Source organism: Chamaea fasciata, unplaced genomic scaffold, assembly GCF_029207755.1.
Source record: "Chamaea fasciata isolate MVZ Bird 193981 ecotype frontalis unplaced genomic scaffold, bChaFas1.0.hap1 SCAF_31, whole genome shotgun sequence".
Classification (NCBI taxonomy): Eukaryota; Metazoa; Chordata; class Aves; order Passeriformes; family Sylviidae; genus Chamaea; species Chamaea fasciata.
In genome coordinates this window covers 380,199-502,594 of record NW_027094116.1, presented here as the reverse complement: position 1 = coordinate 502,594, position 122,396 = coordinate 380,199, and the positions used below count along the sequence as shown (strand labels likewise).

General features: G+C 60.2%; 8 protein-coding genes, 4 long non-coding RNA genes and 2 pseudogenes across 15 annotated transcripts; 9 read left to right on the top strand and 5 right to left on the bottom strand.

The window, feature by feature from the left end:
• The first annotated feature begins 3,174 nt into the window (after window positions 1-3,174).
• On the top strand, window positions 3,175-8,384 carry LOC136302906 (Fc receptor-like protein 4). Its single transcript, XM_066206490.1, has 9 exons — window positions 3,175-3,646; window positions 3,910-4,173; window positions 4,297-4,575; window positions 5,366-5,668; window positions 5,750-5,836; window positions 6,187-6,208; window positions 6,295-6,374; window positions 6,457-6,514; window positions 8,303-8,384. Exons 1-9 carry the CDS (start codon window positions 3,175-3,177, stop codon window positions 8,382-8,384), a joined length of 1,647 nt encoding a protein of 548 aa, XP_066062587.1.
• Window positions 8,385-9,959: 1,575 nt separating this feature from the next.
• On the bottom strand, window positions 9,960-14,975 carry LOC136302905 (Fc receptor-like protein 4; annotated as a pseudogene).
• A 9,342-nt stretch (window positions 14,976-24,317) lies between these two features.
• Window positions 24,318-59,019, bottom strand: LOC136303047 (Fc receptor-like protein 4). The gene is given in 9 exon segments (XM_066206636.1): window positions 24,318-24,441; window positions 24,529-24,608; window positions 24,698-24,719; window positions 25,109-25,195; window positions 44,233-44,535; window positions 57,782-58,060; window positions 58,161-58,415; window positions 58,714-58,981; window positions 58,984-59,019. Coding segments are annotated over 9 exon segments (1,440 nt in total). The 3' UTR covers window positions 24,318-24,331.
• On the top strand, window positions 27,355-34,026 carry LOC136303212 (Fc receptor-like protein 2). Its single transcript, XM_066206910.1, has 13 exons — window positions 27,355-27,450; window positions 27,643-27,732; window positions 30,042-30,123; window positions 30,612-30,632; window positions 30,723-30,953; window positions 31,253-31,507; window positions 31,604-31,882; window positions 32,377-32,646; window positions 32,779-33,081; window positions 33,165-33,248; window positions 33,637-33,658; window positions 33,749-33,828; window positions 33,917-34,026. The coding sequence occupies exons 1-13, from the start codon at window positions 27,355-27,357 to the stop codon at window positions 34,024-34,026; spliced, it is 1,923 nt and encodes a 640-aa protein (XP_066063007.1).
• Window positions 38,385-41,684, top strand: LOC136303048 (low affinity immunoglobulin gamma Fc region receptor II-like). 3 transcript variants are annotated; one of them, XM_066206638.1, is made up of 7 exons: window positions 38,399-38,436; window positions 39,087-39,317; window positions 39,570-39,666; window positions 39,742-39,838; window positions 40,028-40,824; window positions 40,936-41,079; window positions 41,425-41,684. In XM_066206638.1, the coding sequence occupies exons 1-3, from the start codon at window positions 38,400-38,402 to the stop codon at window positions 39,608-39,610; spliced, it is 309 nt and encodes a 102-aa protein (XP_066062735.1). In that variant the 5' UTR covers window position 38,399; the 3' UTR covers window positions 39,611-39,666; window positions 39,742-39,838; window positions 40,028-40,824; window positions 40,936-41,079; window positions 41,425-41,684. The 3 variants fall into 3 exon arrangements, 2 of the variants coding, with proteins under 2 accessions (XP_066062735.1, XP_066062734.1); XM_066206637.1 differs by having other exon boundaries at window positions 39,570-39,838; XR_010724152.1 differs by lacking the exon at window positions 39,087-39,317 and having other exon boundaries at window positions 38,385-38,436; window positions 39,570-39,838.
• LOC136303243 (uncharacterized) lies at window positions 55,162-55,639 on the bottom strand. The gene is made up of 3 exons (XR_010724192.1): window positions 55,572-55,639; window positions 55,434-55,495; window positions 55,162-55,352 (listed from the first exon to the last, which is right to left on the bottom strand). It is a non-coding gene; the product is annotated as an uncharacterized lncRNA (long non-coding RNA).
• A 3,950-nt stretch (window positions 59,020-62,969) lies between the features above and the next one.
• Window positions 62,970-66,061, top strand: LOC136302904 (Fc receptor-like protein 3). Its single transcript, XM_066206489.1, has 8 exons — window positions 62,970-62,979; window positions 63,530-63,550; window positions 63,639-63,869; window positions 64,133-64,396; window positions 64,520-64,798; window positions 65,224-65,493; window positions 65,640-65,885; window positions 65,967-66,061. Exons 1-8 carry the CDS (start codon window positions 62,970-62,972, stop codon window positions 66,059-66,061), a joined length of 1,416 nt encoding a protein of 471 aa, XP_066062586.1.
• Window positions 66,062-66,162: 101 nt separating this feature from the next.
• On the top strand, window positions 66,163-67,006 carry LOC136303233 (uncharacterized). The gene is made up of 3 exons (XR_010724186.1): window positions 66,163-66,425; window positions 66,512-66,591; window positions 66,673-67,006. It is a non-coding gene; the product is annotated as an uncharacterized lncRNA (long non-coding RNA).
• Window positions 67,007-70,267: 3,261 nt separating this feature from the next.
• LOC136302902 (Fc receptor-like protein 4) lies at window positions 70,268-75,247 on the bottom strand (annotated as a pseudogene).
• A 553-nt stretch (window positions 75,248-75,800) lies between these two features.
• On the top strand, window positions 75,801-81,593 carry LOC136302901 (Fc receptor-like protein 2). The gene is made up of 10 exons (XM_066206488.1): window positions 75,801-75,818; window positions 76,435-76,524; window positions 78,498-78,837; window positions 79,078-79,341; window positions 79,841-80,110; window positions 80,243-80,545; window positions 80,733-80,819; window positions 81,209-81,230; window positions 81,318-81,397; window positions 81,484-81,593. Exons 1-10 carry the CDS (start codon window positions 75,801-75,803, stop codon window positions 81,591-81,593), a joined length of 1,584 nt encoding a protein of 527 aa, XP_066062585.1.
• A 15,957-nt stretch (window positions 81,594-97,550) lies between these two features.
• On the top strand, window positions 97,551-102,370 carry LOC136303081 (Fc receptor-like protein 4). Its single transcript, XM_066206695.1, is given in 10 exon segments — window positions 97,551-97,599; window positions 98,069-98,115; window positions 98,117-98,408; window positions 98,708-98,962; window positions 99,059-99,337; window positions 100,245-100,547; window positions 100,631-100,714; window positions 101,102-101,123; window positions 101,214-101,293; window positions 101,382-102,370. Coding segments are annotated over 10 exon segments (1,521 nt in total). The 3' UTR covers window positions 101,492-102,370.
• Window positions 102,371-106,710: 4,340 nt separating this feature from the next.
• Window positions 106,711-108,497, top strand: LOC136303202 (uncharacterized). 2 transcript variants are annotated; one of them, XR_010724169.1, is made up of 5 exons: window positions 106,711-106,779; window positions 107,032-107,128; window positions 107,204-107,300; window positions 107,490-108,286; window positions 108,398-108,497. It is a non-coding gene; the product is annotated as an uncharacterized lncRNA (long non-coding RNA). The 2 variants fall into 2 exon arrangements; XR_010724168.1 differs by having other exon boundaries at window positions 107,032-107,300.
• Window positions 108,498-110,824: 2,327 nt separating this feature from the next.
• LOC136303264 (uncharacterized) lies at window positions 110,825-111,557 on the bottom strand. Its single transcript, XR_010724201.1, has 3 exons — window positions 111,477-111,557; window positions 111,049-111,070; window positions 110,825-110,961 (listed from the first exon to the last, which is right to left on the bottom strand). It is a non-coding gene; the product is annotated as an uncharacterized lncRNA (long non-coding RNA).
• A 5,367-nt stretch (window positions 111,558-116,924) lies between these two features.
• On the top strand, window positions 116,925-121,180 carry LOC136302900 (Fc receptor-like protein 2). Its single transcript, XM_066206487.1, has 10 exons — window positions 116,925-116,973; window positions 117,597-117,617; window positions 117,706-117,903; window positions 118,182-118,448; window positions 118,975-119,244; window positions 119,391-119,636; window positions 119,717-119,803; window positions 120,366-120,387; window positions 120,462-120,523; window positions 121,143-121,180. Exons 1-10 carry the CDS (start codon window positions 116,925-116,927, stop codon window positions 121,178-121,180), a joined length of 1,260 nt encoding a protein of 419 aa, XP_066062584.1.
• Window positions 121,181-122,396: the final 1,216 nt, after the last annotated feature.

Here is a 122,396-nt window from a genome sequence, read left to right as displayed (position 1 = left end):
GCCTCAGGGGATGTGGGGAACCAGGGGTGGGTGTCCAGGAGAATGGGGGTCCAGGGGAATTGGGGTCTCCATGTCTCGGGTGATTCAGGGATGGGGGTTCTGCAGGAAAAGTTTTCCCCAGGGGTTTTGGGTCATGGAATATGGGTCCCAGGGTTGGGGGTCCAGGGGAGAAAAGGGGACCCTTGGGAAGAGTGGTTATGGGGGAACAAGCAGCCCATGGGATGGGATCAAGGCAATGGTGGTCCTGGGCAATGGGAGTCCTGGGATGGGGGCCCCAGGGAGCAGAGACCATGGGAATGGGGGTCCCATGGTTGGGTTCCCAGGGGAATGGGGGTCCCAGGGATGGGCAGTGGCGGGGTGGGCACGGCAGAAGGAAGAGGCAGTTTATGCTGAGCTGAGGCCGTGGGTTCTGTCCTGGGGGACACATCCAGAGGGATCCTGCCCTGAGGAAAAAGGGCTCCTCTGCTGTGGTGACACCTGGGTCGTGTCCCAGGGTCTTGTCCCAGGGGATTCCTCGTTCTGGGGGTGCCACGTCCTTGGGGTTTCCTGTCCCAGAGGTGGCACATCCTGGGGGGGCACTGAGCATTCCCGCTGTCCCCAGTGGGTCCCAGTGATCTCTGCGCTGCCCAAACTTAAGGGGCCACCAGATAGAATCTTGCCCTGATGATGGTAAATGCCCGGCTAAATTTGGTCGAATTCCCTCATGCCCAATTGGCTGAGACAAAATTATACAACCATGAAATAAAGGCAACAATCTTTTCCCAAAACACTGTTTTTCCCAAAAAAAATAAACTCAGCAAAAATCAAACTAACAATATAGAAAATGGTCTGGTTGATAGAATCCTTTTAATCATTGCCCTCCCAACTAGTCACTGACAATAAAAACACAAACAAATCCCATAGAAATGAGACTTTCTAGTTCCCTTCAGGAGCCCATTGGTGCATCCCACAGCAGCGTTTGCTTGTGGATAACACAGAGTGTGGAATCTCCCTGAGTGTCCAGCAGGTCCATGGGATTGTTCCCGGCCTGCTGGGCAGCAGCCCAGCCCACAGGGAAGGCTTTGGTTGGGCCACATTTAGGAACTCTGCCCATTTTCCTCCTTCCCACCCTGAAACTTGATTTACTTCCCATGGCTTCTGCTCCCAACAGGGGAGAAACTCTGTCCATCCTTGGAACAGAGCACAGGAATCCGTGGAAATGCCCGTGTGTCCCTCAGGGTCTGCTTCCCTGGGAAATGCACTCCACCCTGCCCTGAATTCCCCTGCCTGGGCACTCCCTGCTCCTGCTGGGACACCCCTGTTCCCCAGATCCACGGCTGGAGCCCCTGCTCAGTATTTCCACACTTTTCCCTCTCTTCTGGTGTCCGCATCCAGAACACAAACATTCTTTCTGGGAGGTTCCAAAGGGCTGCAGGTTTTGTTCAGGAAGGAGGGTCCCGGTCAGGTTGTTGAGCAGATGGGTGTGGGATCTGCAGAATTTCTGGGGCTCTCTCAGCCCCTTGCTGAGAGGGACAAAATGATCAATTGCTGCATTTCCGGACTGCTTCCCTCACAGCTGCCCCTGCAGGGGGGTTTGCAGCCAGCCCTGCTCTGAAAACCATCCAAGGCCCTCGCAGAGCCACTGCTTGGGCTCCCATTGGCTTTTGTGCTTCTTGCAGGGCCCAGCAAACCACAGCCAGGCCTTTTCCTGCCACAGAATTGTCACCTTTGCAGCTGCTCGAAAGCTGCCAGAATCAAAGCCAAGGGGGCGGGGGGAGCCTCAGGTCATGGCTGCCACCTGGGGCTGGCCAGAGCAGGGCTGGCCAACGCCCATCCCTGTGCACTGGGGCTGGGCCATGGCTGGGCCCCACACCTGGATGGCCACTGGCTTCAAGAGGAGGAGTTGGGGAGCTCCTTCCTGCCTGGGGCTCCATTCCCGAGCTGCTCTTACTGGCTCACATCCTGCAGGGGACAAGTGAAAATGGAGATGTCTGGAACCCTCCTGGAGCTGCCATCCCCCAGGACAGGACCCCCTTGGCCAGCATGTGTCCCCAATGGGACAGGATCCCCCCAGGACAGGACCCCCCTTGCTGTTCCCCCCAGGGCAGAACCTGTCCCCCCGTGTGTCAGCCACTGCCCATCCCTGGGACCCCCATTCCCCTGGGAACCCAACCATGGGACCCCCATTCCCTTGGCCTCTGCTCCCTGGGACCCCCATCCCAGGATTCCCATTGCACAGGACCACCTTTGCCTTGATCCCATCCCATGGGCTGCTTCTTCTTCCATAACCACTCTTCCCAAGGGTCCCCTATTTTTTTCCCCTTCACCCCCAACTCTGGGACCTACATCCCATTACCCGAAATCCATGGGGACCATGATCACCCCGGAGCCCCATCCCTGAATATCCCCAGGCATGAAGACCCCAATTCCCCTGGATCCCCATTCTCTTGGACACCCACCCCTGGTTCCGCACAACCGCTGAGGCCCCCACTCCTGGGAACACCATCCCCCACTGAGCCCCCAGACTATCCCATAATGTCCCCACCCTGTCCCCTGCTGTGTCTCCACCCATTCCCCACCAAGGGCCACCTACTCGTGGGGACGAGGTGTGACCTTTCTTCCTTCCTCTTCATCCGAAGAGCCGCCACCCAGGGGACCGGTGGCCACAGCAGCGAGTGACAGCCAGTGCACATGGCCGGGGACACGGGGATGGCCGGGAAGGTGGCGCTGCTCCTGTGGGGTGAGTGCCCAGGCACGGGCCTGACACCCCAGGGATGGGCCCTGGTGAGGCAGAGACCGGTGGGGAGGGGGCACAGGGGGGCTGGGGTGTCCCCTGAGGTCCCCAAGGCCAGCAGAGCCAGTGTATGGGCATGGACCCCAGTGTGAGCAGAGGAGTGGGGTGGCTGTGGGGACAGGAAAAGGGGAACTGGGATGTGGGGGCAGGAGCAGGGAGATAGAGATGTGGGGGCAAGGATGTGGACAAAGGAACCTTGGGGTGGTGCAGCAGTGGGAACAGGGACAGAGGAACAGGGCTGCCGGTACAGAGAGAAGGGCCATGTACCATGCAGATGGGCTGTGAGGACAGGAGCTGTGAGGATGGTGGTGGTGACCTTTGAAAACATGGGGTGGCTGTGGTGTCCCCATTCCCGGAGTGTCCACAGTGTCCCCGTGTCTTGCCTCAGCCGAGTTGCCAGGATGTCTCTGTCCTCGAAATTTCCATGCCAAACCTCTTCCCCATTGGGACATTCAGTCTCCACATCCCATCCCCCAGGAGCTTCTCTTGCTGGCCTGCCACCCCAACCCAGCCCTGTCCCTTCTCCCTTCCAGCCCAGACCCTCGGCCTCGCTGGTGAGTCCTCGGGCGACGCCACGTCCCCACCTCGCTGTCCTCAGCCCTGCGCTGACCCTGGCAGGCTGGTGTCCTCTGTCACCTGCAGGTGCCCAGACCACCCAGCTCCTGGTGGAGCCCCCCTGGAGGCCGGCGGTGCTGTGGGACCGGGTGACACTGACCTGCTGGGGCTTGGGGCCCACCGGTGCCACCACCTGGTACAAGGACGGGCGGCGTTGGGGGCAGAAGGGATCTGACCGCATCCTTGTCACCAGGAGTGGCAACTACACATGTGACAGACCCGGCAGTGGGCTCAGCCCCCCCGTGTCAGTATTAAATGGTTAGTGGGGCTGTGGGGTTGGTGCCCCATGAGGGCTCAGCGTGGGCTCCTGTCCACGTGTGGCTTCATGTCCCAGTCCCCAGCACATGTGGACATGCCAGTGCATCACACTGTACCCCTGTGCACACCAATTTGTTCCAGTGCACACCAGTTCATCCCAGGGTGATGGGTTTCCCCCTGGTATTCCTAGGGGCCTCTGGTGTAATGGGGACCCCCCGGACCCCTCTTGAGTCCCTCAGTGTGAGAACCCCCCTGCCCCACAGATCGGCTGGTGCTGCAGGTGCCAACACAGACACTGCTGGAGGGGGACACGGTGACACTGCGCTGCCGGGTCACACAGGACATGTCGGTCACTGGGGTGCGATTTTACCGCAAGGAGACGGATCTGGGGCGGCCTGTCAGTGGCACCGAGCTGTCCCTGTCTCCCCTGCAGCTGCACCACAGCGGTCGCTACCTCTGCGGGGGCTTGGTGGGCTCGGGAATGTCACAGTGGCACAACTCAGCACCAGTGACAGTGACAGTGCATGGTGAGCATCCGCACAGCTGCCACCTTGATATCCCAACACCCCAACACCTTATGCCTTGACAATCCCAATGCCCCTTCCCAGTAGACTCAGAGTCACAGTCCTAAACACCTGTCTCCTTCCCAGAGCTCTTCACTGTGCCGGTGCTGAAGGGTGCCCCCAAGCCCATCGAGGGGTCCCGCCTCCATCTCAGCTGCCTCAGCACCCCCAGACCCCTGCGGCCCCGAACCCGCCTCCTGCACCTCTTCTACCGGGATGGGCAGTTGGTGGGGGGCCCGCAGGTGTCCCCACAGCTCCTGGTGCCCGCCGTGGGGGTCTCCGACTCGGGGAATTACACCTGCCAGGTGCGCTCTGAGGAGAGGAAGGTGTGGAAGAGCAGCGCCCGGCTCTGCGTCACAGTGCACAGTAAGTGTGGGGATGGGCACGGGGAGCCCCCAGAGCCTCCCTGTGTCCCCCAGCCCTGCCTGGAGATCTCTATTACTGTCCAGACACCCCACACCGGTGGTGGGTCCCCCATGCTTTCCTGGATCCTTTGCCGGGTCCCCCAGCCCTACGTGGGTACCCCCATCTATCCTGTAAACTTTTTCCATGTTCCCCAATCACTGCTCTGGTCCCCCTCCATGTCCCCCCTATCCCCTCCCTGCATCCCCACACCCTCCCTGGAGTCTACCATCATCCTTCTCCAGGTGTCCCCTCCCTGAACCCCCCATCATTTCTTGGCATTCATTTCTAAAGCCCCTAGCTCTGCATCCCCTTTTCCTCACTGGGAATCCTCTGCTCCTCCCAGAACATCCCCAAGTCCCTCACTGTCCCCTGGTGTCCCCCTCTCCCCTCAGGGGTCCCACTCTCAGGGGTGTCCGCGTGGGCACAGCCCCCCGGGGGACAGGTGGCACTGGGGGACCGCCTGGTGCTGAACTGCACAGTGGCCGAGGGGACAGGTCCCCGGACCTTCTCCTGGCACCGGGGGGGCTCAGGGACACCACTGGGCAGTGGCCCCCACCTGGAGCTGCGCCGCGTTGGGGACAATGACAGTGACCACTACCAGTGCCGGGTCAGCGATGGGGACAGCACGGCCGAGAGTGTCCCCCTGAATGTCACTGTCCTGGGTGAGTGGGACCCTCGGACTGGGGGTGATCCCACCCATGGCACCCCCAGCCCACCTTGCCAAGTGCCAGCCCTGTCTGTGTCTCTGCAGTGCCCGTGGCCAATGCCACCATCACCCCCGGTCCCCTGTCACACCAGGTGCACGCAGGTGACCCCGTGACCCTGCGCTGCTCGGTGCAGGTGGGCTCAGCCCCTGTCAACTTCACCTGGCTGCACAATGGCCAGGAGGTGGCCAGGGGTCCCATCCTGGAGCTTGGGGACGTCGATGTGGGACATTCGGGCACCTACCAGTGTGTGGCCACAAACCAGCTGGGACAGGACGGGCACCGCGTGTTCTGGGCACTCAGCCCTGAGCTGGTCCTGGAGGTGACCCCTGGCTCACCCTGGGTCACAGGTGGGCTGACACAGGGTCACACGGGGGATGCAGGACTTCTGGATTTCTCGGTGACCCCACTGTGTCCCCCTCTGTCCCCAGCAGTGGCTGCAGGGGTCGGCGGGTCCCTCCTGTTCCTGCTCCTGCTCCTGGCTGTCATCGTGGGCTGGCACCGGCGGCACCGCCTGTGTGGGTGACAATGAGGGGGAATGGGGGTCCCAGGGATTAGGATGAAGCTCCTCCAGAACACACGGGCCATATGGTGTCACCAACAGCTCCTGACTTGGGTGAAGCTGAGCCCCCAGAGACCTTGACTGGGGGCCCTGGGGGATTTGGGGAGCTCCTGGAGGGTCATGCAGGGATGTTGTGGGTTCTGTCAGGGTTTTAGGGCAGTTTGGGGGCTCATGGGGTTCAAGGGTAGTTCGAGGTTTTTTAGGAGCTTCAGAGATGCTCGAGGCTCCCAGGCGCAGTCAGGGGACCCGATGTTATTCAGAGTCCGTGAGGACCCCACCAGTCACCCTTCCCTCTTCCCTTTGCAGCCCTCAGGAAGCAGCAGGAAAGGTGAGTGGGGTCTCAAGATCTGACGCCTCATTTTACCCTCACCTGAGACTCCCCCCAGCCCCACAGACACTCCCTTATCCCCACAGGGCCCCCCAGGATCCTCCGGCCCCCCCAGAGGTGGAGCACCTGCTGTATACCCACATCGTGGGCACCGAGCAGGCAGGGAGTGAGTACAGGAGGGGCCAGGGACACGTCACCCACGGGTGTCACCCCCCCACCCAGGTCCTCATATCTGGTGTCTCTCGCAGGGCCGCCCCGGGCCACATCCCCCCAGGTGACTTACATGGAGATGCCGGGACCCCACAGGTGACAGCGGGACCCCAGTGACATCTATGGGAATTTGCTGTGACACTGGGGGACACTGGGAGCACTGGAGGTCCCTGTCCAAGGACACCCCCTCTGTGTGTCCCTCCCAGCTCTTGTGGGTGCCCACCGTACCCAGGGGGTGGCCACGAGTGGCGAGTCCCATGTTGGCCCCACAGCTCCCCGTTCCAGTGCTCCCAGTGCTCCCAGTACCCAGAGGGGTTCCCCATTCTCTCCCTCAGTGCCAGGGGGCACAGGACCCTTGTCCTTCTCATTGGTTCCAAAATGCAGCTTTTTGATTAAACTGGGAGAAATGGTTTTTGTTTGTTCAGCACTGCCAGGTCAGCTCGAACGGAGGGAGGTCCCAGTCAGGCTGTTGAAGAGATTGGTGTGGGGTTTACAGAGATATGGGGACAGGAATAACAATTCTTCACTAGAATATCTATAACAAGACAAACAAACAACAACACCGCCACCAACAACAAACAAAAGCACAAACCCAGTCCCAGCCCTCTCGGGGCTGCAGGCACTTCCCCTGCGGTGCAGTTCCGGGCACAGCCGGCAGGGGCGCTGGTGGCTCCCGGCCGGGCAGGGCGGGTGCGATGATTCCCCCGCGGCTGCAGGGGGCGCTGTGGCAACAGCTCGGCTGTCTCTCTCTCCATGGTTAATGGAGACTCAGCGGGCGGGAGAGAGAGAGAAGCGTCCTTCCCTCACTGACGGGGCTGGGGGGCAGCTGGGGACGGTGCCGCTCCGGATGGCAAAATGGACTGCGGCAGGAACCCTCGGAGTGGCGGCTGGAACGGTGGGAGGAGGCACACCCAGGGTGGCAAAGGAGGTGTAGCAAAAACTCTGAAGCTGTAGCAGGAGCCGTGGGGCTTGGGTGGGGCACGGGGTGTTGGGTTCAAGTGTAGGAAAAGCCAAAGTAGTCACAGAAAACAGCGGAGCTGGGCAGCCACAGCCGTGCTGCCGCAAACAGCTGCCGCACGCAGCCAGGAGACGCGCCCTCTGGGAAGGGTGAGGGGCTCTGGGTGCTGGGTTCTCCCCTGAGACACCTGAGAATATGGTGAGGGTCCTTTCCCTGAGGGAGTTTAAAAGATGCCAGTTCAAGGGCTGCCCTTCTCAGCAAAGCCTCACTCATGGTAGGAGAAGCAGTGAAGGGTGGAACTCTGCGGTGGCGGCCAATTGTCCCCAGAGCAACAGCAGCACTGTCCCACCTCCGGTGCCAGGAGCAAGAGAGAGGAGCCAAGATCAGCCCCTCACCCTCCAGCCAAAATCTCGTGGTATGTCTGCCCTTGCCAACAGATGTTGTTCCTGCACCCTGAGGAGCCCCACAGCAGAAGGGTCCTGGGAGAACCCCAGGCAGAGATTGAGCTGTGGAATTCCTTCTGTCTCCACAACAGCTCTGCCAATGCCCAACGATGTCTTTTGGGCTCCCTGAAATCCCCTCTCCTGGGAGAATCAGTGCCAAGGATTCCTGGGGCAGAGTCTGACATCATAGAAGGGAAATGTGTGACATCACAGAGTGGGCTGTGACATCACAGGGCAGCTGTGTATGACATCACAGAGCACGTGATGACATCCTATGATAGTTGTTTGACATTCACAGAGATGACTGTGACATCTCAGAGTGGTGGTGTCACATCATAGAGGAGGTTGTTACATCACAGAGCAGGCTCACAGCAGGTCTTTGAGGTCACTGGATTGGTCACTGCTGCACTCCCCTCTCAAAGCTGCCCTGCAGAGAAGCCCCCCTGTGCTCCTCATGCAGAGTCTGGTTCCCTGTCCTCCTAGGTTCCCTCCTGCCCCCCAGCAGCACAGCCTGCCCCGGAGGACGTTCCACAAGATCAGTCCCCAGAGCCTGACACGGGGATGATGGCTGGAGCCACGGATGGGGTGGGACCGGAGAACAAGGACCCCCAGCAGCATTCCCGTCTCACCCCATTGGGGGGCCTGGGCCAGGGCTCCTTCCCCAGAGCTACAAAGGCCCCAGACAGGACCAGGATGAGGAGGACAGACCCTGCCAGCCCCCAGTGGTGTTCGAGGTCATGGACAGCAACCACCAAAAGGGCCTTCAGGGGAGGGGCTTTCACAGCACTCTCCTCCCCAAGCTGTCCTGTAACCCTGTCCACTGACTCTCAGGCATCCATATCCCACATCTCTCACATCTCCATGTCCCACAGCCCCCACACACCCATATCCCTTGGATCCCATGCATTGACACCTCACACCTCCCAATGCATCCACCTCTCTCAGCTCCCACATATTCCTGGTGATTCCTGTGGCCAGCACCAGCCCAGCCCAGTGTGTGGAGTCACACTGAGGGTCCTGAGCCCTCTTTCCCCCCACCCAGAAGCAGGAGAAAATCACCCACGGGAATGTCTCTGCTGAGAAGGGTCTGCTGGCAGTGCTGACATCGGCCACTGGCTGCCTGAGCTTGCAGAAGGAACAACCCCTTCCTTCCTGCCTGCCTTCCTGCCTGCCTGCCTTCCTGCCTTCCTTCCCGCCTTCCTTCCTGCTTTCTCCCTTCCTTTCCCTTCCCTTCCTTTCCTCTCACCCTGGATTCGAGGGTGCACTGGGAAGTGGGGAGTGGGGATGGCAGAGATGGAATGGCGGCAGCAGAGAGGGTATCTGGGTCGAGACAAGGACCAGGAGAGATCACTCATCAAATCCTGTAATAGGTAAAACAGCATCAGAATTGGAGAGAAAAAGTCCTTTCAAGGATCTAAAGACAGGTTTATTAAGAAAACTACAAGAGAGAAAAAAAAAAATAAGAATCTGAAAAAAACCTTCAAAACACTTCCCCTCTTCCCCAAAAACTCCTTTCTTTCTCTCTGACAACATGCAGAGAAAACAAAACTTAGACTTCATGTCAGTCACTACCTGTAAAATAGTCTTTCATCAGTTCTCTCAGAGACAAAAGTCTCTTCTGGTTGGCCATGGAAACTTCCCCACAAGAAAGAACAGTTCTCTTGTGGCTTTTTCATTCTCACAAAACCAGCCACCTCTGAACCTGCATTTGTGAAGTCCCTCCCATATCACGCAGCCTTCCCACAGCTGCGTAATGGGCCATGTAAACTCATGGGGTACCATTTTAAAGATGAACGGTTCAAAAGCAAAGGTTTTCTTCACCTCTAGGAACAGAGATCTTGTCTCTTTTTGGGGGCAGATCTTCATCTTCATCACTCTCTCTGTTCAAGCGTCTCATAAGATCACAACTACTTCAGTATTTACTTCGTTGACCACAAATGCCTTTGCTCAGATCTAAAATCTGAATATTCTGATCTCGCCATCCATGCCTTCCAGGACTTAGAGGGATATTCTAGGATATCACAGTCCATTCCCATGGCTTACAAAAGAATTTCAGCCGAAAACCAAGGCATCTTCTCCTTCTCTTGCCATCTCTAAGATTCAGCTCCTCCTTCACTGACTATATCGTCATATTGTCTTTCTATTTGTCTTCACTCTGTCTTTTTGTCTCACTTAAGAGAGGATTAGTGCTTTGTAAGTTCCATCCGTGCAGAGGAAGAGTTTCCATTCTCCCAGGTCTGCAGAGGCCGTGATGGTTCTCCCGGGCAGTGGCCGAAGGTGGTAAATTCAGGCCGTGCCGGGGCTGGGCCAGGATCTCCGGGGTTCTGGCTGCATTCAATTTCCAGCTGCGGGGCCGCTCCGCACGGCTGCAGAGCTGCCCCTGCTCTTGGCCGCAAGATCTCTCCAGCTGCTGGGGCCTCTCCCTCCGCAAGGGGTCTTGGTGCCGGTGTCTGGAGCTGTTCATAGTAAAGAATTCTTCCAAAGCCGCGCTGGGGGCTTCCCCCGTTCCTCTGCCCGACTGCGCTGGGGGCCCGGCCTGGCCCTGCGAGGCCTCCCGGGGCCGCCATGGGGGCGGCTTTAGCGGCAGGATGTCAGCAGCCGCTGGAGGCCCGATCCGGCCGGGACGGGGCGTTCTCTCCTCCCCTGCCCTGCCCGGGAGCCGCCGGGCCCGGCCCTGCCAAGGCTCCAGCAGCGGCCGGGCCCGGCCAGGCCGCACCAGGCCCGGGGCCACGCGGCGGAGCGGGGCCGACCCCGCCGGCACCTGGGGACCTCTGCCCAGACGGGAAGGGAAGAGAACTTTCCCGGGATTCTTCTGATTTCAACCTGTGTGGCCACAGAGGCATACCTAGCTCATTAATTTGTTCAATAGGTTGTCGATTTTCAAAGATAATCGCTGATTTTTTTGGCCAAAGCTATTCTTCAATCAATGCAAAACCAGCACAGGCATGTACTATAAGAGAATGAGTCATGGGTGAAACCAAGCAAAAGAACGCCCAGAACATGTAAACTCGAAAGTATTTTTGAAATATGCATAATCTTCTTGAATATGTATTCAATCAATACAATGAAAAGGTAAACAAGAAGAATTGTTATAGAGAACTGTGCACCTTGGGCTGTTGCCCAGCACCCAGCACGCTGTTTGCTGTCCCTTTTCTACCTTATTAATATTTAAAGATATTAAGGAGTGAGCCTTGTTTCTCACACAGTTTAATCAAAATGCTGAAGTTCAGGTACAGTAGAGGGAAAAGGGTCATGGGCCGGCCCAGCACTGGGTGAGGGAAGGACGAGCCCAGTGGGGTGCAGTGAAGAGGAAGAAGGGACCGCTGAGGGGAATCGATGTCCCCCAGCGCTGCCAGTGTCCCCAGTGTCACAGCCCACTCTCAAAGGTGTCATGGGGATCCTACTGTCCCTCATGGGGTCCTGGCAGATCTGCGTTGGTCACTTGTGGATCCCGAGGTGTGGCAGGACCAGGGGACACCAGTGGGGGCCCGGAGAGTGACACCAGTTGTGGGGACCTGAGTGGGGGGTTACACCTGGGGATGATGTTTCCGTGTCCCCCCTGTACTCACCCCCTGTCTGCTCAGTGCCCATGACGTGGGGGTCCAGCACTGCCCCCTCCTCTGGGGGGGTCCTGTGGGGATAAAAGGGATCTGAGGGGTGTCTGGGGAGGGGCAAAGGAGAGTCCTAGCCAGAGCCCCCCACTCACCTGTCCTGGGGCTTCCTGGCAGCTGCAAGATTAAGGAGAGAGGGTGACCTTGGAGACCCCAGGACCACTGAACCTTCCTGGGAACTTGGCAGCGTCAAACACCCACAGGACCCCTAATTTCCACTGAAGCCCTGATTCCCAACAGACACCTGATTCCCCCCCAGTCACTCCAAGCACTCCTGGGACCCCCCAGAACTTCTGCAGTGCCCCCACCACCCCTCAGTGTCTCTGACCCACTGTGCCCCAGAACCCCAAGCCAGGCAGAGAGAGGCACCCCCCAAACTCCCCCAGGCCACCAGAAAGATCCCCCAACATCCCTGCATGGCCCTTGAAGACGTCCCCAAACCATCCAGGAGTTCACAGTGGCACCCCAATGCTCCTCAAAGCCCACTCAGGGATGGCCCTGGAACACAACTAATTCTCCAAATTCTCCAAATTCCCCCCAAATCCCGCAGGACCCCCAGCCGAGCTCACTGTGGGCTCAGTTTTCCCCAGCTCAGGGGCCCTGGGTGCTGGCCCAGCTCTGCTCCCACTCTGGGGGCTTCCCCTCACTCCAGGACCCCCATCCTCCTCATTGTCACCCATCCCAGTGGTGCCAGCAGTGACAGCCCCCGATGACAGCCAGGAGCAGGAGCAGGAACAGGAGGGTCCTGCCGACATTCACAGCCACTGCTGGGGACAGAGGGGGAAACATTTGGGTCAGTGTGAACCCTGGGGGTCCTGAACACCCCGGTGACCCCTTGTGAGCCCACCTGTGACCCAGGGTGAGTCAGGGGTCACCTCCAGGGCCAGCTCAGCGCTGAGTGCCCGGAACACGCGGTGCCCGTCCTGTCCCAACTGGTTGGTGGCCATGCACTGGTAGGTGCCTGAATGTTCCACACTGATTTTCCCAAGCTCCGGAACGGGACCCCGGGCCACCTCCTGGCCATTGTGCAGCCAGGTGAAGGTGACAGGGGCTGAGCCCACCTGCACTGAGCAGCGCAGGGTCACGGGGTCACCTGCGTGCACCTGGTGTGACAGGGGACCGGGGGTGATGGTGACATTGGCCACGGGCACTGTGGGGACACAGACAGGGCTGGCATCTGGTGAGGTGGGATGGGGGCGCTGCGGTTGGGATCACCCCCAGCCCGAGGGTCCTGCTCACCCAGGATGGTGACATTCAGGGGAACACTCTCCTCTACGCTGTCCCCATCGCTGACCCGGCAGTGATACTGGCCACTGTCATTGTCCCCAACGCGGCGCAGCTCCAGGTTGGGGCCGGTGCCCAGCAGTGTCCCTTAGCCCCCACGGTGCCAGGTGAAGGACAGGGGACCTGTCCCCGCGGCCACCGCACAGCTCAGCACCAGGCAGTCCCCCAGTGCCACCTGTCCCCCGGGGGGCTGTGCTGACACGGACACCCCCGAGAGCAGGACCTCTGTTGGAGAGGGGACAGCAAGGGTCAGTGAGGGACACCAGGGGACAGTGAGGAACACGGGGCAGGAGGGGGGGGTGGAGAGGGGCAGGGGAATCCCAGTGAATAAGAGGGGGGGCAGAGCCTGGAAAGGAACCCTAAAGAACATGGGGGGGTTCAGGGAGGGGATACCTGGAGAAGGGGGGGGGGAACCCAGGGAGGGTGTGGGGACCCAGGGAGGGGATGGTGTGACCTGGGGACCGTGGGGGCAGAGCAGGGAGGGGTGGGGTTGACTCAGAGATGGGCGAAGCGACCCAGTGAGGGATGTGCAGATGAGGAGGGAGACTCAAGCAGTGATGGGGGGACAAAGGAAAAGTTTACAGGAAAGATGGGGGTGCCCATGTAGGGCTGGGGGATCCTGTGAGAGAGGCGGGAATGGATTCAAGACACGTAGCAGAGATAGGGGATCTGGGCAGTAATGGGGGACTGCAGGCAGTGCTGGGGGTCCCCAACCAGGGGACCCAGGGAGGCTGTGGGGGTGAGGCTCACCGTGCACTGTCACTGTCACCGGCGCTGACTCCTGCCACCCCCGTGATACCCCGGAGTTCACCCAGACCCGACAGCGGTAGCGGCCGCTGTGGTGCAGGTGCAGAGGGGACAGGGACAGCTCGGTCCTGGGGAGGGTCTTAATCAGCTCCTTGTTCCCACAGTAGAATCGCACCTCAGTGACCAACAGGTCCCACCGGCATCGGCAGCGCAGTTTCACCGTGTCCCCCTCCAGCAGTGGCCGTACCGGCACCTGCAGCACCAAGGGGCCTATGGGACACAGGGGTCCCATCACACTGGGGTGGTCTTGTTTTTGTGGGGACCCCATTGGGTCACAGCCAGAGCACCAGGGGTCCCCAATTCCACAAACAGGGTCCCCCCGCACTGGGATGCTCTGGGATGTCCCCGTGTGCAGGGGACAGGCTCAGGCCACACCAAGAAGTGACCCATGGAGCGGAGCCCACCCAGAGCCCTCGGGGTGCCACAGGTGGTGGGTTGAGGACACCCAAATCCCCCTCACCGTCTGAGACTGTCACGGGGGGGCTGAGCCCACTGCCAGGTCTGTCACACTCGTAGCTGCCACTCTCGGTGACAGTGAAGTGGTCGGGCCCCTCCAGCCACCAGCGCTGCCCATCCTTGTACCAGGTGGTGGCACCGGCAGTCCCCGAGCCCTGGCAGGTCAGTGTCACCCGGTCCCACGGCACCGCCGGCCTCCAGGGGGGCTCCACCAGGAGCTGGGTGGTCTGGGCACCTGCGGGTGACAGAGGACACCAGCCTGCCAGGGCCACCAAGGGGCTGGGGACAGCAGGGTGGGGACATGGCGTCCCCTGAGGACTCACCAGCGAGGCCGAGGGTCTGGGCTGGAAGGGAGAAGGGACAGGGCTGGGTGGGGACAGCAGCACATGGGGGACATGGTGTGGTGTCTGTCCCCAGACTGTCTGCAGTGGGAACACTGGTGTAGCACAGAGGTCTTGAGGACAGGGACACCTCAGTCACCCTGGGCTGAGGCAGAACATGGGGACACTGTGGACACCCCATTCTCCTACAGGTCACCACCACCATCCTCACAGCCCTGGTCCCATCAGCAACATCCCCATGGCCCGTCATCCCATTCTAATGGAACTCATCCCCACAGCCCATCTGCATGGTACATGGCTCTTGTCCCTGGCCCTGCATCCCTGTGCCCCTGTACCTGTCCCCACAACTGCTACAGCCCCAAGGTTCCTTTGCCACATCCTTGTCCCCACATCTCTATCCCCCTGTTCCTGTCCCCACATCCCATTTCCCCTCTTCTTGTCCCCCTTTTCCTGTCCCCACAACCACCCCACTCCTCTGCTCACACTGGGGTCCATGCCCATGCACTGGCTCTGCTGGCCTTGGGGACCTCAGGGGACCCCGCAGCCCCCCTGTGCCCCCTCCCCACCGTTCTCTGCCCCACCAGGGTCCATCCCCGGGGTGTCAAGCCCGTGCCCGGGGCACTCACCCCACAGGAGCAGCGCCGCCTTCCCGGCCATCCCTGTGTCCCTGGCCATGTGCACTGGCTGTCACTCACTGCCAGGGGCAGCTGTCGGCTCAGTGGAAGTTCTTTGGCAAAATGGGAAGGAAGTGAGGTCAGGTCTCATCCTCATGCGTAGGTGGCACTTGCTGGGGTCAGGTTGGCCACAAGATGGTGACAGGCTGTGGGCAGGGTGGGGACAGGGTGGGGACAAGGCTGGGTGGCACAAGATGGGACAGGGAGTTCCAGGAGTGGGAGGCTTAATGGTTTTGGGGAGCCAAGGATGGGTGTCCAGGGGAATGGAGCTACTGAGGAGTGGGAGTCACCAGGGATGGGGGTGTCATGGGACTTGGGGTCCCCAGGGCTGGGGGACTCAGGGATGGGAGTCCCAGGGGAACATGGGCTCCAGGGACTTCGAGTCATGGGATGGGTGTACTAGGAATGGAGTGCAGGGGGAATGGGTCAGGCTCGTGGGAATGGGGATCTTCTGAGAGAATTCATGTCCTGGGGGAAGGGGGGTTGTAGGGCATGTCATTTGTGGAGAGGGTTCCTCTGAATGGGGGTCCTGGGCCATGGAGATCTTAGGGAATGTAAGTACTCGGGTGGGGGTTCCAGGGAGAGGGGACATAAGAAATGGAGGTCCTCTGTTTGAGTTCCCATGGGAATGGGGGTCCAGGGATGGACAGTGGCCCGATGAGCCCATGGGTCACAGCTCCTTCAAGGGGTGTACCTCACCTTTTGGGTAGACCCAGGGACCTGCACTGACCCCCTCATATGTGTCTGGTTTGGGGGAGGCACCACAAGGCAATTCTGAGGGGCTAATCCCCAGTGATATTTTCCTCTCCACATTATCCATTTTCTTCCTCATTCCCCTCAATTTCACAACGCCCCATTTCATGCCTTGATAACCCTGGGGGGCACCTGAGCAGGGAACGGGTTGGGAGAATCCCAGCGTGGGGGAAGCAGAGGTGAGGGGTCTGCAGGGAGGGTGGGAGGCTGTGGGAGATGGGGGTGTCGGGCTGTGTCCCTCAACACTTTCACTTTCTCTCTCCTGCAGCAGAAGGAAGAGGCCGTTTGTGCTGAGTGTGAAACGGGGGGCGGGTTCTGCCTCACAGGGGACACATGCTGTCCAAGGGGTCCTGTCCTGGGGGATGGCAGCTCCAGGCGGGGTCCAGACTTCTCCATTCTCACTCATCCCCTGCAGGATGTCAGCCGGCAAGAGCAGCTTGGGAATGGAGCCCCAGGCAGGAAGGAGCTCCCCAACTCCTCCTCCTTGAAGCCAGTGGCCATCCAAGTGTGGGGCCCAGCCATGGCCCAGCCCCAGTGCACAGGGATGGGCATTGGCCAGCCCTGCTCTGGCCAGCCCCAGGTGGCAGCCACGACCTGAGGCTCCCCCCGCCCCCTCGGCTTTGATTCTGGCAGCTTGAGAGCTGCTGCAAAGGTGACAATTCTGTGGCAGGAAAAGGCCTGGCTGTGGTTTGCTGGGCCCTGCAAGAAGCACAAAAGCCAATGGGAGCCCAAGCAGTGGCTCTGCGAGGGCCTTGGATGGTTTTCAGAGCAGGGCTGGCTGCAAACCCCCCTGCAGGGGCAGCTGTGAGGGAAGCAGTCCAGAAATGCAGCAATTGATCATTTTGTCCCTCTCAGAAAGGGGCTGAGAGAGCCCCAGAAATTCTGCAGATCCCACACCCATCTGCTCAACAACCTGACCGGGACCCTCCTACCTGAACAAAACCTGCAGCCCTTTGGAACCTCCCAGAAAGAATGTTTGGGTTCTGGATGTGGACACCAGAAGAGGGAAAAGTGTGAAAATACTGAGCAGGGGCTCCAGCCGTGGATCTGGGGAACAGGGGTGTCCCAGCAGGAGCAGGGAGTGCCCAGGCAGGGGAATTCAGGGCAGGGTGGAGTGCATTTCCCAGGGAAGCAGACCCTGTGGGGCACACGGGCATTTCCACGGATTCCTGTGCGCTGTTCCAAGGATGGACAGAGCTTCTCCCCTGTTGGGAGCAGAAGCCATGGAAAGTAAATCAAGTTTCAGGGTGGGATGGAGGAAAATGGGCAGAGTTCCTAAATGTGGCCCAACCAAAGCCTTCCCTGTGGGCTGGGTTGCTGCCAGCAGGCCGGGAACAATCCCATGGACCTGCTGGACACTCAGGGAGATTCCACACTCTGTGTTATCCACAAGCAAACGCTGCTGTGGGATGCACCAAAGGGCTCCTAAAGGGAACCAGAAAGTCTCGTTTCTCTGTGATTTGTTTATGTTTTTATTGTGACTTGTTGGGAGGGCAACAATTAAAAGTATTCTATCAGCCAGATCGTTTTCTACATTTTCAGCGTGATTTTGCTGATTTTTTTTTTCACTGGGATAAAAATGCTGTGGGGAAACATTTTTGCCTTTATTTCCTGCATGTCTAATTTTGTCTCAACCAACTGGGCGTCTGGTAATTAGAGCAAATTCACCTCCATCTCTGAACTCCCCCTAGACATGGAGACCCCCATTCCCTCGGACCCCCATTCTCAAGAACACCCATTTTTGGCTCTCCACAACCCCTGAGACCCCCACTCCTGGGAACACCATCCCCCACTTAGCCGCCAGACCATCCCATAATGTCCCCAGCCTGTCCCCTGCTGTGTCTCCACCTTTCCCCCACCCTGCCCCCACCAACACGTGGGGATGAGGTGCGACCTTTCTATTCGTCCAAAGAGCCGCCACCCAGGGGACCGGTGGCCACAGCAGCGAGTGACAGCCAGCCTGGATGGCCGGGGACACGGGGATGGCCGGGAAGGTGGCGCTGCTCCTGTGGGGTGAGTGCCCCGGGCACGGGCCTGACACCCCGGGGATGGGCCCTCGTGGGGCAGAGACCGGTGGGGAGGGGGCACAGGGAGGCTTCGGGGTCCTCTGAGGTCCCCAAGGCAGGGACAGGGGAACAGGGATGCAGGGACAGGGACAAGGGCCACATACCATGGGGATGGGGCATGAAGACAGGCGCCATTAGAATGGGATCATGGGCACAGGGCAATGACGATGTGGCTGTCGGGACAGGAGCTGTGAGGATGGTGGTGGTGTCCTGGATGAGCATGGGGTGTCCACAGTGTCCCCATGACCTGCCTCAGCCCAGGGTGACTGAGGTGTGTCTTACCTCAACACCTCTGTGCTACACCAGTGTTCCTTTGGGGACAGTCTGCAGTGAGACACAGCACCGGATTCCCCAGGTGCTGCTGTCCCTGCAGGGGCCCCCCCATCCAGCCCTTGTCCCTTCTCCCTTCCAGCCCAGACCCTCGGCCTCGCTGGTGAGTCCTCGGCAGATGCCATGTCTCCACCCCGCTGTCCCCAGCCCCGTGGTGGCCCTGGCAGGCTGGTGTCCCCTGTCACCCGCAGGTGCCCAGACCACTGAGATCCTGGTGGAGCCTCCCTGGACACCAGCAGCGCTGTGGGACAAGGTGACACTGACCTGCCAGGGCTCGGGGACCGCCGGTGCCACCACCTGGTACAAGGATGGGCAGCGCTGGGGACAGCAGAGATCCGGACACTTCACTGTCACCGAGAGTGGCAGCTACGAGTGTGACAGACCCGGCAGTGGGCGCAGCCTCCCCGTTAGAGTCTTAAATGGTGAGGGGGGTTTCAGGGTCTCCAGCCTGGCACCTGCAGGGTCCCCAAGGGCTCTGGGTGGTCTCTGCTCTATGGGTCACCTCCTGGTGTGACCAGAGTCCGTCCCCTGCACATGGGGACATCGCAGAGCGTCCCAGTCTGAGGGGACTCTTCCCTTGCAATGGGTGGCCCCTGATGCCCCCCAGTGCCATCAGGACTCTTCAGATGCCCCCGGTGTGATAGGACCCCTCTGTCCCCCAGACTGGCTGGTGCTGCAGGTGCCGGTGCGGCCGCTGCTGGAGGGGGACACGGTGACACTGCGCTGCCGGAGCTACCAGGACAAATCGCTTACCAACGTGCACTTCTTCCATGAAAGGAAGGATTTGGGAGGGCCCCATGACAGGACTGATCTGTCCCTGTCCCCCCTGCACCTGCACCATAGCGGCCGCTACCGCTGCAGGGGCAGGGTGGGAGCTGTAGTGCCAGAGTGGATGCAGTCACAGCTGGTGACAGTGACAGTGCGCAGTGAGTGCAGGGATGGGGACAGGCAACCCTGACATCCTCCGAGGGCTTCCCCCCTCTACCTGCATCCTTCATCCCTCCCTTCACTCCTCCCTGCGTCACTCAAAATTTCCCAAGTGCCTCCTTGTTCCCCCATGACTGCCTGGTTCCCTCTCCGCATTCCTCATCCCTCTCTCTGTCCCCCCACCCCTCCCTGGCATCTCACACCCCTTCCAAGGTCCCTGCTCAACCCTCTGGTTGCACTTCCGTCCCGGGGTCCACCCACCCCTCTCCAAACCCCACATCATTCCCTGAGTCTCCTCAGTCTCTTGTGTAGTCCCCCATCCTTGCCTGACTCTCTCCACCTTTCCATGGGGTCACTCCATGGTCACCAGATCCCAACGCACCTCCCAGGGTCCACTTCTCCCTGGGGTCCTCTGTGCTCCCCTCCAATCCCCCCTCCTTCCCGTCTTGTGTCCTCCACCCATCATGGCAAGATCATCTTACCTGTGTCTCCCCGCAGGGGTCCCCGTCTCGGGGGTGTTCGTGTCAGTGCGGCCCCCCGGGGGACAGGTGGCACTGGGGGACCGCCTGGTGCTGAGCTGCTCGGTGGCCACGGGGACAGGTCCCCGGTCCTTCACCTGGCATCGTGGGGGCTCTGGGACATCGCTGGGCATTGGCCCCCGCCTGGAGCTGCGCCATGTTGGGGACAATGACAGCGGCCAATACCAGTGCCGGGTCAGTGATGGGGGCAGCACGGCCGAGAGTGTCCCCCTGAATGTCACCGTCCTTGGTGAGTGCGACCCACAGGCTGGGGGTGGCCTCATCCACAGCATGCTCCAAGAAACTCTCATCCCCGTGTCCCTGTCCCTCTTGTTGGCTGCCAGCCCTTCCCCCACCCTCACCCTGTCTGTGTCCCCACAGTGCCCGTGGCCAATGCCACCATCACCCCCGGTCCCCTGTCACACCAGGTGCACGCAGGTGACCCCGTGACCCTGCGCTGCTCGGTGCAGGTGGGCTCAGCCCCTGTCACCTTCACCTGGCTGCACAATGGCCAGGAGGTGGCCCAGGGTCCCGTCCTGGAGCTTGGGAACGTCAGTGTGGGACATTCGGGCACCTACCAGTGCATGGCCACCAACCAGCTGGGACAGGACGGGCACCGCGTGTTCCGGGCACTCAGCCCTGAGCTGGCCCTGGAGGTGACCCCTGGCTCACCCTGGGTCACAGGTGAGGTCACACGGGGTCACCGGGTTGTTCAGGACCCCCAGGGTTCACCCTGACCCCAATGTGTCCCCCTCTGTCCCCAGCAGTGGCTGTGAATGTCGGCAGGACCCTCCTGTTCCTGCTCCTGCTCCTGGCTGTCATCGGGGGCTGTCACTGCTGGCACCGCCGGGGTGGGTGACAATGGGGAGGATGGGGGTCCTGGAGTGAGGGGAAGCCCCCAGAGTGGGGGCAGAGATGGAGGAAACTGAGCCCACAGTGACCTCGCCTGGGGGTCCTTGGGGGTCTGGGGGGAATTTGTAGGGTCTTGGTTGGGCTCCAGGGCCATTTTTGGGTGGGCTTTGAGGAGCATTGGGGTGGCTCTCTGAGCTCCTGGAGGGTTTGGGGAGCTCTTGGGGAGCTGTGCAGGGATGTTGGGGGATCATTCTGGGGTCCTGGGGAAGTGTGGGGGGTACCTCTCTCTGCCGGGCTTTGGGTTCTGGGGCACAGAGGGTCGGGGACACTCGGGGGCTTGGGGACACTGCAGTGGTGTAGATGTTCTGGGGGGTTCAGGGGTTCTTGGAGTGTCCCATGGCAGAATCAGGGGTCTGGTGTGAATTGGGGCTCCAGTGGGGATTTGGGGTCCCGTGTGTGGCTGGAGCTGCCGAGGTGCCAGGAAGGTTCAGGCGTCCCGGGGTCTCCATGGTCACCCCCTCTCCTTTTCGTTGCAGCCACCATGAAGCCCCAGGACAGGTGTGGGGGGCTCTGGCTGGGACTCCCCTTTCCCCCTCCCCAGACACCTGTCAGACCTCCCCTTATCCCCACAGGATTCCCCCAGAGGAGGGGGCAATGCTGCACCCCCACATCGTGGGCACTGAGCAGGCAGGGGGTGAGTACAGGGGGGACAGGGACATGTCACCCACGGGTTTAACCCCCCACCCAGGTCCCCACAACCGGTGTCACTCTGAGGGCCCCTCCAGGTGTCCCCTGACCCTGCCCCACCTCGGGATCCACAAGTGACCAACATGGCGCTGCTGAGACCCTACGATGCACAGTAGGATAACCATGACACCTTTGTGAGTCTGCTGTGCCACTGGGGACACTGGCAGCACTCAGGGACATCGATTCCCCTCAGTGGTCCCTTCTTCCTCTTCACTGCACCCCACAGGGCTCGTCCTTCCCTCACCATCCTTCCCCAGTGCTGAGTGGGTACATCACCCTATTCCTTCTTACTGTACTCAAAATTTGGCTGTCTGATTAAACTGTGTGAGAAACAAGGCTCAATCCTTCATATTTTTAAATAGTCCTAAGGGATAAATAGGGAATAAAAGGGACAGCAAACAGTGTGCTGGGTCCTTGGACACTGCCAGAGGCACACGGTTATCTATAACAATTCTTCTCTTCCCTTTTCACCTGGGCAGAGGTCCCCAGGTGCCGGCGGGGTCGGCCCCGCTCCGCCGCGTGGCCCCGGGCCTGGTGCGGCCTGGCCGGGCCCGGCCGCTGCTGGAGCCTTGCCAGGGCCGGGCCCGGCGGCTCCCGGGCAGGGCAGGGGAGGAGAGAACGCCCCGTCCCGGCCGGATCGGGCCTCCAGGGGCTGCTGACATCCTGCCGCTAAAGCCGCCCCCATGGCGGCCCCGGGAGGCCTCGCAGGGCCGGGCTGGGCCCCCAGCGCAGCCGGGCAGAGGAACGGGGGAAGCCCCCAGCGCGGCTTTGGAAGAATTCTTTACTATGAACAGCTCCAGACACCGGCACCAAGACCCCTTGCGGAGGGAGAGGCCCCAGCAGCTGGAGAGATCTTGCGGCCAAGAGCAGGGGCAGCTCTGCAGCCGTGCGGAGCGGCCCCGCAGCTGGAAATTGAATGCAGCCAGAATCCCGGAGATCCTGGCCCAGCCCTGGCATGGCCTGAATTTACCACCTTCGGCCACTGCCCAGGAGAACCATCACGGCCTCTGCAGACTGGGAGAATGGAAACTCCTCCTTTGCTCTGATGGAACTTGCAAAGCACTAATCCTCTCTTAAGTGAGACAAAAAGACAGAGTGAAGCCACGTAGAGAGACAATATGAAGACATCAAAGTCGGTGATGGAGGAGTTGAATCTTAGATGGCAAGAGAAGGAGAAGATGCCTTGGTTTTAGGCTGAAACTCTTTTGTAGGCCATGGGAATGGACTGTGATATACTAGAATATCCCTCTAAGATGTTCTAGGAGATGAGAGTATACAAATTGTAGATCTGAGCAAAGGTTTTTGTGGTGAGCTAAGTAAATATTGAAGTAGTTGTGATCTTATGAGAAGCCTGAACAGAGAGAGAGATGAGATGAAGATCTGCCCTCAGAAAGAGGAAAGATCTCTGTTCCTAGAGATGTAGAAAACCTTTGCTTTTGAACCGTTCATCTTTAAAATTGTACCCCATGAGTTTACATGGCCCATTACGCAGCTGTGGGAAGGCTGTGTGATATGGGAGGGACTTCACAAATGCAGATTCAGAGGTGGCTGGTTTTGTGAGAATGAAAAAGCCACAAGAGAACTGTTCTTTCTTGTGGGGAAGTTTCCATGGCTGACCAGAAGAGACTTGTCTCTCTGACAGAACTGAAGAAAGACTGTTTTAGAGGTTGTAACTGAGCTAAAGTCTAGGTTTTGTTTTCTCTGCATGCTTTCAGAGAGAAAGAAAGGAGTTTGTGGGGAACAGAGGAAGTGTTTTGAAGGTTTTATTCTGATTCTTATTATTTTTGTTTTCTCTCCTGTAGTTTTGTTAATAAACCTGTCTTTATACCCTTTTAAGCTTTGGGCCTGCTCTGCTTTTCTCACAATCTTATCGGACAGCAGTAGAAAAAGTAAATCATTCTTGTGGGCACTCAAACCACTACACTAATTGGTGCCGTGACTCGGATACAGGAATTGGCAAAGCTGAAACCACTACAATGCCATACTGCAGATGAAATCGATATATTTTATTTCCTCACAAGGCACCTGTTCTGTGGTTTGACAAATCTTGGTGACCTACGAGTCAGTGGTAGATTCCTCTTTGCGTTCTTTCTTTCAATGTTCGTTTACTTGGTTTTTTTCAATGTTATCTTACCATAGAGATAAGATACTCCAGCAGTAGATGAAATCAATGTTAGCTACTTCACAAAATAATCTGCGTTATTCTCACCATTGTCAGTTAGTTACACAAATCAAGGCATTAGCTACTTCTGCAACAGTTAATGTTATACTGCACTGCAAATAGGTTCCATTTTGATGGTTTGCGAGAGCCTAAACAAAAACATATTTATCACATGAAAATTTAGAATCTCCACAGGGATTAGGGTCAAAAGGCTGACAAATTTTACTACATCAAAAGCTGTTTAAATACGATTACAAACTGTATTACATAGAACTAATTAACAAAAGCCAATACAATAGTAAAAGCCAATGACAACAAAGTTATTTATAACAGGGGAAGGTGTATGGAAGGGTTTTGTGACTTCTCCTTTTTCTGCCCTGATTTTGTCTCCAATAAATTCAATTCATATCTCTAATTCTGACGCTGTTTTGCCCCTGAGAGGATTTCATGAGTGATCTCTCCTGGTCTTAGGAGGGAGGGAGGGAGGGAGGGAGGGAGGGAGGAAGGAAGGAAGGAAGGAAGGAAGGAAGGAAGGAAGGAAGGAAGGAAGGAAGGAAGGAAGGAAGGAAGGAAGGCAGGCAGGAAGGCAGGCAGGAAGGCAGGAATGCAGGCAGGGAGGAAGGCAGGCAGGAAGGCAGGAAGGCAGGAAGGCAGGAAGGCAGGAAGGCAGGAAGGAAGGAAGGAAGGAAGGAAGGAAGGAAGGAAGACAGGAAGGAAGGAGGGGGTTGTTCCTTCTGCAGACTCAGGCAGGCAGTGGCTGATCTCAGCACTGCCAGCAGCACCTTCTCAGCAGAGACATTCCCATGGGTGATTTTCTCCTTCTTCTGGGTAGGGGGGGAAGAGGGCTGAGGACCCTCAGTGTGGCTCCACACACTGGGCTGGGCTGGTGCCAGCACACTGGAGTAGTGTGGCTGCCCATGGGTGGGGTCCCTCGCTGCCCCCCAGTTCCCCCAGAGCCCCCCAGTGCCCACTGGAGCCCCGAGTGTCACAGCACATTCCCGTAGGTGTCACTGAGTTCCCGCTGTCGCCCATGGGGTCCCCGCAGCTCCGCGTAGGTCACCTGGGGATCCTGGAGCGCGGTGGCACGGGGGGACGCTGCGAGAGACACTGGCTGTGGGATCTGGGTGGGGGTGACACTCATGGGTGACGTGTCCCTGTGTGTGTGTCCCACTCTGTACTCACCCCCCATCTGCCTGGTGCTCACGACGTGGGTGTACAGCACCTCCCCCTCCTCTGGGGGGGCCGGGGGATCCGGGGGGGCCCTGTGGGGATAAAGGGGATGTGTGGGGGGGAATGGGAGGTCTTGGGGTTGGGGTAAAAGGGGACAGTGTGGTTTGAGCCCCCCACTCACCTTTCCTGCTGCTTCCTGGAGGCTAGAAAGGAAAGAGGGGAAAGGTAACTCTGGGGTCCCCAAGGCCCCCTCAGAAATCCTGGCACCCTACTGGGCCCTCAGATTCTCCCAGAACCCCTGAGCATCCCTGATGGCCCCAGAACCCCTGAACCACCCAAGTGCTCTGGACTTTGTGAGTGCCCAGAAGCCCAATTCTGGCAAGGAGGGGGACCCTCCAAATTTTTCCAAGGTCACTGAAAGAAGCCCCAACATCCCTACAATACCCTCCAACACCACCGCCAATCCTTGAGGACCCTGAGCAAAGGTCCTGAGCACTGCCCAAGTAAGGGCCTGTGGGTGTCACCCATCACCCCCACATTCCAGATGGCCTCCCACCTCCCCAGGGCCCCCATTGCCCCCATTGTCACCCACCCATGTTTTTCCATTGGTGCCAGCCCACAGCTACACCCACGAGCAGGACCAGGAACAGGAGGGACACGCCAACCCCTGTGGCCACTGCTGGGGACAGAAGGGACACGTCAGGGTCACCTGTCACTCCAGGGGTCCTACAATCCCTCGCGATGCTGTGTGACCCCACCTCTCTTCCAGTGTCCCTGTCGTATCACTGCCAGGGCCAGCTCGGTGCTAAACGCCTGGAACACGCGGTGCCCGTCCTGTCCCAGCTGGTTGGTGGCCACGCACTGGTAGGTGCCGAAATGTCCCACATCGATGTCCCCAAGCTCCAGAACGGGACCCCGGGCCACTTCCTGCCCGTTGTGCAGCCAGGTGAAGTTGACAGGAGCTGAGCCCACCTGCACCGAGCAGCGCAGGGTCACGGGGTCACCTGTGCACACCTGGTGTGCTGGGGGACCGGGGGTGATGGTGACATTGGCCACGGGCACTGTGGGGACACAGACAGGCTGAGGCCAGGAGGAGGGGCTGCACCCAGCATGGGGGAATGAGGGAGTCTGTGGGGTGGCACCTGGAGACAGAGAGTCTCCTTCAGCCAGGACAGTGAGCCCCGGTGGTGGGGATCATCATGTGGGGACATGGCATCTCCCAAGGACTCACCAGCGAGGCCGAGGGTCTGGGCTGGAAGGGAGAAGGGAAAGGGCTGGGTGGAGGTGGCCCTGCAGGGACAGCAGAACTTGGGGAATGGGGTGTGATGTCGGTCCCCAGACTGTCCCCAGTTGAACAATGGTGTAAGAAGGAAGTCTTGAGGACAGGGACAAAATGGTCACCCTGGACTGAGGCAGGATATGAGGACATTGTGGACAGCCCATGCTTTCACAGGTCACCTCCACCGTCCTCACAGCACCTGTCCCCACAGCCACATCCCCACGGCCCCGTGCTTGTGGTCTCATTCCGACAGCACTGTTCCCCATAGCCCAGCTGCATGGTATGTGGCCCTTGTCCCTGTCCCTGCATCCCTGTCACCCTGTCCCTGTCCCCACTGTTGCACCAGCCCCAAGATTCCATTTGCCACATCCCTGTACCCATATCTCTATCCCCCTGTTCCTGACCCCAGATCCCAGTTCCCCTGTTCCTGTCCCCACACCCACCCCATGACACTGGTCACACTGGGGTCCATGCCCATGCACTGGCTCTGCTGGCCTTGGGGACCTCAGGGGACCCCACAGCCCCCCTGTGCCCCCTCCCCACCGGTCTCTGCCTCACCAGGGCCCATCCCCGGGGTGTCAGGCCCGTGCCCGGGGCACTCACCCCACAGGAGCAGCGCCACCTTCCCGGCCATCCCCGTGTCCCCGGTCATGTGGACTGGCTGTCACTCGCTGCTGTGGCCACCGGTCCCCTGGGTGGCGGCTCTTCAGTCAGGGTGGAAGGAAGCAAGGTCAGGTCTCATCATCACTTGTAGGTGGCCCTTTGTGGGGGCAGGGTGGCCACAAGCTGGGGATGGGCTTGGGGCAGGGTGGAGACAGGCTGGGGACCAGGCTGGGTGGCACAAAATGGACAGGGACTTCTCAGAAGTGGGAGTCTCAGGGGATTTGGGGAGACAGGGATGGGTATGCGGGGGAACGGGAGGTCCCAGGGATGGGCAGACTCAGGTATGTGTCTACAAAGAACGTTGGCTCCAGGGATTTGGGGTCATGAGAAAGGGCGTCCTAGGGATGAGGGTGTCAGTGGAATGGGGGTACATTGGAATGAGGGGTCCTGGGAGAATCAAGTTCCTAGGTGAATGTGGATTGTAGGGGATGGAATTTGGGAGAAGGAGAGGCTTCCCTAGGAATGGGGGTCCTGGGCCATGGAGATCCTGGGAAGTGATAGTCCTTGATTGGGGGTCCCAGGGTGGGTGAACATAAAGAAGGGGGGGTCCCATGGTTGGGTTCCCATGGGAATGGGGGCCCCAGGGTGGGCCCATTGGTCATAGCTCCCTCCCTGGGTGCCTCAGATTTTAGCGTGACTCAGAGCCAAGCACAGCCCACCCAAGGTTCTCATGGTTTGTGGGGGATCCCCCAGGCAGATTTTGAGGGGCTCTGGATCTGTGTCCCCCGAGCCCCCAGTGACATTTTGCTCTCTTCGTTTCCATATCCTTCCTTTTTCCCTCAGTTTCGCATGTCTCAGTTCCGGGCTTGATGATCCTGGGGAGCTCCTGCACAGGGAACAGGGTGTGGGGACACCGTAAAAGGGGAAAAGGGGGTTCCGAGGCTGCAGGAGGAGGTATGGGGGCTGTGGCGGATGGGGGTGTCCAGCTTTTCCCCCACAACATTTTCTCTTTCCTGCAGCAGAAGGAAGGAGCCATTGGCGTGGGGACCAGGGTGTGGATCTGTTCTGTCCTCGGGTCATCCAGGAAGGTGGTGTCCTGTTCTGGGGGTCCCTGCTCTGGGACTGCAACATCCTGGGGGTGTCCAGTTGGGGGGGGGGACACATGCTGGCCAAGGGGTCCTGTCCTGGGGGATGGCAGCTCCAGGAGGGTTCCAGACTCCTCCATTCTCACTCATCCCCTGCAGGATGTGAGCCAGGAAGAGCAGCTCGGGAATGGAGCCCCAGGCAGGAAGGAGCTCCCCAACTCCTCCTCCTTGAAGCCAGTGGCCATCCAAGTGCGGGGCCCAGCCATGGCCCAGCCCCAGTGCACAGGGATGGGCATTGGCCAGCCCTGCTCTGGCCAGCCCCAGGTGGCAGCCACGACCTGAGGCTCCCCCCGCCCCCTTGGCTTTGATTCTGGCAGCTTTAGAGCTGCTGCAAAGGTGACAATTCTGTGGCAGGAAAAGGCCTGGCTGTGGTTTGCTGGGCCCTGCAAGAAGCACAAAAGCCAATGGGAGCCCAAGCAGTGGCTCTGCGAGGGCCTTGGATGGTTTTCAGAGCAGGGCTGGCTGCAAACCCCCCCTGCAGGGGCAGCTGTGAGGGAAGCAGTCCGGAAATGCAGCAATTGATCATTTTGTCCCTCTCAGCAAGGGGCTGAGAGAGCCCCAGAAATTCTGCAGATCCCACACCCATCTGCTCAACAACACGACCGGGACCCTCCTTCCTGAACAAAACCTGAAGCCCTTTGGAACCTCCCAGAAAGAATGTTTGTGTTCTGGATGTGGACACCAGAAGAGGGAAAAGTGTGGAAATACTGAGCAGGGGCTCCAGCCGTGGATCTGGGGAACAGGGGTGTCCCAGCAGGAGCAGGGAGTGCCCAGGCAGGGGAATTCAGGGCAGGGTGGAGTGCATTTCCCAGGGAAGCAGACCCTGTGGGGCACACGGGCATTTCCACGGATTCCTGTGCTCTGTTCCAAGGATGGACAGAGTTTCTCCCCTGTTGGGAGCAGAAGCCATGGGAAGTAAATCAAGTTTCAGGGTGGGAAGGAGGAAAATGGGCAGAGTTCCTAAATGTGGCCCAACCAAAGCCTTCCCTGTGGGCTGGGTTGCTGCCCAGCAGGCCGGGAACAATCCCATGGACCTGCTGGACACTCAGGGAGATTCCACACTCCATGTTATCCACAAGCAAACGCTGCTGTGGGATGCACCAATGGGCTCCTGAAGGGAACCAGAAAGTCTCATTTCTGTGGGATTTGTTTGTGTTTTTACTGTGAGCGACTTGTTGGGTGCCCAATGATTAAAAGGATTCTATCGACCAGACCATTTTTTACATTGTTAGTTTGATTTTTGGTGAAGTTATTTTTTTATTGGGAAAAAAAAATGTTTTCGGAAAAGATTGTTGCCTTTATTTCATGGCTGTATAATTTTGTCTCAGCCAATTGGGCATCAGGGAATTCAACCAAATTTAGCCGGGCATTTACCATCATCAGGGCAAGGTTCTATCTGGTGGCCCCTTAGGTTTGGGCAGCCCAGGTGTCACAGGGACCCACTGGGGACAGCGGGAATGCTCAGGACCCTCCAGGATGTGCCACCTCTGGGACAGGAATCCCCAAGGATGTGGCACCCCCAGAACGAGGAACTCCCTGGGACAAGACCCTGGGACATGACCCAGGTGTCACCACAGCAGAGGAGCCCTTTTCCCCCAGGGCAGGATCCCTCTGGATGTGCCCCCCAGGACAGAACCCACGGCCTCAGCTCAGCATAAACGGCCTCTTCCTTCTGCTGCAGGAAAGAGAAAGTGAAAATCTTTCATCCCCCACAGCCCCCAAACACTGCCTGCACCCCCCAGCCCCCTTGGCCCCTTCCTGGGATCCCCCCACCGTTCCCTGCTCAGGTGTTCCCTGGGATGGCTGAGCCAGGAAATGGGGGGATGGGAAAAGCCCAGGGGTGTGTGGGGCACAGACCCAGAGCCTCCACCCTGGGGTGCCCCCCTGGCCATGAGCACACTGTGGGGGCTGTGCTGGGCTCTGAGTCACCCCAAAATCTGAGGCACCCAGGGCAGGAGCTGTGACCCCCGTGCCCACCCAGCCACTGCCCATCCCTGGGACCCCCATTCCCCTGGGAACCCAACCATGGGACCCCCATTCCCTTGGTCTCTGCTCCCTGGGACCCCCATCCCAGGACTCCCATTGCCCAGGACCACCATTGCCTTGATCCCATCCCAAGGGCTGCTTGTTCCCATAGAACCCAAATTTCCAAGGGTCCCCTTTTCTCCCCTGGACCCCCAACCCTGGGACCCATATTCCATGACCCAAAACCCCTGGGGAAACATTTTCCTGCAGGACCCCCATCCGTGAATCCCCTGAGACATGGAGACCCCAATTCCCCTGGACCCCCATTCTCCTGGACACCCGGCCTTGGTTCCCCACATCCCCTGAGCCCCCACTCCTGGGAACACCATCCCCCACTGAGCCCCCAGACTATCCCATAATGTCCCCAGCCTGTCCCCTGCTGTGTCTCCACCCATCCCCCACCCTGTCCCCACCAAGGGCCACATACACGTGGGGATGAGGCGTGACCTTTCTTCCTTCCTCTTCATCCGAAGAGCCGCCACCCAGGGGACCGGTGGCCACAGCAGCGAGTGACAGCCAGTGCACATGGCCGGGGACACGGGGATGGCCGGGAAGGTGGCGCTGCTCCTGTGGGGTGAGTGCCCCGGGCACGGGCCTGACACCCCGGGGATGGGCCCTGGTGGGGCAGAGACCGGTGGGGAGGGGGCACGGGGGGGCTGCGGGGTCCCCTGTGGTCCCCAAGGCAGGGACCAAGGAACAGGGATGCAGGGACAGGGACAAGGGTCATGCCCGTACCATGCAGATGGGCCAGCGGGACTGGTGCCGGGGGAAAGGGGTCACAGACGTGGGGCCATGGGGGTGTGGCTGTAGGGACAGGTGCTGTGAGGATGACGGTGGTGACCTGTGCAAGCATGGGGGGTCCACAGTGTCCCCATGTCCTGCCTCAGCCCAGGGTGACTGAGGTGTCCCTGTCAGCAAAACCTCTGTGCTACACCAGTGTTACCCTTGGGGAGAGTTTGGGGACACATCACACCATGTCCCCCCAAATGGTGCTGTCCCTGCAGAGCCACCACCGCCCTGATCCCTTCCCTTCTCCCTTCCAGCCCAGACCCTCGGCCTCGCTGGTGAGTCCTCGGCAGATGCCATGTCCCCGCCCCACTGTCCCCAGCCCCATGCAATGGCCCTGGCAGGCTGGTGTCCCCTGTCACCCGCAGGTGCCCAGACCACCCAGCTCCTGGTGGAGCCCCCCTGGAGGCCGGCGGTGCTGTGGGACCAGGTGACACTGACCTGCCGGGGCCTGGGGACCACCAGTGCCACCACCTGGTACAAGGACGGGCAGCGCTGGGCGCAGAACAGATGGAACCGCTTCACTGTCAGCAAGAGCGGCACTTACAAGTGTCAGAGACACGGCAGTGGGCTCAGCCCCCCCGTCACAGTCCTAAATGGTGAGAGGGGATCTTAAATGCTCACAGTGGCCTCTGGATAGGTCTGGGTGGGCTCCACTCCGTGGGTGTCCTCACACCCCTCGGGTGCAAGAGCCCGTGGGCACTGCATTGAGGGTCATCCCAGTGCATCCCAGTGTGATGGGACCCCCTTGGTGACACCTGTGCCACGGAGCGTCTCCTGGTGTTCCTGGGATCCTCCCGTGCAATGGAGACTCCGCCCAGATGTCTGCGGTGCCATGGGCACCCTCCTCTGACCTGTCTCCAGCCTCTCAGTGTGATGGGACTCTCCTGTCCCACAGACCAGCTGGTGCTGCAGGTGCCAACACAGACACTGCTGGAGGGCGACGAGGTCAAACTGCGCTGCCGGGTCAGGCCAGACACATCGGTCAGCAGGGTGCGATTTTACCAGGACGGGAAGGATCTGGGGGAGTACTTCAGGGGGACTGAGCTGTCCCTGTCCCCTCTGCAGCCAAACCACAGTGGCCGCTACCACTGTGCGGGCTCAGTGCGCTTCTGGCCATTATCGTCATCTCCAGTGACAGTGACAGTGCACGGTGAGCACTCCCACGGCTGGAACCCCAATATCCTGACACCCCCACAGCCACATCCCAGGGGACTCAGAGTCAGTCCTCCCCTCATCTCCTTCCCAGAGCTCTTCACGGTGCCGGTGCTGGAGGGTCCCCCCGAGCTCATCGAGGGGTCCCCCCTCAATCTCAGCTGCCTCAGCACTCCCAACACCCTGCGGCCCCCAGCCCCCCTCCTGCACCTCTTCTACCGGGACAGGCAGTTGGTCGGGGGCCCGCAGGTGTCCCCGCAGCTCCAGGTGCCCGCCGTGGGGGTCTCCTACTCGGGGAATTACAGCTGCCAGGTGCGCTCCGAGGGGGAGGCCGTGCAGAAGAGCAGCGCCCGGCTCCGCGTCACGGTGCGCAGTGAGTGCGGGGATGGGCACGGGGAGCCCCCACAGCCTCTTTGCGTCCCCTGCCTTGCCTCGGGACCCCCATTCCTGCTTGGACCCCCATGCCTGTCAGAGGGCATGCATCCTTTCCCAACTCCCTCGCCAAGTGCCCCAGCCCTTCCTGGGTACCCCCATCTTTCCTCTGAAGTTTTTCCATGTCCTCGCGTCACTGCTCAGGTCCCCCTCCATGTCCCTCCATCCCTCACTGGGTCTCTTCACCCATTCCTGGTTCAACCCCACCCATCTCTGATCTCCCCTCCTGGTCCCCAGGTCCCACCATACCCTCCCTGTGGTGCCCCCTCAGCCCGCTCCAGCTGTCCTCTCCCTGAACCCCCCATCATTCCTTGGGGTTTTATTTCATGCCCCCCATCAGCTCTGGGCCCCCTCTTCCTCACTGGGGTCCTCCTGCCCCTCGAAAATGCCCCTCCCATGTCCCTCACTGTCCCCTGGTTTCACTCCCTCCTGCAGGGGTCCCTGTCTCAGGGGTGTCCCTGTGGGCGCAGCCCCCCGGGGGACAGGTGGCACTGGGGGACCGCCTGGTGCTGAGCTGTGCAGTGGCTGCAGGGACAGGTCCCCTGTCCTTCACCTGGCACCGGGGGGACTTGGGGACACCGCTGGGCACTGGCCCCCGCCTGGAGCTGCAGCATGTTGGGGACAATGACAGTGGCCACTACCAATGCCGGGTCAGCAACGGGGACAGCGTGGCTGAGAGTGTTCCCCTGAATGTCACCGTCGTGGGTGAGTGGGACCCTCAGGCTGGGGTGACCCCACCCACAGCATGCTGCAGGAAACTCTCATCCCCGTATCCCTGTCTTTCTTGCTGGCTGCCAGCCCCTCCCCACAGCCTCAGCCCTGTCTGTGTCCCTGCAGTGCCCGTGGCCAATGCCACCATCACCCCCGGTCCCCTGTCACACCAGGTGCAAACAGGTGACCCCGTGACCCTGCGCTGCTCGGTGCAGGTGGGCTCAGCCCCTGTCACCTTCACCTGGCTGCACAACGGGCAGGAGGTGGCCCAGGGTCCCGTCCTGGAGCTTGGGGACGTCAGTGTGGGACATTCAGGCACCTACCAGTGCGTGGCCACCAACCAGCTGGGACAGGACGGGCACCACGTGTTCCGGGCACTCAGCCCCGAGCTGGCCCTGGAGGTGACACCGCAGGGACACAGGGGCACAGGTGAGGTCACATGGGGTCACCAGGGAGTGCAGGACCCCTGCTGTGATGGGGGATCCTGATGTGTCCGTCTCTGTTTCTTGCAGTGGCCGCAGGGGTCGGTGGGTCCCTTTTCTTCCTGGTCCTGCTCGTGGCTGTCATTGTGGCCTGGCACTGGTGGCACCGCCGGGGTGGGTGACAATGAGTGGATGGGGGTCCCAGGGAACTGTAGGAAGCCCCACAGATTTGGGGAATGATAAGGCGGCTCCCTTAGCCCCAGAATTTTAACCTTGGCTTTGGATTCTCTAAGGTTTTGGGAGGTGCTGGAGGGTCCCGCAGGGATGTTGGGGATTCTTTCAGGGGTCCTGGGGTCATTCTGGGGAGTGTCTCTCCCTGCCGGGCTTTGGGTTCTTGAGGATGACTTGGCTGGGGGCACTGAGGATGTTCATGAATTCTGGAGGGCTTCAGGGATGCTTGGGGGTCCTGTAGAGAACTGAGGGTCCTGTGGGGGTTCAGGAACATTGAGAGGGGTCAGGGCCCTGGGGACCCACAGTCACCTCTCCCCTCTTTCCTCTGCAGCCATCAGGAAGCACCAGGAAAGGTGAGTGGGGGGGTCTAGGGCTGTGGCCCCTCTTTTACCCCCACCCCACTACTCTCCATCCCCTCCAACACATCCCCTTTATCCCCACAGGGCCTCCCCGGAGCCCCCGGCCCCCCCAGAGGAGGGGGAGGTTCTGTACACTCACATCGTGAGCACCAAACAGGCACAGCGTGAGTACAGCGGTGTGGGAGGGACAGTGACACGTCACCCACCGGTGTCACCCCCCACATTGGTCCCCCCAACTGGTGTCTCTTGCAGGGCCCCCCCGTGTCACTGTCCCCCAGGAATGCCAGGTGACCTACGCAGAGCTGCCAAGACCCCACCGACAACCACGGGAGCCCAGTGACATTTGTGAGATTGTGCCGTGACACTGGGGGGGTGGGAGGCACTGGGGGTCCCCACCCAAGGGCACCCACACGTGTGTGCTGCCACTAAAGACTGCCCCTCCCCCTGCCAGTGGAGGCACAAAAGGCAAATGTCCCAACGGACTGAGACAAGAACAATTTCCTGCAAACAGCAATGGGAGAACAAAACCAACAGCAACAGGGTTCAGAATTCAAAGGGTCACAAAAGGAACGATTTCCAGAGAAAAACCCCAAAAAGGAACAAACTCTGGACACTTCCCCCAGCACGTTTCCTCCACCAGAGGAACCTGGCAGGGCTCAGGACCTTCATTGCCCTGACGGCCAAAGCGGCCTTCAGGAGGCTCTGGTTTCTCTTCTCCCCTGTCTCAAACCTTTGCGGTGTTCCCCACACGATGATTTCACAAAGGCCCTGTGGGTGTTTCTGAGTCTCCCCCTTTTCCAGGACACTTGGGAATAGGCCCTGGCACAGGGTGGGGTGTCAGAGACAGGAAAAGTGTGATGTGGAACACCAGTGTGTGGCAAGGGTGAGTCAGGCCTTGCTTATGGTGAGACAGGGCCCTGTCTGTCAATCTGTCTGTCGGCCATGGCACACTGGGGACAGTGTGACGCTCTGCCAAACTCAGCTCCTGAGTGGCCGGGTGACCAGAAGTCCCACCTGGGGGAGGGCCCTTGGTGCCCAAAGGCTTCAAAGGCAGAGCATGAGGTGGCTCGGTGTCTGACTGTGTCTTCTCTTAGAGTGTCTATCCCATCCATGCTGGAACCCAGGAGTTGGCAACTGTCTTGGAATAAAAGACAAATGTCTCCCAAGGAAAGCGAAACCTTCCTGCAATGGAAGGAAGACCCATGCCTAAAATCTTTTTATAATTTCAAAAATTAGTGGGTTTCCAGAAAAAAAAAGCAGTATAACATATATAAAAAAATGTTTAACAGCTCTTAACCAGAATATTTCTAGAAGACACCAGAACAAACAATACCAAACCAGAACTTTCCCACCTGTTCAGTGCTGGATTTCCATTTTCGGTGCAGTTATGACGACGTCCACCAGGGGGCGCTGCAGAGACCACTCCCGGCCACCAGGGGGCGCTGCAAGGAGCAGTCCCGCCCACCAGGGGGCGCCCCGGGGCCAGCTCGAACCCCCCAGGGGCGATGGCGGCCTCGGCCAGGGGGGAGGAGGGGAAATCGCTCCTTTTGCAAACTCACGGCCACCAATCGGTCCCGGCACCACCACCGGCAGCGGCAGAAGCGGCCAAGGCAGCAGGTTGGATCGTAGTGCCGAGTGGCAGCGTTGCAGCGTCCTGGGGCCAGGCACACGCCCTGAACATCACACCCGACCGCTCTCTCCAATTTCGAACAGAGGGACGGCAGCACTGACTGCCCAGCCAGGTCTCGGGGTCACAGCAGCACCTCTCGTGGCTTTACGGCACAATTCCTGAAACCCCTCAGCCTTTCGCTCCCATTTCCTCCTTCAGCCCTGGCACAGCAGCTCTGGGAATGTTGAACTCCCCTGGAATGGGGAGGGAAGCAGATGCTCGGTACTGCCACTGCCGGGGCTCCTCATGGGGCTCCAGCCCACGTTTGGAGTTCCTGCTCTTCCTGGGCCCCTGCTGGTCCCCACACAGCAGCCGCAGGGAGAGGAGGAGGAGGAGGGGGAGAGCAGAGCCACAGCCCCGAGGGCTCTGCGGCTGCAGCTGGAGCACAGGGACATCCCGTGTAGGGAGCAGTCGCTTGGGAGGGCAAAACTGGAGCTGGTTGGGCCAATGCCCCTCTTCTGCTCTGGGTGCTGCAGGCCCTTAACGAGATGTTGGAATTAGGGCTGGGGTTCCTAAAGTTCTGCCGTGCTCCTAAACCAACCTGTACATAAACACACGGCTCCTCTGCCTCTCGCAGGGATTTTGAGCATTGGACACATTTTGGGGGCAGGTGCTCCCAGCTCTGCCCACAAGGATCTTTCTTGGCCGTCGGGAAGGTTTTCTGGTGGTTTTTGCTGGTGTTGGAGATGATTCAGTGCCTGTGCCACGAGGCCGGTGCTTCACGCTGGCCGGCCAGGAAGGCAGAGCTGGGGCAGTGGTTGAGGCGGGAGCGGCTGGAGCAGGTGGCCACAGGAACAGCCCCTGGCCATGCAGGTGGAGCAGGAGCGCCGGGAATTTCACAGGGTGCTCAGGTGAGGCCCACGGGGCCGGGTCACAGTGGGGCACTGCTTACCATTCCTGCTGCCCCGAGGTTTTGGGACAGAGCAGTGACACCCATCAGCCTCCAAAACCCTCTCGGCGCTCGGGCACAGCCTCCCAGGAGGTCCCGGACCAGGCTCTGGGGATAATTTGGGCGCTCCTGGGCGCGTTCCCAACAAAGGGCAGTGCTCCGGGAGAGCGTTCGGCACATCCCGGGGGATCAGCCCGGGGCTGCTGGAGCCCGAGTGCTGCGGGCAAGGACGGCAGGAAGAAGCCGGGCCCCGCTCAGGCGGCGCTGCCCGAGGAACGTCTCCTCCTGCAGGAGCTCGGGAGCCTCTGCCGGTGCCGGCCCTGCGGCCGTCGGGGGGCAGCGGCTGGGAGGGGCCGGGATAGAGGGACCGGGACCCCAGTGGGGAGCCCCGAGGGTGGAGGGCCCGAAACAGCCGAGGGGAGACCCCGGCAGGGCGGGGGAGCAGAGACCCTGGGCTGGGCTCTGCGGAAAGGAGGGACCGGCACGGTGGTCCCAGAGCACGGGGAAGGGGCCCAGCTGCCATGGCGCTGCGAGTGCCGGGACTGTCACGGCGTGTCTGAACCGACTGTGAGAGCGTGTCCCAAGCCACTGTCGCCATGTGTCGGGACAGCCCGTGGCCAGGGTGACGCCCCCACAGCTTTGGGCACTCGGAATGGGCGGGGCAGGGGCGGGGCAGAGCCCTGTCCATTCCCCGTGCCCTGTGCAGGTGAGGAGGGCAGGGATGGAGCAGCTTTGGGGACACCTGGAATCGATACAAGGTCATTCCCCAGAGCCACACCATGACTGTGGGCAGAGCCCCGGCTCAACATTTCCACACTTTTCCCTCCGGTCTGGTGGCTGCAGCCAGAACCCAAATATTCTTTCCATGAGGTTCCAAAGGGCTGCAGGTTTTGTTCAGGAAGGAGGGTCCCGGTCAGGTTGTTGAGCAGATGGGTGTGGGATTTGCAGAACTTCTGGGGCTCTCTCAGCCCCTTGCTGAGAGGGACAAAATGATCAATTGCTGCATTTCCGGACTGCTTCCCTCACAGCTGCCCCTGCAGGGGGGTTTGCAGCCAGCCCTGCTCTGAAAACCATCCAAGGCCCTCGCAGAGCCACTGCTTGGGCTCCCATTGGCTTTTGTGCTTCTTGCAGGGCCCAGCAAACCACAGCCAGGCCTTTTCCTGCCACAGAATTGTCACCTTTGCAGCAGCTCTCAAGCTGCCAGAATCAAAGCCAAGGGGGCGGGGGGAGCCTCAGGTCGTGGCTGCCACCTGGGGCTGGCCAGAGCAGGGCTGGCCAATGCCCATCCCTGTGCACTGGGGCTGGGCCATGGCTGGGCCCCGCACTTGGATGGCCACTGGCTTCAAGGAGGAGGAGTTGGGGAGCTCCTTCCTGCCTGGGGCTCCATTCCCGAGCTGCTCTTGCCGGCTCACATCCTGCAGGGGATGAGCGAGAATGGAGAAGTCTGAAACCCTCCTGGAGCTGCCATTCCCTAGGACAGGACCCCCTGGCTGTGCCCCCCAGGAGAGAACCCGCCCCCCCATTTCACAGTCACTGCCCATCGCTGGGTCCCCCTTTCCCCTGGGAACTAAACCATGGCGTCCTCATTCCTTATGTTCCCCCTCCCGTGCAGCCCCATCTCAGGATTGCCATTTCACCAGGATCTCCGTGGCCCCAGAGCCCCATTCCCAAGGAACCCTCTCCACAAATTCCATCCCCTACAACGCCCCTTCCCCCAGGACCTGGATTCTCTCAGGACCCCTCATTCCCACAGGACCCTCCATTCCCCCTGCACTCCATCCCTGGCACACCCATCCCATCACCCCAAATCCCTGGAGCCCACGCTCTCCTGGGACTCCCTGCACTGAGTCCCCCGAGCCCTGGGGTCCCCCATTCCCATGGCACCCCTCTCCTGAGTGACTCCCCCTCCTCAGGACTCCCATTGCCCTGGATGCCCATCCCTGGTTCCCCAAACCCCCTGAGCCCCCCACTCCTGAGAACCCCCTGTCCCACCTTGTGCCACCCAGCTTTGTCCCCAGCCTGCCCACAGCCTGTGGTCACTCTGCCACCAGCAAAGGCCACAGCCATGTTGGGGAGGCGGCCTGATGTCACTTCCTTCCCCATTCTTTGGAAGAGCCACCACCCAGGGGACCGGTGGCCACAGCAGCGAGTGACAGCCAGCCTGGATGGCCAGGGACATGGAGATGGCCGGGAAGGTGACGCTGCTCCTGTGGGGTGAGTGCCCCGGGCACGGGCCTGACACCCCGGGGATGGGCCCTGGTGAGGCAGAGACCAGTGTGGAAGGGGCACAGGGGGCTGTGGGGTCCCCTGAGGTCCCCAAGGCCAGCAGAGCCAGTGCATGGGGTGACCAGGGTCATGGGCTGGCAATGGGGACAGGAGAAGGGGGACAGGACTGGAGGGGCCAGAATGTGGGGAGAGGAATTATGGGGCTGGTGCGGCTGTGAGGACAGGGACAGGGAAACAGGGATGCAGTGACAGGGACAAGGGGACAAGCACCATGCAGATGGACCATGGGGACAGAGGCTGTGGGACTGGGGGGGTGACCCGTGCCAGAACGGGCTCCCCATGTCTGGGGTGTCCTTAGTGTCCCCATGTCCTGCCTGAGATGGGGTGGCTGCAGTTCCCCGATCTCCGAGACATCTGTGCCACACCACTGTCCCCATGGGGACAGTTCAGGGACAGCCCCCACACCCTGTGCCCCCATACCTGTCTCCATGGGGCCACCCCACCCAGCCCTGTCCCTTCTCCCTTCCAGCCCAGACCCTCGGCCTCGCTGGTGAGTCCTCAGGGGATGCCATGTCCCCACCCTGCTGTCCCCAGCCCCGTGGTGGCTCTGGCAGGCTGGTGTCCCCTGTCACCCGCAGGTGCCCAGACCACCCAGCTCCTGGTGGAGCCCCCCTGGAGGCCGGCGGTGCTGTGGGACCGGGTGACACTGACCTGTCAGGGCTCGGGGACTGCCAGTGACACCACCTGGTACAAGGATGGGCGGAGCTGGTGGCCGAACGGACCTGAAAATGTCAGTGTCACCTATTCTGGCACCTACCGCTGTTACAGACCTGGCAGTGGGCTCAGCCCCCCTGTGATAGTCTCAAATGGTGAGGGGGCTTTGGGTGTCCTCAGCGTGGCACCTGTGGGACCCCGAGGGCTCTGGGTGGGCCCTGCTCCATGGGTCACCTCCTGGAGTGACCAGAGCTCGTCCCCTGCACACAGGGACATCCCAGAGCATTCCAGTGCAGGGGGACCCTGTTTGTGGAATTGGGGACCCCTGGTGCTCTGGCTGTGACCCAATGGTGGGTCCCCATGAAAATGGGACCCCTGTGGTGTGACAGGACCCCTCTGTCCCCCAGACTGGCTGGTGCTACCGGTGCCGGTGCAGATGCAGCAGTAGCGGGGGACACGGTGACACTGCGCTGCTGATGGCGGCAGGGCCTGTCAGTCACCGAGGTGCGATTCTACCGTGGGAATGAGGAGGTGAGGATGTCCCTCAATGGCACCGAGCTGTCCCTGTCCCCTCTGCAGCTGAGCCACAGTGGCCACTACCTCTGCCGGGGCTGGGTGTCCTCTGACGTATCATCAGAGTTGCAGGAGTCGGCGCCCGTGACAGTGACAGTGCACGGTGAGCCTCACCCCCACAGCCTCCCCGGGTCCCCTGGTTGGGGACACTCAGCCCCGTCTGGGGACCCCCAGCCCTGCCTGCAGTCCCCCATTACTGCCCAGACCCCCCATCCCTGCCGCGGGTCCCTCATCCATCCCCGGGTCTCTCACAGGGCTGTCAGATCAGTGGTGGCCACACTTGTATCAGCAGGTTCCGAGCACTCAGAACCAGCGCTGGCGGAGGCAGCCATGCGCCGCGCACCGCGCTTTTCCAGGGCCAGGTGCCTCTGGCAGCAGGGGCGGCCCGGCGGTGCAGAGGAGCCGTGGGGGCCGCCGTGGGTAGCGGTGAGCGGGGAGCGGGTTGCGGCGAACGGGGACCCGGCACAGGAACTCCCGGCAGTCACCAACCCAGCGGAACTGACCCAGTGGGATGGGATTCACCAGACCACAGGAGAGTTGTTTATTTGCTTTTGTTTTCCAGGGAGAAAGTATGGTCTGTTTTTCTCTTTTTTTCCTCTCCTTTCCTTTCTTTCCTTTTTTCCCCTTTCCTTCTCCTTCTGACTGATTGGGAAGGTGGGCCTTGTCAGGTGAGCCTGTAGTTGGCTGGTTGGGAAGGCGGGCCTTGTTCAGAGGGCCTGTGATTGGCTGGTTGGGAAGGCAGGTTTTGTTGGGAAGTGCTGTGGTTGGCTAGTTGGGAAGGTGAGTCTTCTGGAGATGATTGTGATTGGCTAGTTGGGAAGGTCTGTGGTTGGCTGGTTGGGAAGGTGGGTCTTGTGGAGAAGATTGTGATTGGCTGATTGGGAAGGCCTGTGGTTGGCTGGTTGGGAAGGTGTGTTTTTTCAGGAGACCTGTGACTGGCTGTCAGAAGAGGACTGGGAGCAAATAGAGAATCCCCAAGGAGAAAAGAAGGAATTGAAGAGATATCAACACACATACCCCCCAAACAGTCCCCTGGGCAGTAGGCAAACCCAGTGGAGATGTAACCTGAACACCAGGAGTGAAAATAAGGTGTTGGGGCTTGGTTTCTTTTTCTTTCATTTTCTTTCCTTGTTACCTGTGAGACTTTTTCTCCCACTGAGTTGCTAAGAAGCACTGATGGCTGTGTGCTTGAGATGGCAGGAATGGGAAAACTCTCGGCAGGGATGGGAAACTCTCATTCACTCGATCTGTGCCTTTGGATGGTGACGGTGGAGCGGCTGCTTGGGGAAAGGAATTCACTGCTGCTGCAGATGCCCGGCTCAGTCCTGTTTCTTCTGGTGTGGGGTGAGCCTCTGCTCCTGGGCCCAGCCATGGAACTGGGATCTTGTTATTGCCTGCCTCACTAAAAGTAGGGCCTGTCGCTGTGCTGGGAGCAGGGTCACTGTTGTCCCTCCTCCTGCTGTTTCTTCAGCACTGCTCTGAGTCTTTTCACTACTCTGTAGCCCACAACCCCTGCCTGCTGAGACATCCTGCATCTTCAGCCACAGCTTGGGAGTTCCTGATCCATCCCTTCCATTCCTTCAGCCTCAGCTCTGGAGTTTTTGATCTATCCCTTCTATCCCTTCCCGTCTTCAGCCTCAGCTCCAGAGTTTCTGATCTATCCCTTCCATCCCTTCCCATCTGGGACAGAGCCACCATGACTGTGCACTCCCTGAGCCCGCCCCACAGCGCCCCCTGCAGCCGCGGAGGGATCACCGCACCTGCCCCGCCCACCGGAAGCCACCAGCGCCCCTGCTGGCTGTGCCTGGAACTGCACCAAAAGGGAAAGTGCCGCGCTCAGGGAAGCTGTTACGGGCTTCCTGGTTCTGTTTATTATTAATGCTGTGGTTGTTGCTGGTTGTTTGCCTTGTTATACATACTAGTAAAGATCTGTTATCCCTATCCCCATATCTTTGCCTGAGAGCTCCTTAATTTTTCATAATTATAATAACTAGGAGGGAGGAGGTTTGCATTCCCCATTCCAAGGGACGCCCTGCTCTCCCCAGAAGACAGGTGTCTTTCAAACTAAGACATACTGGCAGCCAAAAATTGACGAATTCTGTTCCTAAAGCCTGACAGAGCTGAGCAAAGAAAAACATTTGTGTCCGTTTAACCAAAAAAGCTGCATTTTTGTTCCAGGAGCAGGAAACCAGGTCCTGTGCTGTGGCCCTGGTTGGTGCCTGAGATGTTTTGGTTTCCTGAAATTCCTTTCCCAGGGAATTTTCTGTAAACAGGAGACATCTTTTGGTATGGGCAAATTGTTTGCGTTTCTTTCCCTAGGAGGGACTTCTTCTTGGCGTCCCTCTACTCTGACCAATGTGATTGAGGAGGTTTGTCTTTGTTTCATGAATCCAATTGGTCTGCATAGAATAGCATAAGAAGGGAGACACATCCCAAGAATAAAGGAGTAATTTTCGGCCTTCTCAAGTCAGAGTCTTTGTGTTCTGGTGCACAACAGCGTCACTGTGCTCCTTTGGAAATGGGATGGGCAATGGTAAGCCACGTAGTGTACTGGGAACATTGGGAAGCGGATTGCAGGGCCACGGGGAGCATGGGGGTTGAGAGGACTCAATCTGATTTTCATTTCTGTCTCAACACACGCTATACATGAGCAAATAAAAGCAGTTAACCGTGACACAAAAGCAGCGATTTTGCTTTGGGTCTCTTGGGGGGATCAGGGGCTTGCTTGGAGGTTCAGCTTGGTCCTCCTCTCTGCCTCGACTTTTCCTCCCGGTGGTCCTTCTCTGTCTGCAGCTGTTCTTCCCTGCTTTGCTGCTTCTACGAGGCAGCTCATTCCTGCGACGACCTGGTGCTCTACCGCTTCCCCAACCTGGTGCTCCTCTGCTTCCCCAACACGGTGCTCCACAGCTTCCCCAGCGGAGCAGAGGCTGCCTGCACACACCTGCCATCTCTGCCATTTTGCCCGTGTTCCCCGCAGCAACGAGCCTGCTGCACCCCAGAACCTGCCCGTAGCAGCCAGCCCAAAGCCACCCGTGCCACGGCACTAGCCCACAGCCAGCACACAGCCATGACTCAGCGTTGCCAGAGACATGCAGGTTCCGCCACTTGGAAATCCCACCCAGCCACTGACAAAAGCCACGAGGGCTCACCACACACACACTCCATCTGCCGAGCTGATGCCAAAAGTGCGCCCGGGGTTCTTGTGGTAATGCTGTCCCTGTCTTCTGTTTCTCTCTCTGTCTCTTTCCCTCTCTATTCTCTCTTCTATCCCCCTCCCATAAGAACACTTAGCCTCATTTATCAATAAACAGTTCTCAGATGTAATATTGCCGCATTTGTGCTTCATTTTAATCTGAGAAATTGATCAGAAAGAATCCGCCCCGACTGCCCCTTTTACAGTGAGATGGGACAGGGAGAGTGGGAGGGGGAATGTGGAACCCCTGGGTGTGCTGCCAGCACTGTGGGGAGAGAATGGGGAAGCCACTGAGGGTACTTGGAGCATTCGGATGGGGGTTGGGGAGGGGATGGGGGAGCCCCTGGGGGCACTGGGAGAGGAAATGAGGAGCACAGGGTGCCCTGTGTAGCCTCCCCCTGACCCATGACCACCTCCCTTGGAAGGATGGGCAACCACAGGAGCCATGGAGGGAGCACCTCCAGTGTCACCCAGTGCCTCCCGCTTCCCAGAGTGTCACAATGGTTGTTGTAGAGTGTCATAGATGTCACTGGGCTCCCATGATTGCCCGTGTGGCCCCTGCAGCTGCATGTAGGTCGCCTGAGGATCCTCCCTGGGGGATGCCAGGGGCTCCGGGGGGGCCCTGTGGGAAGAAGGGAGTGTGTGGAAGGGGATGAAAGGTTCTGGTGGTTTGGGTAAAAGATGCATCATGGCTGGAGCCTGCACTCACCTTTCCTGGTGCTTACTGGCATCTGCAAAGGAAAACTGAAGTGGTAACTTTGGAGTCCCAATCGGCCCCCATCCACCCACAGGAATCCTGAACGACCCCCAGGCCTTCAATTCTCCCCCAGCTCCCCCCAGTATCCCTGATGGCCCCCAGAACCCCTGAATCACCACAGTGCTCTGGACCACCTGAGATCCCAGAACCCAGAGCCTGGCAGGGAGGGGAACTTTCCAAATTCCTGCAGGATCACTGAGAGAACCCCCAACATGCCTGCAAGACCCTCCAACACCACCCCAAATCCTTGAGGACGCTGAGCAAAAGGCCTGAGCACTCAGCGCTGCCAAAGTCATTGACTGTTGGTGCCACCAATCACCCTCACATTCCAGGTGACCTCCCACCTCCCCAGGGCCCCTGTTGCCCCCATTGTCACCCACCCACGTTGTCCCACCGATGCCAGCCCACAGCTGCAACAATGAGCACGACCAAGGACAGGACGGAACAAGCAACCACTGTGGCCAATGCTGGGGACAGAGGGGGACGCATTGGGGACACTCTGAACCCCGGGGGTCCTGAACACCCCGGTGACCCCGTGTGACGCCACCTCTGCTCCAGTGTCCACGTGGTGTCACCTCCAGGGCCAGCTCGGGGCTGAGTGCCCGGAACACGCGGTGCCCGTCCTGTCCCAGCTGGTTGGTGGCCATGCACTGGTAGGTGCCCGAATGTCCCACACTGACGTCCCCAAGATCCAGGACAGGACCCCGGGCCAGCTCCTGGCCATTGTGCAGCCAGGTGAAGTTGACAGGGGCTGAGCCCACCTGCACCGAGCAGCGCAGGGTCACGGGGTCACCTGTGTGCACCTGGTGTGACAGGGGACCGGGGGTGATGGTGGCATTGGCCACGGGCACTGTGGGGACACAGACAGGGTGAGGGTGGGGGGAGGGGCTGGCAGCCAGCAAGAGGGACAGGGACACGGGGATGAGAGTTTCCTGGAGCATGCTGTGGGTGAGGCCACCCCCAGCCTGAGGGTCCCGCTTACCCAGGACGGTGACATTCAGGGGGACACTCTCAGCCACACTGTCCCCATCGCTGGCCCGGCACTGGTATTGGCCACTGTCATTGTCCCCAACATGGCGCAGCTCCAGGTGGGGGCCAGTGCCCAGCGGTGTCTCAGAGCCCCCCCGGTGCCAGGTGAAGGACCGGGGACCTGTCCCCATGGCCACCGCACAGCTCAGCACCAGGCGGTCCCCCAGTGCCACCTGTCCCCCGGGGGGCCGCACTGACACGAACACCCCCGAGACGGGGACCCCTGCAGGGAGACACAGGTAAGATGATCTTGCCATGATGGGTGGAGGACACAAGATGGGAAGGAGGGGGGATTGGAGGGGAGCACAGAGGACCCCAGGGAGAAGTGGACCCTGGGAGGTGCATTGGGATCTGGTGACCATGGAGTGACCCCATGGAAAGGTGGAGAGAGCCAGGCAGGGATGGGGGACTACACAAGAGACTGAGGAGACTCAGGGAATGATGTGGGGTTTGGAGAGGGGTGGGTGGACCCAGGGACGGAAGTGTACCAGAGGGTTGAGCGGGGACCTTGGAAGGGGTGTGGGATGCCAGGGAGGGGTGGGGGGACAGAGAGAGGGATGAGGGATGTGAAGAGGGAACCGGGCAGTCATGGGGGAACAAGGAGGTACTTGGGAAATTTTGGGTGATGCAGGGAGGAATAAAGGCAGGGATGAAGGATGCAGGCAGTGATGGGGAAACCCTCGGAGGATGTCAGGGTTGCCTGTCCCCATTCCTGTACTCACTGCGCACTGTCACTGTCACCAGCTGCGACTCCCTCCACTCTGGCACTACAGCCCCCACCCTGCCCCTGCAGCGGTAGCGGCCGCTATGGTGCAGCTGCAGGGGGAACAGGGACAGCTCGGTCCTGTCATGGGGCCCTCCCAGATCCTTCCCTTCACGGAAGAAGTGCACGTTGGTAAGCGATTTGTCCTGGTAGCACCGGCAGCGCAGTGTAACCGTGTCCCCCTCCAGCAGCGGCCGCGCCGGCACCTGCAGCACCAGCCAGTCTGGGGGACAGAGGGGTCCTGTCACACCGGGGGCATCTGAAGAGTCCTGATGACACTTGGGGGCATCAGGGGCCACCCACTGCAAGGGAAGAGTCCCCTCAGACTGGGATGCTCTGGGATGTCCCCATGTGCAGGGGACGGGCTCTGGTCACACCAGGAGGTGACCCATAGAGCAGAGCCCACCCAGAGCCCTCGGGGACTGTGCAGGTGCCAGGCTGGAGACCCTGAAACCCCCCTCACCATTTAAGACTGTCACGGGGGGGCTGCGCCCACTGCCACGTCTGTAACAGCGGTAGGTGCCACTCTTTGTGACACTGAAGTGGCCGCGTCCCTCCTGCCGCCAGCTCCACTCATCCATGTACCAAGTGGTGGCACCGGTGGTCCCCGACCCCTGACAGGTCAGTGTCACCTGGTCCCACAGCACTGCCGGAATCCAGGGAGGCTCCACCAGGAGCTGGGTGGTCTGGGCACCTGCGGGTGACAGGGGACACCAGCCTGCCAGGGCCACCATGGGGCTGGGGACAGCAGGGTGGGGACATGGCATCCCCTGAGGACTCACCAGCGAGGCTGAGGGTCTGGGCTGGAAGGGAGAAGGGACAGGGCTGGGTGGGGTGGCACCATGGGGAGACAGGTGACGGGTCACAGGGTGTGAAGTTGTCCCTGAACTGTCCCCATGGGGACACTGGTGTGGCACAGATGTCTCGGAGATCGGGGAACTGCAGCCACCCCATCTCAGGCAGGACATGGGGACACTAAGGACACCCCAGACATGGGGAGCCCGTTCTGGCACAGGTCACTCCCCCAGTCCCACAGCCTCTGTCCCCATGGTCCATCTGCATGGTGCTTGTCCCCTTGTCCCTGTCCCTGCATCCCTGTTTCCCCGTCCCTGTCCTCACAGCCGCACCAGCCCCATAATTCCTCTCCCCACATTCTGGCCCCTCCAGTCCTGTCCCCCTTCTCCTGCCCCACCGGCATCCCACAACGCTGATTACCAAATTGCACTGGCTTTGCTGGCACTGGGGACCTCAGGGGACCCCACAGCCCCCCTGTGCCCCCTCCCCACCGGTCTCTGCCTCACCAGGGCCCATCCCCGGGGTGTCAGGCTCGTGTCCGGGGCACTCACCCCACAGGAGCAGCGCCACCTTCCCGGCCATCTCCGTGTCCCTGGCCATCCAGACTGGCGGTCGCACACTGGCAGTGGCGGCTGTCCCCTGGGTGGTGGCTCTTCGGCCAGGATGGAAGGAAGGGAGGTCAGGTCTCATCCTCATGCGTAGGTGGCACCTGGTGGGGGCAGGGTGGCCACAAACTGGGGACAGGATGTGGGCAGGCTGGGGACAAGGCTGGGTGGCACATGGTGGGACATGGGGTTCTCAGGAGTGGGGGGCTCAGGGGTTTGGGGAGCCAGGGATGGGTGTCCAGGGGAATGGGGGGTCCCAGGGATGGGGGGACTCAGGGCTGGGAGTCCCAGAAGAATGTTGGCTCCAGGGATTTGGGGTGATAGGATGGGGGTCCCAGGGATGAGGGTGCCGGGAGAATGGGGGATTATGTGGGAATGTGAGGGTCCTGGGAGAAACAAATCCATGGGTGAAGAGGGATTGTAGGGGATGGAATTTGGGGGAGACTGTTCCTTGGGAATGGGGGTCCTGGGCCATGGAGATATTGGAGAATGGCAGTCCTGGGATGGGGGTCCCAGGGAGGTTGAGGCGACTCTGGGGAAGAGGAAAAGTGGGTTCTGGGCCAGCAGGAGGAGATATGGGGGCTGTGGCGGATGGGGGTATCCAGCTTTGCCCCCCCCGCCAACACTTTCTCTCTCCTGCAACCGAAGGAAGATGCCGTTTGTGCAGAGGGAAGAGTTCTATTCTGGGGTCATCCAGGAGGGTTGTGTCCTGTTCAGGGGTTCCTTGTTCTGGGAGTGAAACATCCTGCGGGGATCCTGTCCTGCGGGGGACACATGCTGGCCAAGGGGTCCTGTCCTGGGGGATGGCAGCTCCAGGCGGGGTCCAGACTTCTCCATTCTCACTCATCCCCTGCAGGATGTGAGCCAGCAAGAGCAGCTTGGGAATGGAGCCCCAGGCAGGAAGGAGCTCCCCAACTCCTCCTCCTTGAGGCCAGTGGCCATCCAAGTGTGGGGCCCAGCCATGGCCCAGCCCCAGTGCACAGGGATGGGCGTTGGCCAGCCCTGCTCTGGCCAGCCCCAGGTGGCAGCCACGACCTGAGTCTCCCCCCGCCCCCTTGGCTTTGATTCTGGCAGCTTGAGAGCTGCTGCAAAGGTGACAATTCTGTGGCAGGGAAAGGCCTGGCTGTGGTTTGCTGGGCCCTGCAAGAAGCACAAAAGCCAATGGGAGCCCAAGCAGTGGCTCTGCGAGGGCCTTGGATGGTTTTCAGAGCAGGGCTGGCTGCAAACCCCCCTGCAGGGGCAGCTGTGAGGGAAGCAGTCCGGAAATGCAGCAATTGATCATTTTGTCCCTCTCAGCAAGGGGCTGAGAGAGCCCCAGAAGTTCTGCAGATCCCACACCCATCTGCTCAACAACCTGACCGGGACCCTCCTCCCTGAACAAAACCTGCAGCTCTTTGGAACCTCCCAGAAAGAATGTTTGTGTTCTGGATGTGGACACCAGAAGAGGGAAAAGTGTGAAAATACTGAGCAGGGGCTCCAGCCATGGATCTGGGGAACAGGGGTGTCCCAGCAGGAGCAGGGAGTGCCCAGGCAGGGGAATTCAGGGCAGGGTGGAGTGCATTTCCCAGGGAAGCAGACCCTGAGGGACACACAGGCATTTCCACGGATTCCTGTGCTCTGTTCCAAGGATGGACAGAGTTTCTCCCCTGTTGGGAGCAGAAGCCATGGGAAGTAAATCAAGTTTCAGGGTGGGAAGGAGGAAAATGGGCAGAGTTCCTAAATGTGGCCCAACCAAAGCCTTCCCTGTGGGCTGGGCTGCTGCCCAGCAGGCCGGGAACAATCCCATGGACCTGCTGGACACTCAGGGAGATTCCACACTCTGTGTTATCCACAAGCAAACGCTGCTGTGGGATGCACCAATGGGCTCCTGAAGGGAACCAGAAAGTCTCGTTTCTCTGTGATGTGCTTGCGTTTTTATTGTCAGTGACTAGTTGGGAGGGCAATGATTAAAAGGATTCTATCGATCAGACCATTTTCTACATTGTTAGTTTGATTTTTGCTGAGTTTATTTTTTCTTGGGAAAAAATGTGATTTGGGAAAATATTTTTGCCTTTATTTCATGGTTGTATAATTTTGTCTCAGCCAATTGGGCATCAGGGAATTCAACCAAATTTAGCCGGGCATTTACCATCATCAGGGCAAGATTCTATCTGGTGGCCCCTTAAGTTTGGGCAGCGCAGAGATCACAGGGCCCCACTGGGGCCGGAGGGAATGCTCATGGCCCCCCCAGAGCAGAGGTCCCCAGGATGTGCCACCTCTGGGACAGGAATCCCCAAGGACATGGCACCTCCAGAACGAGGAACCCTCTGGGACAAGACCCTGGGAGACGACCCAGGTGTCACCACAGCAGAGGAGCCCTTTTCCCTCAGGGCAGGACCCCTCTGGATGTGCCCCCCAGGACAGAACCCACGGCCTCAGCTCAGCATAAACGGCCTCTTCCTTCTGCTGCAGGAAAGAGAAAGTGAAAATCTTTCATCCCCCACAGCCCCTGAACACTGCCTGCACCCTCCAGCCCCCTTGGCCCCTTCCTGGGATCCCCCCACCGTTACCTGCTCAGGTGTTCCCTGGGATGGCTGAGCCAGGAAATGGGGGGATGGGAAAAGCCCAGGGGTGTGTGGGGCACAGACCCAGAGCCTCCACCCTGGGGTGCCCCCCTGGCCATGAGCACACTGTGGGGGCTGTGCTGGGCTCTGAGTCACCCCAAAATCTGAGGCACCCAGGGCAGGAGCTGAGACCCCCGTGCCCACCCAGCCACTGCCCATCCCTGGGACCCCCATTCCCCTGGGAATCCAACCATGGGACCCCCATTCCCTTGGTCTCTGCTCCCTGGGACCCCCATCGCAGGACTCCCATTGCACAGGACTACCATTGCCTTGATCCCATCCCATGGAATGCTTCTCCTTCCTCTCAGAACCCCAATTCCCAGGGACCCCCTTTTCTCCCCTGGACCCCCAACCCTGGGACCCATATTCCATGACCCAAAACCCCTGGGGAAACCGTTTCCTGCAGGACCCCCATCCGTGAATCCCCCGAGACATGGAGACCCCAATTCCCCTGGACCCCCATTCTCCTGGACACCCGGCCTTGGTTCCCCACATCCCCTGAGGCCCCCACTACTGGGAACACCATCCCCCACTGAGCCCCCAGACTATCCCATAATGTCCCCAGCCTGTCCCCTGCTGTGTCTCCACCCATCCCCCACCCTGCCCCCACCAAGGGCCACCTACACGTGGGGACGAGGTGTGGCCTTTCTTCCTTCCTCTTCATCCGAAGAGCCGCCACCCAGGGGACCGGTGGCCACAGCAGCGAGTGACAGCCAGTGCACATGGCCGGGGACACGGGGATGGCCGGGAAGGTGGCGCTGCTTCTGTGGGGTGAGTGCCCAGGCACGGGCCTGACACCCCGGGGATGGGCCCTGGTGAGGCAGAGACCGGTGGGGAGGGGGCACAGGGGGGCAGTGGGGTCCCCTGAGCTCCTCAAGGCCGGGACAAAGGAACCAGGATGCAGGGACAGGGACAAGGGTCACGCCCGTACCATGCAGATGGGCCAGAGGGACTGGTGCCATGGGAAAGGGATCACAGACGTGGGGCCATGGGGGTGTGGCTGTAGGGACAGGTGCTGTGAGGATTGCGGTGGTGAGCTGTGCAAGCATGGGGGGTCCACAGTGTCCCCATGTCCTGCCTCAGCCCAGGATGACTGAGGTGTCTCTGTCAGCAAAACCTCTGTGCGGCACCAGTGTTACCCTTGGGGAGAGTTTGGGGACAGACATCACACCATGTCCCCCCAAATGGTGCTGTCCCTCCAGTGCCACCACCACCCTAATCCCTTCCCTTCTCCCTTCCAGCCCCCACCCTCGGCCTCGCTGGTGAGTCCTTGGCAGATGCCATGTCCCCACCCCACTGTCCCCAGCCCCGTGGTGACCCTGGCAGGCTGGTGTCCCCGGCAGGCTGGGGTCCCCTGTCACCTGCAGGTGCCTAGACCACCCAGCTCCGGGTGGAGCCCCCCTGGAGGCCGGCGGTGCTGTGGGACCGGGTGACACTGACCTGCGAGGGCTCGGGGACTGCTGGTGCCACCACCTGGTACAAGGACAGGCAGCGCTGGTGGCAGGAGGTCCGGGAGAAGTTCGTTGTCACTGAGAGTGGCACCTACACATGTGACAGACCCGGCAGTGGGCTCAGCCCCCCCATGATGGTCTTAAATGGTGAGGGGGGATCTTAAATGATATGGGTTCTTCCCTGAGAGGTCTGGGGGGCTCACTTACAAGGATTGCCTCACACCTGTCGTGTGGCAAGAGCCTGTCCCCTGCACTCAGGGACATCCCATTGTATCCCAGGGTGATGGGACCCCCATGGTTACACGTGTGCCGTGGGGTTGCTCCTGGTGCCCCTGAGATCCTCCCATGCCATGGAGACTCCTCCCAGATGTCCCCGGTGCCATGGGTGCCCACCTTGGACCTGTCTGGTGCATCTCAGTTCAATGGGACTCTCCTGTCCCACAGACCAGCTGGTGCTGCAGGTGCCAACACAGACACTGCTGGAGGGGGACACGGTGACACTGCGCTGCCGGGTCAGGCCAGACATATCGGTCAGCAGGGTGCAGTTTTACAAGGACAAGAAGGATCTGGGGATGTTCCTGAGGGGGACCGAGCTGTCCCTGTCCCCTCTCCAGCAGAACCACAGTGGCCGCTACCACTGTGAGGGTTTAGAGAGCGTGTGGCCATTATCGTCATCTCCAGTGACAGTGGCAGTACACGGTGAGCGCACCCACGGCTGGAATTCCAGTATCCTGAAACCTCCAAAGCCACTGGGTGACCGCCTGGTGCTGAGCTGTGCGGTGGCTGCAGGGACAGGTCCCCGGTCCTTCACCTGGCACCGGGGGGACTTGGGGACACCGCTGGGCACCGGCCCCTGCCTGGAGCTGCAGCATGTTGAGGACAATGTCAGCGGCCAATACCAGTGCCGGGTCAGTGATGGAGACAGTGTGGCCGAGAGTGTCCCCCTGAATGTCACCGTCCTTGGTGAGTGTGACCCTCAGGCTGGGGGTGGCCTCACCCACAGCACTCTCCAGAAAACTCTCATCCCTGTGTCCCTGTCCCTCTTGCTGGCTGCCAGCCATTCCCCCATCCTCAGACCCATCTCTGTGTCCCCGCAGTGCCCGTGGCCAATGCCACCATCACCCCGGTCCCCTGACACACCAGGTGCACGCAGGTGACCCCGTGACCCTGTGCTGCTTAGTGCAGGTGGGCTCAGCTCCTGTCAACTTCACCTGGCTGCACGACGGGCAGGATGTGGCCCGGGGTCCCATCCTGGAGCTTGGGAACGTCAGTGTGGGACATTCGGGCACCTACCAGTGTGTGGCCACCAACCAGCTGGGACAGGACGGGCACCGCGTGTTCCGGGCACTCAGCGCTGAGCTGGCCCTGGAGGTGACACCACGTGGACATTGGAGCAGAGGTGGGGTCACATAGGGTCATTGGGATTGCAGGACCCCCAAAATGACAGGTGACCCCACTGTGTCCCTTCTGTCCCCAGTAGTGGCCACAGGGGTTGGCGTGTCCCTCCTGTTCCTGGTCCTGCTCGTGGGTGCAGCTGCGGGCTGGCACCGGTGGAGCAACATGGGTGGGTGACAATGGGGGCAACGGGGGCCCTGGGGAGGTGGGAGGCCACCTGGAATGTGGGGGTGATGGGTGACACCCACAGCTCCTGGTTTGGGCAGTGCTGAGTGCTCAGGGTCCTCAAGGATTTTGGGTGTTGTTGGAGGGTCTTGCAGGGATGTTGGGGGTTCTCTCAGGGATCCTGGGGGAATTTGGAGGGTCTCCCTCCCTGCCAGGATTGGCTTCTTGGCACTCACGAGGTCCAGAGCACTTGGGTGGTTCAGGGGTTCTGAGGGGCATCAGGGATGCTCAGGGGTTCTGGGAGAATCTGAGGGCCCAGTAGGGTGCCAGGATTTCTGAGGGGGCCTTGGGGATCCCGCAGTTACCTTTCCCCTCTTTCCTTTCTAGAGTCCAGGAAGCAGCAGGAAAGGTGAGTGTGGGCTCAAACCACACTGTCCCCTTTTACCCCAACCCCAAGACCTCCCATTCCCCCCCACACATCCCCTTTATCCCCGCAGGGTCCCCCCGGATCCCCCGGCCCCCTCAGAGGAGGGGGAGGTGCTGTACACCCACGTCGTGAGCACCAGGCAGACGGGGGGTGAGTACAGGGTGGGACACACACACTGGGACACGTCACCCAAGAGTGTCACCCCCACCCAGATCCCACAGCCAGTGTCTCTCGCAGCGTCCCCCCGTGCCACCGCGCTCCAGGATCCCCAGGTGACCTACGCGGAGCTGCGGGGACCCCATGGGCGACAGCGGGAACTCAGTGACACCTACGGGAATGTGCTGTGACACTCGGGGCTCCAGTGGGCACTGGGGGGCTCTGGGGGAACTGGGGGGCAGTGGGGGACCCCACCCATGGGCAGTCACACATGTGTCCCTGCTCCTGCTCCCATGGGTGCTCAACATTCACGGGTAGATGAGCACAAGGGGGGGGTCACGTGTGAGGCTGCACAGGGCACCCAGAACTCCCCATGCCCCCAGAATCTCCAAGGGCTTCCCCACCCTCCTTCCACTACCACAACTGCCTTCCCATTCCACATCCAAGTGCTCCCAGCGCCCTCAGTGTCTTCCCCATTCTCTCCTCACTGTGCTCCCAGTACCCTCAGGGGCTCCCTATTTCCCCTCCCAGTGCCTCTCCATTGCTCCCAGTAGATCCGGGTGTTCTCCATTCTGTCTCCCAGTACCCCTGTGCTCCCACTGGCTCTGCAATCCCCCTCTCAGCACTCTGAGAACACCCATGGACTCGTTTCCCTGTTATTTGGCCCAAAATGCAGCTTTTGGTTCAACTGGCAGAAATGGTGTTTCTTTGTTGAGCTCTGTCGGGCTTTAGGAATGGGATTCTCCAGTTCTGGGCTGACACTGGAACCAGGGGCTGCTGCCCCTCCCCCTGCCAGTGGAGGCACAAAAGGCAAATGTCCCAAAGGGCTGACAGAAAACAATTTCCTGCAAACAGCAATGAGAGAACAAAACCAACAGCAACAAGGTTTAGAATCCCTGAGGGTCAAAAAAGGAACAATTTCCAGGGAAAGCCCCTGAAAGGGGAAAACTCGGGATCCTTCCCTCAGACAGTTTCTTCCACCAGAGGAACCTGGCAGGGCCCTGGACCTTCATTGCTCTGATGGCCAAAGCGGCTTTCAGGAGGCTCTGGATTGTCTTCTCCCCTGTCCCAAACACGTCCTCTGCTGTGTTCCGCACACGATGATGTCTCAAAGGCCCTGTGGGTGTTCCCGAGCCTCCCCCTTTTCCAAGCCAGTCAGAATGAGTGAGTCCATGGCACAGGGTGGGTCTGAGTTTCCAGTCGGTTCCAGAGCTCTGGACATCCCTCCAGGTCAAGGCAAACTGTGACCTGCCCTCTGCTGCCAAAAAGATGTATCCTGCTGTAAAGGTGTCTGCCAAGGCAGGCTGGAACCTGCCTTGGAATGGAAAATTTGACCACCTTCCCTCCAAAGTATTATCATTTTGAAGTTAAGGGGCTTCCAGAAACAGACATGGGAAGAGGAATAACAGTTCTTCACTAGAATATCTATAACAAGACAAACAAACAACAACACCGCCACCAACAACAAACAAAAGCACAAACCCAGTCCCAGCCCTCTCGGGGCTGCAGGCACTTCCCCTGCGGTGCAGTTCCGGGCACAGCCGGCAGGGGCGCTGGTGGCTCCCGGCCGGGCAGGGCGGGTGCGATGATTCCCCCGCGGCTGCAGGGGGCGCTGTGACGCCAGCTCGGCTGTCTCTCTCTCCATGGTTAATGGAGACTCAGCGGGCGGGAGAGAGAGAGAAGCGTCCTTCCCTCACTGACGGGGCTGGGGGGCAGCTGGGAACGGTGCCACTCTGGACGGCAATATGGGCTGCGGCAGGAACCCTCGGAGTGGCGGCTGGAACGGTGGGAGGAGGCACACCCAGGGTGGCAAAGGAAGTTTATCAAAACCTCCCAAGCTGTAGCATGAGCTACGAGGCTCGGGTGGGACACGGGTTGTTGGGTTCAAGTGTAGGAAAAGCCAAAGCAGCCACAGAAAACAGCGGAGCTGGGCAGCCACAGCCGTGCTCCCACAAACAGCTGCCGCCTGCAGCCAGGAGCCTTGTTTCTCGCAGTTTAATCAGAAAGCTGAATTTTGGGTACAATAAGAGGGAAAAGGGTCACGTGCCAGCCCAGCACTGGGCGAGGGAACGAGGAGTCCTGTGGGGTGCAGTGAAGAGGAAGAAGGGACTGCTGAGGGGAACCGATGCCTCCCAGTGCTGCCGGTGTCCCCAGTGTCACAGCACACCCTCAAAGGTGTCATCAGGGTCCTGCTGTCGCTTGTAGGGTCTCGGCAGCTCCATGTTGGTCACTTGTGGATCCCGAGGAGGGGCAGGGCCTGGGGTCACTTGGGGAGGCCCTGAGAGTGACACTGGTTGTGAGGGCCTGGGTGAGCGGTGACACTGGTGGGTGACGTGTGCCTGTCCCCCCCTGTACTCACTCCCTGCCCACTCGGTGCCATCAATGTGGGGTCCCAGCACTTCCCCCTCTTCTGGGGGGGTCCTGTGGGGATAAGGGGGGTCTGAGGAGTGTCCGTGGAAGGGGGAAAGGGGAGTCCTTGCTGGAGACCCCCACTCACCTTTCCTGGGGCTTCGTGGTTGCTGCAAGGAAAAGGAGAGGGGGTGACCATGGAGACCCCGAGACCCCTGAACCTTCCTGGGACCCCAGCAGGTCCAAACAGCCACAGTACCCCCAAACTCCCACAGGACCCCAGAAAGATTTCCCTAAATCCCTGCACAGCCCTCCAAGAGCTGCCCAAACCCTCCAGGAGCTCCCAATGCCACCCCAATGTTCCTCAAAGCCTACCCAGGGATGGCCCTGGAGCCCAACCAAGACCATCGAAATTCCCCCCAGACCCCCCAGGACCTCCAGCCGACATCACTGTGGGCTCCGTTTCCCCCAGCTCAGGGGCCCTGGGTGCTGCCCTGTCTCTGCCCCCACGCTGGGGGCGTCCCCTCACTCCAGGACCCCCATCCCCCCCATTGTCACCCACCCCAGTGGTGCCACCAGTGACAGCCCCCGATGACAGCCAGGAGCAGGAGCAGGAACAGGAGGGTCCTGCCGACATTCACAGCCACTGCTGGGGACAGAGGGGGACACATTGGGGTCACATTAAACCTCGGTGATCCTGAACACCCCGGTGACCCCATGTGACCTCACCTGTGACCCAGGGTGAGCCAGGGATCACCTCCAGGGCCAGCTCAGGGCTGAGTGCCCGGAACACACGGTGCCCGTCCTGTCCCAGCTGGTTGGTGGCCACGCACTGGTAGGTGCCCGAATGGCCCACACTGACGTTCCCAAGATCCAGGATGGGACCCTGGGCCACCACCTGCCCATCACGCAGCCAGGTGAAGGTGACAGGGGCTGAGCCCACCTGCACCGAGCAGCACAGGGTCACGGGGTCACCTGCATGCACCTGGTGTGACAGGGGACCGGGGGTGATGGTGGCATTGGCCACGGGCACTGTGGGGACACAGACAGGGCTGAGGCCAGGAGGAGGGGCTGCACCCGGCCTGGGGGAATGAGGGAGTCTGTGTGGTGGCAGCTGGAGACAGAGTGTCTCCTTCAGCCAGGACAGTGACCCCATGGGGTGGAGCCATCATGTGCTGTGGGATGAGGGCATGTGATGGATGAGGGGGGAGGGATGAGGATGGGATGAGGCTGAGGTGAGGACGGGATGAGGGCAGCTGTGTCCAAGTGTGGTAATGGCTGTCACCTCGTGGGGGGCACGGAATGGCGTGGGTGGGATGTGATGGGTCTGATGAGGCAAATCAACGGGGGCATCACCCCAATGCCAAGCGACTCACTCCCCTGGAGAGTCACGCTCAGTAGGGTGAATGTGACCTGATGGGGAGTGGGACATGTGACAGGCGGCATTAGGGATCCATGGCCTGGATGTCCTGGGTGGGGACACCTGGAGCCAGATGGTCCCAGTTCCCCTGGGCTGTGACAGCCAGGGGTGGGGGCTGTGACCTGGGGTGGATTGGGGATGGTGTGGGGGGTTGGGGTGGAATGGGAATGTGTGGAATTGGGGATGCTGTGGGTGGGATCACCCTCAGCCCAAGGACAGTGAGGTTCCATGTGGGGCTCTTGGCCACACTGTCCCCATCACTGGCCCAGCACTGGTGTGGCTGTTTTCCTAGTCCCCAAAGTGCCACAGCTCCAGGTGGGGGCTGGCACCCAGCAGTGCCCCTGAGCCCCTTCGGTGCCAGGTGAAGGACAGAGGACCTGTCCCTGTGGCCACTGCACAGCTCAGCACCAGGCAGTCACCCAGTGCCACCTGTCCCCCAGGGGGCTGCACTCCCCCCGAGATTTGGACACCTGCGGGTGGACACACGAGGGATTGGGGACATGGGATGAGGAGTGGGGGACACCAGGGAGCAGTGAAGGACTTAGGGAGGGGGAGGATCAGAGAGGGATGGGGGGATCCCTGTGAGGAAGAAGGGGGCCCAGAGATGGGAGAGAGGCTTGAAAAAGGCTGGAAGGGACCCCAGGGCAGGGTGAGAGATTCAGCCAGGAGACACATAGAGAGGGTTGAAGGGAACCACAGGGAAGGTTTTGGGGACCCAGACAGGGATAGTGGGACCTGTGGACAATGGAAGGGCCTTGGAGAGGGAGAGGTGCAGCTGGGGCGGGTCAGGGGACCTGGTGAGGGATGCAGGCAGCAGGGAAGGTGATGGGAGGACGCAGGGAGAGCCCAGGGAAGGCAGGGCAACACACAGAGAGTTGAGCAAGGATGGGAGACCTGGGATGGCTGTGGGGGCTCCCCGTGCCCATCCCCACACTCACTGTGCACCGTGACGTGGAGCCGGGCGCTGCTCTTCCGCACAGTCCCCTCCTCGGAGTGCACCTGGCAGCTGTAATTCCCCGAGTTGGAGACCCCCACGGCGGGCACCAGGAGCTGCGGGGACACCTGTGGGCCCCCCACCAACTGCCCGTCCCGGTAGAAGAGGTGCAGGAGGGGGGCTGGGGGCCGCAGGGGGTTGGGGGTGCTGAGGCAGCTGAGATTGAGGGGGGACCCCTCGATGGGCTCCGGGGGACCCTCCAGCACCGGCACCGTGAAGAGCTCTGGGAAGGAGAGGAGAGGTGAGGGCTGTGACTCTGAGTCCCCTGGGAAGTGACTTTGGGGGTGTCAGGATATTGGAGTTCCAGCAGTGGGGGTGCTCACCGTGCACTGTCACTGTCACTGGTGTTGACAGTGACAGCCCGAAGCTCACGAAGGCCACACAGTGGTAGCGGCCACTGTGGTTCAGCTGCAGGGGGGACAGGGACAGCTCGGTCCCAGTGAGGAACCCTCCAGGATCCTTCCCGTCCTGGTAAAACCGCACCCTGCTGAACGACATGTCCTGCCTGACCCGGCAGCGCAGTTTCACCGTGTCTCCCTCCAGCAGTGTCTGTGCTGGCACCTGCAGCACCAGCCGGTCTGTGGGACAGGAGAGTCCCTTCAAACTGAGTGGCACGGGACCTCTCCAAGTTGGGTGCCCATGGCACCGCGGACATCTGGGTGGAGTCTCCATTGCGCAGGAGGATCCCAGGAACACCAGGAGACGCTCCGTGGCACAGGTGTCACCACGGGGGCCCCATCACACTGGGATGCATTGGGATGACCCTGAGTGCAGGGGACAGGCTCTAGCCACATGAGCGGTGTAAGGCGACACTTGGAGTGGAGCCCACGCAGACCCAACAAGAGGCCACCCTGATCATTTAAGATCCCCCCTCACCATTCATGACTCTCAAGGCAGGGCTGGACCCACTGCCAGGTCTGTCACATGTGTAGGTGCCACTCTCGGTGACAGTGAAGCGGTCGCTTCTGTTCTGGCCCCAACGCTGCCCGTCCTTGTACCAGGTGGTGTCACCGGTGGTCCCCGAGCCCTGGCAGGTCAGTGTTACCTGGTCCCACAGCACCGCCGGCCTCCAGGGAGGCTCCACCAGGAGCTGGGTGGTCTGGGCACCTGCAGGTGACAGGGGACACCAGCCTGCCAGGGCCATTGCATGGGGCTGGGGACAGTGGGGTGGGGACATGGCATCCCCTGGGGACTCACCAGCGAGGCCGAGGGTGTGGGCTAGAAGGGAGAAGGGACAGGGTTGGGTGGGGACAGCAGCACCTGGGGGACATGGTGTGGTGTCTGTCCCCAGACTGCCTGCAGTGGGAACACTGGTGTAGCACAGAGGTCTTGAGGACAGGGACACCTCGGTCACCCTGGGCTGAGGCAGGACATGGGGACACTGTGGACACCCCATTCTCCTACAGGTCACCACCACCATCCTCACAGCCCTGGTCCCATCAGCAACATCCCCATGGCCCGTCATCCCATTCTAATGGAACTCATCCCCACAGCCCATCTGCATGGTACATGGCTCTTGTCCCTGTCCCTGCATCCCTGTGCCCCTGTCCCTGTCCCGACAACTGCTACAGCCCCAAGGTTCCTTTGCCACATCCTTGTCCCCACATTTCTATCCCCCTGTTTCTGTCCTCACATCCCAGTTCCCCTGTTCTTCTCCCCCTTTTCCTGTCCGCACAGCCACCCAACTCCTCTGCTCACACTGGGGTCCGTGCCCATGCACTGGCTCTGCTGGCCTTGAGGACCTCAGGGGACATCCCAGCCCCCCTGTGCCCCCTCCCCACCGGTCTCTGCCTCACCAGGGCCCATCCCCGGGGTGTCAGGCCCGTGCCCGGGGCACTCACCCCACAGGAGCAGCGCCACCTTCCCGGCCATCCCCGTGTCCCTGGCCATGTGCACTGGCTGTCACTCGCTGCTGTGGCCACCGGTCCCCTGGGTGGCGGCTCTTCGGATGAAGAGGAAGGAAGAAAGGTCACACCTCGTCCCCATGTGTAGGTGGCCCTTGCTGGGGGCAGGGTGGAGACACAGCAGGGGACAGGCTGGGGACATTATGGGATAGCCTGGGGGCTCAGTGGGGGATGGTGTTCCCAGGAGTGGGGGCCTCAGGGGATGTGAGGAACCAAGGAGGGGTGTCCAGGAGAATGGGGGTCCAGGGGAATTGGGGTCTCCATGTCTCGGGGGATTCAGAGATGGGGGTCCTGCAGGAAAATGTTTCCCCAGGGGTTTTGGGTCATGGAATATGGGTCTCAGGGTTGGGGGTCCAGGGGAGAAAAGGGGACCCTTGGAAATTTGGGTTCTATGGGAACAAGCAGCCCATGGGATGGGATCAAGGCAGTGGTGGTCCTGGGCAATGGGAGTCCTGGAAGGGGGGTCCCAGGGAGCAGAGACCAAGGGAATGGGGGTGCCATGGTTGGGTTCCCAGGGGAATGGGGGTCCCAGGGATGGGCAGTGGCTGGGTGGGCACGGGGGTCTCAGCTCCTGCCCTGGGTGCCTCAGATTTCGGGGTGACTCAGAGCCCAGCACAGCCCCCACAGTGTGCTCATGGCCAGGGGGGCACCCCAGGGTGGAGGCTCTGGGTCTGTGCCCCACACACCCCTGGGCTTTTCCCATCCCCCCATTTCCTGGCTCAGCCATCCCAGGGAACACCTGAGCAGGTAACGGTGGGGGGATCCCAGGAAGGGGCCAAGGGGGCTGGGGGGTGCAGGCAGTGTTTGGGGGCTGTGGGGGATGAAAGATTTTCACTTTCTCTTTCCTGCAGTAGAAGGAAGAGGCCGTTTATGCTGAGCTGAGGCCGTGGGTTCTGTCCTGGGGGGCACATCCAGAGGGGTCCTGCCCTGAGGGAAAAGGGCTCCTCTGCTGTGGTGACACCTGGGGCGTCTCCCAGGGTCTTGTCCCAGAGGGTTCCTCGTTCTGGGGGTGCCACGTCCTTGGGGATTCCTGTCCCAGAGGTGGCACATCCTGGGGGGGCACTGAGCATTCCCGCTGTCCCCAGTGGGTCCCAGTGATCTATGCGCTGCCCAAACTTAAGGGGCCACCAGATAGAATCTTGCCCTGATGATGGTAAATGCCTGGCTAAATTTGGTCGAATTCCCTGATGCCCAATTGGCTGAGACAAAATTATACAACCATGAAATAAAGGCAAAAATATTTTCCCAAAACACATTTTTTCCCAATAAAAAATAAACTCAGCAAAAATCAAACTAACAATATAGAAAATGGTCTGGTTGATAGAATCCTTTTAATCATTGCCCTCCCAACTAGTCACTGACAATTAAAACTCAAACAAATCCCACAGAAATGAGACTTTCTGGTTCCCTTTAGGAGCCCTTTGGTGCATCCCACAGCAGCGTTTGCTTGTGGATAACATGGAGTGTGGAATCTCCCTGAGTGTCCAGCAGGTCCATGGGATTGTTCCCGGCCTGCTGGGCAGCAGCCCAGCCCACAGGGAAGGCTTTGGTTGGGCCACATTTAGGAACTCTGCCCATTTTCCTCCTTCCCACCCTGAAACTTGATTTACTTCCCATGGCTTCTGCTCCCAACAGGGGAGAAACTCTGTCCATCCTTGGAACAGAGCACAGGAATCCGTGGAAATGCCCGTGTGTCCCTCAGGGTCTGCTTCCCTGGGAAATGCACTCCACCCTGCCCTGAATTCCCCTGCCTGGGCACTCCCTGCTCCTGCTGGGACACCCCTGTTCCCCAGATCCACGGCTGGAGCCCCTGCTCAACATTTCCACACTTTTCCCTCTGTTGTGGTGTCCACATCCAGAACACAAACATTCTTTCTGGGAGGTTCCAAAGGGCTGCAGGTTTTGTTCAGGAAGGAGGGTCCCGGTCAGGTTGTTGAGCAGATGGGTGTGGGATCTGCAGAACTTCTGGGGCTCTCTCAGCCCCTTGCTGAGAGGGACAAAATGATCAATTGCTGCATTTCCGGACTGCTTCCCTCACAGCTGCCCCTGCAGGGGGGTTTGCAGCCAGCCCTGCTCTGAAAACCATCCAAGGCCCTCGCAGAGCCACTGCTTGGGCTCCCATTGGCTTTTGTGCTTCTTGCAGGGCCCAGGAAACCACAGCCAGGCCTTTTCCTGCCACAGAATTGTCACCTTTGCAGCAGCTCTAAAGCTGCCAGAATCAAAGCCAAGGGGGCGGGGGGAGCCTCAGGTCGTGGCTGCCACCTGGGGCTGGCCAGAGCAGGGCTGGCCAATGCCCATCCCTGTGCACTGGGGCTGGGCCATGGCTGGGCCCCACACTTGGATGGCCACTGGCTTCAAGGAGGAGGAGTTGGGGAGCTCCTTCCTGCCTGGGGCTCCATTCCTGAGCTGCTCTTACTGGCTCACATCCTGCAGGGGATCAGCAGGAATGGAAAAGTCTGGAACCCTCCTGGAGCTGCCATCCCCCAGGACAGGACCCCCTTGGACATCATGTGTCCCCCGTGGGACAGGATCCCCCCAGGACAGGACCCCCCTTGCTGTTCCCCCCAGGACAGAATTCGCCCCCCCGTGTGTCAGCCACTGCCCATCCCTGCCATCCCCCATTCCCCTGGGAACCCAACCATGGGACCCCCATTCCCTTGGTCTCTGCTCCCTGGGACCCCCATCCCAGGATTCCCATTGCACAGGACCACCATTGCCTTGATCCCATCCCATGGGCTGCTTCTTCTTCCATAACCACTCTTCCCAAGGGTCCCCTTCACCCCCAACTCTGGGACCTACATCCCATTACCCGAAATCCATGGGGACCATGATCACCCGGGACCCCCATCCCTGAATGTCCCCAGGCATGAAGACCCCAATTCCCCTGGACCCCCATTCTCCTGTACAACCATCCTTGGTTCCCCACATCCCCTGAGGCCCCCACTCCTGGGAACACCATCCCCCACTGAGCCCCCAGATTATCCCATAATGTCCCCAGCCTGTCCCCTGCTGTGTCTCCACCCATCCCCCACCAAGGGCCACCTACACGTGGGGACGAGGTGTGACCTTTCTTCCTTCCTCTTCATCCGAAGAGCCGCCACCCAGGGGACCGGTGGCCACAGCAGCGAGTGACAGCCAGTGCGCATGGCCGGGGACACGGGGATGGCCGGGAAGGTGGTGTTGCTCCTGTGGGGTGAGTGCCCCAGGCACGGGCCTGACACCCCGGGGATGGGCCCTGGTGAGGCAGAGACCGGTGGGGAGGGGGCACAGAGGGGCTGCGAGGTCCCCTGTGGTCCCCAAGGCCAGTAGAGCCAGTGCATGGGCATGGACCCCAGTGTGAGCAGAGGAGTGGGGTGGCTGTGGGGACAGGAAAAGGGGAACTGGGATGTGGGGGCAGGAGCAGGGAGATAGAGATGTGGGGACAAGGATGTGGCCAAAGGAACCTTGGGGCGGTGCAGCAGTGGGAACAGGGACAGAGGAACAGGGCTGCCGGTACAGAGAGAAGGGCCATGTACCATGCAGATGGGCTGTGAGGACAGGAGCTGTGAGGATGGTGGTGGTGACCTTTGAAAACATGGGGTGGCTGTGGTGTCCCCATTCCCGGAGTGTCCACAGTGTCCCTGTGTCTTGCCTCAGCCGAGTTGCCAGGATGTCTCTGTCCTTGAAATTTCCATGCCAAACCACTTCCCCATTGGGACAATTCTGTGATAGTCTCCACATCCCATCCCCCAGGAGCTTCTCTTGCTGGCCTGCCACCCCAACCCAGCCCTGTCCCTTCTCCCTTCCAGCCCAGACCCTCGGCCTCGCTGGTGAGTCCTCGGGCGACGCCACGTCCCCACCTCGCTGTCCTCAGCCCTGTGCTGACCCTGGCAGGCTGGTGTCCTCTGTCACCTGCAGGTGCCCAGACCACCCAGCTCCTGGTGGATCCCCCCTGGACACCGGCGGTGCTGTGGGACCGGGTGACACTGACCTGCTGGGGCTTGGGGCCCACCGGTGCCACCACCTGGTACAAGGACGGGCGGCGTTGGAGGCAGAAGGGATCTGACCGCATCCTTGTCACCGAGAGTGGCAACTACACATGTGACAGACCCGGCAGTGGGCTCAGCCCCCCCGTGTCAGTATTAAATGGTTAGTGGGGCTGTGAGGTTGGTGCCCCATGAGGGCTCAGCGTGGGCTCCTGTCCACGTGTGGCTTCATGTCCCAGTCCCCAGCACATGTGGACATGCCAGTGCATCCCACTGTACCCCTGTGCACACCAATTTGTTCCAGTGCACACCAGTTCATCCCAGGGTGATGGGTTTCCCCCTGGTATTCCTAGGGGCCTCTGGTGTAATGGGGACCCCCCGGACCCCTCTTGAGTCCCTCAGTGTGAGAACCCCCCTGCCCCACAGATCGGCTGGTGCTGCAGGTGCCAACACAGACACTGCTGGAGGGGGACACGGTGACACTGCGCTGCCGGGTCACGCAGGACATGTCGGTCACTGGGGTGCGATTTTACCACAAGGAGACGGATCTGGGGCGGCCCGTCAGTGGCACCGAGCTGTCCCTGTCCCCCCTGCAGCTGCACCACAGCGGTCGCTACCTCTGCGGGGGCTTGGTGGGCTCGGGAATGTCACAATGGCACAACTCAGCACCAGTGACAGTGACAGTGCATGGTGAGCATCCCCACAGCTGCCACCTTGATATCCCAACACTCCAACATCTTATGCCTTGACAATCCCAAAGCCACTTCCCAGTGGACTCAGAGTCACAGTCCTAACCTCCTGTCTCCTTCCCAGAGCTCTTCACGGTGCCGGTGCTGAAGGGTGCCCCCGAGCCCATCGAGGGGTCCCGCCTCCATCTCAGCTGCCTCAGCACCCCCAGACCCCTGCGGCCCCGAACCCGCCTCCTGCACCTCTTCTACCGGGATGGGCAGTTGGTGGGGGGCCCGCAGGTGTCCCCACAGCTCCTGGTGCCCGCCGTGGGGGTCTCCGACTCGGGGAATTACACCTGCCAGGTGCACTCTGAGGAGAGGAAGGTGTGGAAGAGCAGCGCCCGGCTCTGCGTCACAGTGCACAGTAAGTGCGGGGATGGGCACGGGGAGCCCCCAGAGCCTCCCTGGGTCCCCCAGCCCTGCCTGGAGACCTCTATTACTTTCTGGACACCCCATACCGGCGGTGGGTCCCCCATGCTTTCCTGGATCCTTTGCCGGGTCCCCCAGCGTGGTACCCCCATCTATCCTGTAAACTTTTTCCATGTTCCCCAATCACTGCTCTGGTCCCCCTCCATGTCCCCCCTATCCCCTCCCTGCATCCCCACACCCTCCCTGGAGTCTACCATCATCCTTCTCCAGGTGTCCCCTCCCTGAACCCCCCATCATTTCATGGCATTCATTTCTAAAGCCCCTAGCTCTGCATCCCCTTTTCCTCACTGGGAATCCTCTGCTCCTCCCAGAACATCCCCAAGTCCCTCACTGTCCCCTGGTGTCCCCCTCTCCCCTCAGGGGTCCCACTCTCAGGGGTGTCCGCGTGGGCACAGCCCCCCGGGGGACAGGTGGCACTGGGGGACCGCCTGGTGCTGAACTGCACAGTGGCCGAGGGGACAGGTCCCCGGACCTTCTCCTGGCACCGTGGGGGCTCAGGGACACCACTGGGCACCGGCCCCCACCTGGAGCTGCAGCATGTTGGGGACAATGACAGTGACCACTACCAGTGCCGGGTCAGCGATGGGGACAGCACGGCCGAGAGTGTCCCCCTGAATGTCACCGTCCTGGGTGAGTGGGACCCTCGGACTGGGGGTGATCCCACCCATGGCACCCCCAGCCCACCTTGCCAAGTTCCAGCCCTGTCTGTGTCTCTGCAGTGCCCGTGGCCAATGCCACCATCACCCCCGGTCCCCTGTCACACCAGGTGCACGCAGGTGACCCCATGACCCTGCGCTGCTCGGTGCAGGTGGGCTCAGCCCCTGTCAACTTCACCTGGCTGCACAATGGCCAGGAGGTGGCCCAGGGTCCCATCCTGGAGCTTGGGGACGTCGATGTGGGACATTCGGGCACCTACCAGTGCGTGGCCACAAACCAGCTGGGACAGGACGGGCACCGCGTGTTCCGGGCACTCAGCCCTGAGCTGGCCCTGGAGGTGACCGCTGGCTCACCCTGGGTCACAGGTGGGCTGACACAGGGTCACACGGGGGATGCAGGACTTCTGGGTTTCTCGGTGACCCCACTGTGTCCCCCTCTGTCCCCAGCAGTGGCTGCAGGGGTCGTCCGGTCCCTCCTGTTCCTGCTCCTGCTCCTGGCTGTCATCGTGGGCTGGCACCGGCGGCACCGCCTGTGTGGGTGACAATGAGGGGGAATGGGGGTCCCAGGGATTAGGATGAAGCTCCTCCAGAACACACGGACCATATGGTGTCACCAACAGCTCCTGACTTGCGTGAAGCTGAGCCCCCAGAGACCTTGACTGGGGGCCCTGGGAGATTTGGGGAGCTCCTGGAGGGTCATGCAGGGATGTTGCGGGTTCTGTCAGGGTTTTAGGGCAGTTTGGGGGCTCATGGGGTTCAAGGGTAGTTCGAGGTTTTTTAGGAGCTTCAGAGATGCTCGAGGCTCCCAGGGGCAGTCAGGGGACCCGATGTTATTCAGAGCCCGTGAGGACCCCACCAGTCACCCTCCCCTCTTCCCTTTGCAGCCCTCAGGAAGCAGCAGGAAAGGTGAGTGGGGTCTCAAGATCTGACGCCTCATTTTACCCTCACCTAAGACTCCCCCCAGCCCCACAGACACTCCCTTATCCCCACAGGGCCCCCCAGGATCCTCCGGCCCCCCCAGAGGTGGAGGATCTGCTGTATACCCACATCGTGGGCACCGAGCAGGCAGGGGGTGAGTACAGGAGGGGCCAGGGACACATCACCCACGGGTGTCACCCCCCACCCAGGTCCTCATATCTGGTGTCTCTCGCAGGGCCGCCCCGGGCCACATCCCCCCAGGTGACCTACATGGAGATGCCGGGACCCCACAGGTGACAGCGGGACCCCAGTGACATCTATGGGAATTTGCTGTGACACTGGGGGACACTGGGAGCACTGGAGGTCCCTGTCCAAGGACACCCCCTCTGTGTGTCCCTCCCAGCTCTTGTGGGTGCCCACCGTACCCAGGGGGTGGCCACGAGTGGCGGGTCCCATGTTGGCCCCACAGCTCCCCGTTCCAGTGCTCCCAGTGCTCCCAGTACCCAGAGGGGTTCCCCATTCTCTCCCTCAGTGCCAGGGGGCACAGGACCCTTGTCCTTCTCATTGGTTCCAAAATGCAGCTTTTTGATTAAACTGGGAGAAATGGTTTTTGTTTGTTCAGCACTGCCAGGTCAGCTCGGACGGAGGGAGGTCCCAGTCAGGCTGTTGAAGAGATTGGTGTGGGGTTTACAGAGATAAGAGAACAGGAATAACAGTTCTTTACTAGAATATCTATAACAAGACAAACAAACAACAACACCGCCACCAACAACAAACAAAAGCACAAACCCAGTCCCAGCCCTCTCGGGGCTGCAGGCACTTCCCCTGCGGTGCAGTTCCGGGCACAGCCGGCAGGGGCGCTGGTGGCTCCCGGCCGGGCAGGGCGGGTGCAATGATTCCCCCGCGGCTGCAGGGGGCGCTGTGGCAACATCTCAGCTGTCTCTCTCTCCATGGTTAATGGAGACTCAGCGGGCGGGAGAGAGAGAGAAGCGTCCTTCCCTCACTGACGGGGCTGGGGGGCAGCTGGGAACGGTGCCGCTCTGGACGGCAATATGGGCTGCAGCAGGAACCCTCGGAGTGGCGGCTGGAACGGTGGGAGGAGGCACACCCAGGGTGGCAAAGGAGGTGTAGCAAAAACTCTGAAGCTGTAGCAGGAGCCGTGGGGCTTGGGTGGGGTGTTGGGTTCAAGGGTAGCAAAAAGCCCAAAGCAGTCACAGAAAACAGCGGAGCTGGGCAGCCACAGCCGTGCTCCCGCAAACAGCTGCCACACGCAGCCATGAGACGCGCCCTCTGGGAAGGATGAGGGGCTCTGGGTGCTGGGTTCTCCCCTGAGGCACCTGAGAATATGGTGAGGGTCCTTTCCCTGAGGGAGTTTAAAAGATGCCAGTTCAAGGGCTGCCCTTCTCAGCAAAGCCTCACTCATGGTAGGAGAAGCAGTGAAGGGTGGAACTCTGTAGTGGCGGCCAATTGTCCCCAGAGCAACAGCAGCACTGTCCCACCTCCGGTGCCAGGAGCAAGAGAGAGAGGAGCCAAGCTCAGCCCCTCACCCTCCAGCCAAAATCTCGTGGTATGTCTGCCCTTGCCAACAGAAGTTGTTCTTGCACCCTGAGGAGCCCCACAGCAGAAGGGTCCTGGGAGAACCCCAGGCAGCGATTGAGCTGTGGAATTCCCTCTGTCTCCACAACAGCTCTGCCAATGCCCAACGATGTCTTTTGGGCTCCCTGAAATCCCCTCTCCTGGGAGAATCAGTGCCAAGGATTCCTGGGGCAGAGTCTGACATCATAGAAGGGAAATGTGTGACATCACAGAGTGGGCTGTGACATCACAGGGCAGCTGTGTATGACATCACAGAGCACATGATGACATCCTATGATAGTTGTTTGACATTAACAGAGATGACTGTGACATCTCAGAGTGGTGGTGTCACATCATAGAGGAGGTTGTTACATCACAGAGCAGGCTCACAGCAGGTCTTTGAGGTCACTGGATTGGTCACTGCTGCACTCCCCTCTCAAAGCTGCCCTGCAGAGAAGCCCCCCTGTGCTCCTCATGCAGAGTCTGGTTCCCTGTCCTCCTAGGTTCCCTCCTGCCCCCCAGCAGCACAGCCTGCCCCGGAGGACGTTCCACAAGATCAGTCCCCAGAGCCTGACACGGGGATGACGGCTGGAGCCACGGATGGGGTGGGACCGGAGAACAGGGACCCCCCAGCAGCATCCCCGTCTCACCCCGTTGGGGAGCCTGTGCCAGGGCTCCTTCCCCAGAGCTACAAAGGCCCCAGACAGGACCAGGATGAGGAGGACAGACCCCGCCAGCCCCCAGTGGTGTTCGAGGTCATGGACAGCAACCACCAAAAGGGCCTTCAGGGGAGGGGCTTTCACAGCACTCTCCTCCCCAACCTGTCCTGTAACCCTGTCCACTGACTCTCAGGCATCCATATCCCACCTCTCCCACATCTCCATGCCCCACAGCCCCCACACACCCATATCCCTTGGATCCCATGCATTGACACCTCACACCTCCCAATGCATCCACCTCTCTCAGCTCCCACATATTCCTGGTGATTCCTGTGGCCAGCACCAGCACAGCCCACTGTGTGGAGCCACACTTGGGGTCCTCATCCTTCTTTCCCCCCACCCAGAAGCAGTAGAAAATCACCCACGGGAATGTCTCTGCTGAGAAGGGGCTGCTGGCATTGCTGAGATCGGCCACTGCCTGCCTGAGCTTGCAGAAGGAACAACCCCCTCCTTCCTTCCTTCCTTCCTTCCTTCCTTCCTTCCTTCCTTCCTTCCTTCCTTCCTGCCTGCCTGCCTGCCTGCCTTCCTGCCTTCCTGCCTTCCTGCCTTCCTTCCTGCCTGCCTTCCTTCCTGCCTTCCTTCCTGCCTTCTCCCTTCCTTTCCCTTCTCTTCCTCCCTCTCACCCTGGACCCGGGGGTGCACTGGGAAGTGGGGATGGCAGAGATGGAATGGTGGCAGCGGAGAGGGTTCCTGGGTTGAGACAAGGACCAGGAGAGATCACTCATCAAATCCTGTAATAGGTAAAACAGCATCAGAATTAGAGAGAAAACGTCCTTTCAAAGATCTAAAGACAGGTTTATTAAGAAAACTACGAGAAAAAAAATAACAAGAATCAGAAAAATACCTTCAAAACTCTTCCCCTCTTCCCCAAAAACTCCTTTCTTTCTCTCTGACAACATCCAGAGAAAACAAAACTTAGACTTCATGTCAGTCACTACCTCTAAAATAGTCTTTCATCAGTTCTCTCAGAGACAAAAGTCTCTTCTGGTTGGCCATGGAAACTTCCCCACAAGAAAGAACAGTTCTCTTGTGGCTTTTTCATTCTCACAAAACCAGCCGCCTCTGAATCTGCATTTGTGAAGTCCCTCCCATATCACACAGCCTTCCCACAGCTGCGTAATGGGCCATGTAAACTCATGGGGTACCATTTTAAAGATGAACGGTTCAAAAGCAAAGGTTTTCTACATCTTTAGGAACAGAGATCTTTTCTCTTTTTGGGGGCAGATCTTCATCTTCATCTCTCTCTCTGTTCAAGCTTCTCATAAGATCACAACTACTTCAGTATTTACTTCGTTGACCACAAATGCCTTTGCTCAGATCTAAAATCTGAATACTCTGATCTCGCCATCCATGCCTTCCATGACTTAGAGGAATATTCTAGGATATCACAGTCCATTCCCAATTACAAAAGAGTTTCAGCCTAAAACCAAGGCATCTTCTCCTTCTCTTGCCATCTAAGTTTCAACACCTCCATCACCGACTTTGATGTCTTCATATTGTCTCTCTATTTGGCTTCACTCTGTCGTTTCGTCTCACTTAAGAGAGGATTAGTGCTTTGCAAGTTCCATCCGTGCAAAGGAGGAGTTTCCATTCTCCCAGTCTGCAGAGGCCGTGATGGTTCTCCCGGGCAGTGGCCGAAGGTGGTAAATTCAGGCCGTGCCGGGGCTGGGCCAGGATCTCCGGGGTTCTGGCTGCATTCAATTTCCAGCTGCGGGGCCGCTCCGCACGGCTGCAGAGCTGCCCCTGCCCTTGGCCGCAAGATCTCTCCAGCTGCTGGGGCCTCTCCCTCCGCAAGGGGTCTTGGTGCCGGTGTCTGGAGTTGTTCATAGTAAAGAATTCTTCCAAAGCCGCGCTGGGGGCTTCCCCCGTTCCTCTGCCCGGCAGCGCTGGGGGCCCGGCCCGGCCCTGCGAGGCCTCCCGGGGCCGCCATGGGGGCGGCTTTAGCAGCAGGATGTCAGCAGCCGCTGGAGGCCCGATCCGGCCGGGACGGGGCGTTCTCTCCTCCCCTGCCCTGCCCGGGAGCCGCCGGGCCCGGCCCTGCCAAGGCTCCAGCAGCCGCCGGGCCCGGCCAGGCCGCACCAGGCCCGGGGCCACGCGGCGGAGCGGGGCCGACCCCGCCGGCACCTGGGGACCTCTGCCCAGGTGGGAAGGGAAGAGAACTTTTCTGGGATTCTTCTGATTTCAACCTGTGTGGCCACAGAGGCTTACCTAGCTCATTAATTGGTTCAATAGGTTGTCGATATTCAAAGCTAATCGCTGATTTATTTTGCCAAAGCTATTCTTCAATCAATGCAAAACCAGCACAGGCATGTACTATAAGAGAATGAGTCATGGGTGAAACCAAGCAAAAGAACGCCCAGAACATGTAAACTCAAAAGTATTTTTGAAATATGCCTAATCTTCTTGAATATGTATTCAATCAATACAATGAAAAAGGTACACAAGAAGAATTGTTATAGAGAACTGTGCACCTTGGGCAGTTGCCCAGCACCCAGCACGCTGCTTGCTGTCCCTTTTCTACCTTATTAATATTTAAAGATAGTAAGGAGTGTGCCTTGTTTCTCACACAGTTTAATCAAAATGCTGAAGTTAAGGTACAGTAGAGGGAAAAGGGTCATGTGCCGGCCCGGCACTGGGTGAGGGAAGGACGAGCCCAGTGGGGTGCAGTGAAGAGGAAGAAGGGACCGCTGAGGGGAATCGATGTCCCCCAGCGCTGCCAGTGTCCCCAGTGTCACAGCCTACTCTCAAAGGTGTCATGGGGATCCTACTGTCCCTCATGGGGTCCTGGCAGATCTGCGTTGGTCACTTGTGGATCCCGAGGTGTGGCAGGACCAGGGGACACCAGTGGGGGCCCGGAGAGTGACACCAGTTGTGGGGACCTGAGTGGGGGGTGACACCTGGGGATGATGTTTCCGTGTCCCCCCTGTACTCACCCCCTGTCTGCTCAGTGCCCATGACGTGGGGGTCCAGCACTGCCCCCTCCTCTGGGGGGGTCCTGTGGGGATAAGAGGGGTCTGAGGGGTGTCTGGGGAGGGGCAAAGGAGAGTCCCAGCCAGAGCCCCCCACTCACCTGTCCTGGGGCTTCCTGGCAGCTGCAAGATTAAGGAGAGAGGGTGACCTTGGGGACCCCAGGACCACTGAACCTTCCTGGGAACTTGGCAGCGTCAAACACCCACAGGACCCCTAATTTCCACTGAAGCCCTGATTCCCAACAGACACCTGATTCCCCCCAGTCACTCCAAGCACCCCTGGAACCCCCCAAAACTTCTGCAGTGCCCCCACCACCCCTCAGTGTCTGTGACCCACTGTGCCCCAGAACCCCAAGCCAGGCAGAGAGAGGCACCCCCCAAACTCCCCCAGGCCACCAGAAAGATCCCCCAACATCCCTGCATGGCCCTTGAAGACGTACCCAAACCATCCAGGAGTTCACAGTGGCACCCCAATGCTCCTCAAAGCCCACCCAGGGATGGCCCTGGAACACAACTAATTCTCCAAATTCTCCAAATTCCCCCCAAATCCCCCAGGACCCCCAGCCGAGGTCACTGTGGGCTCAGTTTTCCCCAGCTCAGGGGCCCTGGGTGCTGGCCCAGCTCTGCTCCCACTCTGGGGGCTTCCCCTCACTCCAGGACCCCCATCCTCCCCATTGTCACCCACCCCAGCGGTGCCAGCAGTGACAGCCCCCGATGACAGCCAGGAGCAGGAGCAGGAACAGGAGGGTCCTGCCGACATTCACAGCCACTGCTGGGGACAGAGGGGGACACATTGGGGTCAGTGTGAACCCTAGGGGTCCTGAACACCCCGGTGACCCCTTGTGAGCCCACCTGTGACCCAGGGTGAGTCAGGGGTCACCTCCAGGGCCAGCTCAGCGCTGAGTGCCCGGAACACGCGGTGCCCATCCTGTCCCAGCTGGTTGGTGGCCACGCACTGGTAGGTGCCTGAATGTTCCACACTGATTTTCCCAAGCTCCATAACGGGACCCCGGGCCACCTCCTGGCCATTGTGCAGCCAGGTGAAGGTGACAGGGGCTGAGCCCACCTGCACCGAGCAGCGCAGGGTCACGGGGTCACCTGCGTGCACCTGGTGTGACAGGGGACCGGGGGTGATGGTGACATTGGCCACGGGCACTGTGGGGACACAGACAGGGCTGGCATCTGGTGAGGTGGGATGGGGGTGCTGCGGTTGGGATCACCCCCAGCCTGAGGGTCCTGCTCACCCAGGACGGTGACATTCAGGGGGACACTCTCCTCTACGCTGTCCCCATCGCTGACCCGGCAGTGATACTGGCCACTGTCATTGTCCCCAACGCGGCGCAGCTCCAGGTTGGGGCCGGTGCCCAGCAGTGTCCTTGAGCCCCCACGGTGCCAGGTGAAGGACAGGGGACCTGTCCCCGCGGCCACCGCACAGCTCAGCACCAGGCAGTCCCCCAGTGCCACCTGTCCCCCAGGGGGCTGTGCTGACACAGACACCCCCGAGAGAAGGACCTCTGTTGGAGAGGGGACAGCAAGGGTCAGTGAGGGACACCAGGGGACAGTGAGGAACACGGGGCAGGAGGGGGGGGTGGAGAGGGGCAGGGGAATCCCAGTGAATAAGAGGGGGGGCAGAGCCTGGAAAGGAACCCTAAAGAACATGGGGGGGTTCAGAGAGGGGACACCTGGAGAAGGGGGGGGGAACCCAGGGAGGGTGTGGGGACCCAGGGAGGGGATGGTGTGACCTGGGGACCGTGAGGGCAGAGCAGGGAGGGGTGGGGTTGACTCAGAGATGGGCGAAGCGACCCAGTGAGGGATGTGTAGATGAGGAGGGAGACTCAAGCAGTGATGGGGGGACATAGGAAAAGTTTACAGGAAAGATGGGGGTGCCCACGTAGGGCTGGGGGATCCTGTGAGAGAGCCGGGAATGGATTCAAGACACGTAGCAGAGATAGGGGATCTGGGCAGTAATGGGGGTCTGCAGGCAGTGCTGGGGGTCCCCAACCAGGGGACCCAGGGAGGCTGTGGGGGTGAGGCTCACCGTGCACTGTCACTGTCACCGGCGCTGACTCCTGCCACCCCCGTGATACCCCGGAGTTCACCCAGACCCGGCAGCGGTAGCGGCCGCTGTGGTGCAGGTGCAGAGGGGACAGGGACAGCTCGGTCCTGGGGAGGGTCTTAATCAGCTCCTTGTTCCCACGGTAGAATCGCACCTCAGTGACCAACAGGTCCCACTGGCATCGGCAGCGCAGTTTCACCGTGTCCCCCTCCAGCAGTGGCCGTGCCGGCACCTGCAGCACCAAGGGGCCTATGGGACAGAGGGGTCCCATCACACTGGGGTGGTCTCGTTTTTGTGGGGACCCCATTGGGTCACAGCCAGAGCACCAGAGGTCCCCAATTCCACAAACAGGGTCCCCCCAAACTGGGATGCTCTGGGATGTCCCCGTGTGCAGGGGACAGGCTCAGGCCACACCGAGAAGTGACCCATGGAGCGGAGCCCACCCAGAGCCGTCAGGGTGCCACAGGTGGTGGGTTGAGGACACCCAAATCCCCCTCACCGTCTGAGACAGTCACGGGGGGCTGAGCCCACTGCCAGGTCTGTCACACTCGTAGCTGCCACTCTCGGTGACAGTGAAGTGGTCGGGCCCCTCCAGCCACCAGCGCTGCCCGTCCCTGTACCAGGTGGGGCATCGGCAGGCCCCAAGCCCTGGCAGGTCAGTGTCACCCGGTCCCACGGCACCGCCGGCCTCCAGGGGGGCTCCACCAGGAGCTGGGTGGTCTGGGCACCTGTGGGTGACAGAGGACACCAGCCTGCCAGGGCCACCATGGAGCTGGGGACAGCAGGGTGGGGACATGGCATCCCCTGAGGACTCACCAGCGAGGCTGAGGGTCTGGGCTGGAAGGGAGAAGGGACAGGGCTGGGTGGGGACAGCAGCACCTGGGGGACATGGTGTGGTGTCTGTCCCCAGACTGTCTGCAGTGGGAACACTGGTGTAGCACAGAGGTCTTGAGGACAGGGACACCTCGGTCACCCTGGGCTGAGGCAGGACATGGGGACACTGTGGACACCCCATTCTCCTCCAGGTCACCACCACCATCCTCACAGCCCTGGTCCCATCAGCAACATCCCCATGGCCCGTCATCCCATTCTAATGGAACCCATCCCCACAGCCCATCTGCATGGTACATGGCTCTTGTCCCTGTCCCTGCATCCCTGTGCCCCTGTCCCTGTCCTCACAACTGCTACAGCCCCAAGGTTCCTTTGCCACATCCTTGTCCCCATATCTCTATCCCCCTTTTCCTGTCCCCACATCCCATTTCCCCTCTTCTTGTCCCCCTTTTCCTGTCCCCACAACCACCCCACTCCTCTGCTCACACTGGGGTCCATGCCCATGCACTAGCTCTGCTGGCCTTGGGGACCTCAGGGGACCCCACAGCCCCCCTGTGCCCCCTCCCCACCGGTCTTTTCCCCACCGGGGTCCATCCCCGGGGTGTCAGGCCCGTGCCCGGGGCACTCACCCCACAGGAGCAGCGCCGCCTTCCCGGCCATCCCCGTGTCCCCGGCCATGTGCACTGGCTGTCACTCACTGCCAGGGGCAGCTGTCGGCTCAGTGGCAGTTCTTTGGCAAAATGGGAAGGAAGTGAGGTCAGGTCTCATCCTCATGCGTAGGTGGCACTTGCTGGGATCAGGTTGGCCACAAGATGGTGACAGGCTGTGGGCAGGGTGGGGACAGGGTGGGGACAGGGCTGGGTGGCACAAGATGGGACAGGGGGTTCCAGGAGTGGGAGGCTTAATGGTTTTGGGGAGCCAAGGATGGGTGTCCAGGGGAATGGAGCTACTGAGGAGTGGGAGTCACCAGGGATGGGGGTGTCATGGGACTTGGGGTCCCCAGGGCTGGGGGACTCAGGGATGGGAGTCCCAGGGGAACATGGGCTCCAGGGACTTCGAGTCATGGGATGGGTGTACTAGGAATGGAGTGCAGGGGGAATGGGTCAGGCTCGTGGGAATGGGGATCTTCTGAGAGAATTCATGTCCTGGGGGAAGGGGGGTTGTAGGGCATGTCATTTGTGGAGAGGGTTCCTCTGAATGGGGGTCCTGGGCCATGGAGATCTTAGGGAATGTAAGTACTCAGGTGGGGGTTCCAGGGAGAGGGGACATAGGAAATGGAGGTCCTAAGTTTGAGTTCCCATGGGAATGGGGGTCCAGGGATGGACAGTGGCCCGATGAGCCCATGGGTCACAGCTCCTTCAAGGGGTGTACCTCACCTTTTGGGTAGACCCAGGGCTCCGCTCTGACCCCCTCATATGTGTCTGGTTTGGGGGAGGCACCACAAGGCAATTCTGAGGGGCTAACCCCTAGTGATATTTTCCTCTCCACATTATCCATTTTCTTCCTCATTCCCCTCAATTTCACAACCCCCCTGTTCATGCTTTGATAACCCTGGGGAGCACCTGAGCAGGGAACGGGTTGGGAGAACCCCAGCGTGGGGGAAGCAGGGGTGAGGGGTCTGCAGGGAGGGGTGGGAGGCTGTGGGGGATGGGGGTGTCGGGCTGTGTCCCTCAACACTTTCACTTTCTCTCTCCTGCAGCAGAAGGAAGAGGCCGTTTGTGCTGAGTGTCACACGGGGGGTGGGTTCTGCCTCACAGGGGACACATGCTGGCCAAGGGGGTCCTGTCCTGGGGGATGGCAGATCCGGGAGGGTTCCAGACTCCTCCATTCTCACTCATCCCCTGCAGGATGTGAGCCAGGAAGAGCAGCTCGGGAATGGAGCCCCAGGCAGGAAGGAGCTCCCCAACTCCTCCTCCTTGAAGCCAGTGGCCATCCAAGTGCGGGGCCCAGCCATGGCCCAGCCCCAGTGCACAGGGATGGGCATTGGCCAGCCCTGCTCTGGCCAGCCCCAGGTGGCAGCCACGACCTGAGGCTCCCCCCGCCCCCTTGGCTTTGATTCTGGCAGCTTGAGAGCTGCTGCAAAGGTGACAATTCTGTGGCAGGAAAAGGCCTGGCTGTGGTTTGCTGGGCCCTGCAAGAAGCACAAAAGCCAATGGGAGCCCAAGCAGTGGCTCTGCGAGGGCCTTGGATGGTTTTCAGAGCAGGGCTGGCTGCAAACCCCCCTGCAGGGGCAGCTGTGAGGGAAGCAGTCCAGAAATGCAGCAATTGATCATTTTGTCCCTCTCAGCAAGGGGCTGAGAGAGCCCCAGAAGTTCTGCAGATCCCACACCCATCTGCTCAACAACCTGACCGGGACCCTCCTTCCTGAACAAAACCTGCAGCCCTTTGGAACCTCCCAGAAAGAATGTTTGTGTTCTGGATGTGGACACCAGAAGAGAGGGAAAAGTGTGGAAATACTGAGCAGGGGCTCCAGCCGTGGATCTGGGGAACAGGGGTGTCCCAGCAGGAGCAGGGAGTGCCCAGGCAGGGGAATTCAGGGCAGGGTGGAGTGCATTTCCCAGGGAAGCATACCCTGAGGGACACACGGGCATTTCCACGGATTCCTGTGCTCTGTTCCAAGGATGGACCGAGTTTCTCCCCTGTTGGGAGCAGAAGCCATGGGAGGTAAATCAAGTTTCAGGGTGGGAAGGAGGAAAATGGGCAGAGTTCCTAAATGTGGCCCAACCAAAGCCTTCCCTGTGGGCTGGGTTGCTACCAGCAGGCCGGGAACAATCCCATGGACCTGCTGGAGACTCAGGGAGATTCCACACTCCATGTTATCCACAAGCAAACGCTGCTGTGGGATGCACCAATGGGCTCCTAAAGGGAACCAGAAAGTCTCGTTTCTCTGTGATTTGTTTATGTTTTTATTGTGACTTGTAGGGAGGGCAACAATTAAAAGTATTCTGTCAGCCAGATCATTTTCTACATTTTCAGCGTGATTTTGCTGTTTTTTTTCACTGGGATAAAAATGTTGTGGGGAAACATTTTTGCCTTTATTTCCTGCATGTCTAATTTCGTCTCAACCAACTGGGCGTCCAGCAATTAGAGCAAATTCACCTCCATCTCTGAACTCCCCCTAGACATGGAGACCCCCATTCCCTCGGACCCCCATTCTCAAGAACACCCATTTTTGGCTCTCCACAACCCCTGAGACCCCCACTCCTGGGAACACCATCCCCCACTTAGCCGCCAGACTATCCCATAATGTCCCCAGCCTGTCCCCTGCTGTGTCTCCACCTTTCCCCCACCCTGCCCCCACCAACACGTGGGGATGAGGTGCGACCTTTCTATTCGTCCAAAGAGCCGCCACCCAGGGGACCGGTGGCCACAGCAGCGAGTGACAGCCAGTGCACATGGCTGGGGACACGGGGATGGCCGGGAAGGTGGCGCTGCTCCTGTGGGGTGAGTGCCCCGGGCATGGGCCTGACACCCCGGGGATGGGCCCTGGTGAGGCAGAGACCGGTGGGGAGGGGGCACAGGGGGGCTGCGGGGTCCTCTGAGGTCCCCAAGGCGGGGACAGGAGATCAGGGATGCAGGGACAGGGACAAGGGCCACATGCCATGCGGATGGGGCATGAAGACAGGTGCCATTAGAATGGGATCATGGGCACAGGGCAATGACGATGTGGCTGTCGGGACAGGAGCTGTGAGGATGGTGGTGGTGTCCTGGATGAGCATGGGGTGTCCACAGTGTCCCCATGACCTGCCTCAGCCCAGGGTGACTGAGGTGTGTCTTACCTCAACACCTCTGTGCTACACCAGTGTTCCTTTGGGGACAGTCTGCAGTGAGACACAGCACCGGATTCCCCAGGTGCTGCTGTCCCTGCAGGGCCCCCCCCCATCCAGCCCTTGTCCCTTCTCCCTTCCAGCCCAGACCCTCGGCCTCGCTGGTGAGTCCTCGGCAGATGCCATGTCCCCACCCCACTGTCCCCACCCCCGTGGTGGCCGTGGCAGGCTGGTGTCCCCTGTCACCTGCAGGTGCCCAGACCACCCAGCTCCACGTTCAGCCCCCCTGGACACCAGCGGTGCTGTGGGACCAGGTGACACTGACCTGCCAGGGCTCGGGGACCGCCGGTGCCACCACCTGGTACAAGGATGGGCAGCGCTGGTGGCAGAGGGGACCTGACCACTTTACTGTCACCGAGAGTGGCAGCTACGAGTGTGACAGACCCGGCAGTGGGCGCAGCCCCCCCGTTAGAGTCTTAAATGGTGAGGGGGTTTTCAGGGTCTCCAGCCTGGCACCTGTAGGATCCCCGAGAGCTCTGGGTTGTCTCCGCTCCATGGGTCACCTCCTAGTGTGACCAGAGTCCGTCCCCTGCACACGGGGACATCGCAGAGCGTCCCAGTCTGAGGGGACTCTTCCCTTGCAATGGGTGGCCACTGATGCCCCCCAGTGTCATCAGGACTCTTCAGATGCCCCTGGTGTGACAGGACCCCTCTGTCCCCCAGACTGGCTGGTGCTGCAGGTGCCGGCGCGGCCGCTGCTGGAGGGGGACACGGTTACACTGCGCTGCCGGTGCTACCAGGACAAATCGCTCACCAACGTGCACTTCTTCCACGAAAGGAAGGATTTGGGAGGGCCCCATGACAGGACCGAGCTGTCCCTGTCCCCCCTGCACCTGCACCACAGCGGCCGCTACTACTGCAGGGGCAGGGTGGGGGCTATAATGTCACAGTGGAGGGAGTCGCAGCTGGTGACCGTGACAGTGCGCAGTGAGTGCAGGGATGGGGACAGGCAACCCTGACATCCTCCGAGGGCTTCCCCCCTCTACCTGCATCCTTCATCCTTCCCTTCACTCCTCCCTGCGTCACCCAAAATTTCCCAAGTTCCTCCTTGTTACCCCATGACTGCCTGGTTCCCTCTCCGCATCCCTCATCCCTCTCTCTGTCCCCCCACCCCTCCCTGGCATCTCACACCCCTTCCAAGGTCCCCGCTCAACCCTCTGGTTGCACTTCCGTCCCTGGGTCCACCCACCCCTCTCCAAACCCCACATCATTCCCTGAGTCTCCTCAGTCTCTTGTGTAGTCCCCCATCCCTGCCTGACTCTCTCCACCTTTCCATGGGGTCACTCCATGGTCACCAGATCCCAACGCACCTCCCAGGGTCCACTTCTCCCTGGGGTCCTCTGTGCTCCCCTCCAATCCCCCCTCCTTCCCGTCTTGTGTCCTCCACCCATCATGGCAAGATCATCTTACCTGTGTCTCCCCGCAGGGGTCCCCGTCTCGGGGGTGTCCGTGTCAGTGCGGCCCCCCGGGGGACAGGTGGCACTGGGGGACCGCCTGGTGCTGAGCTGCTCGGTGGCCATGGGGACAGGTCCCCGGTCCTTCACCTGGCACCGGGGGGGCTCTGGGACACCGCTGGGCACTGGCCCCCACCTGGAGCTGCGCCATGTTGCGGACAATGACAGCGGCCAATACCAGTGCCGGGTCAGTGATGGGGACAGCATGGCTGAGAGTGTCCCCCTGAATGTCACCGTCCTTGGTGAGTGTGACCCTCAGGCTGGGGGTGGCCTCACCCAGAGCATGATCCAGGAAACTCTCATCCCCGTGTCCCTGTCCCTCTTGTTGGCTGCCAGCCCCTCCCCCCACCCTCACCCTGTCTGTGTCTCCACAGTGCCCGTGGCCAATGCCACCATCACCCCCGGTCCCCCGGCACACCAGGTGCACACAGGTGACCCCGTGACCCTGCACTGCTCAGTGCAGGTGGGCTCAGCCCCTGTCAACTTCACCTGGCTGCACAATGGCCAGGAGGTTGCCAGGGGTCCCGTCCTGGAGCTTGGGAACATCAGTGTGGGACATTTGGGCACCTACCAGTGCGAGGCCACCAACCAGCTGGGACAGGACGGGCACCGCGTGTTCCGGGCACTCAGCCCTGAGCTGGCCCTGGAGGTGACCCCTGGCACACCCTGGGTCACAGGTGGGCTCACACGGCGTCACTCTGGTGGTCTGACACCCCCGGGTTGTCGGTGACCTCAGTTTTCCCCCACTCTCTCTCTGGTAGTGACAGAAAGGGAACAGGGAACAGGATGGGTCACCTGAGGTCACAATGGTTGCAGGACCCCTGGGGTGATGGGTGACCCCTCTGTGTTCCCCTTTGTCCCCAGCAGTGGCTGCAGGGGTCAGTGGTTCCCTGTTGTTCCTGGTCCTGCTCCTGGGTGTCATCATGGCCTGGCACTGGTGGCACCGCATTGGTGGGTGACCATGGGGGGGACGGGGTTCCCCGAGAGGGGTGGGAAGCCCCCAGACTGAAGGGGTGATAGGGTGGTACCCACAGCTCCTGACTTGGGTTGTGCTGAGCCCCCAGTGTCCTTGGCTGAGTGTCCTGGGCGATTTGGGCAGGTGTGGGAGGGTCACACAGCAATGTTGGGTTTTCTTTCAAAGTCCTGGGGAATTTTTGAGGGTCTCCCTCCCTGCTGCGCTTGGGGTTCTGGGTACTCAGGGCACCGGTTCAGGGGGTCTGACGGGCTCTAGAGATGCTCAGAGGTCCTGGGGGAATTGAGGGTCTGGTGGTGGTTCAGGATTCCCGTGGGTGGTCAGGGCCCTGGGGATCCCACAGTCACCCCTTCCCTCTCCTTTGCAGCCACCGGGAAGAAGCAGGAAAGGTGAGTGGGGGGCTCCATTCAAAACCCCTCTTCTACTCTCACACCCTGAACCCTCCATGTGCTCCCAAAACCCCTCCATCCCCACAGGGCACATCCACAGCCCCTGGCCCCCCCAGAGGAGGAGGAGGTTCTGTACACCCATGTTGTGAAAACCGAGCGGGCAGGGGGTGAGTACGGGGACAGGGAAATACAGGGACACGTCACCCACTGGGGTCACCCCCAGCCGGGTCCCCCCAGCCAGTGTCTCTCACAGGGCTCCCCAGTGCTGCCCCGCCCAAGGACACCACGGTGACCTATGCAGAGCTGCCAGGATCCCATGGACGACCACAGGATACCAGCAACATCTACGAGAGTGTGCCGTGACACTGAGGAAACTGGGGGGCACTGGGGGACACCGGGGATCCCCTCACCCTGGGCTTCTGTGGTTGCCATCCAGCCTGAGGTGGTGGTCAGGAGAAGGGGCTGGTGCACAGAGCATCCAGTGCTCCCCATTCCATCTCCCAGTACCACCACGGCTTCCCCATTCCCCCTCCCATTGTTCCCAGTACACCCAGGAGCTCCCCCTTTCCCTTCCCAGTACTCCCATAGTCCCAGTGGCGGCACATTCCCCCTCCCAGTGCAAGGAGGGCACACGGTCGGTTTCGATACACTTCAGCCCAAAATGCAGCTTTTTGGTTAAACTGGCACAAGTGGTGTTTGTTCAGCCCTGTTGGGCTTTAGGAATGGAATTCTCCAGTTCTGGCTTCCACTAAACAACCAGGGGCCTGGAGAGCCCCGAGGGTGGAGGGCCCGAAACGGCCGAGGGGAGACCCCGGCAGGGCGGGGGAGCGGAGACCCTGGGCTGGGCTCTGCGGAAAGGAGGGACCGGCACGGTGGTCCCAGAGCACGGGGAAGGGGCCCAGCTGCCATGGCGCTGCGAGTGCCGGGACTGTCACGGCGCGCATGAACCGACTGTGAGAGCGTGTCCCAAGCCACTGTCGCCATGTGTCGGGACAGCCCGTGGCCAGGGTGACGCCCCCACAGCTTTGGGCACTCGGAATGGGCGGGGCAGGGGCGGGGCAGAGCCCTGTCCATTCCCCGTGCCCTGTGCAGGTGAGGAGGGCAGGGATGGAGCAGCTTTGGGGACACCTGGAATCGATACAAGGTCATTCCCCAGAGCCACACCATGACTGTGGGCAGAGCCCCGGCTCAACATTTCCACACTTTTCCCTCTGGTCTGGTGGCTGCAGCCAGAACCCAAATATTCTTTCCATGAGGTTCCAAAGGGCTGCAGGTTTTGTTCAGGAAGGAGGGTCCCGGTCAGGTTGTTGAGCAGATGGGTGTGGGATTTGCAGAACTTCTGGGGCTCTCTCAGCCCCTTGCTGAGAGGGACAAAATGATCAATTGCTGCATTTCCGGACTGCTTCCCTCACAGCTGCCCCTGCAGGGGGGTTTGCAGCCAGCCCTGCTCTGAAAACCATCCAAGGCCCTCGCAGAGCCACTGCTTGGGCTCCCATTGGCTTTTGTGCTTCTTGCAGGGCCCAGCAAACCACAGCCAGGCCTTTTCCTGCCACAGAATTGTCACCTTTGCAGCAGCTCGAAAGCTGCCAGAATCAAAGCCAAGGGGGCGGGGGGAGCCTCAGGTCGTGGCTGCCACCTGGGGCTGGCCAGAGCAGGGCTGGCCAATGCCCATCCCTGTGCACTGGGGCTGGGCCATGGCTGGGCCCCACACTTGGATGGCCACTGGCTTCAAGGAGGAGGAGTTGGGGAGCTCCTTCCTGCCTTGGGCTCCATTCCCAAGCTGCTCTTGCTGGCTCACATCCTGCAGAGGATGAGGGAGAACGGAGAAGTCTGGAACCCTCCCAGTTCTGCCATCCCCCACGATAGGACCTCCATGACTGGGATGTGTCCCCCCTGGGACTGGACCCCCAGGATGTGTCACTCCCAGAACAGGGAACCCCCTGAGCAGGACATGACCTGCCTTGATGATCCCAGAACTGAGCTCATCCACCCCACGCAAATGCCATCTTCAGTCTGCTGCAGGAGAAAGTGTTGGGGGGGCAAAGCTCGATACCCTCATCCTCCACAACCCCCATACCTCCTTCTGCGGCCCCGGAGCTCCTTTTTCCCCTTCCCCAGTGTCCCCCCAACCTGTTCCCTGCTCAGGCACTCCCCAGGATCATCAAGACAGGAAGTGAGAGGTGTAAAACTGAGGAAAAAAAGGAAGGAAATAGAAAGGGAGGAAAAAGGCCCTGAAGAGCAGGGGGGGACAGCGACCCAGAGCCCCTCAGAATCTGCCTGGCGTGATCAGCAGGCCATGAGCACCTTGGGGAGCAGCACTGTCTCTGGGTCACCCCAAAATCTGAGGCACCCAGGGAGGGAGCTGTGACCCATGGACCCACCCAGCCACTGCCCATCCCTGGGACCTCAACCATAGGGGCCCCATTCCTTACATTCCCCCTCCCTGGGACACCCATCCCTGCACTGTCACTTCCCAGGATCCCATTTGTAAGAAACCCTCTCCCACTCATTCCATCCCCTACAATCCCCCTTCCCCCAGGACCTTCATCTCCCAGGATCCCCATTCCAACAGGACACCACATTCCAACAGGACCCCCCATTCCCCTGGCACCCCATCCCTGGCACACCCATCCCATCATCCCAAATCCCTAGAGCCCACATTCCCCTGGGAATTCCATCCCTGAGACCCCCACACATGGACACCACATTCCCATTTTACCCCAATGCCCGGTGACTCCCTCTCCTCAGGACCCCCCTTCCCCAGAAACCACATCCCTGGAACCCCTCATTCCCCTGCACACCCATCTCTGGCTCCAAAAACCCCCTGAGCCCCCCACTCCTGAGAAACCCATGTCCCACTGTGTGCACCCAGCCTTGTCCCCACCCTGTCCCCACCCTGCCCACAGCCTATCCCCAGCCTGTCCTTACCTTGCCCGCAGACTGTCCCCAGCCTGTCCTTACTTTGTCCACAGACTGTCCACGGCATGTGGCCACCCAGCCCCCACCAAGGGCCACCTACACGTGGGGATGAGACGTGACCTCGTTTCCTTCCCCTTTGAAGAGCCACCACTCAGGGGACAGCCGCCACTGGCAGTGAGTGACAGCCAGTGCACATGGCCAGGGACACGGGGATGGCCGGGAAGGTGGCGCTGCTCCTGTGGGGTGAGTGCCCCGGGCACGGGCCTGACACCCCGGGGATGGGCCCTGGTGAGGCAGAGACCGGTGGGGAGGGGGCACAGGGAGGCTGGGGTGTCCCCTGAGGTCCCCAAGGCCAGCAGAGCCAGTGTATGGGAATGGACCCCAGTGTGAGCAGAGGAGTGGGGTGGCTGTGGGGACAGGAAAAGGGGACTGGGATGTGGGGACATGGATGTCACAAAAGGAACCTTGGGGCTGGGGCAGCCATGGGGACAGGGACAGGGGAACAGGGATGCAGGGACAGGGACAAGGGCCACGTACTATACAAATGGGCTGTGGGGAGAGGTGCCATTGGAATGGGATCACAGACATGGGGCCATCGGGATATGGCAGTGGGGACAGGTGCTGTGCAGATGGTAGACGTGACCTGTGCAAACATGGGATGTCCACAGTTTCCCCATGTCCTGCTTCAGCCCAGGGTGACAGAGGTGTCCCTGTGCTCAAGACCTCTGTGCTACACCAGTGTTTCATTAGGGACCGTCTGGGGACAGACAACGCACTTAGTGGTGTGCCTGCTGTTCCTACAGTGCCACCCTCACCCAGCCCTGTCCCTTCTCCCTTCCAGCCCAGACCCTCGGCCTTGCTGGTGAGTCCTCGGCAGATGCCATGTCCCCCCCCCACTGTCCCCAGCCCCACGCTGACCCTGGCAGGCTGGTGTCCCCTGTCACCTGCAGGTGCCCAGACCACCCAGCTCCTGGTGGAGCCCCCCTTGATACCGGCGGTGCTGTGGGACCAGGTGACACTGACCTGCCAGGGCTTGGGGACCGCCGATGCCACCACCTGGTACAAGGATGGGCAGCGCTGGGGGCAGAAGGGAATCGACCACTTCACTGTCTTTGAGCGTGGCACCTACACGTGTGACAGACCTGGCAGTGGGATCAGCCCCCCGGTGATGGTCTTAATTGGTGAGGGGTTTTTGTTGTACCCAGCGTGGCACCTGTGGGACCCCGAGGGCTCTGGGTGGGCTCTGCTCCATGGGTCACCTCCTGGTGTGACCAGAGCCTGTCCTCTGCACACGGGGACATCCCAGAGCATCCCAGTGACCCTGTTTGTTGAATTGAGGACCCCTGGTCACTGGGTGTGACCCAGAGGGGGAGTTCTCTTGAAAAAGGGACTCCCCGGTGTGACAGGACCCCTGTGTCCCGCAGCCCTGCTGGTTCTGCAGGTGCCAGTGCAGCCGCTGCTGGAGGGGGACATGGTGACACTGCGCTGCCGGGGCTGGCGGGACAATTCGGTCACTTCGGTGCGATTCTACCATGGGTATGAGGAGGTGAACAGGTCCCTCAGTGGGACCGAGCTGTCCCTGTCCCCTCTGCAGCTGAACCACAGCGGCCACTACCACTGCCGGGGCTGGGTGAGCTCCGGGGTATCACAGGAGTGGCAGCAGTCAGCCCCTGTGACAGTGACAGTGCACGGTGAGCACCTCACAGCCACCACCCTGACACCCCCACAGCCCCTCCCCAGGGACGTGGGGTCACAAATCCCCCTCCCCTCTCCTTCCCAGAGCTCTTCACGGTGCCGGTGCTGGAGGGTCCCCCCGAGCTCATCGAGGGGTCCCCCCTCAATCTCAGCTGCCTCAGCACCACCAGCCCCCTGAGACCCCTAACCCGCCTCCTGCACCTCTTCTACCGGGACGGGCAGTTGGTGGGGGGCCCGCAGGTGTCCCAGCAGCTCCTGGTGCCCGCCGTGGGGGTCTCCCACTCGGGGAATTACAGCTGCCAGGTGCGCTCCGGGGGGGGGCGTGCAGAAGAGCAGCGGCCAGCTCTGCGTCACGGTGCACAGTGAGTGTGGGGATGGGCACGGGGAGCCCCCACAGCCCTCCCGGGTCACCCTATACTGCCTGGGAACCACCATTACTGCCCGGATCCCCCAATCCCTGTCCTGTGTCCTCCCATCCATTCCCGGGTCCCTTGCTGGCTCCCTTCGCCCTTTGTGGGTACCCCCATCTTTCCTGTAAAATTTTTCCATCCCCCCCAATGACTGCTTGGGTCCCCCTCTGTGTCTCTCAGCCCTCCCTGGGTCCCTTCACCATCCGTGGGTCCCCCCACCCCTCTCTGATCTCCCCGCAAGGTCCCCAGGTCCCCCTATACCCTCCCTGGGGTCCCCCCACCATCCCTCTCCAGGTGTTCCCGCCCTGAACACCCCATCCTTCCTTGGAGTTCCTTTCCAGGCCATTCCCCCCAGCTCTTCGTCCCCACCCCCTTTCTCACGGGGGACCCCCGGCCCCTCTCCGCCCCTCCTCGGATGCTCACTGTCCCCTGCTCTCCCCCGCCACCCGCCGGGGTGTCCTCCATCCGTCCTGGGCCCCCCATCCCACCTGTGTTCCCCTGGAGGGATCCCGCTCTCGGGGATGACTGTTGGCACAGCCCCCTGTGAGACAGGTAACACAGGGGCACCGCCTGGTGCTGAGCTGTGCGGTGGCCATGGGGACAGGTCCCCTGTCCTTCTCCTGGCACCAGGGGGGCTCGGGGACACTACTGGGCAGTGGCCCCCGCCTGGAGCTGCGCCACGTTGGGGACAATGACAGTGGCCAATACCAGTGCCGGGTCAGCAATGGAGACAGCGTGGCTGAGAGTGTCCCCCTGATTGTCACTGTCCTGGGTGAGAAGGACCCTCAGGCTGGAGGTGACCCCAACTCACAGCACCCCCATCCCACCTCGCCAGCTGCCAGCCCTGTCTGTGTCCCCACAGTGCCTGTGGCCAATGCCACCATCACCCCCGGTCCCCTGTCACACCAGGTGCACGCAGGTGACCCCGTGACCCTGTGCTGCTCGGTGCAGGTGGGCTCAGCCCCTGTCACCTTCACCTGGCTGCACAATGGCCAGGAGGTGGCCCAGGGTCCCATCCTGGAGCTTGGGGACGTCAGTGTGGAACATTCAGGCACCTACCAGTGCGTGGCCACCAACCAGCTGGGACAGGACGGGCACCACGTGTTCCGGGCACTCAGCCCTGAGCTGGCCCTGGAGGTGACCCCTGGCTCACCCTGGGTCACAGGTGAGGTCACAGGGGGTCACCGGGGTGTTCAGAACCCTTGGAGTTGGGGTGACCCCAATGTGTCCCCCTCCGTCCCCAGCAGTGGCTGTGAATGTCGGCAGGACCCTCCTGTTCCTGTTCCTGCTCCTGGCTGTCATCGGGGGCTGTCACTGCTGGCACCGCCGGGGTGGGTGACAACGGGGTAATGGGGGTCCTGGAGTGAGGGGAAGCCCCCAGAGTGGGGCAGAGCTGGGGCAGCACCCAGGGCCCCTGAGCTGGGGGAAACTGAGCTGAGCAGGTCTGTTGCTGGGGGTTCTGGGGGATTTGGGGGAATTTCGATGGTCTTGGTTGGGCTCCAGGGCCATCCCTGGGTGGGCTTTGAGGAACATTTGAGTGGCACTGGGAGCTCCTGAATGGTTTTTGGAGCTCTTAAAAGTCCTGCAGGGATGTGGGGGGATCTTTCTGGGGTCCTGTGGGAGTTTGGGGAGTGTCCCACATTGCTGGGCTTGGGTCATGGGGGCTCAGATGGTGGGGACACCAGGGGAGTTGGGGGCAATGTGCTGGTGCAGAAGTTCCAGGGGGTTCAGCAGTGGTTGGAGTGTCTTGAGGGAGTCAGGGCTCCAGTGGGAATTTATGGGACAGGTGGGTGTTTGGAGGTGCCGAGGTCCCAGGAAGGTTCAGGGGTCCCGGGGTCCCCATGGTCACCTCCTCCTTTTTTCCTTGCAGCCGCCAGGAAGCCCCAGGACAGGTGAGTGGGGGGGTCTGGCCAGGACTCCCCTTTGCCCCTCCCCAGACACCCCTCAGACCCCCTCTTATCCCCACAGGACCCCCCCAGAGGAGGGGGCAGTGCTGGACACCCACGCTGTGGGCACCGAGCGGGCAGGGGGTGAGTACAGGGGGGGACAGGGACATGTCACCCACGGGTGTCACCCTTGTCACCCAGGTTCCCACAACTGGTGTCACTCTCTGGGCCCCCACTGGTGTCCCCTGCCCCTGCCCCACCTTGGGATCCACAAGTGACCAACCTTGAGCTCGAGGGAGCCCACGAGGGACAGCGGGATGCCTGTGACATCTATGAGAGTGTGCTATGACACCGGGGAGCATTGGTAGTGCCAGGGGGGCATCAGTTTCCTGCAGTGGCCTTTTCTTCCTCTTCATTGCAGCCTACAGGGCTCCCCGTTCCCTCACCCAGCGTTGGGTGGCAATTGACCGTTTTCCCTCTTTTTGTACCCAAAATGTAGCTTTTTGATTAAACTGTGTGAGAAACAAGGCTCACTCCTTAATATCTTTAAATATTAATAAGGTAGAAAAGGGACAGCAAACAGCGTGCTGGGTGCTGGGCAACTGCCCAAGGCGCGCAGTTATCTATAACAATTCTTCTTGTGTACCTTTTTCATTGTATTGATTGAATACATATTCAAGAAGATTATGCATATTTCAAACATTCTTTCGAGTTTATGCTTTCCAAGAATTGTTTTGCTTGGTTTGACCCTTGACTCATTCTCTTATAGTACATGCCTGTGCTGGTTTTGCATTGATTGAAGAATAGCTGTGGCAAAACCAATCAGTGTTAAGCTTTGAATACTGGCAACCTGTGGAACCAATTCAACAGCTAGGCACGCCTCTGTGGCCACACAGGTTGAAATCAGAAGAATCCTGGGAAAGTTCTCTTCCCTTCCCACCTGGGCAGAGGTCCCCAGGTGCCGGCGGGGTCGGCCCCGCTCCGCCGCGTGGCCCCGGGCCTGGTGCGGCCTGGCCAGGCCCGGCCGCTGCTGGAGCCTTGGCAGGGCCGGGCCCGGCGGCTCCCGGGCAGGGCAGGGGAGGAGAGAACGCCCCGTCCCGGCCGGATCGGGCCTCCAGCGGCTGCTGACATCCTGCCGCTAAAGCCGCCCCCATGGCGGCCCCGGGAGGCCTCGCAGGGCCGGGCCGGGCCCCCAGCGCTGCCGGGCAGAGGAACGGGGGAAGCCCCCAGCGCGGCTTTGGAAGAATTCTTTACTATGAACAACTCCAGACACCGGCACCAAGACCCCTTGCGGAGGGAGAGGCCCCAGCAGCTGGAGAGATCTTGCGGCCAAGAGCAGGGGCAGCTCTGCAGCCGTGCGGAGCGGCCCCGCAGCTGGAAATTGAATGCAGCCAGAACCCCGGAGATCCTGGCCCAGCCCCGGCACGGCCTGAATTTACCACCTTTGGCCACTGCCCGGGAGAACCATCACGGCCTCTGCAGATTGGGAGAATGGAAACTCCTCCTTTGCTCTGATGGAACTTGCAAAGCACTAATCCTCTCTTAAGTGAGACGAAAGGACAGAGTGAAGCCACGTAGAGAGACAATATGAAGACATCAAAGTCAGTGAAGGAGGAGTTGAATCTTAGATGGCAAGAGAACGAGAAGATGCCTTGGTTTTCGGCTGAAACTCTTTTGTAGGCCATGGGAATGGACTGTGATATCCTAGAATATCCCTCTAAGTTGTGGAAGGCATGGATGGCGAGATGGGAGTATTCAAATTGTAGATCTGAGCAAAGGCATTTGCAGTCAACTAAGTAAATGCTGAAGTAGTTGTGATCTTATGACAAGCTTCAACAGTGAGAGAGAGAGAAATGTGATTAAGGTGTGCACTCAGAAAGAGAAAAGATCTCTGTTCCTAGAGATGAAGAAAACCTTTGCTTTTGAACTGTTCATCTTTAAAATGGTACCCCATGAGTTTACATGGCCCATTACGCAGCTGTGGGAAGGCTGTGTGATATGGGAGGGACTTCACAAATTCAGGTTCAGAGGTGGCGGGTTTTGTGAGAATGAAAAAGCCACAAGAGAACTGTTCTTTCTTGCGGGGAAGTTTCCATGGCCGACCAGAAGAGACTTCTCTCTCTGAGAGAACTGAAGAAAGACTATTTTAGAGGTAGTGACAGACATGAAGTCTAAGTTTTGTTTTCTCTGCATGTTGTCAGAGAGAAAGAAAAGAGTTTGTGGGGAAGAGAGGAAGTGTTTTGAAAGTTTTTTTCTGATTCTTATTATTTTCTTTCTTGTCGTTTTGTTACTAAACCTGTCTTTATACCCTTTTAAGTTTTGAGCCTGCTTTGCTTTTCTCCTAATCTTACCTCACAGCAGAACAAAAAGTAAATCATTCTTGTGGGCACTCAAACCACTACACTAATTGGTGCCGTGACTCGGATACAGGAATTGGCAAACCTGAAACCACTACAATGCCATACTGCAGATGAAATCGATATATTTTATTTCCTCACAAGGCCCCTGTTCTGTGGTTTGACAAATCTTGGTGACCTAGGAGTCAGTGGTAGATTCCTCTTTGCGTTCTTTCTTTCAATGTTCGTTTACTTGGTTCTTTTCAATGTTATCTTACCACAGAGATAAGATACTCCAGCAGTAGATGAAATCAATGTTAGCTACTTCACAAAATAATCTGCGTTATTCTCACCATTGTCAGTTAGTTACACAGATCAAGGCATTAGCTACTTCTGCAACAGTTAATGGTATACTGCACTGCAAATAGGTTCCATTTTGATGGTTTGCGAGAGCCTAAACAAAAATATATTTATCACACGAAAATTTAGCATCTCCACAGGGATTAGGGTCAAAAGGCTGACAAATTTAACTACATCAAAAGCAGCTGAAATGTGATTACAAACTGTATTACATAAAACTAATTACCAAAAGCCAATATAATAGCAAAAGCCAATGACGACAAAGTTATTAATAACGGGGGAAGGTGTATGGAAGGGTTTTGTGACTTCTCCTTTTTCTGCCCTGATTTTGTCTCCAATAAATTCAATTCATATCTCTAATTCTGACGCTGTTTTGCCCCTGAGAGGATTTGATGAGAGATCTCTCCTGGTCCTTGTCTCAACGGAGGGAGGGAGGGAGGGAGGGAGGGAGGGAGGGAGGGAGGGAGGGAGGGAGGGAGGGAGGGAGGGAGGGAGGGAGGAAGGAAGGAAGGAAGGCAGGAAGGAAGGAAGGAAGGAAGGAAGGAAGGAAGGAAGGAAGGAAGGCAGGAAGGAAGGAAGGAAGGAAGGAAGGAAGGAAGGAAGGAAGGAAGGAAGGAAGGAAGGAAGGAAGGAAGGAAGGAAGGAAGGAAGGAAGGAAGGAAGGAAGGAAGGAAGGAAGGAAGGAGGGGGTTGTTCCTTCTGCAGACTCAGGCAGGCAGTGGCTGATCTCAGCACTGCCATCAGCACCTTCTCAGCAGAGACATTCCCGTGGGTGATTTTCTCCTTCTTCTGGGTAGGGGGGGAAGAGGGCTGAGGACCCTCAGTGTGGCTCCACACACTGGGCTGGGCTGGTGCCAGCACACTGGAGTAGTGTGGCTGCCCATGGGTGGGGTCCCTCGCTGCCCCCCAGTTCCCCCAGAGCCCCCCAGTGCCCACTGGAGCCCCGAGTGTCACAGCACATTCCCGTAGGTGTCACTGAGTTCCCGCTGTCGCCCATGGGGTCCCCGCAGCTCCGCGTAGGTCACCTGGGGATCCTGGGGCGCGGTGGCACGGGGGGACGCTGCGAGAGACACTGGCTGTGGGATCTGGGTGGGGGTGACACTCTTGGGTGACGTGTCCCAGTGTGTGTGTCCCACCCTGTACTCACCCCCCATCTGCCTGGTGCTCACGACGTGGGTGTACAGCACCTCCCCCTCCTCTGGAGGGGCCGGGGGATCCGGGGGGGCCCTGCGGGGATAAAGGGGATGTGTGGGGGGGAATGGGAGGTCTTGGGGTTGGGGTAAAAGGGGACAGTGTGGTTTGAGCCCACACTCACCTTTCCTGCTGCTTCCTGGACTCTAGAAAGGAAAGAGGGGAAAGGTAACTCTGGGGTCCCCAAGGCCCCCTCAGAAATCCTGGCACCCTACTGGACCCTCAGATTCTCCCAGAACCCCTGAGCATCCCTGATGCCCCCCAGAACCCCTGAACCACCCAAGTGCTCTGGACTTTGTGAGTGCCCAGAAGCCCAATTCTGGCAAGAAGGGGGACCCTCCAAATTTCTCCAAGGTCACGGAAAGAAGCCCCAACATCCCTGCAAGACACTCCCACACCACCCCAAATCCTTGAGGACCCTGAGCAAAGGTCCTGAGCACTGCCCAAGTAAGGGCCTGTGGGTGTCACCCATCACCCCCGCATTCCAGGTGGCCTCCCACCTCCCCAGGGCCCCCATTGCCCCCATTGTCACCCACCCATGTTTTTCCATTGGTGCCAGCCCACAGCTACACCCACGAGCAGGACCAGGAACAGGAGGGACACGCCAACCCCTGTGGCCACTGCTGGGGACAGAAGGGACACGTCAGGGTCACCTGTCACTCCAGGGGTCCTACAATCCCTCGCGATGCTGTGTGACCCCACCTCTCTTCCAGTGTCCCTGTCGTATCACTGCCAGGGCCAGCTCGGTGCTAAACGCCTGGAACACGCGGTGCCCGTCCTGTCCCAGCTGGTTGGTGGCCACGCACTGGTAGGTGCCGAAATGTCCCACATCGATGTCCCCAAGCTCCAGAACGGGACCCCGGGCCACTTCCTGCCCGTTGTGCAGCCAGGTGAAGTTGACAGGAGCTGAGCCCACCTGCACCGAGCAGCGCAGGGTCACGGGGTCACCTGTGCACACCTGGTGTGCTGGGGGACCGGGGGTGATGGTGACATTGGCCACGGGCACTGTGGGGACACAGACAGGCTGAGGCCAGGAGGAGGGGCTGCACCCAGCATGGGGGAATGAGGGAGTCTGTGGGGTGGCACCTGGAGACAGAGAGTCTCCTTCAGCCAGGACAGTGAGCCCCGGTGGTGGGGATCATCATGTGGGGACATGGCAGCTCCCAAGGACTCACCAGCGAGGCCGAGGGTCTGGGCTGGAAGGGAGAAGGGAAAGGGCTGGGTGGAGGTGGCCCTGCAGGGACAGCAGAACTTGGGGAATGGGGTGTGATGTCGGTCCCCAGACTGTCCCCAGTTGAACAATGGTGTAAGAAGGAAGTCTTGAGGACAGGGACAAAATGGTCACCCTGGACTGAGGCAGGATATGAGGACATTGTGGACAGCCCATGCTTTCACAGGTCACCTCCACCGTCCTCACAGCACCTGTCCCCACAGCCACATCCCCACGGCCCCGTGCTTGTGGTCTCATTCCGACAGCACTGTTCCCCATAGCCCAGCTGCATGGTATGTGGCCCTTGTCCCTGTCCCTGCATCCCTGTCACCCTGTCCCTGTCCCCACTGTTGCACCAGCCCCAAGATTCCATTTGCCACATCCCTGTACCCATATCTCTATCCCCCTGTTCCTGACCCCAGATCCCAGTTCCCCTGTTCCTGTCCCCACACCCACCCCATGACACTGGTCACACTGGGGTCCATGCCCATGCACTGGCTCTGCTGGCGTTGGGGACCTCAGGGGACCCCGCAGCCCCCCTGTGCCCCCTCCCCACCGGTCTCTGCCTCACCAGGGCCCATCCCAGGGGTGTCAGGCCCGTGCCCGGGGCACTCACCCCACAGGAGCAGCGCCACCTTCCCGGCCATCCCCGTGTCCCCGGTCATGTGCACTGGCTGTCATTCGCTGCTGTGGCCACCGGTCCCCTGGGTGGCGGCTCTTCAGTCAGGGTGGAAGGAAGCAAGGTCAGGTCTCATCATCACTTGTAGGTGGCCCTTTGTGGGGGCAGGGTGGCCGCAAGCTGGGGATGGGCTTGGGGCAGGGTGGAGACAGGCTGGGGACCAGGCTGGGTGGCACAAAATGGACAGGGACTTCTCAGAAGTGGGAGTCTCAGGGGATTTGGGGAGAGAGGGATGGGTATGCAGGGGAACGGGAGGTCCCAGGGATGGGCAGACTCAGGTATGTGTCTACAAAGAACGTTGGCTCCAGGGATTTGGGGTCATGAGAAAGGGCGTCCTAGGGATGAGGGTGTCAGTGGAATGGGGGTACATTGGAATGAGGGGTCCTGGGAGAATCAAGTTCCTAGGTGAATGTGGATTGTAGGGGATGGAATTTGGGAGAAGGAGAGGCTTCCCCAGGAATGGGGGTCCTGGGCCATGGAGATCCTGGGAAGTGATAGTCCTTGATTGGGGGTCCCAGAGTGGGTGAACATAAAGAAGGGGGGGTCCCATGGTTGGGTTCCCATGGGAATGGGGGCCCCAGGGTGGGCCCATTGGTCATAGCTCCCTCCCTGGGTGCCTCAGATTTTAGCGTGACTCAGAGCCAAGCACAGCCCACCCAAGGTTCTCATGGTTTGTGGGGGATCCCCCAGGCAGATTTTGAGGGGCTCTGGATCTGTGTCCCCCGAGCCCCCAGTGACATTTTGCTCTCTTCGTTTCCATATCCTTCCTTTTTCCCTCAGTTTCGCATGTCTCAGTTCCGGGCTTGATGATCCTGGGGAGCTCCTGCACAGGGAACAGGGTGTGGGGACACCGTAAAAGGGGAAAAGGGGGTTCCGAGGCTGCAGGAGGAGGTATGGGGGCTGTGGGGGATGGGGGTGTCCAGCTTTTCCCCCACAACATTTTCTCTTTCCTGCAGCAGAAGGAAGGAGCCATTGGCGTGGGGACCAGGGTGTGGATCTGTTCTGTCCTGGGGTCATCCAGGAAGGTGGTGTCCTGTTCTGGGGTTCCCTGCTCTGGGACTGCAACATCCTGGGGGTGTCCAGTTGGGGGGGGGACACATGCTGGCCAAGGGGATCCTGTCCTGGGGGATGGCAGCTCCAGGCAGGGTCCAGACTTCTCCATTCCCGTTTATCCCCTGCAGGATCTGAGCCGGCAAGAGCAGCTCGGGAATGGAGCCCCAGGCAGGAAGGAGCTCCCCAACTCCTCCTCCTTGAAGCCAGTGGCCATCCAAGTGCGGGGCCCAGCCATGGCCCAGCCCCAGTGCACAGGGATGGGCATTGGCCAGCCCTGCTCTGGCCAGCCCCAGGTGGCAGCCACGACCTGAGGCTCCCCCCGCCCCCTTCGCTTTGATTCTGGCAGCTTGAGAGCTGCTGCAAAGGTGACAATTCTGTGGCAGGAAAAGGTCTGGCTGTGGTTTGCTGGGCCCTGCAAGAAGCACAAAAGCCAATGGGAGCCCAAGCAGTGGCTCTGCGAGGGCCTTGGATGGTTTTCAGAGCAGGGCTGGCTGCAAACCCCCCTGCAGGGGCAGCTGTGAGGGAAGCAGTCCGGAAATGCAGCAATTGATCATTTTGTCCCTCTCAGCAAGGGGCTGAGAGAGCCCCAGAAGTTCTGCAGATCCCACACCCATCTGCTCAACAACCTGACCTGGACCCTCCTTCCTGAACAAAACCTGCAGCCCTTTGGAACCTCCCAGAAAGAATGTTTGTGTTCTGGATGTGGACACCAGAAGAGAGGGAAAAGTGTGGAAATACTGAGCAGGGGCTCCAGCCGTGGATCTGGGGAACAGGGGTGTCCCAGCAGGAGCAGGGAGTGCCCAGGCAGGGGAATTCAGGGCAGGGTGGAGTGCATTTCCCAGGGAAGCAGACCCTGAGCGACACACGGGCATTTCCACGGATTCCTGTGCTCTGTTCCAAGGATGGACAGAGTTTCTCCCCTGTTGGGAGCAGAAGCCATGGGAAGTAAATCAAGTTTGAGGGTGGGAAGGAGGAAAATGGGCAGAGTTCCTAAATGTGGCCCAGCCAAAGCCTTCCCTGTGGGCTGGATTGCTGCCCAGCAGGCCGGGAACAATCCCATGGACCTGCTGGACACTCAGGGAGATTCCACACTCTGTGTTATCAACAAGCAAACACTGCTGTGGGATGCACCAATGGGCTCCTGAAGGGAACCAGAAAGTCTCATTTCTGTGGGATTTGTTTGTGTTTTTACTGTGAGCGACTTGTTGGGTGCCCAATGATTAAAAGGATTCTATCGACCAGACCATTTTCTATATTGTTAGTTTGATTTTTGGTGAAGTTATTTTTTTATTGAGAAAAAAAAGTGTTTTCGGAAAAGATTGTTGCCTTTATTTCATGGCTGTATAATTTTGTCTCAGCCAATTGGGCATCAGGGAATTCAACCAAATTTAGCCGGGCATTTACCATCATCAGGGCAAGGTTCTATCTGGTGGCCCCTTAGGTTTGGGCAGCCCAGGTGTCACAGGGACCCACTGGGGACAGCGGGAATGCTCAGGACCCTCCAGGATGTGCCACCTCTGGGACAGGAATCCCCAAGGATGTGGCACCCCCAGAACGAGGAACTCCCTGGGACAAGACCCTGGGACACGACCCAGGTGTCACCACAGCAGAGGAGCCCTTTTCCCTCAGGGCAGGACCCCTCTGGATGTGTCCCCCAGGACAGAACCCACGGCCTCAGCTCAGCATAAACGGCCTCTTCCTTCTGCTGCAGGAAAGAGAAAGTGAAAATCTTTCATCCCCCACAGCCCCCAAACACTGCCTGCACTCCCCAGCCGCCTTGGCCCCTTCCTGGGATCCCCCCACCGTTCCCTGCTCAGGTGTTCCCTGGGATGGCTGAGCCAGGAAATGGGGGGATGGGAAAAGCCCAGGGGTGTGTGGGGCACAGACCCAGAGCCTCCACCCTGGGGTGCCCCCCTGGCCATGAGCACACTGTGGGGGCTGTGCTGGGCTCTGAGTCACCCCAAAATCTGAGGCACCCAGGGCAGGAGCTGAGACCCCCGTGCCCACCCAGCCACTGCCCATCCCTGGGACCCCCATTCCCCTGGGAACCCAACCATGGCACCCCCATTCCCTTGGTCTCTGCTCCCTGGGACCCCCATCCCAGGACTCCCATTGCCCAGGACCACCATTGCCTTGATCCCATCCCATGGGCTGCTTGTTCCCATAGAACCCATATTTCCAAGGGTCCCCTTTTCTCCCCTGGACCCCCAACCCTGGGACCCATATTCCATGACCCAAAACCCCTGGGGAAAAATTTTCCTGCAGGACCCCCATCCGTGAATCCCCTGAGACATGGAGACCCCAATTCCCCTGGACCCCCATTCTCCTGGACACCCGGCCTTGGTTCCCCACATCCCCTGAGGCCCCCACTCCTGGGAACACCATCCCCCACTGAGCCCCCAGACTATCCCATAATGTCCCCACCCTGTCCCCTGCTGTGTCTCCACCCATCCCCCACCCATCCCCCACCAAGGGCCACCTACACGTGGGGACGAGGTGTGACCTTTCTTCCTTCCTCTTCATCCGAAGAGCCGCCACACAGGGGACCAGTGGCCACAGCATCGACTGACAGCCAGTGCACATGGCCGGGGACACGGGGATGGCCGGGAAGGTGGCGCTGCTCCTGTGGGGTGAGTGCCCCGGGCACGGGCCTGACACCCCGGGGATGGGCCCTGGTGAGGCAGAGACCGGTGGGGAGGGGGCACAGGGGGGCTGTGGGGTCCCCTGAGGTCCCCAAGGCAGGGACCAAGGAACAGGGATGCAGGGACAGGGACAAGGCTCACGCACGTACCATGCAGATGGGCCAGCGGGACTGGTGCTGGGGGAAAGGGGTCACAGACGTGGGGCCATGGGGGTGTGGCTGTCGGGACAGGTGCTGTGAGGATGACGGTGGTGACCTGTGCAAGCATGGGGGGTCCACAGTGACCCCATGTCCTGCCTCAGCACAGGGTGACTGAGGTGTCCCTGTCAGCAAAACCTCTGTGCTACACCGGTGTTACCCTTGGGGAGAGTTTGGGGACACATCACACCATGTCCCCCCAAATGGTGCTGTCCCTGCAGAGCCACCACCGCCCTGATCCCTTCCCTTCTCCCTTCCAGCCCACACCCTCGGCCTCGCTGGTGAGTCCTCAGGGGATGCCATGTCCCCGCCCTGCTGTCCCCAGCCCCGTGGTGGCCCTGGCAGGCTGGTGTCCCCTGTCACCCGCAGGTGCCCAGACCACCCAGCTCCTGGTGGAGCCCCCCTGGAGGCCGGCGGTGCTGTGGGACCAGGTGAGACTGACCTGCCGGGGCCTGGGGACCACCAGTGCCACCACCTGGTACAAGGACGGGCGGCGTTGGGGGCAGAACAGATGGAACCGCTTCACTGTCAGCAAGAGCGGCACTTACAAGTGTCAGAGACACGGCAGTGGGCTCAGCCCCCCCGTCACAGTCCTAAATGGTGAGAGGGGATCTGAAATGCTCACAGTTGCCTCTGGATAGGTCTGGGTGGGCTCCACTCCGTGGGTGTCCTCACACCCCTCGGGTGCAAGAGCCCGTGGGCACTGCACTGAGGGTCATCCCAGTGCATCCCAGTGTGATGGGACCCCCTTGGTGACACCTGTTCCACGGAGCGTCTCCTGGTGTTCCTGGGATCCTCCCGTGCAATGGAGACTCCGCCCAGATGTCTGCGGTGCCATGGGCACCCTCCTCTGACCTGTCTCCAGCCTCTCAGTGTGATGGGACTCTCCTGTCCCACAGACCAGCTGGTGCTGCAGGTGTCAACACAGACACTGCTGGAGGGCGACGAGGTCAAACTGCGCTGCCGGGTCAGGCAGGACACATCGGTCAGCAGGGTGCGATTTTACCAGGACGGGAAGGATCTGGGGGAGTACTTCAGGGGGGCCGAGCTGTCCCTGTCTCCTCTGCAGCCAAACCACAGTGGCCGCTACCACTGTGCGGACTCAGTGCGCTTCTGGCCATTATCGTCATCTCCAGTGACAGTGACAGTGCACGGTGAGCACTCCCACGGCTGGAACCCCAATATCCTGACACCCCCACAGCCACATCCCAAGGGACTCAGAGTCAGTCCTCCCCTCATCTCCTTCCCAGAGCTCTTCACGGTGCCGGTGCTGGAGGGTCCCCCCGAGCCCATCGAGGGGTCCCCCCTCAATCTCAGCTGCCTCAGCAGCCCCAGCCCCCTGCGGCCACGAACCCGCCTCCTGCACCTCTTCTACCGGGACGGGCAGTTGGTGGGGGGCCCGCAGGTGTCCCCGCAGCTCCTGGTGCCCGCCGTGGGGGTCTCTGACTCGGGGAATTACAGCTGCCAGGTGCGCTCCGAGGGGAGGGCCGTGCAGAAGAGCAGCGCCCTGCTCCGCGTCACGGTGCGCAGTGAGTGCGGGGATGGGCACGGGGAGCCCCCACAGCCTCTTTGCGTCCCCTGCCTTGCCTCGGGACCCCCATTCCTGCTTGGACCCCCCATGCCTGTCGGAGGTCATTCATCCTTTCCCACATCCCTCGCCAAGTGCCCCAGCCCTTCCTGGGTACCCCCATCTTTCCTCTGAAGTTTTTCCACATCCTCGCATCACTGCTCAGGTCCTTCTCCATGTCCCTCCATCCCTCACTGGGTCCCTTCACCCATTCCTGGTCCAACCCCACCCATCTCTGATCTCCCCTCCTGGTCCCCAGGTCCCACCATACCCTCCCTGTGGTGCCCCCTCAGCCTGCTCCAGCTGTCCTCTCCCTGAACACCCCATCATTCCTTGGGGTTTTATTTCATGCCCCCCTTCAGCTCTGGGCCCCCTCTTCCTCACTGGGGTCCTCCTGCCCCTCGAAAATGCCCCCCCATGTCCCTCACTGTCCCCTGGTTTCCCCCACCTCCTGCAGGGGTCCCTGTCTCAGGGGTGTCCCTATCAGCGCAGCCCCCCAGGGGACAGGTGGCACTGGGGGACCGCCTGGTGCTGAGCTGTGCAGTGGCTGCAGGGACAGGTCCCCTGTCCTTCACCTGGCACCGGGGGGACTTGGGGACACCGCTGGGCACTGGCCCCCGCCTGGAGCTGCAGCATGTTGGGGACAATGACAGTGGCCACTACCAGTGCCGGGTCAGCGACGGGGACAGCGTGGCTGAGAGTGTCCCCCTGAATGTCACCGTCGTGGGTGAGTGGGACCCTCAGGCTGGGGTGACCCCACCCACAGCATGCTCCAGAAAACTCTCATCCCCGTGTCCCTGTCCCTCTTGCTGGCTGCCAGCCCCCCGCCCCCCCGCCCCGCAGCCTCAGCCCTGTCTCTGTCCCCACAGTGCCCGTGGCCAATGCCACCATCACCCCCGGTCCCCTGTCACACCAGGTGCAAACAGGTGACCCCGTGACCCTGCGCTGCTCGGTGCAGGTGGGCTCAGCCCCTGTCAACTTCACCTGGCTGCACAATGGCCAGGAGGTGGCCCGGGGTCCTGTCCTGGAGCTTGGGAACGTCAGTGTGGGACATTCGGGCACCTACCAGTGCGTGGCCACCAACCAGCTGGGACAGGACGGGCACCGCGTGTTCCGGGCACTCAGCCCTGAGCTGGCCCTGGAGGTGACACCGCAGGGACACAGGGGCACAGGTGAGGTCACATGGGGTCACCAGGGAGTGCAGGACCCCTGCTGTGATGGGGGATCCTGATGTGTCCGTCTCTGTTTCTTGCAGTGGCCGCAGGGGTCGGTGGGTCCCTTTTGTTCCTGGTCCTGCTCGTGGCTGTCATTGTGGCCTGGCACTGGTGGCACCGCCGGGGTGGGTGACAATGAGGGGATGGGGGTCCCAGGGAACTGTAGGAAGCCCCACAGATTTGGGGAATGATAAGGCGGCTCCCTTAGCCCCAGAATTTTAACCTTGGCTTCGGATTCTCTAAGCTTTTGGGAGGTGCTGGAGGGTCCCGCAGGGATGTTGGGGATTCTTTCAGGGGTCCTGGGGTCATTCTGGGGAGTGTCTCTCCCTGCCGGGCTTTGGGTTCTTGAGGATGACTTGGCTGGGGGCACTGAGGATGTTCATGAATTCTGGGGGCTTCAGGGATGCTTGGGGGTCCTGTAGAGAACTGAGGGTCCTGTGGAGGTTCAGGAACATCGAGAGGGGTCAGGGCCCTGGGGACCCACAGTCACCTCTCCCCTCTTTCCTCTGCAGCCATCAGGAAGCACCAGGAAAGGTGAGTGGGGGGGTCTAGGGCTGTGGCCCCTCTTTTACCCCCACCCCACTACTCTCCATCCCCTCCAACACATCCCCTTTATCCCCACAGGGCCTCCCCGGAGCCCCCGGCCCCCCCAGAGGAGGGCGAGGTTCTGTACACCCACATCGTGAGCACCAAACAGGCACAGCGTGAGTACAGTGGTGTGGGAGGGACAGTGACACGTCACCCACCGGTGTCACCCCCCACCTTGGTCCCCCCAACTGGTGTCTCTTGCAGGGCCCCCCCGTGTCACTGTCCCCCAGGAACGCCAGGTGACCTACGCAGAGCTGCCAAGACCCCACCGACAACCACGGGAGCCCAGTGACATTTGTGAGATTGTGCCGTGACACTGGGGGGGTGGGAGGCACTGGGGGTCCCCACCCAAGGGCACCCACACGTGTGTGCTGCCACTAAAGACTGCCCCTCCCCCTGCCAGTGGAGGCACAAAAGGCAAATGTCCCAACGGACTGAGACAAGAACAATTTCCTGCAAACAGCAACGGGAGAACAAAACCAACAGCAACAGGGTTCAGAATTCAAAGGGTCACAAAAGGAACGATTTCCAGAGAAAAACCCCAAAAAGGAACAAACTCTGGACACTTCCCCCAGCACGTTTCCTCCACCAGAGGAACCTGGCAGGGCTCAGGACCTTCATTGCCCTGACGGCCAAAGCGGCCTTCAGGAGGCTCTGGTTTCTCTTCTCCCCTGTCTCAAACCTTTGCGGTGTTCCCCACACGATGATTTCACAAAGGCCCTGTGGGTGTTTCTGAGTCTCCCCCTTTTCCAGGACACTTGGGACTAGGCCCTGGCACAGGGTGGGGTGTCAGAGACAGGAAAAGTGTGATGTGGAACACCAGTGTGTGGCAAGGGTGAGTCAGGCCTTGCTTATGGTGAGACAGGGCCCTGTCTGTCAATCTGTCTGTCGGCCATGGCACACTGGGGACAGTGTGACGCTCTGCCAAACTCAGCTCCTGAGTGGCCGGGTGACCAGAAGTCCCACCTGGGGGAGGGCCCTTGGTGCCCAAAGGCTTCAAAGGCAGAGCATGAGGTGGCTCGGTGTCTGACTGCGTCTTCTCTTAGAGTGTCTATCCCATCCATGCTGGAACCCAGGAGTTGGCAACTGTCTTGGAATAAAAGACAAATGTCTCCCAAGGAAAGCGAAACCTTCCTGCAATGGAAGGAAGACCCATGCCTAAAATCTTTTTATAATTTCAAAAATTAGTGGGTTTCCAGAAAAAAAAAGCAGTATAACATATATAAAAAAATGTTTAACAGCTCTTAACCAGAATATTTCTAGAAGACACCAGAACAAACAACACCAAACCAGAACTTTCCCACCCGTTCAGTGCTGGATTTCCATTTTCGGTGCAGTTATGACGACGTCCACCAGGGGGCGCTGCAGAGACCACTCCCGGCCAGCAGGGGGCGCTGCAAGGAGCACTCCCGGCCACCAGGGGGCGCCCCGGGGCCAGCTCGAACCCCCCAGGGGCGATGGCGGCCTCGGCCAGGGGGGAGGAGGGGAAATCGCTCCTTTTGCAAACTCACGGCCACCAATCGGTCCCGGCACCACCACCGGCAGCGGCAGAAGCGGCCAAGGCAGCAGGTTGGATCGTAGTGCCGAGTGGCAGCGTTGCAGCGTCCTGGGGCGAGGCACACGCCCTGAACATCACACCCGACCGCTCTCTCCAATTTCGAACAGAGGGACGGCAGCACTGACTGCCCAGCCAGGTCTCGGGGTCACAGCAGCACCTCTCGTGGCTTTACGGCACAATTCCTGAAACCCCTCAGCCTTTCGCTCCCATTTCCTCCGTCAGCCCTGGCACAGCAGCTCTGGGAATGTTGAACTCCCCTGGGATGGGGAGGGAAGCAGATGCTCGGTGCTGCCACTGCCGGGGCTCCTCAGGGGGCACCAGCCCACGTTTGGAGTTCCTGCTCTTCCTGGGCCCCTGCTGGTCCCCACACAGCAGCCGCAGGGAGAGGAGGAGGAGGAGGGGGAGAGCAGAGCCACAGCCCCGAGGGCTCTGCGGCTGCAGCTGGAGCACAGGGACATCCCGTGTAGGGAGCAGTCGCTTGGGAGGGCAAAACTGGAGCTGGTTGGGCCAATGCCCCTCTTCTGCTCTGGGTGCTGCAGGCCCTTAACGAGATGTTGGAATTAGGGCTGGGGTTCCTAAAGTTCTGCCGTGCTCCTAAACCAACCTGTACATAAACACACGGCTCCTCTGCCTCTCGTAGGGATTTTGAGCACTGGACACATTTTGGGGGCAGGTGCTCCCAGCTCTGCCCACAAGGATCTTTCTTGGCCGCCGGGAAGGTTTTCTGGTGGTTTTTGCTGGTGTTGGGGACGATTCAGTGCCTGTGCCATGAGGCCGGTGCTTCACGCTGGCCGGCCAGGAAGGCAGAGCTGGGGCAGTGGTTGAGGCGGGAGCGGCTGGAGCAGGTGGCCACGGGAACAGCCCCTGGCCATGCAGGTGGAGCAGGAGCGCCGGGAATTTCACAGGGTGCTCAGGTGAGGCCCACGGGGCCGGGTCACGGTGGGGCACTGCTTACCATTCCTGCTGCCCCGAGGTTTTGGGACAGAGCAGTGACACCCATCAGCCTCCAAAACCCTCTCGGCACTCGGGCACAGCCTCCCAGGAGGTCCCGGACCAGGCTCTGGGGATAATTTGGGCGCTCCTGGGCTCGTTCCCAACAAAGGGCAGTGCTCCGGGAGAGCGTTCGGCACATCCCGGGGGATCAGCCCGGGGCTGCTGGAGCCCGAGTGCTGCGGGCAAGGACGGCAGGAAGAAGCCGGGCCCCGCTCAGGCGGCGCTGCCCGAGGAACGTCTCATCCTGCAGGAGCTCGGGAGCCTGCCGGTGCCGGCCCTGCGGCCGTCGGGGGGCAGCGGCTGGGAGGGGCCGGGATAGAGGGACCGGGACCCCAGTGGGGAGCCCCGAGGGTGGAGGGCCCGAAACGGCCGAGAGGAGACCCCGGCAGGGCGGGGGAGCAGAGACCCTGGGCTGGGCTCTGCGGAAAGGAGGGACCGGCACGGTGGTCCCAGAGCACGGGGAAGGGGCCCGGCTGCCATGGCGCTGCGAGTGCCGGGACTGTCACGGCGCGCATGAACCGACTGTGAGAGCGTGTCCCAAGCCACTGTCGCCATGTGTCGGGACTGCCCTTGGCCAGGGTGACGCCCCCACAGCTTTGGGCACTCGGAATGGGCGGGGCAGGGGCGGGGCAGAGCCCTGTCCATTCCCCGTGCCCTGTGCAGGTGAGGAGGGCAGGGATGGAGCAGCTTTGGGGACACCTGGAATCGATACAAGGTCATTCCCCAGAGCCACACCATGACTGTGGGCAGAGCCCCGGCTCAACATTTCCACACTTTTCCCTCTGGTCTGGTGGCTGCAGCCAGAACCCAAATATTCTTTCCATGAGGTTCCAAAGGGCTGCAGGTTTTGTTCAGGAAGGAGGGTCCCGGTCAGGTTGTTGAGCAGATGAGTGTGGGATTTGCAGAACTTCTGGGGCTCTCTCAGCCTCTTGCTGAGAGGGACAAAATGATCAATTGCTGCATTTCCGGACTGCTTCCCTCAGAGCTGCCCCTGCAGGGGGGTTTGCAGCCAGCCCTGCTCTGAAAACCATCCAAGGCCCTCGCAGAGCCACTGCTTGGGCTCCCATTGGCTTTTGTGCTTCTTGCAGGGCCCAGCAAACCACAGCCAGGCCTTTTCCTGCCACAGAATTGTCACCTTTGCAGCAGCTCTAAAGCTGCCAGAATCAAAGCCAAGGGGGCGGGGGGAGCCTCAGGTCGTGGCTGCCACCTGGGGCTGGCCAGAGCAGGGCTGGCCAACGCCCATCCCTGTGCGCTGGGGCTGGGCCATGGCTGGGCCCCACACTTGGATGGCCACTGGCTTCAAGGAGGAGGAGTTGGGGAGCTCCTTCCTGCCTGGGGCTCCTTTCCCAAGCTGCTCTTCCTGGCTCACATCCTGCAGGGGATGAGCGAGAATGGAGGAGTCTGAAACCCTCCCGGAGCTGCCATTCCCCAGGACAGGACCCCCTGGCTGTGCCCCCCAGGAGAGAACCCGCCCCCCTGTGAGACAGTCACTGCCCATCGCTGGGTCCCCCGTTCCCCTGGGAACTAAACCATGGGGGCCCCATTCCTTATGTTCCCTGTCCCGTGGAGCCCCATCTCAGGATTGCCATTCCCCAGGATCTCCGTGGCCCCGGAGCCCCATTCCCAAGGAATCCTCTCCACAAATTCCATCCCCTACAGTGCCCCTTCCCCCAGGACCTGGATTCTCTCAGGACCCCTCATTCCCACAGGACCCTCCATTCCCCCTGCACTCCATCCCTGGCACACCCATCCCATCACCCCAAATCCCTGGAGCCCACGCTCTCCTGGGACTCCCTGCACTGAGTCCCCCGAGCCCTGGGGTCCCCCATTCCCATGGCACCCCTCTCCTGAGTGACTCCCCCTCCTCAGGACTCCCATTGCCCTGGATGCCCATCCCTGGTTCCCCAAACTCCCTGAGCCCCCCACTCCTGAGAACCCCCTGTCCCACCTTGTGCCACCCAGCCTTGTCCCCAGCCTGCCCACAGCCTGTGGTCACTCTGCCACCAGCAAAGGCCACAGCCATGTTGGGGACGCGGCCTGATGTCACTTCCTTCCCCATTCTTTGGAAGAGCCACCACCCAGGGGACCGGTGGCCACAGCAGCGAGTGACAGCCAGCCTGGATGGCCAGGGACACGGAGATGGCCGGGAAGGTGACGCTGCTCCTGTGGGGTGAGTGCCTCGGGCACGGGCCTGACACCCCAGGGATGGGCCCTGGTGAGGCAGAGACTGGTGGGGAGGGGGCACAGGAAGGCTGTGGGGTCCCCTGAGGTCCCCAAGGCCAGCAGAGCCAGTGCATGGGGTGACCAGGGTCATGGGCTGGCAATGGGGACAGGAGAAGGGGGACAGGACTGGAGGGGCCAGAATGTGGGGAGAGGAATTATGGGGCTTGTGCAGCTGTGAGGACAGGGACAGGGAAACAGGGATGCAGTGACACGGACAAGGGGACAAGCGCCATGCAGATGGGCCATGGGGACAGAGGCTGTGGGACTAGGGGGGTGACCTGTGCCAGCACGAGGTCCCCATGTCTGGGGTGTCCTTAGTGTCCCCATGTCCTGCCTGAGATGGGGTGGCTGCAGTTCCCCGATCTCCGAGACATCTATGCCACACCAGTGTCCCCATGGGGACAGTTCAGGGACAGCCCCCATACCCTGTGCCCCCATACCTGTCTCCATGGGGCCACCCCCCAAGTCCTGTCCCTTCTCCCTTCCAGCCCAGACCCTCGGCCTCGCTGGTGAGTCCTCGGCAGATGCCATGTCCCCACCCCGCTGTCCCCAGCCCCGTGGTGGCCCTGGCAGGCTGGTGTCCCCTGTCACCCGCAGGTGCCCAGACCACCCAGCTCCTGGTGGATCCCCCCTGGAGGCCGGCGGTGCTGTGGGACCGGGTGACACTGACCTGCCAGGGCTCGGGGACCACCAGTGCCACCACCTGGTACAAGGATGGGCGGCGCTGGTGGCCGAACGGACCTGAAAATGTCAGTGTCACCTATTCTGGCACCTACCGCTGTTACAGACGTGGCAGTGGGCTCAGCCCCCCTGTGACAGTCTCAAATGGTGAGGGGGCTTTGGGTGTCCCCAGCGTGGCACCTGTGGGACCCCGAGGGCTCTGAGTGCGCCCTGCTCCATGGGTCACCTCCGGGTGTGACCAGAGCTCGTCCCCTGCACACGGGGACATTCCAGAGCATTCCAGTGCAGGGGAACCCTGTTTGTGGAATTGGGGACCCCTGGTGCTCTGGCTGTGACCCAATGGTGGGTCCCCATGAAAATGGGACCCCCCCAGTGTGACAGGACCCTCGTGTCCCCCAGACTGGCTGGTGCTACCGGTGCCGGTGCAGATGCAGCTGTAGCGGGGGACACAGTGACACTGCGCTGCCGATGGCGGCAGGGCCTGTCAGTCACCGAGGTGCGATTCCACCGTGGGGACGAGGAGGTGAGGATGTCCCTCAATGGCACCGAGCTGTCCCTGTCCCCTCTGCAGCTGAGCCACAGTGGCCGCTACCGCTGCCGGGGCTGGGTGTCCTCTGACGTATCATCAGAGTTGCAGGAGTCGGTGCCAGTGACAGTGACAGTGCACGGTGAGCCTCACCCCCACAGCCTCCCCGGGTCCCCTGGTTGGGGACACTCTGCCCCGTCTGGGGACCCCCAGCCCTGCCTGCAGTCCCCCATTACTGCCCAGACCCCCCATCCCTGCCGCGGGTCCCTCATCCATCCCCGGGTCTCTCACAGGGCTGTCAGATCAGTGGTGGCCACACTTGTATCAGCAGGTTCCGAGCACTCAGAACCAGCGCTGGCGGAGGCAGCCATGCGCCGCGCACCGCGCTTGTCCGGGGCCAGACGCCTCTGGCGGCAGGGGCGGCCCGGCGGTGCAGAGGAGCCGTGGGGGCCGCCGTGGGTAGCGGCGAGCGGGGAGCGGGTTGCGGCGAACGGGGACCCGGCACAGGAACTCCCGGCAGTCACCAACCCAGCGGAACTGACCCAGTGGGATGGGATTCACCAGACCACAGGAGAGTTGTTTATTTCCTTTTGTTTTCCAGGGAGAAAGAATGGTCTGTTTTTCTCTTTTTTTCCTCTCCTTTCCTTTCTTTCCTTTTTTCCCCTTTCCTTTTCCTTCTGGCTGATTGGGAAGGTGGGCCTTGTCAGGTGAGCCTGTAGTTGGCTGGTTGGGAAGGCGGGCCTTGTTCAGAGGGCCTGTGATTGGCTGGTTGGGAAGGCAGGTTTTGTTGGGAAGTGCTGTGGTTGGCTAGTTGGGAAGGTGAGTCTTCTGGAGATGATTGTGATTGGCTGGTTGGGAAGGTCTGTGGTTGGCTGGTTGGGAAGGTGGGTCTTGTGGAGAAGATTGTGATTGGCTGATTGGGAAGGCCTGTGGTTGGCTGGTTGGGAAGGTGTGTTTTTTCAGGAGACCTGTGACTGGCTGTCAGAAGAGGACTGGGAGCAAATAGAGAATCCCCAAGGAGAAAAGAAGGAATTGAAGAGATATCAACACACATACCCCCCAAACAGTCCCCTGGGCAGTAGGCAAACCCAGTGGAGATGTAACCTGAACACCAGGAGTGAAAATAAGGTGTTGGGGCTTGGTTTCTTTTTCTTTCATTTTCTTTCCTTGTTACCTGTGAGACTTTTTCTCCCACTGAGTTGCTAAGAAGCACTGATGGCTGCGTGCTTGAGATGGCAGGAATGGGAAAACTCTCGGCAGGGATGGGAAACTCTCATTCACTTGATCTGCGCCTTTGGATGGTGACGGTGGAGCGGCTGCTTGGGGAAAGGAATTCACTGCTGCTGCAGGTGCCCGGCTCAGTCCTGTTTCTTCTGGTGTGGGGTGAGCCTCTGCTCCTGGGCCCAGCCATGGAACTGGGATCTTGTTATTGCCTGCCTCACTTAAAGTAGGGCCTGTTGCTGTGCTGGGAGCAGGGTCACTGTTGTCCCTCCTCCTGCTGTTTCTTCAGCACTGCTCTGAGTCTTTTCACTACTCTGTAGCCCACAACCCCTGCCTGCTGAGACATCCTGCATCTTCAGCCACAGCTTGGGAGTTCCTGATCCATCCCTTCCATTCCTTCAGCCTCAGCTCTGGAGTTTCTGATCTATCCCTTCCATCCCTTCCTATCTGGGACAGAGCCACCATGACTGTGCGCTCCCTGAGCCCGCCTTAAGGCGCCCCCTGCAGCCGCGGAGGGATCACCGCACCTGCCCCGCCCACCGGGAGCCACTAGCGCCCCTGCTGGCTGTGCCCGGAACTGCACCAAAGGGGAAAGTGCCGCGCTCAGGGAAGCTGTTACGGGCTTCCTGGTTCTGTTTATTATTAATGCTGTGGTTGTTGCTGGTTGTTTGCCTTGTTATACATACTAGTAAAGATCTGTTATCCCTATCCCCATATCTTTGCCTGAGAGCTCCTTAATTTTTCATAATTATAATAACTAGGAGGGAGGAGGTTTGCATTCCCCATTCCAAGGGACGCCCTGCTCTCCCCAGAAGACACCTGTCTTTCAAACTAAGACATACTGGCAGCCAAAAATTGACGAATTCTGTTCCTAAAGCCTGACAGAGCTGAGCAAAGAAAAACATTTGTGTCCGTTTAACCAAAAAAGCTGCATTTTTGTTCCAGGAGCAGGAAACCAGGTCCTGTGCTGTGGCCCTGGTTGGTGCCTGAGGTGTTTTGGTTTCCTGAAATTCCTTTCCCAGGGAATTTTCTGTAAACAAGAGACATCTTTTGGTATGGGCAAATTGTTTGCGTTTCTTTCCCTAGGAGGGACTTCTTCTTGACGTCCCTCTACTCTGACCAATGTGATTGAGGAGGTTTGTCTTTGTTTCATGAATCCAATTGGTCTGCATAGAATAGCATAAGAAGGGAGACACATCCCAAGAATAAAGGAGTAATTTTCGGCCTTCTCAAGTCAGAGTCTTTGTGTTCTGGTGCACAACAGCGTCACTGTGCTCCTTTGGAAATGGGATGGGCAATGGTAAGCCACGTAGTGTACTGGGAACATTGGGAAGCGGATTGCAGGGCCACGGGGAGCGTGGGGGTTGAGAGGACTCAATCTGATTTTCATTTCTGTCTCAACACACGCTATACATGAGCAAATAAAAGCAGTTAACCGTGACACAAAAGCAGCGATTTTGCTTTGGGTCTCTTGGGGGGATCAGGGGCTTGCTTGGAGGTTCAGCTTGGTCCTCCTCTCTGCCTCAACTTTTCCTCCCGGTGGTCCTTCTCTGTCTGCAGCCGTTCTTCCCTGCTTTGCTGCTTCTGCGAGGCAGCTCATTCCTGCGACGACCTGGTGCTCTACCGCTTCCCCAACCTGGTGCTCCTCTGCTTCCCCAACACAGTGCTCCACAGCTTCCCCAGCGGAGCAGAGGCTGCCTGCACACACCTGCCATCTCTGCCATTTTTCCCGTGTTCCCCGCAGCAACGAGCCTGCTGCACCCCAGAACCTGCCCGTAGCAGCCAGCCCAAAGCCACCAGTGCCACAGCACTAGCCCACAGCCAGCACACAGCCATGACTCAGCGTTGCCAGAGACACGCAGGTGCCGCCACTTGGAAATCCCACCCAGCCACTGACAAAAGCCACGAGGGCTCACCACACACACACTCCATCTGCCGAGCTGATGCCAAAAGTGTGCCCGGGGTTCTTGTGGTAATGCTGTCCCTGTCTTCTGTTTCTCTCTCTGTCTCTTTCCCTCTCTATTCTCTCTTCTATCCCCCTCCCATAAGAACACTTAGCCTCATTTATCAATAAACAGTTCTCAGATATAATATTGCCGCATTTGTGCTTCATTTTAATCCGAGAAATCGATCAGAAAGAATCCGCCCCGACTGCCCCTTTTACAGTGAGATGGGACAGGGAGAGTGGGAGGGGGAATGTGGAACCCCTGGGTGTGCTGCCAGCACTGTGGGGAGAGAATGGGGAAGCCACTGAGGGTACTTGGAGCATTTGGATGGGGGTTGGGGAGGGGATGGGGGAGCCCCTGGGGGCACTGGGAGAGGAAATGAGGAGCGCAGGGTGCCCTTTGTAGCCTCCCCCTGACCCATGACCACCTCCCTTGGAAGGATGGGCAGGCACAGGAGCCATGGAGGGAGCACCTCCAGTGTCACTCAGTGCCTCCCGCTTCCCAGAGTGTCACAACGGTTGTTGTAGAGTGTCATAGATGTCACTGGGCTCCCATGGTTGCCCGTGTGGCCCCTGCAGCTGCATGTAGGTCGCCTGAGGATCCTCCCTGGGGGATGCCAGGGGCTCCGGGGGGGCCCTGTGGGAAGAAGGGAGTGTGTGGAAGGGGATGAAAGGTTCTGGTGGTTTGGGTAAAAGATGCATCATGGCTGGAGCCTGCACTCACCTTTCCTGGTGCTTCCTGGCATCTGCAAAGGAAAACTGAAGTGGTAACTTTGGAGTCCAAATAGGCCCCCATCCACCCACAGGAATCCTGAACGACCCCCAGGCCTTCAATTCTCCCCCAGCTCCCCCCAGTATCCCTGATGGCCCCCAGAACCCCTGAATCACCACAGTGCTCTGGACCACCTGAGATCCCAGAACCCAGAGCCTGGCAGAAAGGGGAACTTTCCAAATTCCCGCAGGATCACTGAGAGAACCCCCAACATGCCTGCAAGACCCTCCAACACCACCCCAAATCCTTGAGGACGCTGAGCAAAAGGCCTGAGCACTCAGCGCTGCCAAAGTCATTGACTGTTGGTGCCACCAATCACCCTCACATTCCAGGTGACCTCCCACCTCCCCAGGGCCCCTGTTGCCCCCATTGTCACCCACCCACGTTGTTCCACCGATGCCAGCCCACAGCTGCAACAATGAGCACGACCAAGGACAGGACGGAATAAGCAACCACTGTGGCCAATGCTGGTGACAGAGGGGGACGCATTGGGGACACTCTGAACCCCGGGGGTCCTGAACACCCCGGTGACCCCGTGTGAGCCCACCTGTGACCCAGGGTGAGCCAGGGGTCACCTCCAAGGCCAGCTCAGGGCTGAGTGCTCGGAACACGCGGTGCCCGTCCTGTCCCAGCTGGTTGGTGGCCACGCACTGGTAGGTGCCCGAATGTCCCACACTGACGTCCCCAAGCTCCAGGACAGGACCCCGGGCCACCTCCTGGCCATTGTGCAGCCAGGTGAAGTTGACAGGGGCTGAGCCCACCTGCACCGAGCAGCGCAGGGTCACGGGGTCACCTGTGTGCACCTGGTGTGACAGGGGACCGGGGGTGATGGTGGCATTGGCCACGGGCACTGTGGGGACACAGACAGGGTGAGGGTGGGGGGAGGGGCTGGCAGCCAGCAAGAGGGACAGGGACACAGGGATGAGAGTTTCCTGGAGCATGCTGTGGGTGAGGCCACCCCCAGCCTGAGGGTCCCGCTTACCCAGGACGGTGACATTCAGGGGGACACTCTCGGCCGTGCTGTCCCCATCACTGACCCGGCACTGGTATTGGCCACTGTCATTGTCCCCAACATGGCGCAGCTCCAGGTGGGGGCCACTGCCCAGCGGTGTCCCAGAGCCCCCCCGGTGCCAGGTGAAGGACCGGGGACCTGTCCCCATGGCCACCGCACAGCTCAGCAGCAGGCGGTCCCCCAGTGCCACCTGTCCCCCGGGGGGCCGCACTGACACGGACACCCCCGAGACGGGGACCCCTGCGGGGAGACACAGGTAAGATGATCTTGCCATGATGGGTGGAGGACACAAGACGGGAAGGAGGGGGGATTGGAGGGGAGCACAGAGGACCCCAGGGAGAAGTGGACCCTGGGAGGTGCGTTGGGATCTGGTGACCATGGAGTGACCCCATGGAAAGGTGGAGAGAGCCAGGCAGGGATGGGGGACTACACAAGAGACTGAGGAGACTCAGGGAATGATGTGGGGTTTGGAGAGGGGTGGGTGGACCCAGGGACGGAAGTGCAACCAGAGGTTTGAGCGGGGACCTTGGAAGGGGTGTGGGATCCCAGGGAGGGGTGGGGGGACAGAGAGAGGGATGAGGGATGTGGAGAGGGAACCGGGCAGTCATGGGGGAACAAGGAGGCACTTGGGAAATTTTGGGTGACGCAGGGAGGAGTGAAGGGAAGGATGAAGGATGCAGGTAGAGGGGGGAAACCCTCGGAGGATGTCAGGGTTGCCTGTCCCCATTCCTGCACTCACTGCGCACTGTCACTGTCACCAGCTGTGACTCCATCCACTCTGGCATTACAGCCCCCACCCTGCCCCTGCAGCGGTAGCGGCCGCTGTGGTGCAGCTGCAGGGGGAACAGGGACAGCTCGGTCCTGTCATGGGGCCCTCCAAGATCCTTCCTTTCATGAAAGAAGTGCACACTGGTGAGCGATTTGCCCTGGTAGCTCCGGCAGCGCAGTGTCGCCGTGTCCCCCTCCAGCAGCGGCCGCGCCGGCACCTGCAGCACCAGCCAGTCTGGCGGACAGAGGGATCCTGTCACACCGGGGGCATCTGAAGAGTCCTGATGGCACTGGGGGGGATCAGGGGCCACCCATTGCACGGGAAGAGTCCCCTCAGACTGGGATGCTCTCGGATGTCCCCGTGTGCAGGGGACGGGCTCTGGTCACACCAGGAGGTGACCCATAGAGCGGAGACCACCCAGAGCCCTCGGGGACCCTGCAGGTGCCAGGCTGGAGACCCTGAAACCCCCCTCACCATTTAAGACTCTAACGGGGAGGCTGCGCCCACTGCCAGGTCTGTCACACTTGTAGCTGCCACTCTCGGTGACAGTGAAGTGTCCGGATCTCTGCTGTCCCCAACGCTGCCCGTCCTTGTACCAGGTGGTGGCACCGGCAGTCCCTGAGCCCTGGCAGGTCAGTGTCACCTGGTCCCACAGCACTGCTGGTGTCCAGGGAGGCTCCACCAGGATCTCAGTGGTCTGGGCACCTGTGGGTGACAGGGGACACCAGCCTGCCAGGGCCACCACGGGGCTGGGGACAGTGGGGTGGAGACATGGCATCTGCCGAGGACTCACCAGCGAGGCCGAGGGTCTGGGCTGGAAGGGAGAAGGGACAAGGGCTGGATGGGGGGGGGCCCTGCAGGGACAGCAGCACCTGGGGAATCCGGTGCTGTGTCTCACTGCAGACTGTCCCCAAAGGAACACTGGTGTAGCACAGAGGTGTTGAGGTAAGGCACACCTCAGTCACCCTGGGCTGAGGCAGGACATGGGGACACTGTGGACACCCCATGCTCATCCAGGACACCACCACCATCCTCACAGCTCCTGTCCCAACAGCCACATCGTCATTGCCCTGTGCCCATGATCCCATTCCAATGGCACCTGTCTTCATGCCCCATCCCCATGGTATGTGGCCCTTGTCCCTGTCCCTGCATCCCTGTTCTTTGGTCCCTGCCTTGGGGACCTCAGGGGACCCCGCAGCCCCCCTGTGCCCTCTCCCCACCGGTCTCTGGCCCACCAGGGCCCATCCCCGGGGTGTCAGGCCCGTGCCCGGGGCACTCACCCCACAGAAGCAGCGCCACCTTCCCGGCCATCCCCGTGTCCCCAGCCATGTGCACTGGCTGTCACTCGCTGCTGTGGCCACCGGTCCCGTGGGTGGCGGCTCTTTGGACAAAGAGAAAGGTCGCACCTCATCCCCACGTGTTGGTGGGGGCAGGGTGGGGGAAAGGTGGAGACACAGCAGGGGACAGGCTGGGGACATTATGGGATGGTCTGGCGGCTAAGTGGGGGATGGTGTTCCCAGGAGTGGGGGTCTCAGGGGTTGTGGAGAGCCAAAAATGGGTGTTCTTGAGAATGGGGGTCCGAGGGAATGGGGGTCTCCATGTCTAGAAGGAATTCAGAGATGGAGGTGAATTTGCTCTAATTGCCGGACGCCCAGTTGGTTGAGACAAAATTAGACATGCAGGAAATAAAGGCAAAAATGTTTTCCCACAAGATTTTTATTCCAGTGAAAAAAAAATTCGGCAAAATCACGCTGAAAATGTAGAAAATGATCTGGCTGATAGAATACTTTTAATTGTTGCCCTCCCAACAAGTCACAATAAAAACTGAAACAAATCACAGAGAAATGAGACTTTCTGGTTCCCTTCAGGAGCCCATTGGTGCATCCCACAGCAGCGTTTGCTTGTGAATAACACAGAGTGTGGAATCTCCCTGAGTCTCCAGCAGGTCCATGGGATTGTTCCCGGCCTGCTGGCAGCAACCCAGCCCACAGGGAAGGCTTTGGTTGGGCCACATTTAGGAACTCTGCCCATTTTCCTCCTTCCCACCCTCAAACTTGATTTACCTCCCATGGCTTCTGCTCCCAACAGGGGAGAAACTCTGTCCATCCTTGAAACAGAGCACAGGAATTCATGGAACTGCCCGTGTGTCCCTCAGGGTCTGCTTCCCTGGGAAATGCACTCCACCCTGCCCTGAATTCCCCTGCCTGGGCACTCCCTGCTCCTGCTGGGACACCCCTGTTCCCCAGATCCATGGCTGGAGCCCCTGCTCAGTATTTCCACACTTTTCCCTCTCTTCTGGTGTCTACATTCAGAACACAAACATTCTTTCTGGGAGGTTCCAAAGGGCTGCAGGTTTTGTTCAGGAAGGAGGGTCCCGGTCAGGTTGTTGAGCAGATGGGTGTGGGATCTGCAGAACTTCTGGGGCTCTCTCAGCCCCTTGCTGAGAGGGACAAAATGATCAATTGCTGCATTTCCGGACTGCTTCCCTCACAGCTGCCCCTGCAGGGGGGTTTGCAGCCAGCCCTGCTCTGAAAACCATCCAAGGCCCTCGCAGAGCCACTGCTTGGGCTCCCATTGGCTTTTGTGCTTCTTGCAGGGCCCAACAAACCACAGCCAGGCCTTTTCCTGCCACAGAATTGTCACCTTTGCAGCAGCTCTCAAGCTGCCAGAATCAAAGCCAAGGGGGCGGGGGGAGCCTCAGGTCGTGGCTGCCACCTGGGGCTGGCCAGAGCAGGGCTGGCCAATGCCCATCCCTGTGCACTGGGGCTGGGCCATGGCTGGGCCCCGCACTTGGATGGCCACTGGCTTCAAGGAGGAGGAGTTGGGGAGCTCCTTCCTGCCTGGGGCTCCATTCCCGAGCTGCTCTTGCTGGCTCACATCCTGCAGGGGATGAGTGAGAATGGAGGAGTCTGGAACCCTCCCGGAGCTGCCATCCCCCAGGACAGGACCCCTTGGACAGCATGTGTCCCCTGTGAGGCAGAACCCGCCCCCCGTGTGACACTCAGCATGAACGGCCTCTTCCTTCTGCTGCAGGAGAGAGAAAGTGAAAGTGTTGAGGGACACAGCCCGACACCCCCATCCCCCACAGCCTCCCACCCCTCCCTGCAGACCCCTCACCCCTGCTTCCCCCACGCTGGGGTTCTCCCAACCCGTTCCCTGCTCAGGTGCCCCCCAGGGTTATCAAGGCATGAACTGGGGCGTTGTGAAATTGAGGGGAATGAGGAAGAAAATGGATAATGTGAAGAGGAAAATATCACCGGGGGTTAGCCTTTCAGAATTGCCTTGTGGTGCCTCCCCCAAACCAGACACATATGAGGGGGTCAGAGCGGGGCCCTGGGTCTACCCAAAAGGTGAGGTACACCCCTTGAAGGAGCTGTGACCCATGGGCTCATCGGGCCACTGTCCATCCCTGGACCCCCATTCCCATGGGAACTCAAACATAGGACCTCCATTTCTTATGTCCCCTCTCCCTGGAACCCCCACCCGAGTACTTACATTCCCTAAGATCTCCATGGCCCAGGACCCCCATTCAGAGGAACCCTCTCCACAAATGACATGCCCTACAACCCCCTTTCCCCCAGGACATGAATTCTCTCAGAAGATCCCCATTCCCACGAGCCTGACGCATTCCCCCTGCACTCCATTCCTAGTACACCCATCCCATGACTCGAAGTCCCTGGAGCCCATGTTCCCCTGGGACTCCCATCCCTGAGTCCCCCAGCCCTGGGGACCCCAAGTCCCATGACACCCCCATCCCTGGTGACTCCCACTCCTCAGTAGCTCCATTCCCCTGGACACCCATCCTTGGCTCCCCAAAACCATTAAGCCTCCCACTCCTGGAACCCCCTGTCCCATCTTGTGCCACCCAGCCTTGTCCCCACCCTGTCCCCACCCTGCCCACAGCCTGTCACCAGCTTGTGGCCAACCTGACCCCAGCAAGTGCCACCTACGCATGAGGATGAGATCTGACCCCACTTCCTTCCCATTTTGCCAAAGAACTGCCACTCAGCCAACAGCCACCCCTGGCAGTGAGTGACAGCAGTGCACATGGCCGGGGACACGGGGATGGCCGGGAAGGTGGCGCTGCTCCTGTGGGGTGAGTGCCCCGGGCACGGGCCTGACACCCCGGGGATGGGCCCTGGTGAGGCAGAGACTGGTGGGGAGGGGGCACAGGGGGGCTGCGGGGTCCCCTGAGGTCCCCAAGGCCAGCAGAGCCAGTGCATGGGCATGGACACCAGTGTGAGCAGAGGAGTGGGGTGGTTGTGGGGACAGGAAAAGGGGGACAAGAAGAGGGGAAATGGGATGTGGGGACGGGAAAAGGGGGATAGAGATGTGGGGACAAGGATGTGGCAAAGGAACCTTGGGGCTATAGCAGTTGTGAGGACAGGGACAGGGGCACAGGGATGCAGGGACAGGGACAAGAGCCATGTACAATGCAGATGGGCTGTGGGGATGGGTTCCATTAGAATGGGATGACGGGCCATGGGGATGTTGCTGATGGGACCAGGGCTGTGAGGATGGTGGTGGTGACCTGGAGGAGAATGGGGTGTCCACAGTGTCCCCATGTCCTGCCTCAGCCCAGGGTGACTGAGGTGTCCCTGTCCTCAAGACCTCTGTGCTACATCAGTGTTCCCACTGCAGGCAGTCTGGGGACAGACACCACACCATGTCCCCCAGGTGCTGCTGTCCCCACCCAGCCCTGTCCCTTCTCCCTTCCAGCCCAGACCCTCGGCCTCGCTGGTGAGTCCTCAGGGGATGCCATGTCCCCACCCCGCTGTCCCCAGCCCCATGATGGCCCTGGCAGGCTGGTGTCCCCTGTCACCCGCAGGTGCCCAGACCACCCAGCTCCTGGTGGAGCCCCCCTGGAGGCCGGCGGTGCCGTGGGACCGGGTGACACTGACCTGCCAGGGCTTGGGGACCACCGGTGCCACCACCTGGTACAGGGACGGGCAGCGCTGGTGGCTGGAGGGGCCCGATCACTTCACTGTCACCGAGAGTGGCAGCTACGAGTGTGACAGACCTGGCAGTGGGCTCAGCCCCCCGTGACTGTCTCAGACGGTGAGGGGGATTTGGGTGTCCTCAACCACCTGTGGCACCCCAAGGGCTCTGGGTGGGCTCCGCTCCATGGGTCACTTCTTGGTGTGGCCTGAGCCTGTCCCCTGCACACGGGGACATCCCAGAGCATCCCAGTGCGGGGGGACCCTGTTTGTGGAATTGGGGACCCCTGGTGCTCTGGCTGTGACCCAATGGGGTCCCCACAAAAACGAGACCACCCCAGTGTGATGGGACCCCTCTGTCCCATAGGCCCCTTGGTGCTGCAGGTGCCGGCACGGCCACTGCTGGAGGGGGACACGGTGAAACTGCGCTGCCAATGCCGGTGGGACCTGTTGGTCACTGAGGTGCGATTCTACCGTGGGAACAAGGAGCTGATTAAGACCCTCCCCAGGACCGAGCTGTCCCTGTCCCCTCTGCACCTGCACCACAGCGGCCGCTACCGCTGCCGGGTCTGGGTGAACTCCGGGGTATCACGGGGGTGGCAGGAGTCAGCGCCGGTGACAGTGACAGTGCACGGTGAGCCTCACCCCCACAGCCTCCCTGGGTCCCCTGGTTGGGGACCCCCAGCACTGCCTGCAGACCCCCATTACTGCTGAGATCCCCCATCTCTGCTACGTGTCTTGAATCCATTCCCGGCTCTCTCACAGGATCCCCCAGCCCTACGTGGGCACCCCCATCTTTCCTGTAAACTTTTCCTATGTCCCCCCGTCACTGCTTGAGTCTCCCTCCTCATCTACACATCCCTCACTGGGTCGCTTCGCCCATCTCTGAGTCAACCCCACCTCTCCCTGCTCTGCCCCCACGGTCCCCAGGTCACACCATCCCCTCCCTGGGTCCCCACACCCTCCCTGGGTTACCCCCCTGCCTCTCCAGGTGTCCCCTCCCTGAACCCCCCCATGTTCTTTAGGGTTCTTTTCCAGGCTCTGCCCCCCCCTCTTATTCATTGGGATTCCCCTGCCCCTCTCCGCCCCCCCCTCCTGCCCCGTGTTCCTCATTGTCCCCTGGTGTCCCTCACTGACCCTTGCTGTCCCCTCTCCCACAGAGGTCCTGCTCTCGGGGGTGTCCGTGTCAGCACAGCCCCCCGGGGGACAGGTGGCACTGGGGGACTGCCTGGTGCTGAGCTGTGCGGTGGCCGCGGGGACAGGTCCCCTGTCCTTCACCTGGCACCGTGGGGGCTCAGGGACACTGCTGGGCACCGGCCCCAACCTGGAGCTGCGCCGCGTTGGGGACAATGACAGTGGCCAGTATCACTGCCGGGTCAGCGATGGGGACATTGTGGCTGAGAGTGACCCCCTGAATGTCACCGTCCTGGGTGAGCAGGACCCTCGGGCTGGGGGTGATCCCAACCGCAGCACCCCCATCCCACCTCACCGGATGCCAGCCCTGTCTGTGTCCCCACAGTGCCCGTGGCCAATGTCACCATCACCCCCGGTCCCCTGTCACACCAGGTGCACGCAGGTGACCCCGTGACCCTGCGCTGCTTGGTGCAGGTGGGCTCAGCCCCTGTCACCTTCACCTGGCTGCACAATGGCCAGGAGGTGGCCCGGGGTCCCGTTATGGAGCTTGGGAAAATCAGTGTGGAACATTCAGGCACCTACCAGTGCATGGCCACCAACGAGCTGGGACAGGATGGGCACCGCGTTTTCCGGGCACTCAGCGCTGAGCTGGCCCTGGAGGTGACCCCTGACTCACCCTGGGTCACAGGTGGGCTCACAAGGAGTCACCGGGGTGTTCAGGACCCCCAGGGTTCACACTGACCCCAATGTGTCCCCCTCTGTCCCCAGCAGTGGCTGTGAATGTCGGCAGGACCCTCCTGTTCCTGTTCCTGCTCCTGGCTGTCATCGGGGGCTGTCACTGCTGGCACCACTGGGGTGGGTGACAATGGGGGGGATGGGGGTCCTGGAGTGAGGGGAAGCCCCCAGAGTGGGGCAGAGCTGGGGCAGCACCCAGGGCCCCTGAGCTGGGGAAAACTGAGCCCACAGTGACCTCAGCTGGGGGTCCTGGGGGATTTGGGGGGAATTTGGAGAATTTGGAGAATTGGTTGTGTTCCAGGGCCATCCCTGGGTGGGCTTTGAGGAGCATTGGGGTGCCACTGTGAACTCCTGGATGGTTTGGGGACGTCTTCAAGGGCCATGCAGGGATGTTGGGGGATCTTTCTGGTGGCCTGGGGGAGTTTGGGGGGTGCCTCTCTCTGCCTGGCTTGGGGTTCTGGGGCACAGTGGGTCACAGACACTGAGGGGTGGTGGGGGCACTGCAGAAGTTTTGGGGGGTTCCAGGGGTGCGTGGAGTGACTGGGGGGGAATCAAGCGTCTGTTGGGAATCGGGGCTGCAGTGGAAATTAGGGGTCCTGTGGGTGTTTGGAGCAGCCGTGTTCCCAGGAAGGTTCAGTGGTCCTGGGGTCCCCAAGGTCACCCTCTCTCCTTAATCTTGCAGCTGCCAGGACGCCCCAGGACAGGTGAGTGCGGGGCTCTGGCTGGGACTCTCCTTTGCCCCTCCCCAGACACCCCTCAGACCCCTCTTACCCCACAGGACCCCCCCAGAGGAGGGGGCAGTGCAGGACCCCCACGTCATGGGCACTGAGCAGACAGGGGGTGAGTACAGGGGGGACACGGAAACATCATCCCCAGGTGTCACCCCCCACTCAGGTCCCCACAACTGGTGTCACTCTCCGGGCCCCCACTGGTGTCCCCTGGTCCTGCCACACCTCGGGATCCACAAGTGACCAACGCAGACCTGCCAGAATCCCATGAGGGACAGTAGGATCCCCATGACACCTTTGAGAGTGGGCTGTGACACTGGAGACACTGGCAGCGCTGGGGACATCGATTCCCCTCAGTGGTCCCTTCTTCCTCTTCACTGCACCCCACTGGGCTCGTCCTTCCCTCACCCAGTGCCGGGCCGGCCCATGACCCTTTTCCCTCTACTGTACCTGAACTTCAGCATTTTGATTAAACTGTGTGAGAAACTAGGCACACTCCTTAATATCTTTAAATATTAATAAGGTAGCAAAGGGACAGCAAACAGCGTGCTGGGTGCTGGGCAACAGCCCAAGGTGCACAGTTCTCTATAACGATTCTTCTTGTGTACCTTTGTCATTGTATAGATTGAATACATATTCAAGAAGATTATGCATATTTCAAAAATACTTTCGAGTTTACATGTTCTGGGCGTTCTTTTGCTTGGTTTCACCCATGACTCATTTTCTTACAGTACATGCCTGTGCTGGTTTTGCATTGATTGAAGAATAGCTTTGGCAAAACAAATCAGCGATTAGCTTTGAATATCGACAACCTATTGAACCAATTAATGAGCTAGGTAAGCCTCTGTGGCCACACAGGTTGAAATGAGAAGAATCCCGGGAAAGTTCTCTTCCCTTCCCACCTGGGCAGAGGTCCCCAGGTGCCGGCGGGGTCGGCCCCGCTCCGCCGCGTGGCCCCGGGCCTGGCGCGGCCTGGCCGGGCCCGGCGGCTGCTGGAGCCTTGGCAGGGCCGGGCCCGGCGGCTCCCGGGCAGGGCAGGGGAGGAGAGAACGCCCCGTCCCGGCCGGATCGGGCCTCCAGCGGCTGCTGACATCCTGCCGCTAAAGCCGCCCCCATGGCGGCCCCGGGAGGCCTCGCAGGGCCGGGCCGGGCCCCCAGCGCTGCCGAGCAGAGGAACGGGGGAAGCCCCCAGCGCGGCTTTGGAAGAATTCTTTACTATGAACAGCTCCAGACACCGGCACCAAGACCCCTTGCGGAGGGAGAGGCCCCAGCAGCTGGAGAGATCTTGCGGCCAAGAGCAGGGGCAGCTCTGCAGCCGTGCGGAGCGGCCCCGCAGCTGGAAATTGAATGCAGCCAGAACCCCGGAGATCCTGGCCCAGCCCCGGCACGGCCTGAATTTACCACCTTCAGCCACTGCCCGGGAGAACCATCACGGCCTCTGCAGACTGGGAGAATGGAAACTCCTCCTTTGCTCTGATGGAACATGCAAAGCACTCATCCTCTCTTAAGTGAGACAAAAGGACAGAGTGAAGCCACGTAGAGAGACAATATGAAGACATCAAAGTCGGTGATGGAGGAGTTGAATCTTAGATGGCAAGAGAAGGAGAAGATGCCTTGGTTTTAGGCTGAAACTCTTTTGTAGGCCATGGGAATGGACTGTGATATACTAGAATATCCCTCTAAGATGTTCTAGGAGATGAGAGTATACAAATTGTAGATCTGAGCAAAGGTTTTTGTGGTGAGCTAAGTAAATATTGAAGAAGTTGTGATCTTATGAGAAGCCTGAACAGAGAGAGAGATGAGATGAAGATCTGCCCTCAGAAAGAGGAAAGATCTCTGTTCCTAGAGATGTAGAAAATCTTTGCTTTTGAACTGTTCATCTTTAAAATGGTACCCCATGAGTTTACATGGCCCATTACGCAGCTGTGGGAAGGCTGTGTGATATGGGAGGGACTTCACAAATGCAGGTTCAGAGGTGGCTGGTT

Excerpts from the sequence above, each read along its gene's own strand:
- LOC136302906 (XM_066206490.1), top strand. The coding sequence starts at position 3,175 with ATGTCTCTGTCCTCGAAATTTCCATGCCAAACCTCTTCCCCATTGGGA. Across the intron at positions 3,647-3,909 it reads CCCCGTGTCAGTATTAAATG|ATCGGCTGGTGCTGCAGGTG; the intron begins GTTAGTGGGGCT and ends CCTGCCCCACAG. Across the intron at positions 6,515-8,302 it reads GAGATGCCGGGACCCCACAG|GTTCCCTCCTGCCCCCCAGC; the intron begins GTGACAGCGGGA and ends CTGTCCTCCTAG.
- LOC136303212 (XM_066206910.1), top strand. The coding sequence starts at position 27,355 with ATGGGGGCTGTGGCGGATGGGGGTGTCCAGCTTTTCCCCCACAACATT. Across the intron at positions 27,451-27,642 it reads CCATTGGCGTGGGGACCAGG|GATGTGAGCCAGGAAGAGCA; the intron begins GTGTGGATCTGT and ends CATCCCCTGCAG. Across the intron at positions 30,954-31,252 it reads CCCCGTCACAGTCCTAAATG|ACCAGCTGGTGCTGCAGGTG; the intron begins GTGAGAGGGGAT and ends CCTGTCCCACAG.
- LOC136303048 (XM_066206638.1), top strand. The coding sequence starts at position 38,400 with ATGGAGATGGCCGGGAAGGTGACGCTGCTCCTGTGGG. Across the intron at positions 38,437-39,086 it reads GGTGACGCTGCTCCTGTGGG|GTGCCCAGACCACCCAGCTC; the intron begins GTGAGTGCCCCG and ends TGTCACCCGCAG. Across the intron at positions 39,318-39,569 it reads CCCTGTGATAGTCTCAAATG|ACTGGCTGGTGCTACCGGTG; the intron begins GTGAGGGGGCTT and ends TCTGTCCCCCAG.
- LOC136302904 (XM_066206489.1), top strand. Across the intron at positions 63,870-64,132 it reads CCCCGTGTCAGTATTAAATG|ATCGGCTGGTGCTGCAGGTG; the intron begins GTTAGTGGGGCT and ends CCTGCCCCACAG. Across the intron at positions 64,799-65,223 it reads GCTCTGCGTCACAGTGCACA|GGGTCCCACTCTCAGGGGTG; the intron begins GTAAGTGCGGGG and ends CTCTCCCCTCAG.
- LOC136302901 (XM_066206488.1), top strand. Across the intron at positions 78,838-79,077 it reads CCCCGTTAGAGTCTTAAATG|ACTGGCTGGTGCTGCAGGTG; the intron begins GTGAGGGGGTTT and ends TCTGTCCCCCAG. Across the intron at positions 81,231-81,317 it reads ACCGGGAAGAAGCAGGAAAG|GGCACATCCACAGCCCCTGG; the intron begins GTGAGTGGGGGG and ends CCATCCCCACAG.
- LOC136302900 (XM_066206487.1), top strand. The coding sequence starts at position 116,925 with ATGGCCGGGGACACGGGGATGGCCGGGAAGGTGGCGCTGCTCCTGTGG. Across the intron at positions 118,449-118,974 it reads GGTGACAGTGACAGTGCACG|AGGTCCTGCTCTCGGGGGTG; the intron begins GTGAGCCTCACC and ends CCTCTCCCACAG. Across the intron at positions 119,637-119,716 it reads TGACTCACCCTGGGTCACAG|CAGTGGCTGTGAATGTCGGC; the intron begins GTGGGCTCACAA and ends CTCTGTCCCCAG.